The sequence below is a fragment of the Vitis riparia genome, chromosome 6 (genome assembly GCF_004353265.1).
Source record: "Vitis riparia cultivar Riparia Gloire de Montpellier isolate 1030 chromosome 6, EGFV_Vit.rip_1.0, whole genome shotgun sequence".
Lineage (NCBI taxonomy): Eukaryota > Viridiplantae > Streptophyta > Magnoliopsida > Vitales > Vitaceae > Vitis > Vitis riparia.
In genome coordinates this window covers 14,233,331-14,363,941 of record NC_048436.1, presented here as the reverse complement: position 1 = coordinate 14,363,941, position 130,611 = coordinate 14,233,331, and the positions used below count along the sequence as shown (strand labels likewise).

Sequence of the window (130,611 nt, the reverse complement as noted above, 5' to 3'; positions counted from 1 at the left end):
ATTATGGCTCAAGGCCGAGGTACGTATCCACTCCCATTCTAGTCAATCCCTATCGCGTGTTTTGATTCTCATATTGTGCATGATTTAGGTGGGTATCCATTGACTTTCTCGTTGATTGCCACGTCAGTTTCATTTTATTAGTAGAGACCCGACTTTAGGGACTTAAAGGGGTGCTATGGTCTTTACCGTACCTTCCCGATAAGTAACCTGACCCCCAAACCCGATCCAGTTTTTCGCAGACCGCCTTTTCCAAAATAAGGAGTCACACTTAGGGTTTTTCTTTCTTATTTTGTTTACCCTTTTAAAAATAAAACAAAAATAAGTGGCGACTCCAAGTCAGTTTTCTTAATCAAATAAAATCAATTTTTCAAAACCAAAATCGAGCTCGCCATCGAGTGGGAAACGCATTGAGCCGAAATGCGGGGTCCACAATATTATTTTTAGAAAAGATTTGGACTTATCACTTATTTTTGTTTTATTTTTTTAAAGGAAAACAAAATAAGAAAGAAAAACTCTAAGTGTGACTCCTTATTTGGAAAAGACAGTTTCTGGAAAACCAAAGTCGGGTTCGGGACTCAGGTTACTTATCAAGAAGGTACGACGAAAGATCGAAACACCCCTTTACTAAATAAGGTGAAGCAAGTGTAATAATTGATTAGGAAATCAATGGATACCAATGAAATGATCAAATAATAAAACAAATCGAGCATGATAATAAATAAATAAATGAGGTAGGAATGGGAGCATACCTTAACAGCAAATAAGAATGCGCTATCATGAAATGAGGTTAGTGCACAATAATGAATACAAAATATATCACATGCATATCAAATAGCAAGACAAAAAAAAAAAAGCAATATTCATTAAGCATAACAGTTGACAATAAGAAAAGAGAACTTATATGTAGGGCCCCCACCAAAGCCTAATTGATTTTGCATAAATTAATCCCACAAATTCCATTATTTTGAAATTATGAAAATTCATTCTTGCTTATTTAAAATAAAGGAAAATGAAAAATTATTTTAAAATCAAAGAAAATTTGAGAAAAGTTCTTACTTGAAAGGAAATGTAGCAAGTTTATTTAAAACGGGATTTTTAGTAACTTAAAACCCTAATAAATGATGAAAAGTGGTAGAATTAAAAAATATTTGAAAACTGGAGTGAAATTAAAATTATTTGAAAGAAAACTATAGTTTTGAAATTTATTTGAAAATTGAAGTCTCGAAAATTATTTGAAAATTGGAGTTTTGAAAATTAAATTTAAGAATTGGAATTTTGGAAATTAAATTTGAAAGAAATTGGAATTTTAAAAATTATTTGAGAATTGGAGTTTTGGAAATTAAATTTGAAAGAAATTGAAGTTTCGAAAATTATTTGAAAATTAGAGTTTTGAAAATTAAATTTACGAATTGGAATTTTGGAAATTAAATTTGAAAGAAATTGGAATTTCAAAAATTAAATTTAAGAATTGGAATTTTGGAAATTAAATTTGAAAGAAATTGGAATTTCGAAAATTATTTGAGAATTGGAGTTTTGAAAATTAGTTTTAAGAATTGGAGTTTTTGAAAATTAATTTTGAAAGAAAATGGAGTTTCGAAAATTAGAGTTTTGAATATTAAATTAAGGAATCAAAGTTTTTGAAAATAAATTTTGAAAGAAATCGGAGTTTTGAAAATTAATTGAAAATTAGAGTTTCAAAAATTAAATTTGAAAATTAATTTTGAAAGAAAATGGAGTTTCAGAAATTAGAGTTTTGAATATTAAATTAAGGAATTGAAGTTTCAAAAATGATTTGAAAATTGGAATTTTGGACAATTATTTGAAAATAGAAGTTTTAGAAATTAAAGTTAGAAATTGGAAATTTGGGAAATTAAACTTTGATATTAAAATATGAAGAATTAAAAAAATGATGAAATGTGGTCTTCGAGTGGTGCACGGGAGAGTGGCCATGCATGGCCATGCGAAAATGGGCCTGGGGTGCAAAGTGGCTGCCTTGTTGGTGGTGAGTTGACTTGGCACCGTTCATATTAAAAAAAAAAAATTCCAAGGTTCCCTAAAACTCCTACCAATATAAACCATTTTTGGTTGCTCTTTCCTGAAGTATCACTTGTAGTTGGTTGAGTACTGTGGGAAAGACATTGCTTTGTTGCATCGACACTTTCTATCATCAACAATGCAGATTCCGAGCAAGACTGGTTTTTCTCTAAGTGGCAGACTGTGAGTTGATAATGGTAAGCTGGAAGAATTCCCACTCAATCAAAGAGTTGTCCATGGTGATCGAAAGGTTAGAAATTATCAGCATTAAAATCCGAAATTCAAGTGCATTTGATCCATTTCTTGGAACTTCTTTTCCATGGAAGAGACTCCACTTAGAAATGATATTCTGAGGTCCATTGGAGCCATTATTGTGACTTTTTGTGAAAATGGAATCAGTAATGCAGTCTCTAAGGCAATGATATCCTTGGCCACATTACCAAACTCTGAAGCATCCTCTGAATCTACATGGCCGGCCTGGAGCTTTTCTATTTCCAGCTTCAAAACCCCTTTCATAAGCTTATGAACCTTGCGCTTAAGATCCTGAAATGAATCCTCAGGAGTTTCATCAATTGCAATAGCTTCTCATTTTCTGGAGCTTGTAAAAATCACCCTTCTTTCACACTTTACAGTTTCTTATTTTGGCTATTCCAAGACACAACATTATGATTGGGCACACATAAGAAGGCTCTCTTTGCAAGCACCATCTCAGCATATTTTTCATAAAGTTCAACAAGAATAGACCTACCAAATAAATAAATAAAAACCTCCAACCTTGATAGCTTTCATGTACACTTATTATTCTCTAGCATCCCGGCATGTCACTCACCTTCCCATAAGATATACAAGTAAAGCTCCCATCTAAACACACAAGTCACCCATCCCTAAGAGGAAAGACTTCTGATTTGAAGAAACAAATGCACCAACCCTTTGCATTTAGTGAAATTTCCGACTTTTTGACAAGATCCACTGATCATTCATAGGAAATTAATATCCTGCTGCATCGATTTAATGCCCCCATATCTCACTTACCACCTAGATTCACAGACATTTGCAATTGAGGTTGCCTTTTTACCCATCAAGTGTTCTTCACATCAAGTCATTCCCCACCAATGCATCAGCACAGATTTCAATTCTTAGGGCTCGAGGCGTACATTTAGGGGAAAAACAGAGAAACAAAAGAATAGGAGCAGGAATAGAGCATGAAACATTTAACAAATATGCTGAACCCATTTCGTTATTTTATCCATGGGTTTAACAATCAGTGGGTTGCACTATGGGAAAGATTTTCCAGAGTAAAGCATAAAATGCAGCAAACTCTTCAAATATTAAACCAATAATCACCAAATCATAACAACCCAACAAGCAAAGTTGAAATCACATGGAATGAGATAGGACAAATATGAAAGATGAAAATATACGGGAAACCCCTAACGGCCATACCTGAAAGTCTCCTTCCCAATAAGGTATTTTGGGTTGCAACTTACTACTCTTTCTTCTTATTTTCGCGCACTATACCTCTAGCTCTATTTCAGCTATCTTCACACCTCATTTAGATTAAGCTCAGCTCACCATCTTCCAATCTCTCCAAAACGAAGCACCCATGGACTGTCCCTCCCTCGGTTCCGTCCAGCTCTCTTCCTTTCTCTAGAGAGTTTTGGGCCAAAATGGGCTTCTTTAGAAACTTAAAATTAAAAGTAGGCTTCTTCCAAAACTAATGTTCAAAATAGTCCCCATCAATCCACATAAGCATAAAACCCAGTTTTTTATACTATTTTTGTTTACTTTCCCAGCTTCCCATTCCATGCTCTGTTCTTTATGTAATTTTTTTCTTCAAGACCCTAGCCCCACCAGTGGGCCATTGTGAGAGAGACATTGTTGGAGTTACAAAGCATCAAGGTTGAGGTTGGTCCCAATATTCTTTTTGGCTTATTTTATGTAAAGTTTTTGGCACTTTTTTTTTCCCCATATCGGAATCTCGATTTTTAGAAAAAAAAATAATAATAATTCTTGTTGCTTTTGGTTTTCTCTTTTGTTTACGTCCTTCACGTCTATTTTAACATAAATGGTTTGTTATCATCCAAAAATTGAAGCCCTTTAAGATGTAGACGTTTGTTGAAGTTTCTGGGGAAAATGAAAATTTATGGGGAAAATGAAATTTTGTAGGAAAAAATGACAGATCCGTGATTCTAATATCTGACATTTATTCTAGTATGTTTTTTGTCCATTTTCTATTGGGACTTTGGGAGAATGAATTTTATATCATTCCTTAAAGTTGCTTTCCAACGCATCCTAACTCAAGACATACATCTGAGCTTGGTGTCTCACATGGAGCCTACAGTTGTATATTGTGATGATTAATGTCTTGAGGGCTGGTTTCAACTTTGGCTTTGTTAGCTTAAGCATCATATAGGGTAACCTACATGGAAAAACAGGGCTCGATTTTGTAGCATCTGGTTCTAGATCTAGATCTGCAACGCACTTAAATGGTCCAACCTTGATTTCTCCGATGAATCAGTTCACTTTTTTTTTTTTTTTTTTTTTTTTTCCTTTTTTGGTTGGTAATAAAATGCTTTTAGGTCTCAATTGGTTTTTAGCTTGAAGGTGCTCATTACAGTGCCTGATAGCTTGAAGCTACAGTTTAGTCATAAAATAGCAAAATAAAGGGTTTGTTTGAGGGTTTTAGGTATTTCAAGTCAATTATTATCAAATTAACACTACTTATGATATATTTTATGTCATCTACATCAAAGACTTATTATTACTTATTAAAAAATAAAAATAACTATATAATTGTAATATCTTTTACTATCCTAAACTCGCTTTTGGATTTTTCAGGGGCTTAATGTTAAGTTTTTAACTTTTGTGAATTTGATAATATCATTATTAAATTTATAAAATATTTGTATATTTGGATATTTAAATGAATAATGAATATAATAATTAAAATTTGAAGGTGTAGTAGTCATTTTTATAAATATATCATTATTAAATACTTCACTTTTAAATAAACTTTATAAAATATACTGTTATTTATTTTTATGTTCATATTTTCAATTGCTAATTTACTTAATATCTTGTTTTTTTTTTTTAAAAATAATATTATTTAATTTTATGACAAGTCAACACAATGCATGAATAATATTTAATAATTAAAATATTAATCATATTTATTTTGACACATTAAAATCTATATATAAACCTGATGTGATTTGATTGGTCGTGTTTTTCAATATGTATTGAATCAGTTCGGCAGTTGGACTAAGATCGCAACGAAAATTTGGAGACATGATGGGCCCTAGACATAGTAAGAAGAGTAAGAAAAAAAATTTGTCATTCATCACTTCTTGCTCATTAGATCTCTTCATGTATGGGTTTGTGAGAAACTAACCAATAAATGTTTCCCAACATTATCCCTTCTATAAGATAAAAGGGACAGATCCTTTGTAGAAGGATGAGTCCATATCACCCGAGGTTTGTTTTACCACCAGCTAAAATAAATGCTTGGATGTTGGAGGAAATAGCCAAATAATAATACTAATAATGGGTAAATATTAGTGCTAGTAAATTTCATCAAAAAAATATTCTTTTCTTCCTCCCTATTTTTAAGCAAACAACAACTTTCTAATGAGTAAGCAGACTAGAATCAAAGATGAATGATATTCCCATTAACTTATTTAGATATATACCATGAACCATTCCCAGAACCCCCACATACAGAAAATCATAGTTTTCAGTATTAGGAATTTTTTCCTTCTGTTCTCAAAGAAGGAAGAAACTTTTAAGTTTATTCCATGTTATATGCATTGATGCCACTCTATAAAAGCTATTGTCCAACCTACTTGTAACTTGTAACTTATAATGTTACATACTTCTCAATGTATGATGCATCCTATCCTATATTCACAAAATACTAGATGTTAGATCCTGTTTTGGTTCTCAATTAATCGATATTGTTAGGGTACTCAAGCCCCATGAAAAGAACATGAATCTTACCTAAACATTAACGTCTATATCATTGAAAGTTAAACACATGTTTTAAGGGTGTTTATACAGAATTTTAAATCACGGTTCCCAACTTACATTTTGTCAAAAAAAAAATTAACATATTTAATAGATATTTATTTTAAAATTTAATTTTTAATATAAAAATATTAATTTCATTTTATCAATAAAATATTATAAGTTAATCTCATCCTAATTATCAAATTAGAAAAATAAACTAAACGTGTTTGTAACCCAAACACATGTAAAACATTTTATTGGACCAAAAACTAAAATAAAATAAAATACATCAAATTACGCAATAATAGACACAGTAGTAAGCTCAATAGTTTCTCAACATCCAAACAAGAGAATTACCATTAGATGGTTTTCTAAAAATATTTTATAAATTTTTGTATTGTATATAAGTATGTTGTAATTTTATGAATAATAAGTTAAGCAAATTGTATTTCATATTTCAATTCTCGAACATAAATTTGTTCTTAAAAACAATTTTTAAGAAATATAGAATAGAGTTAATTGACTAGTCTTTTTAGATGTGATATATGTTATTGGAACTCGGGGAACTTCCTTAGTAGCCTTTTATTATTATTTTTTTTCATGTGTTTGTACAAATCGTCAATGGAGAAACTGTTAGGTAGAAGCTAGTATTTAGGGAATGGTGAAATAATTCTTATCCATTTCGAATATGCTACCACCCTAGACAAGGGTCCTAATGCCCATATTGATGTTTAGCATTATGACCAATGCTACAATTTATTGCCATTATTTAGGCCATCTAAGACATACTCATGATTTTTTATTTAAAAATCAATAAACGAAATTGAACATAAACCCTATGCTATTTTATTTTATTTTTTGACTATAAAATGACATGTTAATTTGCGGTCATGAGTTCTTCATCTCTATGAATTCTTCATTTTGAAATATTTATTGATATTATCATATTAATTCATAATATCATCCTACTCTTTACTTATACGTTTATTTGCTTATAAATTGCTTTCATTTGAGTTGAACTTGGTATTTAGACATGAAGCTTTGTTACATTCCAATATTTATTTGGTTTATTCTTGTCTTTTATGAATCATTGACCGTAAATTATTATTTTTTACTTGAATAAATATTTTTTTTTTATATAATAACCATTTGTTATTATTTATATGAAGACAATTATGACTGATTCCACGGTAGAAGTGCTATGTTATTGAAATGGAACAATTTTGAAGACAGAAACGGATTTGAGATATATTGGAAATAATGTAGAGATTGAGCCTATAGATGTGCCCATTCATACGACCTTTATGGTGTTGTTAAACATGATATATGATATCATTGGTGTTGACAGACACTATCAGTTGGTCTTGAAATGTCGACATCCAACTGAAATGAACAAATTTCAACCATTAGTGGTTAGGAATGATCGGACAATTGCACGTATGCTAGCGGTGCCATCAAAGTATGGAATGTCTTCAGTTCAATTATTCATCGAGCAAGCTCCCAATCACCATCATTTGAGTAATGAAATGAACCATTTGACATGGTTATCGACAGGTGATACTGATGTTGATGGCAAAAATGAAAGAGATGAGGAAGATGATAGAGATGATGCAATCAATACATATGAAATTCATTTACCTAATGATGATGAAAATTGTTATGAAAGAGAAAATATTGATTTGGTGATAGTCCAACAAGTTGTGGAATGTGAAAACACAAGATATGTGAACCTTGAAGTTGGTGATAGGTCTAATAATCCCAAGGTTGAGTTTGAGGTTGAAAACACATCACCAGTTGCCTCCCCACATGGCACCCAAGTTAATATCTCTAATGACAACCTAGAGGCAACATTTGCACCCGTTTCATACCATATGCCACCTACACAACAATTTTTAAATATGGACGAGGCAATTAATTGTGTTGGAAGTGATTGGAATCCATGGAAAAACCCAACTTTAGGAAATGTTGATGGGGAGTTATCAATTGGCCAAATATTTTCCTCAAAATTAGATTTGCAACATGCTGTGAAGATGTTTTCCATAAAGTCGCACCAAGAGTTTACTGTTTACAGATCAAATGCAAGTGTGTTAGTTCTTAAATGTAAAAAAGCACAAGAGTGCCAATGGCGACTAAGGGCAATGATGGTGAAAGATACATGTATGTTTAGAATCACAAAGTACAAAGGTCTTCATACATGTGTCAATCCATGTATAAATCAAGATCATTCTCAGTTGGATTCTAGCTTTGTATCTGAGTATATTGAAACATTGGTGAATGCAAAAATGACCATTATAGTTGCTGCAATTCAAGCTGCTATTGCCAAATAATTTGGTTACCAAATTTCTTATCAAAAAGCAATGAAGACAAAAAGGAAAGCAATGACTTGATTATTTGGTGATTGGTACAAGTCTTATGCAGAGTTGCCTCGCTTTTTGCTTGCTTTGGAGCAATCAAATCCTGGATGTATTATGTATTCCAAAATGTTTCTTGGAAACAACCCAAATGAAGAAATTTTCCAACATGTTTTTTGGGTATTCACTCCATCTATTAAAGGGTTTACTCACTGTCGACCAGTTCTTAGTATTGATGGGACACATTTGTATGGAAAATATAAAGGGACTTTGCTGATTGCTATGGGATGTGATGGTAATAACCAATTGTTCCCACTTACATTTGCCATTACAGAATGAGAGAATATAGATAGTTGGAGTTGGTTTTTGGCATGTATCAGAGTTGGAGTAACACAAAGGAAAGGCTTGTGTCTAATCTCTGATTGTCATCTTGGCATTATAGCTGTTGTGAATGAAACATATTCGGGATGGACTGAGCCAGATGCTTATTATAGATTTTGTATGTGTCATTTAGCGAGTAACTTCAACACAAAGTTCAGAGATAAGACTTTAAAGGATCTCATGTGTAGGGCTACTATGGAGAGTAAAGTTAAAAAATTTATTTCTCACATGGATACAATTGACCGGATAAATGCTGAGGCTAGAAATTGGTTGGAGCATATTCCTCTTGAAAAATGGGCACTCTCACATGATGGTGAGCGGAGCTATGAGATTATGACAATTAACATGTCTGAAGTTTTTTAATGGTGTCCTTAAGGGTGCTCGTAACTTACCAATAACAACTTTAGTCTAGTTAACTTTACTTCATAGTCAGGCGAGAGCATGGTGCTAGTCGACTCGCTTCAGGTGAAGAATTCACTCCATATATTGAAGCCAAGTTGAAGGCTAAAGTTGTTAAGACAAGTTCACATGAGGTTGTTTTGTATGATCATGTGGCGGGATGTTTTCATGTTAAAACTAGACACTCTTTTGGAAACAGTAATAGGAAACTTCACACATATCATGTTACCCTTCAAACGGGGCCTTGCACATGTAACAAAACACTTTTGTTAGGATTCCCATGTTCGCACATTCTTGCTACTTGTCATTGTCAAGCAATTGATTTTCGACAATTTGTACAAAGTTATTACACCACATGTGCTTACCTATCAACATGGGCTCCCTTGTTTTATCTCATATTTGATGAATTGGAATGACCTCAATATAATGGACCGATAATTGTACCTTCGGACTCACTGAAACGACTAACTTCTGGTCGACCAAAATCAAGTCGTTTGCATAATCAGATGGATGCAAGGAAAACTAGAACTCCACAAACACGTGGACTTTGCAAGCAATCGGGTCACAATTGACGTTCTTGTCTTAATAGAGAAACCAATGATAGGAAGAGTTGATGTACTTCATGAACATTTTATTGTATTGTTTTTATTTTTTTTTTTATTTTACTAGTGTTGACCTTAATTGTTTTAAGATATATGTAGAAACTATCTTATTGAACATCTTATTGGCGTTTGTTTGTGTGAAACCAAGGTTTGGTTAATCTTGATTTTGATGATAACAAAACAAGGTTTAGAACTAATGATCATATTTCAAGTGTGATTAGGCAAGATGATTTCCAAAATGGCAATCACAAAGACAAATCATGCCAAGGAGAAATCATGAAGAAGAAGACCATCTCAAAGAGAAGAGTTTTTCAAGACCCAAGCTTCATAAGATCTCTTTGTAAGGTTGTTGGTGCACTAGGACTTTCATGCATTTCATTCTTTATTTATGCACCAAAATCATCCAAGAGTAATATTGTTTTAAATATCTTAAGAATTGGATGATGTCATGTTTTCAACTAAAACCTTGTGTTAAATGATTTTCAAACTTGTGTTAAAAGGTTTTAAGTTGAAAAAGGTTGGGTGTTGAGCCAAAAAATGGCTCAACCGGTCGACCGGTTGTGCTCGTCCGATCAAGGACTAGTTGAGGGAGGCCAAAAAGTTTTTCTCTCTCCCAGTGGCATTCTCTTCCCAGTCAAGGTTGAACCTCAACCGGTTGAGGTCCAGTTAAGGTCCGATTGAGGTCTAGTTGAGGCCCAACGGTCACCTACCAAGCATTAAATGCTAACGGCTAGTCAACTGGTTGACCCCTAGCTCGACCGGTCAAACCCCCAACGGCTAGTTTGGCTTTTTTCTTCTATAAAAAGGCTCTAATCTTCATTGTTTCATGAGCTTAACCATTCCAAATCTTTCTTGATTATATTTGAGCTTTGGAAGAGTATTTTTTAGTGCACTATTCAATCCTAGTTTTTCTTGTATCATTTGAGCTTAAAGTTCTTGTGCTAGGATTTTTTAGAGATCATTCATTTGTAAATATTTGAGAGGAAGTTTCTCAAGTATGGGGTATCACTTAAGGGGTTGTTCAAGAGTGAGATATCTCTTGATAAGTGTAAACGCTGCTTGGAGCCAAAAGTCCAAGATGGTGAATTGGAACCATAATCCAATTGTATTGCTTGAAGGCTTGGTTTGGAAGTCTTGGATTAGTGGAACCTCAAGCTCGGGATTGAAGCTAGAGGAGAGTGGATGTAAGCCGGGTTGCGCCGAACCACTATAAACTCTTGTGTTTGCATTCTCTCTTCCCTACTCTTTAATTTATATGCAATTGTCTATATATTGATTATTATATACTTGCATATAAGTGTCTCTTGCATTCACTTGTTTAAATTTGCGAAAAGAGACCATCACCCTATTCACCCCCCCTCTAGGGTGATTACCATAGGTTGGATTAGCCTCAAATTCCTAACAGTTTGTTTGAAATTTTTATTTTTGTCAATTCATTCTTATTTTGCTATAACAGGTTACATGGAAAAAAAATTAATCTCTATTGTTTAGGGGAGATGCTGCTCAAAATTTTAAAATTTTAATCATGAAATTCATATTGTTAGAACATGTTGTGAATTCATTCATATTTTGCTTATATCAGGTTATATGGAAAAACTGAATCTCTATTGTTTAGGGGAGATGGTGCTCAAATTTTTAAAATTTTAATCAGGAATTTCATTTTGTTATAAATTGTTGTTTTTTGTCAATTCATTCATATTTTGCTTATATCAGGTTACATTGAAAATTTTGAATCTCTACTATTTAGGGGAAATGCTACTCAAATTTTTATAATTTTAATCATGAAATTCATGTTGTTAGATATTGTTGTTTCTTGTCAATTCATTCATTTTTTGCTGATATCACTGTGGATCCTGCATTTCTGCTCATGCGCTTCCACTCGATGTCGAGTTCGCTTTTTATTTGAAAAATGATTTATTGTTTAGAAAATGACTTGGGGTCGCCACTTATTTTTGTTTTATTTTTAAGGGAAAACAAAATAAGAAAGAAAACCCTAAGTATGACTCCTTACTTGAAAAAGGTGGTCTGTGAAAAATCGGATCAGGGCTTAGGAGTTAGGTTACTCATTGAGAAGGTACAATAAAGACCGTAGCACCCCTCTAAGTCCCTAAAAAGGGGTCTCTACTAATGAGATGAAACAATCATGACAACTAATAAGGATATCAATGAGTATCAACATGATCGCACACTAAAATCCAAAGCATATATGGAAGATGGTCAGAGTAAGAGAGGATGCGTACCTTGGCAGCGAACGACAATGCACTATTAGAAAAGGAGTTAGTGCACAAGAATGAGCATAAAATATGTCACATGTGTCACTAAACAAAGTGAGAAATCACCAGATATCACATTTCATTCAAATTTATTTTTAGAGAAAACATCCACTAATGTTGGGCCTCCACCATAGCCCAATTTATTTTTGCATGAATTAATTTTGTAAATTTCATCACTTGGAATTACAAAATTGAATTTATGTTTATTTAAAACATTTTAAAAATCATGAAAATTATGAAAATTGCATGCCGAAGAAAATGACAACAAATATTTTATTGGGAAAATGGATTTTTGGAACCTAAGAAAAATGCTGAGGATGAAAAATGGAAGAGTTGATATTATTTTTTTTAAAAAAACTAAAATTTCAAAAACTATTCGAAAAAAAGGATTTGGAAAAATTATTTTCAAAATTAAAAATAGTGAAATGAAAAATGGCACATGGGTCAAATGTGGCCATGCAACTGGAAGCATGCAGGAGAGATGCGTACATGATGCCTAACATATCACTGATTCAATCACTTCTGGAACAAGATGATCAAATGCACCGAGGCCAATGATTCTATTCCTCTTATTGTGAGTGTCTGACGTCCTGTATCCAGATATCTCTCCAGCTTTACTAGAATTCCCATGGTCAAAGTGAACAGTGATGGGAACACCATTGTCCATTGCCACTAGCGCCTGTTGGGTGATGATATAATCAAATCGTGGGGCCCATTTCCTTGATCTTAGATGCATTGTGGTTTAACAATTACCAACCATGAATGAAACTCCACGAGCATGCATGAAGGGATTCAAAGAATCTACTGACTCAATCACACTTTCATTAATGATCTCTGAGTATGAGTGTCATTTCTTCCTCAAAAACTTAATATATGCCATCATTAAAGCCACATACACACCAGCAATGAAGGGGCATAACGGACCCAAGTCACCAGCTAGTCATACTGAGCTCACCCTCTCACTAACTTTTCACATTCTTGTTTGACCAATCTTACCCATAGAGAAAGTTGGTAGACCATTCTTTTCATAAAAGCAACACCCAGTCAACACAACATTGCAGGTTTCTCTTCCACTGGCTACATCTTTATAGCACTCATACAAAATATCCATACGAAGATAGTATGAGGCACTGTATGTAGCCTTAAATTTCTTTTTCCATCTTCTGACAAGGCATTGTACACAGCCAACATACCCTGAGTTGAAATGGTCTTTGATATAATTCCAGTAATGCACTCAAGAGCGTTCTTGTAAGCTAGATCCTTGCTCATTCCATGCTCAGTGTACCTTCTAAACAAAGACTCTACAGTTCCATGAGCAGTATCAAGCAAAATTCCTCGCTCCCCAAATATGTAATTTTCCCTGTGTCTTTTTTGTTGTAAACCACACGAGCCTCCACAACCTTACCACATTTACTAAAAACTTGCTCCAGACGAACATTGTCGACACCTCATGGCAAGTTACCAACATACATTCTAAAAGCAGGTTCAAACACGCGAGAGCGGGGGGGGGGGGGGGGGGGGGGGGGGGGAGGTTCTAGCAATGATCTTCATGGAACAACATTGTTTACAATAGATGCAACTGGAACCAAAGATGGAAGTTTCCCATCTTCCCTTTCACTCTTTATCTCTTCCCTTGGTATACTAGACTTCTCATTCGTATCGATGTCCAAAGTTCTCCAGAACTTGCTCTTTATTTTGCAACTCGCAGTGGGCCTTTTAAGTTTCATAAGATAATCAAGCTACTCCATTACTTCATGAATTACCGCACAATCTGATTCATCCATCTTGTCAACTGATTCTTTTTTTCCTTCACATACCAATCACCGTTTGGCTCATGTATTCAATCACAGTTGTATTTCAAACATCGCGAGACACCAACGTATAAAGCCATTCCACGATGTCGTCTCTTTGGTCTTTGAATTCTATTAAGCAGTTATGTCCTTGATTCACTAGATTTTGTGATTTTTTTTAGACCATTCATTGTCACGTTTTCCTTCTTGGATGGTCGTGCAGCGAGGACGGGTAGAGCAAGTGTGGAATCGGACCTGATCATATGCGTGGAACTTGGAGAGCGTGTTCAAATGGATAAGAGAGTGAGACGATGGATGGAGGCATAGGTATGTCAATCTCTAAGTAAGTTCTGGGGCTTCATTTCCTATTACACAAACAACTGAACCCCCCCCCCCCCCCCTCCCCAGCATGAGATGAACCAACGAGGATGCCACCAAACTTGATAATTTTAGTGAACTGGACGTCTTCAAAACTGAGTGAGATTGATAACGCTACTCCATCACGTACAACTTTGTCAAAAGCTTTCATTATATCAACACAAAATACTCTCTCTAAATCCTAACACGCTTTATACTTGACCAGTCGAGCTCTAGGTGCGCCAATCATCTCCATGTCTTTCAAGAAGGCCATGCATGCGTCAAAATGGTCATGTGTAGACCCCCATTTAGGGCTCGTTTTTGTGCAGCTCAATTTTGCCAAGCGTCACGATCTCAAGGAGCCACGTGTCCATGCATGGTTGGTTGTTGAAGAATCATATTAGTGGTTTGGAGGACCAATGAGAGGTCAACACGTGGCAATAAAATTCTAAAAGGTTCCTGCAAGCCGTTAGCAGGAGCGGATGAGAGAGAAACACAGGAGGCTACAGGCTGGTGGTAGGTGCTTTTGGTGGCTTTTGGCTGTAGTTGTTAAAGGGGCAAATCCGAGAGAGAGAAAAGTGTTTCTGCAGAGTAGTGTTGCTTTTGGGGTGACTGTTTCTACAGGTTGTTAGAGGGGCAAATCCGGGAGAAAAGAAAGAGCAGGATTCTGACAGAAAGGGAACTGGAGAGAGGAGAGCTTTTGGGGGTTTTAGGAGAGAAAAACGGGAGTGGGAGAAAAAAGCCATTTTTGGGGTTTCCTGAGAGAAGAACTGGGAGGAGATTACTGGAGAGTGACTCGAGCTTGAGAGGAGAAAGAAGCTTAGTAGGGGAGGACCTGCTGCTTGAGGAGTTTTTCGTTCATTCTGCAGGAGGATTGAAGACATCTCTAGCTAAACAGAGCCTCACTGGAAGGAGTTCTTTCAGGTATGAATGCAGCTGATTTCTTGATTGGTTTGGATTCTTATTACTTCTCTGCATTTCTTGTTGATATCTGGATATTTGTTAGTTTGTTTGGGGTGGATATTGGAGGCCACCGGATTGCTTGTTGAAACATAATCTTGCCTACATGTTTGCCATTGTTAACCTTAGTATGCCCTGCCTCTATTATGAAAATGTCCATAGTTGCATTTGAAATGGTTTTTCTCACCTGATCAGAGGCTTCACAGATGACTCATGAAGTGAAACCTCTGAAGACCACCTTTACTCATTTTCTTTTGTGTTCTTTCCAATGGATCCTTCTTTTGTTGTGGTCAATACTCTACTTCGGGGCCTCGTTTAATGCCATGGCTGTGAGAAGGTAAGTCCAGATCTGGTTGTGTATTTCTTCAAAGATCTGTTATGGTTGAAACGGAGATGGTGAGAATGTTTGTGAAAATGAGAAGAAAGAACAGCTCTGTGACATGACGGCAAGCATATTAAGCTTCAAGTGACTTCCAGATTTGGTGGGTTACATGCTCAACATGATGAACTCTGGATAAAGCTCTCTGAAAGTCGCAGTTAATATGTTCATTTGGCCAGAAAATTTCCTCATCATACAGTTGCCGAGCAGCATCTTCAACCTGGATGGAATGCTTGTGTTCAAGACCCCGTTCTCCATTCTGCAGTAGCATGTCATGTGTTCAAATGGGAAAATCAAGGTTACATGGTCTGTGAAAGCGAGGAGAAATCAGCGGGCCACTGGAGGGAGCAAAAGAGAAAAATAGATCATCTCACAAGCAAGGTTGAGAGAATCAAGACCAAGGGGAACTCTCTCATCCATGTACCTTAAAGGGATAAGAATAGATCTGCGTGGTTTGAGGGTTCTCTGTAGTGATGGCTTCAATAGTGATACCGGTTGTGATCTTCGACTTTGACATCATTGCCTTTGGTTTAGCAGTTGCAGCTGGGCAGAGGAGGAACACTGTTTAAGCTGTTGTGGACGTCAAGCCATTATGATGGTCGCAAGTTGATGCTTCTGCTGTGGAAAGGCTTCACCTGGAGGTCCAAGGGCTTGGGCAGACATTCTTTTCATAACTTACTGGGCTACTATTCTCATGGTTGAGATATGCTTGTTAGCAGGTTCAGTGAGGACCCCCCGTCATGTGAGATCTTGGGAAAGGGTGTGTTTGGCACTAGGTCCGCTTGCCCACCCCTCACTGCCATATCTTCTGAACCCCACTATGTTTGCTATTCGTCAGTTAGAAGAAGTTCTCTAGCTTATGGTGATTGAAAAACTGGTTTTTGAGATGGGAATCATGATAACCTGGTTATTCCTCATATACCCATTTCTTAGTTTCCCTACATGCCACTTTCGTCTTTCTTATCATACCCGTTATCTTCCGCTGCTGCCCACATTCTTCACATCTCTCATTCTTGCCACCAGCCACTCCATGTATCTCCTATTCGTTTATTGTTAGTATTCAAATGCACATGAAGTCCCGCACTTGCTCGCCATCCTTACCCCTTCAATACCCAGCCTATTCTTATCTATCTCCACCTTTTCTCTCTCTACTCCACCACCCAAAATCCACTCAAAGCCTTCATGGAGGTCCCAGCTTCACCCATTCACGTGCATGAAGTCATGCAAAGTCTGGCCATCATTCTTAATATCCATTTCTTTCCCTTCATACCCATTGCCAACTAACATTACCATCATATCTATTCATTTCTCTCTCTAAAACCTACTCATACCCACCTTTCAAACTATCCATAACCCCACCTAAAACCACTTGAATCCATCATCATCTATATCCTCACATCTACCCAACTTCTCCATATTCACATGATCGTAGCCACCTTTTCTCTCCTACCACATGCATGGAGACCATGCACGTGTATCATACACCTTCCATACCCATTTCCCAACTCCACCATTCAGCCTATCTCTCTTACAGTTTCACCATCTCTCCTATTTGTCCTAGTCATGCATGAATTCGTACGTACATATCTCCATGGGCCGTTCCATTAATCATTCTCTATACCCATTTCTATCATGGAGCCACCCATTTCGTCGTGTTGTTGTTTTCATTGCTGAGGTCGATGCCCTTTGAGCCAGTATCGGATAAGAGGCCACTAAGCCATGGCTCATCTTCAGACTCATCTAGCTGCAGCATGCTTCTTGGCATTCACGCTACAACATGGTATGCAATTTGTACAGATGCAAATTTCAGGAGAGGGTTTGGACCAAAACAGAGATACTTTAAGCTTCACGATTCAGCTCATTGATGCACTCTATGTCATTCTTGTGGACACTCAATGCAAGGATTAAGGGAATCGATCGAGGTTGGGCTGGCTGTACATCACCGATGCTCTTTCTTGCCAAGGCGAAGATCTCATGCCTAAGCTTCCAAAGAGAAAGGAATAAGTGGCCTAAGTGTGAAGCCCAAGGAGAAGATAGAATGATGCAGATTCATCACCTCTGCCATCTCATCTGGCCCTCATGATGGCTTCGGTATTTGTGATATTGTTGCTAGTTCCCTTAAGGCTGCTACCAAAGTGATTGAAGATCATGTAGAAGATACTAAGCTGATCGCGCAACACGTGACATCTATCCTGGGTTTCGGGCATGAATCCTGAACTAGGAGCCACAGGGCATCCACTTAAAATACCGAAAACCCCACAAAGAAGTAATGAAGCTGATTCAATTGCCTTTCACAGGCAAAGACCATTAAGCCCTCAACACCATTAATATCATGCTGATTTATCTATCCAGTGGCGATACGAGTGGCAGAAACAGTCCAATATGTACCAAACAACAATCCCAAGCCAGAAATTTCGAGTATACATGTTGTTGTGAAAGTGCTAAAGAGGGCCTTAAAGAGTCAGAGGTTTTTACTGATTGTTGCTGGAATCAAGGTCTATGTCATCAAAGCATCTGGGTTTGAAGAAGATGGGAATGCCGCTTCGCAGAATCTGGCAACTCTCACAGGGGAGTTTATAACGGAAGAGTTTGGTTTGAATCTTGAGAAGGCTAGTATTACCGTCATCCACATTAATGAGGCTGCTTTAAGAGAGGTCCTGCCTTTCAGGAAGTCCGAGCACGCTTTCTACTCGGACTGGGTTGTCCACTCTTTCAGAATCACCAACTGTGGTGTTCAAGACACTACCCAGATCCACACCCACATGTGCTACTCTAACTTCAATGACATTATCCACTCTATCATTGACGTGGACGTTGATGTGATCACAATTGAGAATTTCCGATCTGATGAGAAGCTCCGTTCATTGTTCCGTGAGAGAGTGAAATATGGTGTTGGACCTGATTATGGGCACATCTCACTTGAGTCTTCATCGGTAGTTCATCGTTTTCCATGGGAGAACATCCGTGGAAGAATTTCTTACTGCATGAATGACAACTTCCATTATAAGGTCTTAAAAACAGTCAAAAACCTTCATTTGAAAGAACTCACGGCCTGTGACAGTTCTGAGAGTATCTTCAAATCTGTTATGTGTGGGATGCAAACGATAATTGCCTACAAACCCGTTGCAAACAAAGAGTCTAGCCCAGAAGATGCCCAGGTTATATACGTGGATGTTTTTCATGCAATGAACAGTCTTGAAAAGACGTGCCTTACTATGATGACTTCTCGTGGGTGATAAGAGGATGAAGGCTGCCAACATTCCTGGTGCTCTGTTGACTAGACCTCACTCCAGGCTGCATCCTTAATTTTCCATTATCACATTTCCACTTGTTCGTCATCGCATGGTCACTTTTTGGCATGCTACCAAGAAGCCATGTGTCATCTCCTCTCATTCCCCTCCTCTGATTTTTGAAAATAAGTTTCTTGCCCTTCACTTTGAAAATAATTTGATGAATTCTGGTTTTTTTAAAAAAATAATTTCAAATCTCATCAAACCTTTGGGCCACGTGTCATTTTCTATTTCATCATCCCCTGTTTTTGAAGATAATTTTCCCAAAGCTCTATCTTGTAAATAATTTTTTGAATTTTGATTTTCAAATAATTTCAACTCTCCTATCTTTCATCCTCAGAATCTTTAGGTTCCCAGGTTCCATTTTTAATAAAATTTTGGTTTCCATTTTTCCTCTTTGGCAAGCTTTTTTTTTTTTCATTTTTTTTTCATATTTCTCTTGATTTTAAAATGTTTTGAAATAAGTGTGGATCAAATCCCGTAATTCCAATTAATGGGATTTACGAAATTAATTCATGCTAAAATAAATTGGGTCTTTGGTGGGGGCCCAATATCAAATAAAATTTCTTTAAAATAAAAATGAATTTTGACTAGAGTGTCATGCGTGCTTTTGACGATTTTGTACTCGATTTAGTGACATGTGAGCTATATTTATGCTCTTTATCTTGCACTAACCCTCTCTCTTGATAGCGCATAGTGGCTCGCTGCTCAGGTACATACTCATTCCTACTCTGGTTAGTCTATATGCATTTTCTGATTCTCACATGTGCATGATTTATTCGTGGTATTCATTGATTTTCACATTGATTGCCATGTCAACTTCATCTCATTAGTAGAGACCCGACTTTAGGGATTTAGAGGGGTGCTACGGTCTTTATTGTACCTTCCCGATAAGTAACCTGACCCCCGAACCCGATCCAGTTTTTCGTAGATCGCCTTTTCCAAAATAAGGAGTCACACTTAGGGTTTTTCTTTCTTATTTTGTTTACCCTTTAAAAATGAAACAAAAATAAGTGGCGACTCCAAGTCATTTTTCTTAATCAATAAAAATCAATTTTTCCAAATAAAAATCGAGCTCGCCATCGAGTGGGAAACGCATTGAGCCGAAATGCGGGGTCCACATCATGCATGTGGGTCATGTGCATAGAGGAGAGAATAAGAAAGATATTTATGGTGAGCAAATGGTAGAATAGGTGGAGGAGGTAGTGAAAGAAAAATGGGTTCAGTGGTGTTAAAATACGATGATATGCATGGAGCATGAAGGATGGGTATAGAGATGGGTGTGATGATATTTGGATTTGATAGAGATGGGAGGCTTTGGTGGGTGGTTATGCAAGGCTTTGGATTGTCATTGAGGGAACGAAAGATGAAGGGTAGTGAGATTGATGGGTTTAGTGGGTTTAGGAAGATGAGAAAAGAGTTAAGAGAGGTGGGTAGTGAGAGAAAATGAAGAGTAATGGGCATGAAAGATGGAAATGTGGTAGTGAGAGGAAATGGGTATGGTGGTATGGGGTTTAATGGACATTGAAGGATAGCCATAGGTGCATGCATTATAGGAATGAATAGGATAGGTGGCGAAATGAAGGTGGACATGCGCGTAGGATTAGTATTAAGCATAACCACAGGTAGTGAGAGAAAATTAGGTTCGGTGGTGTTGTTCAAGGATGGCATGGGTGATGGGGGTGTAATGTGAGAAATGGGTTAATGAGATGGTTAAAGAAGATGAAGATATGGGTGGTGAGCATGGAAGACGATGGGTATAGTAGGCATGAGGTGTGAGAATGGAGAAAATGGATATGAGAGGAATATAAGTTAGCCATGCACGCATGAGGGGTGAATCCATCAATATAATTTGTAATCTTATCAATATCAAGAGCATTTAGCTTGTCAAAATGAGCCAAAACTTGCACTGCACTAAGAGTCTGCACTATATGTGGATCATGTCTGATGTTACCCTTGAACCCACCAGATTCATGTTAACACTCCATGACCCATGAAACAACTTCATCTTAATCCACTATTTCCAGATTTCCAAGAAGATCTAGAGTAGTCAATCCCCAGTATGCTCCATTCATTTTTAAATGCTCTGTCACCACTTATTCAAAATCATTCTTCCTCTTTTTAACTAATAAAATGTATCGAACGTGTTTCTCAGCTTCCAACTCTCCTATTTTTGTCAGTCTCTTCTTTTGGAGCTCATATTCTTTTTGGCAACTTTTGAAATTCTCTTTCCTTCTTTCCATCTTAACCTCCCTTTGGGACCATTTCCATGCCAGCTGCCTCTTACCTTCAGCACATACTCATTCATTGAGAGATTAAAGACTTTACCACCAACACTAAAAGAAGTATTAGGCATGGAAGAAGGCTACAAACAGTCCACGGCTGATTCTCCCATTGGGCTCGGCAGTCGATCACAAAGCTCATTCACATACTCCAATATACGTCCTCATGTTTGATTCCGCCAAAGCTGGTTTGGCATCCAAACAACTGCCATTTCACCAGCATAACATCCAACATCATGTACACCAGATAACTTGTCACTGTTCTCCTCATCCACAACACTCTCAATGATCATGCTGACACCAAGAATCTCATCAAAGGTACACAACTCAATTTGTGAGTAGATCTTCTATGGTGATGCCTCTGATTAAAAGTAAATCAATGATCATTTGCCCATACTGTGCAACTTCAGCCTTGCATTCAAGCACTGTACTCCAGAAGCACTGGGAGTACCCTTCATGCTAAGTAATGGTGCCAACAAAATCAACCCTGAGTTTGGAAGACACTCTCAACAACTAGACTTCTTTCACAGATGAATCTATTGAATTGATTCGACACTAATGATCATCATCTTCTTTACCTGAGCTCTCTTAGAAACATTCTGATCAAGACGGCCAGCCCAAACATGATGCCCAACTTTCCAAAAAATACTAGAAACAAAGGAGAGGGTGAAGAAAAATAGAGTATGTATAAAATGAAGAAAAAAACTGTTAAGTCTAACTCCATTTTATGAAGATCAAGGAGCTAAACATAGGTGATATCAAAGGGGAGTGAGAACATGATTTTAATACACTAAGTTTAGGGAAGAAACAAAGCATCAGATATTTTCAAGAGAAGTGAAAAACACCCAAAATAAATCTAAAAACAGAGCATGCATACCCAGAGTCCCACAAAACAAACGAGTGGCCTATAATATCCACTCCAATCAATAAACCAAATACTTAGAAGAAATATTAAAAGTGAGAGTTAATCAAGGTGAAAATGAGAAATCAAGAACTCACCAATAATCATACCTGGAATGCTTCTTTCAAGCCAAGAGTGGATTAGCTTCCAGCTATGCTTTTGTTCCTCTTGTCATTCTCTATTTTGTTCTTTTCTCTCATGGTTATCCCTTTCTCCTCTCAGCTTAGGCTCTTTTTCTTCCCCTAGCTCTCCTCTGTAACCCAAAAACAAAAAAAACGTTCTCCCTCCTTCTGTAACCAGCTCACTCTCAGAGAAAAAAATCCCCATTTCCTTTTCCTCAAGTCACCACTACCAAATATCTATTTGCAACCTAATGAAAAATCTCTATGTCACAACCTGTAATTCTCTCAGTCTCACCATCTCTGTAAAACTTTCTTTCCAAGAAAAACCTTGCAATCCCCTTCGTGTTTTGCCCCCCAAAAAAATATCTCACCTCAGCAACAAAATACGCTCCCCCTCCTTCTCCTATAACCAGCTCATTCTCAGAGAAAAAAATATCCCCCTCATTTTCCTCAAGTAACCACTACTAAATATCTCTCTGCAACCTAATGAAAAATCTCTATGTCACAACCTGCAACTCTCTCAGTCTCGCCCTCTCTGTAAAACTTTCTCTCTAAGAAAAACCTTGCAGTCCCCTCTGTGTCTTGCCCCCCAAAAAAATATCTCACCCTCAGCAATAGAATACACCCCCCCAGCTTGCTCCAACAACATGCAACTTTTCTCAGAATATTCCTTGACATGCGTCAACCTCTCATTGCCTCTCCTAACCATTATTGTGATTCCCTGATGACTAACCATAAGACGACACATGGCTCCTCGAGAGCCTTCCACCTGGTAAGAACGAGCTGCATAAAAGTGAGAAAAAATTAGCCCCCAAAATAGGGGTCTACAATCATGTATTGATGTACATGCAGACATGGATACTCCATTGTTTCCTGCTCATCCTCACCCTGATGATACATTTATGCTTACTCTTCAGCATTGACATCGATCATCCACCATTCATGTTGATCCAAATATGGGTAATGTTTTGACTTGTTGACACAAGTTTCGTCGAGAGTGGGTTTTGGATGATTGTGTTCAACCATACATTATACAATTAGGATTTTATGTCTTTCATCGAGTAGGTCATGTTAAGGTTGATTGGCATTTGATTACTGTACTAGTAGAGAAATGGCGCCTAGAGACGCACACATTCCACATGCTAGTTGGTGAGATGACCATCACATTGCATGATGTAGCCATCTTATTTGGATTATGTGTACATGGTCATCTTGTCACTGGTTCTACATATATTGATTGGCATGCACTTTGTGAGGAGTTATTGGGTGTTGGACCAACAAAGACTGATATTTGTGGAGCATCCCTTAGAGTTCATTTTATTACTACCCAGTTCTCCCACTTACCACCAAGGGTTGTAGATGAGGTCACGTTACAGTGCCATGCTAGAGCATATCTTTTATTGTTAGTTGATGGTTCATTATTTCCAGATAAGAAGGGGAACCTACATCCAATTAGCAATTCTACCTATGTTAAGAGATTTTGGTGAGACTGCACAATATATTTGGGAAAGTGCAACACTAGCACATCTTTATTCTAGAGTTATGTCGAGCTAGCTTAGATAGTGCAGAAACTATTACAGGACCATTACAATTGTTGCAGGTATAACTACAAGTCTTATTAATTATGTAATTTTTTTCATAATTATGTGCATTTACACATAATTTTGTTTCATTTTTTAGTTTTGGTCATGGGGAGCGATTACATGTGGGTCGTCCTAGTAGATCACTTCCCCATGCACTAGTGCCTATAGATGAGATATTCCCGCTAAATGCACTAGGGAGTAGGTGGAGAGTTCCCTTATCTCATACAAACATTTCTCATCATGTGTTGGTCACATACAGAGATGAGTTTGATAGACAACGATCTGATCAGGTTTGGGCTAAATATTAATATTCTTTAACAAGATTATTAATATTAATATTATAATTTAAACTTTATTAAATACATACTAAGATTTGAATATATAAGGTATTATGGTAGTCTTACACAGATGATATACTAGCATTGATTCCAGACATTTGTTTAGTTGATCAGGATATTTGGCGAACGATGTCACCACTTTTTTTTTTTTTATATTGTTGAGTGGCATCGTCTTGAGCGTGTGTTGCGACAGTTTGGACTCATACATGGTATTCATTTGACATCCCCTATTGATTATGACCTTCACTCCATAGATTGACGTGGTCGACCTCAGTTTGATTGGATGTTATATCATGAGCACTACGTGGCATTATGGAAGGCTAGGGGGGACCACATTGTCACTGCGGAGCCTATAGAGCCTCATATGGACTACCGTGTTTCATACATGACATGGTATCCTCGTATTACACGTCGTTTTATTACACCTATGAATGATTTTGGACTTATGCGGTACCGGGCTACTGCCTTATCTGTCCACTTATTGGTTTGTATCACTTTAATATTATGTACATATTGTGTATAATATTTATTCCAACAAATAATTATAGATCATTTTATGTGATAGATTGAGACAATGACATCTATCATATCTCGAGGAGGTCATGCATTGGAGGACTCTGATAGTGATGCTTGTCGCACTGGTATTGTTGATATTATTCGTATGGCCACTAATGTTATGTGCATTATTCTGGAGGATTATCGTATCCCACATGTAGAGCATGGAGGAGGTAGGCCACCAGCTTAGTCAACAGTTGCTCGACTACCACTTGTTCGAGGTCGGTCGACATCTCGAGGGAGAGGTAGATATATTAGTTGTCAGCCCATCACATCGTCAGTATCAACATCATTACAACCCCCTACCTTTTTATCCTCATGATTAGTCACTCATTTCTTTAGACGTACCATTAATGCAACACCCTACTTATTCAGACCTACCATCAGTGCAACCCCCTACCTCTTTAGACTCACCATCAGTACAACCCCCTATTTCTTTAGACTTATCTTCAGTTTAGGCCCCTATTTCTTCAAACCCACCATCAGCACAACCCCTTACCTCTTCAAACCCACCATCAATACAACCCCTTACTTCTTTAGACCTACCTCCATTACAACCTCCTACCTCTTCAGACCCACCATTAGTGCAGATTGACACATCTACTCAGCTAGATTTACCGCCAGCCATTCCAAATGGTAGACGGGGCCTACGTCGACCTAGATTGCTACCTCCACCACCACCTCTATTTCCAACTCCAGCCCCATCACAATTAAATGCTCTTCATGTGTCGCATGCAGTACCTGCTACAATTAGAGAAAAGCGTCCAAAAAGGAAGAGAGTACCGGTTACACATAGGTTCTCTCCTTGTGAAGGCATGTGAGATTATATATGTTTTTTATTTTCCACTATATTAATGTTTATCGGATATTTTTTGTGACTTTGATTAAACTACTAAAAATTACATTTTGTAGTAGACTTTTTCTAATTAATTTCATTAACTAATTTTGTTAAAAAATCTATATATGACAATTGCGGCTTAAGAGTATACTATTATTTCGATAAAGATAAATTTATCATAATACAAATAAATTAATATCTTAAAAACAATAAATTAAATATATAAATTAATAAATTATACAATTTTATATATTATTTATATGTTATATAAGTTTATTATTTTAAGATTATTAATTTATTAATAAATAAAATAGTCATTTATAATATCTTCTATTTATCAATTTATGTTTGTTGAAGTAATACTAGATTCTTAAGTTTAAATATAAATAATTTATTATTAAAGTATATATTTTAATTTCAATAATAAATTGTAATTTTATAATTTTTAATTAAATTTGAAAGTAAAAAAAAAATATATATGAAATCTTAATTAGCAACTACGGTTTAAAAGTATACTATTATTTCAATAAAGATAAATTTGTCATAATAGAAATAAATTAATATCTTAAAAACAACAAATTAAATATCTTAAATTAATAAATTATACAATTTTATATATTACTTATATGTTATATAAATTTATTATTTTAATATTATTAATTTATTAATAAATAAAATATTCATTTATAATATCTTCAATTTATCAATTTATGTTTGTTGAAGTATTCCTAGATTCTTAAGTTTAAATATAAATAATTTATTATTTAAGTATATTTTTAAAATTTTAATCATAAATTGTAATTTAATAATTTTTAATTTAAAAAATTAATTAAAGCCTTAGTTGCCAATTGAGGCTTTAGTTTAAAAATGAAGCCTCAGTTGACAACTGCGACTTCAGTTCAAAAATGAAACCTTAGTTGTCAAATGAGGTTTTAACTAAAAAGATGAAAAAAAAAAAAATTTAATGACATGGCACCAAAGAGGCCAATTTGAACATAAGTTTCAAAAAGTAGTTAAATCTTATATTTTTTTTTAATAAATGGGTCATTTTGACCCAAAACTCTTCTCCAGAACTCTCTCTACAATTCTCTGTTTTTCTCTCAGTTTACCCAACTTTCTGTTTTTTTTCTCTCTAAAAAAAAACCATCCTCCTGAAAGCTTTTCCCGGACCCTCTTTTCACCAGCTCGTTTTTCTTCCCCACCAAGCTTCTACCGGCTCCATTGCTCACCTTTCAGCAAATATACCACCATCTTCAACCACCACCATGGCAAGGTGGTGACATCCTTCGCCACACATCTCATGCAACCTACCTATGGAAGTCGTCCCCCACTCCAAAAAATAAAAATAAAAATACTTAGCTCCTCGGGTGGCTAGCAAGGGTCTACAATATTATATAATAATATTATCTTTTTAACCTTTAAGAAAAAAATATTAAATTATATTATATCATATATATTTTTCATTATTTTAAATATATATATATATATATATATATATTTCTATTATTATCTTGAAATTATATCATATTTATTAATTTTATTCTCATATAAACATATAAAAAAATTATAGATGAATTTTGAATTATACAATTCAATTAACCCAACCAACCCGAGTCCAACCAACCAACCTAAAACCAACTCGAACTTTAAGAAAATAAAGTTGGGTTGAGCACCTCGAATTAGAGGTCAAATTTAGTAGGACTCATGTTAATTGGTTTTTTTAATTCGAGATCAACTAGCCATCAACTCAACCAATTCTTCCAAATTGTAACTCTACTTATAACATTCATAGTGTTTAAGAAAGACATTTAACAAAAATTTAGAAACAATTTTAAAAAGTTGAAAATCATTTATAATGATTATTAAGGAACATTTGATGATGATTTTTTTTAAAATAATAATAATAATTAAAGCAAACATTTTTACTAAATTCTTCCAATAAAAACACTTCCAAAAGCAGTCTACTTCGGACGACTATCTTCAACAAGAAAAAAATCTCTCATTATCTAAAACGCACCAAAAGCACCCTTTTCTGCCGTCTCTGTGGATGGCGCAAAACAATTGGCCTGCTTACAATCTTTCACACCGAATATTTTCATCTTTTTATGTTCTCCTAAATGCAATATTTCTGTAAAAGTCACCATTGTTGAACATTAATACCAAATTCAACAAATTTCTGAAAATATAATTATACAAACACTTGTCATGCTAGGTAGATCTTGATATTTCTGCAATATTCATAATACCCAGAAGTGTCCTTTGAATTTGTTGGAAATCATGACCTTCAAACACCAGGATCTGATATTATATTAAGTTACTATTTTGATTAAAAGGTGAAGTTGATAACTTGTTGTCAACCCCGTTTTGATTAAGCAAAAAGGAAGAAGGAAAATTAACGAGAGCAAGCATGGTATATGCTGATTCCAGGAAAACAAGCATCAGACCAATTGTTACATTTTGGAAAAAGCAGCTAAATCTAGAAATTTTGGCTGTAAATATATGATATGAAGATCATATCGTAGTGTATTAGGCACAGGCCTGAACTCTTATTGCCAATGTGTGGTGGATCAAGCTCAAGGTATCATGCAGAGTTGCCTAAGAACCAGTTTGGGAAGTGAGAACAGGAGAAGATGGAGAGAAACAGATAGAACACAACCTCAAGGATATGGGAAAACAGGAAACGAAAGAAGAAGACTGACAATCAGAGAACCTCAACAAAATGGATGAGTTTACCTAAATGTGAAGGGACTTCATCTGAATTTTGTAAAAAATACTGGGAAAAGCCATTTCCAAAATGTTTCAGATCGGTTTTTTATGCTGTGATGATAGGAAACATGTACCAAACTGGATCCTTAAAATTTTAATGAAGTACCAGGATTCTTAGACTCAGGTTTCTGTGAGACATTTATGTTGAGTGTGGAAAAAGCTCTCAGGTGGTAGTAAGCTTAGGAAAGAACAAGAAGAGAAATGGACTCGAACATTATACAGAGACATAAAAATACCTACGATAGGCATATATGTTTGGTCAGTTACTTAATCTTCGTCCATCAAAAAATATTACAATCAAGGCCACAACCACAGCATGATCACCAGACCCAGGAAATATGGTTAGTCGAAATTTGCACCTCCCAACAAAAGCCTTCCCAAGCTTGTACATGAGGCTAGTCTGCATCAAAATTAATTATGAATAAGAAAACAACATTGTAATAGATTTCATCAACCATGTAGATGATAGAACAAAACAGACGACCAAGTCATAAGTCCTCTGTTAGGACTCCCTCATCAGGACATGCTGTTTCTATAGAGGAGACCAGCTCACTCTAAGTTCAACTAAACCATGGAACTGGTCTGAGTCAATAGAAACAGAATGGTGATGAGCCATTATGCACTTGGGAAACCCAAGACTCCCATAGCTTTGCTACTCTCTCCTACAAATTGACCATGGGAAAAAATTTGTTACCATTCCCACTGTTATGTTTAGTGCCAGAGTCCAAGGCTATGTTTGGTTCATGAAAAAAATGATAAAAAATTATTTTAAAAAAAATGCTTACAAAAATGATTTTCTCATGTCTGGATACCATGAAAAATGGTAAGGAAAACAGGGAGAAATATGCTATAAGATTTTCCGCCCTATTTTCCTCATAAGATGCTGGGGAAAGTGCATTCCTTATAAAGTTAATTTTCTTTCCCTTAATTTTTCTATGGACAATCAAACAAGAATTTTTTTTTTTTTTTTATAATTTTTCCTAACCTTTTTCTTTCCTTCTCTTTTTCCTCTATGTGTTCTTTCCCTCCTTCAAACTTTATGGGAATCAAACATAGCCTAAAGGTATGTAATTGTCACAATCTCAAAACACTTCTATAGGATACCACAAGGATTCAGTAGCAGGCAAGGAATATCTTAAGGAATTCTCTATATAGAATCCTTTAATTGACTCAAAAGTTCATTCTGCTCAAAATAAAGTGATTCCACTCAGAATAGAGCGGTTTGCAAAACCTCAATTGTAGTGTAGTTAGCATCAATACCTGTGCTACTATAGAATTGCCTTTGTAGATGGTGCAGGACCTCTGGAATGGGCAACCTTTCATCTTGAAATCTGTGGAGTCTTCACAATTTGCACCACCGAGGAATATGTTGAACTCAGTTCTAGTAAGTGTATTCAGTGTTCTCTCAACTCTGAATATCAAATCCTCCCCACTACCATCCCCTCTGAAGCATTGCCAAGATCCATCCTGCAAGCAGAGACAACACATTACTTAATATTAAATTCAAAAAGTATCAGATTCTACAACCACCAAGCCTCGTCATTTTGTTCTCATACCAACATAATTAATATAGTTATTTAGCTTCAAATGAACGCATACAACTGATCCTAATTGTCATTTTGATCTTGATTGCAGACTGTGTGAAACTCACAAGGAAAATCATGCAAGGTAAGTAATTACACCAGGCAAGAAAATAAAGTTAACATGCGTTCAGAAACATTCCTTCCTCCTCTCCAGCACCATGGCTTGTTGAGAAGGTCAATGACATCTGGCTTTCCATTGACAAAATACTCAGCCATTCATTAACAAATATATTGTATTATTTGTATATTTGATTAGTTGTCTTTTATACTTAGACTACCAAGAATAGCTTAGCATGATTAGCATGATTGTAGGAAATCTCTTGTATAAAGCTACGTCTCCTGATTCAATAGATTTATTCAAAAAGGAAAATATTCTTTTCCCTTTCTTTTACATGGTATTAGAGCAGGGAATGATACCCTAGCTCTCTGTTTTTCTTTTTGCCTTCTTTTTTATCGTTGTTTCTTATTATCATGGCAAATGAGCAACATTCGGATGGAGGCAAGCTTGATGCTATCAATCCATATTTTCTTCACCATTTGATCATCCAGAATGATGCTTGTTTCCAAGCCTCTCAATGGGGATAATTATTCAACATGGTATAGAACCATGATGATTTCTTTGAATGCCAAATCCAAGATAGGTTTCATAGACGGGACCACCACAATGTCGTCTGCCACAACCAAACCAGACGACTATGCTTCATGGAAAAAATGCAATGATATGGTCCTCTCTTGGATTCTTAATTCACTCACACAGGATCTTGCAGACAGTGTCATTTTTTCAACCACCTCCCAAGAGGTATGGGAAGACCTTCGGGATCGTTTTTCTCAAAGCAATGCCTCTCGTATTTTTCAGATTGAGAGAGACATTGCTTGTCTTGCTCAAAGATCAAATGATTGTTGCGGCTTATTGCACAAGGCTAAAAAAATTATGGGATGAACTAGGATCCTATAATGACACCATTTGCTCTTGTGGGGTGGATCATAAGAGACGCAAATTGATGCAATTTCTCATGGGACTTAATGAGTCCTACAATGCAATCCGAGGACAGATTCTATTGATGAATCCACTACCTGATGTTGCCAAGGCTTACTCTTCCATTGTACAAGAAGAGAAGCAGCGAAGCCTAGGGGCTGCACGTGAGACGACGGAGAACTCAGCCATGGTTGTTCAAAGGACTGAACCGGTGGGGCTGTTCAACATGGACAAGGTTCTTCTTCTCATTCCAACTTGTCTAATTGAAAACCTTTGCATTGCTCTTATTGTGACCATGGCCATCATGTGCGGGAAACATGCTGGAAGCTGAATGGGTACCCGCCAGGACACCTTAAACATGCATCAAACAGGTCCAATCAAAGAAGCACTCATTTTAAGCGCAACAATAGCCATCAGCCTTCAGTGAACAATGTCAAGGAGGGTCCAATGATGCAGGAAGTGCCATTGGTGACAAATGGGCTCTCTGATTTGCAAATTCAGCGAATCTTATCCATCATGCAGGGTAAAGGAACAACACAATCTGCCAATTCTAAAGCTGATGTTGTTGGTACTTCTTCAGGTTTGTTACAAACATTGTTGCGCCTCTATCAATTAATTATCGATAGTGGTGCAATAGACCACATTACCTCATCTCCAACTTTGCTTGTCAACAGTAGTAAGAACACCCGTTTGCCACCAGTTGCTATGCCAAGTAAACATGCTCCGATTACATCCATTGGAAATCTACCTTTGAATTCCAATATTACTTTAAAAAATGTGCTTGGTGTGCCATCTTTCAAGGTGGATTTAATGTTTGTGAGTCACGGTATCAGAGATCTCAATTGTTCAATAACCTTCTTTCCTCATTGGTGTATTTTACAGGACTTGATGACGAGGACGACGATTGGTTTGGGTGAACAACGAGACAGACTTTATTACTTAGTTGCATTGGCATTAGAGAAGCCAAAATCTCAAACTCCATCTATAGCAACTACTTCTTGCCGTTCACCCAGTCATCAAGTCATCTCCTCCACTGTTTTGTGGCATTGCCGATTGGGGCATTTGTCTTCCTCTAGATTACATTTTATGGCAAAACATTTGTTAAGTTTCCCTTTACAGTCTAATAATGCTTGTGATGTTTGTGCCCTTGCAAAACAAAGTCGACATCCATTTTCTGTTATTTCAATCTCGTCTATTAGACCTTTTGAATTAATTCATTGTGACATTTAGGGCCCCCATAAAATTGTCTCTCTTTTTGGTGCAAAATATTTTTTGACTATTGTGGATGATCATTCTAGATTCACATGGGCATTTTTTATGCATCACAAAAGTGAAACACAAAATTTACTTGTCAACTTTTTTTCATTTGTCCAAACACAATTCCATGTTTCTATAGTCAACATTCAAGTTGATAATGGTGGAGAATTCTTCTCTATGCGGGAATTTTTTAAACAAAAGGGACATTTCAAATTTGTTTATAACAAAATGGGGTTGTAGAGCGCAAGCATCGCCATATTCTTGAGACAGCTCGAGCTTTTCGTTTTCAAGCCCATCTTCCTTTACATTTTTGGGCAGAATGTGTTTCTACTGCTATTCATATCATTAATCGTTTGCCCACACCACTCCTTTCTCGTCAAACTCCTTTTGAGCGACTCTATGGAAAACTTCCTTCTTATTCCCACCTTCGAGTTTTTGGGTGTCTAGCATATGCTACTGATGTGCACGTTCCCCATAAATTCGCTCCTCGAGCCAAACGTTGTATTTTTCTTGGCTATCCAGCTGGTCAGAAAGCATACAAGCTCTATGACCTTGCCACCCATAAAATGTTCGCTAGTCGTGATGTTGTTTTTCATGAAACTATTTTTCCCTATGAGTCCATTTCCTCAAATTCAAGCCTTGTGGTTCCTCTTTCTATATCCGATTCCTCACCACCAGAACCAGTTTCTCCTGTCCAACAACCCACACCACCGAATCCAATTTCGTTTCTGCAATCACCTACTAGTCCTCCTCGTGAACCCATTTTACGTCGTTCTCAACGACCTCACATCCTCCCACGGTTTTACGTGATTATGTCTGCAACCAAGTGACATCTCCCAACCATTTGCCGGCTTTGTCATCAAGTCCACAAAAAGGTACGCGATATCCCCTTTGCCATTTTGTCTCTTATCATCGTTACTCACCACAACATCGCTCCTTTATTGCTATTGTCAGTTAAGATATTGAGCCTATCTCTTATACCGAAGCAGCTTCTCATCCCCATTGGCAAGAAGCAATGCAATCTGAATTGGCAACTTTAGGCGCCAACAACACTTGGTCCCTCACTTATCTTCCTCCTGGTAAGAAGCCTATTGGTTGTCGTTGGGTTTCTAAAATCAAACGACACTTAGATGGCACTATTGAGCGTTTCAAAGCTCGTTTGGTTGCGAAAGGTTACACACAACTGGAAGATTTAGATTATCATGACACTTTTTCTCCCACTGCTAAAATGATTACTATCCGTTGTTTATTGGCTTTAGCAGCTGCCCAAAATTGGTCTCTTCACCAACTTTTTTTTTTTTTTTTTGATACGTAAACACAAATATATTAGCAAAGGCAAACGCCGCAAGGTACACAGGGAGTATACGAGGCGACGACGGCTCACAACAAAGGACCAAAAAACAAACAAAAAAACCACCAGCCCTCAACTGGAGCTAGCCACTCCAGGAAACCTATAAGGGAGCGGACTCCGCACCATTATACAACTTAGCCCACCCCACAAATTACAAACAAAAGAATATTTAATTTTCTGTATAGCAAGCTCCCCCCCCCTAAATGCTAGTCTATTCCTTTCTTTCCACACCGTCCAAAAATAAATAACGGTATGGTCTCTTCACCAACTTGATGTCAACAATGCATTTCTTCATGGTGATCTCCATGAAGAAATTTATATGACTCCACCTCCTGGTCTTCAGCGATAGGGGGAGAATCAAGTGTGTCACCTTCACAAGTCGTTGTATGGTTTAAAGTAGGCTTCCCGACAATGGTTTGCCAAGTTCTCTACAGTTATCCAAGCTGCTGGATTTACTCAATCCAAAGCAGATTACTCATTATTCACATGTCAGAAAGACAAATCTTTTATAGCTTTGTTAATATATGTTGATGACATTCTTATTACGGATAATAATGTCAATACCATATTAGCTCTCAGGCAATTTCTTCATAGTCATTTTCAGATTAAAGATTTGGGTGATTTGAAGTAGTTTCTGGGCATCGAAGTTTCTCGGTCAAAGAAAGGTATTTCCATCTCACAACGAAAATATGCTTTGGAAATTTTAAAAGATGGTCGTTTTTTGGGTGCTAAACCTGTGAGCTTTCCCATGGAACAAAACATAAAGCTCTTAGATTCAGGTGAATTGCTTAAAGATCCATCTCAGTATAGACAACTTGTTGAATGCCTAATTTATTTGACTATTACCCGACCATATATCACCTATTTGGTCCATATGTTAAGTAGATTCATGCATGCACCACGCAAACCACACATGGAAGCTGCCTTACGTGTGCTGTGTTATTTGAAAAGTAGTCTAGGACAAGGTCTATTCTTCCCTTCTCATAATGATTTATCTTTGCGAACTTTTTCTGATTCGGATTGGGCTGGTTGTCCAATATCTCGTAGATCCACTACAGGTTATTGTGTTTTTCTAGGATCTTCTCTTATTTCCTGGAGGACAAAGAGACAGAAAACCATATCTCTCTCCTTAGCAAAAGCCAAATATAGAGCCATGACAGGTGCATGCTGTAAATTATCTTGGTTGCGCTCGTTATTGATAGATTTGAGAATATTGCATCCGAAGCCAACATTGTTGTATTGTGATAACACAACCGCATTACATATAGCAGCCAATCTTGTTTTCCATGAAAGAACCAGACATATAGAGATGGATTGTCCTTTTATTCGTGACAAAATACAAGATGGTTCAATTGTAACCAAACATGTTGCTTCAACGAATCAACTTGCAGATGTATTCACCAAGTCATTGGGAAAGGAAGCTTTCTCAACTATGATGCGCAAGTTGGGAGTTCTTGACATTCACTCTCCAACTTGAGGGGGAGTGTTGAGAAGGTCAATGGCTTTCCATTGACAAAATATCCAGCCATTCATTAACAAATATGTTGTATTATTTGTATATTTGATTAGTTGCCTTTTATTCAAAAAGGAAAATATTCTTTTCCCTACAAATAAAAAAATAAAAAATGATTGTAGGAAATCTCTTGTATAAAGCTCCATCTCCTGATTCAATAGATTTATTCAAAAAGGAAAATATTCTTTTCCCTTTCTTCTACGTGGCTCGTCAATTTAACAGTAATACACAATGAAAATAGATATCTCGTGGTTCCTCAATGGCATACTGGTAAGAGGCATGTGAATTCATTTTACAATTTGCCTAGTGTTTTTGCTTATAAAAATAAGAATGTGAATTAATTTTCCATCTCTCTGCACACCTAAAATGACGATTCATTTATATTTCCTGGAAAAAAATTTCCGTGGAAACAAACAAGGGAAAGAAGGAGAGAGACTCACATGGCTGCCGCGCATGGAAATTAGGGGATTGCCAGCGGCATCGAGGAGCACTCTGTTGTGCTTCGGAGATCGACGGTTGACTCTGTACACGATATTCCCGCTGGAATCAGCCAACCCGAGATAGCCACGTGGAAGGCCGGGATGTTTCTTGGAGATGAAGAGATCGAACGGAATTTGGAAATCTGAAGGGTACGCCAGAGCTGAAGAAGCCATGGAGATGAGATCCTCCGCGAAGGTGAACCAAAAATGGAATGGACTTATTCGACAAGAATATTTCAAATCGGCAAAAAAGGGAGAAGTTAAAGAGAGAAAAGAAAAGTCAGGAAGTAGTTGGTCGGTTAAAGATGACCGAGAATCGGATGCTTTCGCCGGCCGCGTTTGAAAACAAGTTACAGCAAATGGAATTGGGTTTGGACCCGGCAGATGGGTTTTCAATTTTTATTCAAAATTAAAATTTTGAAAACATTTTTAAAAAGCATGTTTGATTATTTCTTTCTATTTTTTTTTCTGATAAGAAAAGAAAATTTTTCATTCCTAAATTTTTCTAAATAAATTTTAAAATGGGAAACCAAAGGTCTTTTTCACAGAATTATTTCAAAAATAGTTTTCTAACTAAAAACACATGTATAGCAATTTTTTTACTATAGACAATTTTATAAAAGTTTCTTATTTTCTAAAATAATTTGGAAGTGCTTTCAATTTTTTCTTGAAAGCATTTTTATTGCCTATAAGTGCATAGTACTTTTACAAAAAATAAGTTGAGAAAATCATTTTTAATCAATTAAGAGCTATTTTAAAGAAGTGTACGTTGCCAAACAGCCGCTAACATTCCTAATGTTCCCACATCCTATACAACACCTATGTGAATATTGAAACATTGCAAAAATTACTAATTTTTATTAAGGAAGAAAATAAGGACAACCAAATATGCTTGGTATGTATAAAAATTAAAGACGTAATTGAAAAAATAAGAATATATTTTATTTCTAAATAGTAAAAAACTGAAGTGTGCCTAATGAAAGCCGAATAGATATTGAATAGAAAAAATTTTCTATCATTCTCCTCTGTAAATATACAACAGTTGTATCATACTGCAATCACTAATATTGATTTGGCCCTCACCAGTAGTTTCCACAAGAGCATACTCCTCCTTTGAAATGATGAAACCTGCTGGAATCTCTTGCAATTATCTCCCTCCCTTCAATCTTTGAGATCAACCCTGTAAAGACATGGCAGTCTGCACATACCCTAAGGTTCTTAACTATCAAGATGCATGTACCGGGATGCGTGCTCATGAGCCCAAGTGCAATGGCCAGCTTCTCACTGTGACCAAGAAGTATCTCTTCTTTGGTTAGCTCATCCACATTTTGGGCCACCATACTTGTGTTGGGGACATACCCAATGTTCTTCATTTTCTGAATAAGAACTTCCAAGTACTTACAGATCTTTAGGTAATCAGGATGAGACCTGTCTCCTGATTCAAAGCTATGAACTTTTCGGCTAATTTCAATCCAAGTACAGGCCTTCTCTTTCCTTATTCCCCTTTCTAACATCAGCCTTCTCACATTGGCAACACCTTCCAAGTCCCCAACAAGTCCATAAAAGTTTGACAGTGAGATGTAGGCTCCTGCTTCCTGAGGTTGTAACTGAAGTAGTTTCTGCCCAACAGTCCTAGCTAGCTCTACATTCTTGTGATGACAACATGAGCTGAGAAATGCTGTGAGAAGCTTTGCATCCGGGTTTATTGGCATCCTCTCTATGAAGTCATGAGCCTCCTCCAGATGCCCAGCTCGAGCAAGGAGATCAACCATGCACGTGTAATGCTCCATCGTTGGGGTGATCAAGTATTTGTGTACCATGGTTGTAAAATTACTCCATCCTTCTTGTAACAATCCTGCATGGCTACAAGCATATAGAGTACCCAAGAATGTGATTTTGTTTGGCACAACACCTTCCATTTCCATTTGTTGGAATGCCTTCAGAGCTTCAATCCCTAATCCATGCTTTGCATAACCAGAAATCAGAGAGGTCCATGAGATCACATTCTTGAATGGCATGTTCTGAAAACATAAACAGGCATCATCCATACATCCACACTTAGCATACATGTCAACAATGGCATTTCCCACTGGTAAATACTGCTCAAACCCAGATTTAATCACCAACCCATGAACTTGTTGAGCATGAACCATCATTGCCATATCGGCACAAATGGAAAGAATGCTCATCATTGTCATAACATCAACTTCAACATCCTCCACTCTCATCCTCCCAAAGATAATCAACGCAGTCCTCCCTTCTAAATTCTGTCCAAGGCCCGAAATCAGCGAATTCCAAGTACCAACATCTCTCTCAGATTCATTCATTTTGGTAAACAAATCGATTGCATACGATGGTAAGTGACACCTGCAAAGCCCAGAAATCATACTGTTAGTCACAACTACGTCTCTTTGGGGCATTTCCTCGAACACCCGGCAAGCTTCTTGAATGTTGGTGCATTTGGAGTACATGTCAAGAAGGGTTGTCATTAGAATCAAATCTGCATTGAACCCAAGTTTCAGTATCAGGCAATGAGCTTGCTTTCCTTCTTGTAAAGCTTCAACTCTTCCACAGACCTTGACGACTGATGAGAGAAGAAATTCAGTTATTTTTTGCCCAGACTTCTGCAGTTGACGAAACTCGGTTATGGCTTTTCGACTTTGGACTTGATTTGCCAAACAAGTGATCCTTCTGGTCCATGAGAAATTTTTCTGAAGCATTTTTCATTCTCGTAGAGAATCTACATTTTGTTTGATTAGATGAGGCATTTGATCAAAATTCACTTCCAGTTTTCTTAGGGCTAAACCCGAGAGTAACAATTTTGATTTAAAATATTTTTTATGTACAAAATTTTCAAAAGGCTTCTATACTATATTTTGCAATAGGAGCTGCAAAGTCGTGATGTTGTAGCAAATGTATATTTTTCAATAATTTGGTAATTTTATACTACACGTAAAAAAAAAAAAAAAAAATGATCAATGAGAGAATATTTTGTAATAAAAAAGTTCATTACTTTATGTCTAGGTAACAATCTCCTTGTTCGGTTTTATATGTATATATATATTTTATTCACTTTTTTTTTTTTCCAACCATAAGATTAGAATTTCATATGAAAATGTCTTTTAAGTTCGAATATTCTTATGCAAAGCTTACTTTCCTAGGAAAAAGGGGAACAAGAAATAATGATTGAATGAACGAGTAAAATGGAGTTCACAGTGGAAGAGTGATGCCATGCTATATCCAATGGAGCAGTGAGAAAGAAAATCATACTAAAAACCTGATATGTGATAAAATTACAATCAATCTTCCCTTTGCCAATTGAAAATAGAGACAAGAGAACGTCTAAATCCATGTATTTTTTGCTTGGAAAGGGCCTTAATTTGAACTTCAAGCCCTATTGCTAGGGAATAAATACTTTCCTAGCTGCTTGTCCATGAAAAACCAACTATTTTCAATTGTAAATTCATTTCTTCAAATAGATAAAGGTTACGTTTTTATTCATTTATTCTATTCTCGCTTTACTCTTGTGTTAATTCTTTCTTATAAGAATGTCGTTTTCTTGTATTTTTTTTATTTTGAAAAATATATAAAAGCTTATTTAACACATAACTTAACAATGTAAAAAAAAAAATTAGGAGGTTTGGCCCAATAAATACGTTTTTTTTCATAAAGTAATATTTTTATATTATATTAAATTTAATATTTAAAAAAAAAAAAACTGAACATCACAATGAATTAGATCAATAGTATATATAAATGTTAAAAAAAATCAGGTAATGATGATAATATATGTTAACTTATTTAAATCAAAGCCTTAACATTTTTTTTTTTTACAATTTAGTACGTCATTTTCCATGTAAGAAAGATGTTTTTATCAAAGACAAATTTTTCAGGAAGAGTAATAATATTTGCCAGGAAAAAGCAGCCTCCATCCAGTTAAAGAATATATATATATATATATATATATATATATAATTTTTTCGAAAAATCCCTGCACACATGGATGATCATGATACATAGATGTGGCAAAACGCAAAAGTGCTCAATTGGTCTATTGTAATTTTGGGAAGGTGTTGGTGGCCATCCCATCAGTGGGGCTGTAGTGCAGCCACGTCCAAGTCCAACCACCACAAGACACATTTGGCTATTTTTCCATTCGCATACTGCCTAGCGCCTACAGCTATAAGCGACACTAGCATTTTTCTACTGTTTCATGGTTTGATTGAGTTGAAATTCAAGCTTGGGTCCGGCCTTTTGCGGCCGTCGGAAGGAAGATTTGATATATGGTAAATAAGGATAAATCGATATTGAATTTGATGGGTATATCGAAAATATAAAAAAAAATTAAATATAAATAAAAATAAAATTTTTTCAAAATTTATGAGAATATTTGTAAAATTTTTTAAAAATAATAAAATAATTAAAAATATACATGTTAAAGTTAGTTTATAAGTATAATTGATATAGTTAAAGAAAAAAATATCGATAAACAAAGAGATATATAGGTAGATTCGATACTTGGATATTAAAAATAAAAAATATGATTAGAAATGTTTTTAATAAAAATATTTTTTTAAAACATTTTTAAAAGAATTACCCATTAAATTTTTCTCTAAAAAAAATAAAAATATTATAACGATAAGTGATTTTTAAAAATATTTTTTAAATTTTATCAAACATATAATTTTTTTAAAAACATTTTTAAAAAATTACTATAAAATGTAATATATATATATATATATATATATATATATATATATTAAAAGTACAAAGGAAGCGTCCTAGAAGCAAGAAAATTAAGTAGTGAACCACAATATAAGTTTAATTTTTTTTTTTTTTAAAAAAAAAACACATGTTATTTATAAGTGGAGAATGATGAACGTTGTCGTAGTTCTCGCCACTTAGAAGAGCAAAAAACCAGGAAGAAGGAAAGTGGGGGAATAAATAATGAGAAAGAAAGACCGGTCCAAACACGGTCTAATTATTTTAAGGGATTATGTGAATTTGGGCTATGTGATTTATTTGCAAATGGTGAGTTGAAATGGTTTACCGCGGGACCCACTTGATCCACAAATGTCATGAATGAGTCCAACCATGACACTTTCATTAAACACGGTTGAAAATCGTCCCAAAAAATCTGGTCGTTGGATGTAGAAGAGAGGAGCGCAAAAAATCACCCCAAAAATTGTCAATTTTTTTTTTTTAAATTAGCTATATATCACGATAAATTGACGACATTTTGGGAAAATTTGGCGATTTATCGTAATATATCATCGATTTTTTTCTCATCGTCATCGCCATTGCGCACGATAAATTAACTATTTTTAAAACAATTCATAACAAATCCTAGTTTTAAAATTTTAAGTATAAATCCTTTTTATTTATTTATCAAATAATCTATTTTTATGGGTAGTGGCCGAGGTAACACTTGACTTTAGGAAGCATCCTTTAATGTATATATAAATTTTTCCACACAATGTTCCAATGTCGAAATGATTTTTTAAGGCAATATAGTTTTCAATCATTCCATTAGAGATAGGTTTAGTCCCATTAATCCTTGCTTTTTAAGGCAATATAGTTTTCAATCAATCCATCATAGATAGTTAGGTTCAGTCCCATTAGTCCTTGCTTTTTAAGTTGGGAGAATTACCCATTAAGGTGGGCTGAGCTTGAATAATTATTGGAAAGGGTGTCTTCTACTAATTCTTGGGGAGGACTTTAATAGGTTTAAATACCAAAACTGTCCTTCAATTAAAACTTTTAAAATTCAAAGTATTTAAAGCACTTCACTTGGTTTATTAAAACATTTATGGTGCGTGAACCTCGCATTTATTGTAATTATTGATATTCAAAATTTAAATCAAAATTTTGAGTTTAACCCTTACAATTATTATATATAATGATAGTATAATGCGTTATTTAAATTTACTATTTAAAACAAAAATACTTTTAAAAAATATTTTCAAAATATCATTTATTTATTTATTTTTACATTTTTATTAAGAAAAAAATAACTTTTATAATTATATAATAAAAATGGAGATTTTTTCATATATATATATATATATATATATATATATATATATATATATATATATTAATTTTAAATTGATAAATTATGTTTTTTTATTAAAATAATTTTTATTTTTTATAATAAAATAATTTATATGATATTTTTTCCTTTGCATAGTATTTTTTTTATTTTAAATTTTCATATATAATTTTTTTTTCTCAATGCATCAGTGGATGATGTTAATATATTTGATATGTTGAATATTAATGAGGTATAAAAAGTGATGTTCAATATTATTACTTTTATTATAAAATATAGGTACAACAAAAATATATTATAATTACAATATAAATACACTTACATTACAATAAAACATAATTAGGAAAATTTTGAATTTTTTTATAGAAATGATAATTTTATATGATCATACCATATTTCACAACATATTTATATCATAAATAATTTCTGAAACCAATTGAATTCACGAGACTCATAGTTTATATATATATACACACAAAAATTATTAAATAATTTCAATGTACTATATGAATGTTGTTAATATATTGATATGATGTGTTAATACTAATAAGGTATAAATAAGCATTTTTAGAATTATTACTTTTGTAATGAAATATAGGTACGATATAAATGCATTATATTTATAATACAAATACATCATCATTACAATATATTACAACATAATTTAATTTATTTTTGTTTAATTTTTTCATATGCTATATTGCCCAATGAATAATTGTGAGTTATTCCATTTAATAATTGTGTGTTAGTTAATTGAATATTTATATATTATTCAATTGATGAATGCTCGTAAAAAATAATTATTCATTTTATTATGATAACAAAGTTTTTAATTGTATGTTCTATATATAAAATGATATAATAACCTTAGGATATGGTTTTTATTTATGAGATATTGAAAATTATTTTTTTAACAAGGTTGTTTAAAAAATCTCAATTTTTTTGGGAAAAAAGAAGAAGAAAAAATAACAAATTTTTAAATGGTCACTTAATTGTTCAAAAGTGAACAACAATTTTTTCGTGCTTGAGAAATGTACTATTAATTATCTATACTTATCATCATATATGAACCACATATCATTAAGTCTTAAATTTATTTATAAATAATATAAAAAATATATTAAAAGGTAAAATTGTTTTCTAAAAATCCTTGAGAAGAATGAGCCTTCCTGTAATTATTCCGGTTAAGTTTCAATCAATCCATCAGAGATAGGTTTAGTCCTATTAGCCTTTACTTTTTAAGATAATATATATAGTTTTCATTCAATTCATCAGAGATAGGTTCAGTCCCATTAGTCCTTGCTCTTTACGCGCCCTTCACTCTTTAGTCCCTCCTTCTTACTCTAGTGGTGAACCAGTAAAAAAAACTCATGGTTAATAGGAACATTTTTTGGCCTTTTGAAGTTAGATATTTTCTTACCATTAAAGATTACGTATAAATGTAACCATCTCCTCAAAGCAAAGAAAGTGACGAAAAAAAAGAAGCAAAGAAAGTGACGAAAAAAAAGAAGAAGAAGCAAGTTTTCATTTTTTTTTTGAAATTTTCCTGATTTAGAGTTTTCAGCCGAGTTCGAACACCTGGATCACCTAAGGAGTGGATTATTGACTTTTGAGTGGTCTTGTTATTGCTTGTCTTCACTAATTGTTACCTGAATCTTATCAGATATAAGTCACTTCTGAATGGATAAGCTCAAATGGCTGGCAAGACCTTTCTTAGATAACACGTGGATCCTTCCATTAGACATTTTGTTTTTTCTTTTTTCTTTTCTTTCAAATAGGTTATTCTTCAGCAATCATCTACGTGCTCATCTTTGCCTTGTAAGCTAACTAGATATACATGCAGGTCCTTTTCTTAGTAGCTTAATCTCATACTGCTTTAAAATTTACTCATTCCATTGAGGTAGTAGCACTCATTTAAATGATAATGACGCTTACCCATATACAAATGCTTGGTTATGATTATGTTTCCATCAGCAAAATGAACCAAAAATAATTGATGATCAGTTGGGCACAAAGATGTTTTAGGGGCTATGAAGTATTAGATTGCAAAATCTGAGTCAGTGTTATATCACTGCGCAGAACTCTTATGATTTATTGCATGACAAGTTCATCTCTATTGTATTTAATTCTCTTATGATTTCATTTAAAAGGGTAAAAAATTATCTGTCGCTACAATTGAGAGGTGAACGAGAGCCTTCATTTTTTGAGCGTTGGAAACCACCTTTTTCTCTATTTTTTCCCGTCTCTTTCTTTATTTTTACTTGTGTGTGGGACTTTGTTACATAGACAACATTAATTAGAAGGTATACAATATGCAGTTGCTTCAGTTGGCTAGGAGTATATATGTTCTCTGAGCAGGGACTGTGTGGGTTGGAAGCAACAAGCTTCTTCAAATGAGGGCATAAAACATAGCAACACCCTTTATCAAATTATACTCAGTGATACTGATACAGCAGTAGACCAAACATATATGATATACCTGCAATTACATGGACAAATAATGCTGAAGTTTTTTATTCTGATCATTCTTGGATTAGATGTCATCAACTTAAAAAATGGGGGAAAGCAGGGAAGAGTTTTACATATTGCACTCAACCAATTATTTACAGTTCATAAATACACAGAAGGCAGCAGAGATTATTAAAAAACACAACACTCAACATTCAGTGGCATAGTTACGAACAGGCCCAAGGATTAATTCTTTCAGTACTTGATCGAGAAATATATGTTTGTTTTGAGTGTCAAGCTAAAGCCTTGTCATCTCCAAGACTGAGGGCATTCATCTCTTCCTTGAACTTGGGTATGGCAGCTGCAGGAAGGGAAACAAGGACCCTCACCCCACCTTTCATTGCAGGATCCAGACTGGAAGGAGAAGTGAGAATACATAAACCCACGTAGTTGAACATGTTCCATGGCACCGGTATCATGTTCACAGGCTCCTTCCACCCGAAATCTACTTCTTCAACTAGACCCAGTCTTCGCCAGTCTGTTACAACCACGGTTGCGTCGTTGGTTTCGAACTTTATATTTTGTCGTCTCATGGACTCCAGCATGTCTATTGAGTTCCAAATGTTGTCAGAGCTACAAGCAATCTTCTTGCTTTCTTTGATCAGTTTGGAAACCCTTGAGAGAGGTCCTTCATTGAGATCCTTCCCCATTGTTGTGGCATTTGCAGGACCAAAAGCATTCCCGTAATACCCATCAGGCAGAGGGGGATTGAGAAGGCGTCTATACCCCACAGCCATGGAGAAGAGGGTTGTTCCATCTGAGTTCAATTCTAAGGCTCTAAACCTAGATCTCCAAACATAGGCACTGAGGGCTTCAATGGTGGTGAAACCCTCTTTGGGAGCTTCATCCCCACATTGTTTCATCAAGCTAGTTTTGAGTCTTTTGATACTCTCACTATTCACGTTGAAGCAGTCATGCACAATTTCAGTGGGTGGCAAGTGTGGTGAAGTTGCTAAAGAAGCCTCATCTATAGGGATTTGGAAGGGGGTTTTTCTGGGTGTTCCCACTAACCTCTCCCTCTCCCACACTGGTTTCACAGTTGGCTCGCTCTTTCCGCTTGCAAGCTCAGCCAAGGCACGGAAGAATTGAGCAGCACCGAACCCATCACAGACTGAGTGGGATATGCCCATTCCAATTGTGAAACCCCCACAAGAAAACTTAGTCACCTGCAGCACCAGAGGGTGTCTACCATCGCCACCATCGCCTGGCCAATCAAACACAAAGGGTTTAGCAAGTTCAACAGTAATCCCATCTAAATAACCGAGGGAAGAAAGCTCGCAATTGGCTGTTGCCACTAGAAAAGGCACCCCAGCAGCATTGCAGTTGAGTCTAAGTTCTCCATCACTGTGCCTCTTGAGCTTCCCAGCTAGAGGATAGTAATAAACTAACACTCTGGAGAGGGCGTCACTGATTACACTAGCTGGGTCACAAGAATCCAGATCATGGGTTTTCCCGTTCGAGGAAGCTAGATCATGACCATTATCATCACTAGAGGAAAATCTCTTTGCTTTGTACGCATAAATGGTTTGGCAAATGATCTCAAGATTGGGGTCATTGTCAATGGTAGAGAAAGAAAGGACTTCAGAAGGAGTGGGTTTTGCAGGTTTAACAAGCACAACATCCTTCTTCTCAAGCAAGAAGGGGATATGGATGGTATTTTTGTGGGTTGCCATGGAAGCTAGAGAGCTAGCTGAGGTGATACAAAAATGGGAGAGCTTTATGGAATTTGTGGCAATGCCTCTGCATAATTTATACTACTGTGGCCAACACATGTCTACCCTCCAATGTGATCACGGTCCCAGTTGCCACTACAATTAAAGATATTGAAATGAATGTTGTTGATAGGATTTTGAATTTGACTAGCCATGAAATTGAAGGGTTACCCAACTGGTTGCATTTTCTTGGGTGAAGTGGAAGCAACCCACTTTGAAAATTCTGTGCCCTTCACACACCATCCCTTGGAGACCAATGGAAGACAAAGACACATGGAAGATGGAGTCCGGAACTATTAAAACCATCCTCACACTTCTTTTGCAACAACTCAAGGACAACTATCTTTTGAATCACTTCCTTTTCACCTTCTGCATTTTGCACATGCTCGAAGTAGTTCTGTTCACTGTGGTGGGGATTTCATGATCCCTGTGTATTTGAAAACTTTTCATTTTTAAAATTTTCACGGGTACATCACAGCATATTTCAAAGTATCTTAAATTCGTAATTAAGTTTACATGAGATTGTGTCAGATTTCTCATAAAATAAGGAAACACATAAATATTATACTGTCATGAGAAAAAAAATTATATTTCAAAGCGTCTTAAATTTGTAATTAAGTTTAAGTGAGATTGTTGTTAGATTTCTTATAAAATAAGTTTATGTGAGATTGTTGTTAGATTTCTTATAAAATAAGGAAAAGGTTATGAGAAAAAAAAGTTATAATTAAGAAAAATATTAACTTGTGAAGACCATAGAGATTGATACAGATCGAAGGTAGAATGAGACACTTGATTTGAAGTAAGAAAGTTTACGATTTAAGATGGAGATATAAAGAGTGAAAAAACTTGAATATTTTAAAATTCCATAATTGTATTTATTTTTTAAAATATATAATATTCTATATCATATAATGAAATAATTATATCTCATACTGAGGAAGACATGTTTGACCGAATCACATTAAAGCCTAATGTACTGTTATGTGTAGATTTTATTTTATGCTCTTTCTATGATCCAACAAGTGCTTCCGTTTACCAACATTTTTATCCCTTCAAAATTTGTTTGTTTATACATAAAGAAATCAGCCCATCTCTAATCAAACGAAGAACCCACGACACACAAGTGAAAAAAGAAACCAAGGTCCAGTAGTAATATGTACAAGGATTTGATAGCTCCACTGACTCAAGAGACTTAATATCTTGCAAAGGCAATTAGGTGTTTAGAGCAACAACTACTTGGTCCATTCACAGTAACAGTACTATAAATTAACCTGACTTGAGGGAAAATATATGTAATATGAAAGGTAGAGTTTTGTCCATGGTGGTTCTCTCAGTTAAGCTAAGCCCAGTTGAGGAGGATAAGGACTGATGGATCAAGTGGACCCAAGAAGAGAAAAATTGGGACGCACTCAGAATCAAATCATCAAGAAGAAGAACCTGAAGTATTTTTGTTTATTTTTTGGGTATCTTCTTGGCAGTTTGCCCTGTTGTACCGACTTCCATTACCGAGAAAGCATAAAACAAGTCTCATGGCTTCTGCAGGAGCAACTAGCAAGTGCCCTTAGTCCTAAAGGTTTGAAACGCGGAAATATGATGCAAGCATGACTTTCCTCCACTCCCTACGCTCATAAGTCTTAATTCTTTACCTACGATCTCTCTTGTTGTGACATAGGGAAAACATATTCTCCACTCTTACCTACCACCTCTCTTTTTTTAATGGAAAACTTTTAGAATATGAAAATTTTCTAGCCCTTCTTATCTTTCTTTTCGTTTCTTTGTCCGTATCACAGCCTAGGTTTGTTGGTGGAACGAAGAAAGAAAATAAAGTAGAAAATAGGAAAAAAAAAAAAAAAAGTGAAAAAATAAATAATAAATTTAAATTTAACAAAATATTGTCTTTTCAATTAAACTCATTTCATCATTAATTTTTTGACATTATGTGATAAAGTCAGACTTAACTATCGCTTTGTTATATTTTTTTATGAATTGATATTAATTTCAACATTCAATCCATATATCTTACATATATACATGACTTGAGTACATTAGGAATGATATAAATGATACAAGTCATAAGTTTATAAATAAATAAGTCATTAGTCAGTTAATGAATTTGGACAATTTAATAGAGATTATAATGCACTATCTCCTCATTTAAGGGATGATTTTTCTTGACAGTCAGGATGAGTTTCTCATGATAAGTGTACTAGTATATATGATGCACACTAAATAAGACCTACAACCAATCATGATATCAGACTATCAATTATCATGATTCATCAAACTATTTTACTATATGAATTCTTAACCTTGTGAAGATATTGAGTCTATGCTGAAATCAATAAGGGACTTTGACTTGTGGGTGAAACCGTAAAGTGGTCATATATGCGTATAAATTAAGTCACTGTTGATGAAAATTGGTAGCAATAGGTACTCTAACAAAGACACCATGATATTTCATTGGTTTAAGACAACATGTTTCCTTGGATGATCTAAAGGACATATAACCGTAAAATTTGTGGTTGTAATAATTCTTTTAGTAGAATTTGACATATGCTCCTTATAATCAAAGTATGTTAGTTGATCATAGAATAAGTGAAATTTGTACTTTAAGGATTTGAGAGGTAATCTTAATAGGTGATAACAGTACCTTGTTATAGATTATAAACACCAATCCATGGGGAGTTTGTATGTCATAGGTCACGAACCCAAACTTCGTCATGTTGTTATTTATATAAGGTATGGAAGTGTGATTGATTCTTTATAATGAGATGTTGAATCAACTTTACAATTGAATTTTGAGAGAACCAATATTCCTATGGTCCTAGTGGTCTCTACTCTAAGCTCATATATCATGTTGGTATGGTTTATGAGGGTTTGATTGATTTTTGGATCACTTTTGTATATAAGGGTGTTTTGATAATTACGTAAGATTGTATAAAAGATAGTGAATAAGGTCTTTGGATTAAGCTAATTAATTAATTAGATGACCCAATATGATTAATTAATCAATTAAGACCTGTTTAAAGTTAGATTAAGTCATCCAAGCTCATGCAGACTTAAGTCACTTAAGCCTAATGAGAGAACTCTATAAATACCCCTTTATGGGGTTAGGAAATGACTTTTTGATTGTTGTCTTCTAGATCCAAAGAAATGGTGAAAGTCTAGGCATCTACTCTTCCAAATCCAATTTTTTGAGTGTCATGGACATGGCTCAAGTCATTGGATCGACAAAAAACTTTCAGTATATGAGACTTCTAAAGTATTCAAACACGTTCTTCATTGGATGAGTTTCGATTTAGAAATATCCAAATTATATATATGAGTTTTAATTTCTAGATCTATTTTATTCTATGGTGTTTGAAGCCATTTATTTTTATTGTATTACATTTAGAGATCCCTAAGGGTAGATGTATATACTCTACAAAATTTAAATACATGGGAATGGAGTAATCGTCTCAACATCTCTTCCATATAAAAAAATTAAATAATTTAAAAAATCATTTTTTTAAAAATATTTTTTCTTTTCTTAATATTTTTCTAAAACCAAATATAATATAAGATTTTTCAGTTACTATCAAACGTCCCATGAGGAAAAGGTGTCTCAACTGCTATGGGATGAAAAAAAAAATTTTAAAACTGAACATATAATTTTGTAGGGTAAAAACATGCATGAATTATTTCATATAAATATTGTTAGACTTTAAATCCATTATAAATAACGTTCTAAAAATGGGCATGGAAATTTTGAGGGGCATGACCCAGTACTTCAACTGTGTTTTTTTTGGTCCCAAGGTGAAGATTCTTATTTCTTTCCTTTTCACTTCTATCAAAATCTGGAGGGCTATGGCCCTCAGATCTCCGGGTCCTCCTTTCTTGGACACCTTGAGTATATGATTCACTAATATAATGAACTTAAAGATTGAAATTAAAATTACATAATTTCAATGTGAAAGATGCCAATAAGTTGATGATTGAAGGTAGACAACAGGCAAAAATCTATCCAAATATTATTAGTGGTTGTGTGACTTGTGTCTTCACCAGTTATTGTCGACATTAAAAGCCAAATATCGATGGCGGCCTTCAACATTGATTGTCTATATAAGGGGCTTAGAATTTCTAGGTGAAATTTCCAATTCAACCAATTGTTTCATTACTAATGATGAAAATTAATAATGAAATAAGATGGGATATTTTAATGTCACTAATTCCAACCATTTTTTTCCCTAGATTAATGATGAGACTAAGTAAAAATTTTCAAGGCCAAAAATGTCAAGAATCTTGTCATTGGAGTATGAAACTTTTGGTTCAAGCCTTAACTAACCAACTTCTTTGGATTTAATTTGAAGTAAGGAAATTAGACATTCGGGTGTTGTTCATTCAACCTTTTGTATTGCATTTATAGGTAGCTATTATATGAGTAAATAATTTATTGGATAGGGAACTTGTTGAAATTGGCTAATACTTCTTTTGAGTTTTTTGTTTTAATAATTAGTTTTGACAGCATCTGACTATAATACAAAAATATATTTTGGCAATATATATTGAAAAAGACATCATCAATCAAGTAATATTACAATATTTTTAGATTATATCATTGGTATCTTTATTCAACGACTTAAATCTCATCATGTATATTTAACAATTCGAATCTTTTGTTCTACAAATATTGTTGTAGTACCTTATCATTTTTAGTTTTGACATTATCATTTGAAACAATAAATCAAAGTGGCAAAGATGATGACTACTATACCCACCTCATTGGTGATTTTTCTTCCTACCTATGAATATGCTTTTTTTGATCCAAATTTACAAGTTTTTGCTAACTTTTGTCAAATCATGTGAATCATTGGTCGAAAATCAATTTGAAAAAAAAAAAGTATAGTACAAAGTGATGAAGGAGGTGAATGATCATCTCTTTTCAAAATTTTCTTTCAAAATCAACGACATTCATTATCATTTCTCTTTTAGACACAAACACACCAATAGAATGGAAAACTATAGACATATGATGACAATGGATTCTTGGTCACCAAACATATGTAGAAAAATTATTCCATAATGAATAAAAAATTTTACTTATATGATTTAGATTTCTTGTATTTTTGAAAAGAGTGATTTGATTGATGAGATTTGATATCATACTTATAAAATCCAAAAGCATAAATGAAATTAATATTCAAATATTTCTTCTTAAAAATATAGTGACTTGGACCTCTAATATTGATGATTAGGATTGCACAAACGAAGTAGTTTTGCCCCATAATTGGCAACATTCAGAATTTCATCAAGATATAACTAAAGGCTCTAAGCAACCTCAAAGACTTAAAATAGTTACTCAGGAACACTTTCAAGCACGTGAACCAACCAGATGATGCTACTGTTAAAACATTTGGTAGTGCATGCTATCCATTCGCACTCACTCATAAGTGCAAAACAAATACAAGTTTGAATTCCATTCCTTAAAATGTATTTGTATTGGTTATAACCCATCTCTCAAGGGCTATCTTTGTTTCAACTCAAATGGAAAAGTTTTAGTGCGAGGACAAGTGACTTTTAACGAAATTGACTTTGGTTTCTCTTGACAGTTTCTTCCCTCCACTGCGCGCACCATTCTTCATGTCACCTTGCCATTAGTCCTTCATTCCACGCCTGCTATAATACCAATTTAGATATGAGCCCCACCCCCCACACCCCATCTTCGATACCCTCGAGTCCGTATCTTCAGCTACCCACTAATGATAATAATCCGCACCACCTGCCACTAATGATAACTTCTCGCTCCACCCATCACCACTGCTGTCTTGTACCGTATCCACCAAGCCCATCACCTACAAAGAAGCCGACCTCCACTCCTCCGGAATGACAAGAAGTCATGCAGAATGATTTAATTTTACTGCCCTAAAATGCTATCAAACATGGCGCCTTGTTCCTCCCCATGAGTGGATGCATATATCGGTCGAAGAATAACTAAATGGCACGGTGGATAAATTCACGGTTCATCTTGTTGCAGAAGGAATTCATCAATGTCCGGGCTTCTTCGACCATGTCGATAGATTGATGGGATTCTCATCGCAGGTGGCAGCCTAATGCTTGTTCAATCAGTCATTGCTTAAGCAAAAATCCAATAGCGTTGGGTAAACAATTGTCTTTGCATGATGGTCATCCCATGGATGATGTTATTTTATATCACGGGGATTAAAATGTTTAACATTAACTGGATCAGATATAACCTTTGCTGTCAAGAGTCAACAAGGCTACTTAGTTCATGCATCAACCTTCTTTATCCCACTGGTATGGGTCTCAAATTAATAGTCACACCTATCTTAAATCTCACAGCTTAGACCAACACCTACGGGGACAAGTAAATCCCATGATCGCAAGTCTACAAGTGGATATGCAATTTTCTACTCGTTAGCTCATTGTCAGGGATGATGATAAGGATGATACAGAGGATAATCCCGGATAATTCAGGGAGTTCAACCATTCAACCATACAGTGATTATCCTATACTAATCCATTCAAATTAACAGCTATAGCCGTTCGTATTTTGAATGAATCTGTTAGGTCTGTACCTGTAAACATATACTACTGAGAAATTGATAGATTATATGTAATATAAAATATATACCTGTGTATTAGGCTTTCAACAATTCTCCTCCATTAAATTCTTGATATTTTTTAAGCAGAAAACTGGGTTTTGGGTGGCTAGGTTAAAATCAGATTGAATTTCAATTTCCATACCCAATATCCAAAAACTAAGTTGGTAATTGGTTCTAATAAAAGTTCTTTATTGGAAAAAGAGAGAGAGAGACAACGAGGTGATGTCTCATCATCTCATCTACTTGCATAACTGCAATACACATACCAACAACTTGCACTTCCAGCAGAGTTGTCAATAGATAACATAGAAATTCAGAGATCATGGTGAAATGGTAGTCTTATCCAGAACTGTACACAGGCTCTTTCCCACCTTATTTTTTTTCACATCCTTGACGAAAAAGTAGTCTTATCCAGAACTGTACACAGGCTCTTTCCCACCTTTTTTTTTTTCACATCCTTGACATCGTGTAGTCCATCACATCCACTAGGAAATCTACAGTCATGAAGGACAAAGGCTGAATTAGCAAAAGGGGGGAATGAAGGAGGATAGAGAGTAGAAGAGAATGGAAAAGAAAACCAACCAGCGTCTTCCTTAGTGAAGCAGAGGGGAGGTGTGATCCTAAACACATTCCCATAAAATCCGCCTTTGCCTATCAGCACTCCCATTTCTACAACAACAATGCAGGTTTGTTAGCTACAATTCAAGAGGGAGACACTTCAACACAGAGAGAGAGAGAGAGAGAGAGAGAGAAACCTTTCATCTTGTCCATAACATGCAGAGTTTCTACGTTTGCTGGAGTTTTTAACTGCCGATCAGTTACAAGTTCAACACCAAGCATCAGACCTCTTCCCCTTACATCCCCAATAACTGCAGAAATAAATAGTCTTATCAATCATTCTTCTTAATGAGCTATGAAAGAACTGAATGAACTAGAATTAAGACTCTTGACAGTTTGAATGGTTGAAAGTCAATTGTGTATTGTTGCATGGTTCTCAAAAGGATTCAAGTCCATTTCATGCGTTGTGTTTGTAATCTGTATCATTCATATATTCTCAGATTTCATGTCCAAAAAAACAAATTAGGGAAAGGGAATATACTTTCATGCTTTTCCTTGAGGGAAGTGAGACGGTCTTTCAAATATGACCCCACAACATGTGCATTCTCCTGAAGCTTTTCTTTCTCGATCACCCTCAGAACAGCTAGTCCACTAGCAGTAGATACGGGATTTCCCCCAAAAGTATTAAAATAAGTGCGATAAGTCAAGACCTTTGCTATCTCAGGAGTGGTTACGACTGCACCAATGGGAACGCCATTTCCAATGCCCTGAGAGAACCACAGAAAGAAGCAACTCAAACTGTTAAGCTACAACTGAGACAGTAAACTCAACATGGTGGAGACATGAGACAGTAATTCATCAAACATGAATTTATATATATACATATATATAATTCATAAATGCACTTTTAAGTAATGAGGTAATCTCTAGGAGCACACTGCTCCAGGATCCGTCAAGCTACATAAAAGTGTAGGGTGAAAAAAAATTAAAATTAAGAAAAATATGGGAGGCTAAAGAATCTACCTTTGCCATAGTCACAATATCAGGCACAACACCATGGGCCTCAAACCCCCAGAAATGACTGCCTGTGCGAGCAAAACCTGATTGAACCTCATCAGCTATACAAAGGCCTCCTGCTTTTTTAATGGTGCCATACACAGCAGGCAAGTAACCTGGGGCCAACTCTAAAATTCCACCCACTCCCTGTCAAGCATGCAGCGTTCACGTAGAAATGAACAAAACAAATTTTATCTTAACCATATTTCAAAAAAACAGTGACCCAGGCACATCAAATAATACCTGAATGGCTTCTGCAAGAAAGCCAGCAATATTGCCACAAGTACCATAATCAATGAGGTCTTGAACATCTTTTGCATATTTCAATCCATCAGAACCAAAGACACCTCTGTATGGATCTGGGTTCAAGGCATGATGAACTCCAGTCTGTTGTGATAACATCATAAAATGAGAAGATTATTACAAAATAATATCAGTGTTTATTTGATTAGATATCAACTGAATATTCCAAAAAGATCTTCAAAAGTACCAGAAAGAAAACTCAGTTATAGAACTTGAAAATTAACAACAGGGAAATCTAGAAAGTATCCAGGAATAGTACTCATTCAATCATTGAAACTCATCAGTAAAAAGCAACCTTCAAAGCTTTACCAAGATAAGTGACAATAGAAGATTGTTTTGTAGAGAAGTTACTGATTTATAGAAGAATTGACAGAAAAAAAAAATGAAATAATAGTGCAAACAAATTTTATTTAACCCCTGTTTTTAGATAGGAAACAGAAAATGACACCCTCTCTTGGTTCTGACTTTTTCTGAACTAAACCAAGCCACTTTGTTCACAAGCTAAAGCTCACTGGGTGTGAGCCCGTCTAATCTTCAATCAAAAGGGCTCATGCTTATGTTTGTTTCCCATTAAAAACTTAAAGCTCAGCATAATTCACAACAATGTTTCAACATATTAGGCATCATTAATTCCAGTAATTCATATTGATATGCTAGAATAATAGATGAAACCATAAAACACCTTGATATTTAAATTTCAGTTTATACCAGTACTGCATTTAAAACAAAATATAATAGACATAAATATAACATAAGATTATCCATCAATACTTTACTAAATGGCTGCTAACTCTCAGTAGACAACCTAACAGTACAAATAGAAGCACCAAGAGTCTTAAAGAAAACAATGATTGAAAAGTTGCAACTGTAATATAGGTCGTATACAATATTTTTAGTTCTATTTTTGTGTCAAACCCATGATTCTTAGGGGGTTCATTTCGGAGACAGGATGAACCTTGAAAGATAAAAATGGACGTCCAGTGGTAAACCAAATGATAATAGCATCTAGTTGTTGATCTCTAAGAAAAAATGAGACTTGTTTTAGAGAGAAATATACCTGTACAACATTGAACTTGTAGTTACATTGAGCAGTAGCACTCATAGTCGCAGCTGCATTCCCATGATATGCATTCCTAAGGGAAATAATATCATGGAAACCGGTATACAACCGAGCAATCATCATAGCTAACTCATTTGCTTCAGTCCCAGAATTTGTAAAGAAGACAACCTGAAAGCTCATCCAAAATTAATTATAGATGAATAACAACATGAAATGATCTTTCCACAATTATTATTTAAGAAATATACCTTGAGATCTCCAGGCATCTTGGATGCTAATGCCTCAGCAAATTCAGCAATGGCATGATTCAGATACAAAACTGTGGAATGCTGCAATCGCTGCGTCTGACTTACTATTGCCTCCACCACATCAGGATGACAGTGCCCACAACATACAGTCGCAATTCCTCCAAATGCATCAAGGTATCGACGACCATTCTCGTCAAACAAGTACTGCATCTTTCCATCTACCAAGTTCAACTGTTGACATAGCACACATCTCCATAAATTACCTTTAAAACTATAGCCTACAGTAACCCACTTGACTACTGGATCACACTGATTCTATAGATGCTTCAACATCAAAATTCTGATTAAGTCAATTCATTTCAAGTCATCAAAATCAAAACCGAAGCACAGCACCAACTAATCATACCAACCAAACAAATGAATGAGTTTTAGCCTTTAAACTTATACCAACTTAAAAAAGGGATGAGTAATAGTTCTTTCTTCAAATGGGTTCTCTAACAAGATCCAAAACATCAAGAAACTTGATTTTACAACCTAAAAAAAAACACTCAGAAAGCATCCCATTGCATGACATTAGCTAATGCTATTAACGAATCATTAAAAAAAAAAAAAAGAACTTTAATTCTTTAATCTTTCTAGCAACTTAGAAGAGCTTGAGCAATGATGCATTCCCGGAATAAGCTCTCCAACAAAGATCAAGCCCTAACTGTCCCTTATCGTTCTAAAAGAATTACAGAACATGTCAGCACTTTCCCAATGCCCCTGATTTAAGAGGAAAATACACAACAGTGTTGGAGATTTCACTCTATAAAGGCACCATTTTTCCAAAATTCCACAAGCTTCGAATCACTCCAACACTTAGTACCATGATCATAAGACTAGAATCCATTGAATCCATTTTCATATCTACAAATAATCAGGTACCTTACAAAGAAAAAACCGTACGTTTTAATGCTTTTTGTAAAATCCAAATCTGGAAAAACCAAAGCACATAGAAACAGAAACTTGCTCTACAAAACCCATACAAATAGACAAAAAGGGGGAAAATCTGATTTGTAAATCCGAACTAGGTCTGAAAGAGCCGAAAACTCACTGGGTTGGAGTAGAAGTGGAACAAGGAAGGACTGAGATACTCTTGACGCTTCTTCAAGATCTCAGCGGCGGAAGGTCCCGTATAGGGAGGAGGAGAGTAATCGAAGGGGGGCATTTTGGGAAGAACAGCATCATCGTCCACAAGAGCAGGCTGGGTTTGAGCCAGCCGGGAGAGGCTACGACGGCACAACTGGAGATAACTTCCCGATAATGCCCCTGAGATTTTTGAGATCCTCTGCATCTTGATAACGAGGACTGGTGATCGTGTACTTTCTCTCGAAGACGCTGATGGAAGCGAAGAGAAAGTGTGAATCTCTCACTAAAGTTTGGACAGCTGACAAGAATCGGCCGAGGGCATAATTTAGTATTTAAAGAGAGAGGCGTGAGATTCGTCACGTGCCATGCACAGTTAGCCACGTTTGTTTTGTCTTTTAGTGGCTGGATATTTTAGCCACGTGGTATGTTAGATTTTTAGGAACTAATTAAGTTTCCATTGAAATGTGAAAGATGTGTTTTATTAGATGATGACTTTTAAATTAAACAACTTCTAAGTTTGAGTGGCGCCTTGGAACCAAATGACATATGAGAGCCGTGTTTCTTAAAAAAAAAAAAATTATATTAAAAAAATATATTTAACAAAATTTTCATTAAAAAAAATAATAATTTTCATATTTTAGCTTTTAGTTTATTTAAATAAAAAAAAAACAAGTGTAATATCTATAAAAATTATTTAAAAAAAAAAAAGGCAAATGTAAATATATTTTTGAGGAATGAAAAAATTTTGGTATATCATAAAAATCTCTTTGTACTTTCACCCATATCTTGTTTAAATTTTTTATTATTTATTTTTTGAATAATTTTTATTAGGATTTAATGAAAAAATTCAAATGATAAACGATAGATAGATTTGCCTTATTGAATGTCGTTCTTCAGGGAAAAATAATAGCTTTGGAGAAAAGACTTTAGATTATGTGTATTTGAGATTTGGTTGGCATGGGAAATATGTTCAATGTTATATTGACTAAGTATTTGACATTGGGCCAAGAAATTGGCACTGAATTGTGCGTGCTTGGATTTAGTTGGTATGAGAAATATGTCGAAGGATGCCTTAATTAGGTATTTGATATTGACTCAAAAAGTACACTCAAGATTATATGTTCATGGGATTTAGGGTTGACCTTGAAACAATGCTCAAGTTTGTAAGATTTGTTTAATGTGATTTGAAATCAATTGGTCTTTAAATTAGAAATCAAGTCTTCGTATACATATCAAATCAAATCCTTTGAGCATCATTTTGGGAAAAGGATGCATCGGGGGAAATGATGGATAAAAAAGTAAGGCCTAATATTATGTGTGCTTGAGATTTGGTCTTAACCCTGAAAAATATGTCTAAGATGGTGTAGGCTCAAGATAATGTATGATGGTGTAGGCTCAAGATAATGCATGCTTAGATTTTGATGTTGGCTCGAGAATGATGTCCAAGGTTGTTGGTTCGGGATTTTATGTGAATTGAACCAAAATTAGCTTGATGTCACTACATCCAATTGTTTTTTTTAGATGAACTGACTAAATTTTCATGTATGATAAGTAGTATCAAAGGTAGCTCATGGATTCACATCACACAAAACCTCATATTGGGGGAGGGATGTGGCTCCTTAGGAAAAATGATAGCTTGAGAAGTAAGGCCCAAGGTTGTTTATACTTTAGTTATGGTGTTTGCTTGAAAAATATTTAAGATTGTATTAGCTTAGGATTTGTTATTGACTCAAAAAGTAAGCTTCCATTTATTTATACTTGGAATTTGATGTTGGTCTCAAAACAACATCCAAGCTTGTTGGGTTAGGATTTTGTGTAACTTAAACCATATAGAGAGGATTAGTTTAACTTCATCAAAACTTGAGGGAACTACAATATAAACTCATATTAAACATTTGGATTTGATCACAAGTTAACATTACTTAAAAACACAAATGAGAAAAAAAAAAATGTGAATTTTGTAATTTATCCAAATATTTTAAAGAAAAAGTTAGCACATTTGTCTCTCCTTTCCCAAATAGGTAAATTTTCAATGAACAAATAAAAACCAACATGATGAGTGTAGGGGGTCCCCTTCCACGTGTCCCTTTCCAGCACGGACACATTGACCATCTAGCACAAATATGCAACCCATCCAGATCGTTTCGCCCACACCAAGATAGGATCTGTCTAGCACCAAAAGCGAGAGGATTCCTTTCCCCCACAAGGCTAGACGACATCGAAAGTCCGGACTCCCAAGCGGGAATGACTGTCAAGTCAAGTCTTAAAAACCTCTAGCATGCATGATCATTCACGCCTGACATTTGAGCGGCCGACGGGACTCCATTTATCCCACAAGTCCACATCAATTAATTGTTGCACATAATCTCAGACGTCGATAGGCTGAGGGAACAGACAACTATACGGTTTGAGATTTTGGCACTTCAGTAGATAACACCTATCAACCGCCCTTAACTGTGATGATTATCCAGCCGCCTGCAGGACAATCATCATTACAGAAGAATGTCAGAGTCTTTGGTCAGTACTACATTGGTGGTGTCATCGGTTCTATATAAACCCTCCAAAAAGCACAAGGTATATGCACACATACACTCACTTTTTCCCACAAAATAGTTAAAGCTACTCTTATCTGACTTAAATTTCGAAGGGACGTCTCCGGACTACCCGTTTGGACATCATTTTGTGTAGGAAGCAAGCCTGTTTGGTTCCAGTATAGCTAGATGGATTCTTCAAAAAGCACGAAGAGGGGAAGAAGTCTGACTAACTTCAACGAAGCTAGACGGACCTAACTCCAGTTGGCTTAGCGCCAACAAGGAGTTTATGATCAAATTCGAATTCACGTGGGAGAAATCCCCTACAGTAACGTGTAAAGGATAAGCCTTAGACCATCCCTCTAACATAAGACATTATAAAATTTGAATTCATGTGCATTTTATTTATATCACAATATGACAACAAATTACAAAACATGTTAATTGAGAAGGAAACTGTGAAAAACAAAAGATATCATATTCATACCTTTAAAACACTCTTATGGAATTAGATCCCTGGGACTTGGACGAGAACTTTACTCCCACCACGAACTTGCTTGATCACACACATATTATCAAATATATTTATTCATATATAATTTTATATTTATAAAATTTCAAAACATGATATTCATTATTATCTTAATATCAAATATATTAGTTTATATGCAAACTTGTATTTAAAAAATTAAAAATAAATAAATAAATGTTAATGGGATTAAGATTAGAAAAAAAAAAAAAAAAGACTTCAAACAAGGTAGACAAGGAAACCCTTCCCCATTTAGGTTTCTAGGGTTTTTAAAATAATTCACAATTGTTGTGAAGTACCAAACAAAATTCTATTTGAAAATCATACAAAAACAATCTTCTCGGTTTATTCTTTAACATAATTCGACATGTTAAAAACACCAACAAAATACCCTGTTTAAAGAAATTTTTTTTTTTTTTATCTGCCAAGGGTGGTTTTTTAATTAGAAAACTGGTTTTAAGAACATACAACCATTTTCAAAAACAGTCTCTAAATAAGACCTAATTTCTGCAACAAATGTGGTTATGATCATAGAAAATGTGAAATATTTGATAGGATCCGAAATTCCTAAATTAAAAAGCGCTTCTAAGCTTCTTAGAATCACTTTTACACAGGTTCTAAATGATTTTGCTTAGAATGCTTCTAATGAAAGCGTTACTAACAAACAAATTATAAACAGAATTACTCCTAAACAGGCATTTAGTTTACTGGATCTTAGATCTTAGAATGTATAGCAGAAGTATGTCTCTTTTCAGATGCCCTAACCATGACAGCAGACAAGATTTTTGAGGTATATGAAGTGAAAACCAACTTCTGAAGCTCATCTCTTAAATCTCATCCATCATAACTGTATTCAATATACATTGCCGATAAAGAAAAACATACTAGGACACAATTTACAAATCACTTCTGGATGAAACCTTTCCTTCCTTGAAGAGCTTCCTCTCTACCCCAAGTCTAAGGTCCATCAATGATCTTAGAAGTTGAAGAATTCAGCAAATAACCGGCAGTCAAGACTAGTCTGGTAGACTTGATGAGGGACCTAACAAACAAAAATTCCCATAAAAACAGAGGTGTAATGCCTAACAAACAAAAATTCCCATAATGACAGAGAATTGTAATCCTGTGAAGTCATCTCTCAACGGTAAGACCATCTCCAATCCTCAGTATTGTCATCAACACCACCATCACCATCATCATCATCAGAGTCACAATCACTCTCATTCTCACAATCATCATTAATCTCATCCTCAAGTTGCACCAGATTTTCAGAGTCTAAAGATCTATCACTGGCACTGTCACTTTTGGGTTCTCCTGATTCATCATCTGAGGCTCTACTGTCACTGTCCTCTTCATCTTCAGATGCCTCCTCATCAGGATAATCATTCAGGGGATTATCTTCGGCTGAGAGCGATAGAAAATATTAACACAATTTTTTTAACAAAAAAAAAAATGACAGGAGCATCTTGCATTTGGGAGAAGAATGAAAAGCGAACAAATAGATGATACCATTTGAATCATCACTCTCAAATTCTGATTCTGGTGGTCCAGCATAAAATTCATCATCTTCATCAACTTGTACCCTGAACCAGAAATTATGTGCACACCTCATTTCAATGAGAAGGAAAGAAGGGCAACCAAACACAGAAAAAAGAATCCTTACAGAGGAAATGGATTTAGAGCATCCTCATCAGTAATGTTCATATCATCCTTCACAGCATACAAGTCATACACATACTCATCAGGAGATGCTGTAAGACACAAAGGAGGAACCCATCAAACAGAATGCAAGAACAAAAACAAGTAATCATAAACCAACTCTGAAAGCAAGGGTGAAAGAAGAATTGAACATTTAGAGTAGGGATGACAACTGTGATACCAACCCCCAATGATGTAATCTAGTTTGAACATAGTATCAAAGAAAACTAACAGAATCTCCCTTTTAAACTAGCACCATGTAGTCATTTTTCATTTGTTCACATAGAATTGGTTTATGAACAATGACAGAAAATTTGCTGAAGAATGCAAGGCATGCATTAAGAAAATCAGTCTCTTGTGAAGCAAACTAAAAAGAACCACCTTGTTTGGACATATAAGCATGGATATCTGATTCAATCTCTGCAGCGGCACTTGGAATAAAATCTCTTATTAGGGGCAAATAGTTGCATAAAATCATCTGATCCTCCAAAGACATATCCCTGCATTGAAATCAGAGAAACTGACTCAATTTGAACAAGGAGCTGAACAACCATATGTTAAATGAATTTCATAACAACAGTGCTTACTCCTGCACCTGACTGGATGTTTCCTCAACATCAACACGAACGACATCATAGAGATGACACATTTCATGTAGTGCTTTGTCTTGTGCCGCCTCATTCTTCCCCTTTCTGCTCCTCCATATTTGTTCAAAACGAGCATTTTTTGCCAAAATCTGATAAGGAAGAACGAGAAAAAAAAAAATGAACCATAAAGGAAATTAATCAAGCCTCATTTTAAAAATATAAGGTAAATAATTTGCATATTTTTCATTTCTACTGCTTTGAAACCATCAAAACAGATTAATAACCAAGTATATAATGATAAAACATTTTTTTCCTATGAATAATGAAATTAAGAATGGTTTTCATTCCTGTTGTTTTTATGACAAAGCATTATTTTCTCTGTACAAGACTAAGAATTAGTTCAGATGCAACCAAGATCCTAAAAGGATGGTGGATTTAGCTTCTGGATGACTCTGACCTAGCTTCTGGATGCATAGAATATGAGCCACTCGGCAGCCCAAAGCATCGGTAACAGCTGCAACCTGAACTGGATTTATGCCTGATCTAGGACCAAGAGCACGTCCAGCGAATTTTGGTGCAACTGCATGTACAACTATGTTAATAAGTATTTTATGTGTATGGAATGTAGCTTTATGATTTTCTGATAATGAAGCCAGGGTTCTAGATGGCTATAATTTTGAGTTACAGTCCCAAAACTTCAAATTTCAAATAATTATTTAGATAGAAGGATATATTTCTTGCATTAATGCAATACCTAGTGAAAATCTTTTTAATAGGCAAATAGTGTGGATATTATATCTATATATATATATATATATATATATATATTAAGGGCTTCAAAGATTTTTTTTTTTTTTTTTGATAGGTAAAAGCACAGGAAAATATTAGAAATAAAGAATAAAGGGTGCCCAAAGGCCCAACCCAAAACATATAGGAAGTATATAGCAAGCGCCTAAAGGCAAAAACAAAAAAGAAGCACGTATACAAAAATTCTCACCGACCCTCATCTAGAACCTAACCAATCAAAAAAGTTGATTAAAGGTAAAGGTCCTTAATTTATAAGCAACTTAGTCCAAGACCAAAAACTACAAACAAAAGAATTCTTCATCCTATGAATCGAAAGCTCCTCATTGTCGAAGGTAATCTTGTTTCTTTCCTTCCACACCATCCAAAAAAGACATAAAGGAGCCGACGTCCAAACCTTTTTACACTTCTTGCCCACAAAGGACCCATGCCAACCAAAGAATGTCTCTCTAACCGAGAATGAAAGAACCCATGTCACACCAAAAAGAGCAAGTAATAACTCCCACAGGCCCTAGCTTAGCGTAATGTGTGATTAATAGACTCTTCTTTGGCAAGACAAAGGAAACATTTGTTAGCTAGGGACCACCCCCTCCTCTTTAGCTAATCCAACGTTAAGACTTACCCCACGAGGGTTAATGGCTTCGAAGAAAATGACGCAGCACCGTATACACGATGTATATTTCCATGTATTCTCTATACTTGTATGCATAATTATTAACTCATAAAATGTATCGTATATTGTATTTCTATTTTTTTCTATCGTGTATCGTATTGCATCGTTTTTTTTTCTTTTTTGATAGGTAAAAAAATAGGATATATTAAGGAGCTTGCAAAAAGGCACAAAAAAGTATACATGGAGAACACAAATTAAGCCCAAAAGTAAGCCAAAGAAGGAAAAAAAGAAGAAAACCCACCACCCTAACAACAAGCAGCCCTAACCAACAAAAAGAAAAACCGAAACATCCCTAACCAAAAGGCTAAACAATAGGAAGGAAAGAAAAAACCCACCCACAAAGAGAACCCCTCCTAATCACAAAGACCTCCTAATCCCAGATGCAACCCCTTCCCTTAAACCTCAGCACCACTCCCCTTTCCCTTAGCAATGAACGGAGGGCTATTGTAGTTAACCAAACACTCTAGCTTTTGGATTTCCCTCTCGGAACGGGAAGAAGACCTTTTCTTACCCCCTGACACCCTCACCCCATGTCCTTTTCTTGATTCCATTTCTCTCAAACCCACGACTGGCATCCCCAAACAATTATTGAACTTGACAAAACTCTCGGGAAGGCTATTAAAATCCTCCCCCTTTGAGCCATAACCAAAGTCCATGTCCCTTGAATGTTCCAACTACTCAACCCTGATCACCAACTCCATGCCAAAGGGATCCTTCATAGCCTTCCCCGAGTGCTTTGGCAAACTGCCATCCTGAAGCATCATCTTTAACAACTGGCATCTAGGACTTGGAGGACCTAAGGAAAGGAGAGAAGACCTAGGAGGCCTATTCGCCTCCACCACGAGGGCCTTGTCTGTAATCACAACACGAGATGTCAACAATGCCATGGGAAGAGACTCACTAACCCCCCTCACGCCTCTTGGTTGCCACCCCTCTCACATCTCTCGGTCTTCAGGAAGAGGTCACGCTTAACATCAGAACAAGCAACACGAGGTGACTCGACTTTGGGTGCTTCCTTTGCTGACACTTTCACTAACCCTTGCCTCCCGACTGAACCTCCATTTCTATCTCCTTGTCTTCTCTTAGGCACGCAAAGAACACACCCTTCCTACACCTTTGCTTACCTTTCAATAGAGAGAGCGGGCCCTAACAAGCCCACATCTCCTTTTAAAGCGTCACTTAAAAGCCTATCCTAAGGCCACCCCCCCATTTCCCTTGGAACAAACTTGGGCCAAGCTCACACTTAGTGAACCTTCCTCTATTAAGCCTGAAGACAAGTGAGCCTTAGAGGTAACCCCAAACTCAAGGGTCCTAACAAAAACACTGCCTTCCGAGTGGGCATCTCCCAACCCCTAATGGCCCAAGCACCACCCCACCATCCTCCACATTGAAACACGACCCAACTACACCACCTTCTCCCATGCTAGTTGTGTTCCTCTCTTGACCACCTAGGAACCCACCCCTCCCCCATTTTCTCTCAATAGCCTTTGCAATAGCGACAGCTATACACTCTCCTACCAACTTTGGCCTGCAGAAAATCAACCCATCAGCATCAGATTTTGCATCATAGACTTGTACCCTCACCAGCTACCCTAGACCTGCAAGAGAGCGACTCAACAGCGACTAAAAGACACAAGGGTTACAACCACCTTCCCCTACCTCCACTGGCATGTGAGAAATCCCCCACTCCACCTCCTTTTCCTTGCATGTTGGGCTCACAGACTCTTCTTCTTCGGCTCGACAAGCCAAAAAACCCGATGGAGCTTCCCACCACAATTGTAAGGAGAAGCTGGAGCTTCCCACTGTCGCTTGCAACGAGTTGGGCAAAACTCTCCCAGTAGGATGCACCCAAATCTTGGCCCAATGTCGAATTAGACATTAGAGCAATGTCTTCTTCCACAACGACAAAACATCCACATATATCCCCAATCCTTTTTTTTTTTTTTTTTCGATATGTAAATGCAAATTGTATAAAAGCGTCAAAAGGGGTGTACCAAAGTACACACGATGTATACAACGACCGCCTAATAACGTCAAAAAGGATAGGGAAAACAAAAATACTTGTGGAAATCCCGTATGATTTTGAGGGTGATTTGTAGGATATTATGGTAGAAGATATTTAGGCTAAATGTTTGGTATGATTTTTATTTTTTTCCATATTTTGCTCTCTGTGTATACGTTAAATAGGGACCCGATTATGTAAAAAATACACGATTGAATATACAATTAAATGATTCTCAGTTTCTTCATGGTATCAGAGCACGGATTGCTCTAAAACCCTAATCAATCCATGGCTACCCAAAAAGGAGACAGCCATGAGTCCAGTCAATCGACAACCCAGGAAAGAGAGTCAGAGATAAACTCCTCCATGGCTCGGCCGGTGCATTCGACAACTCCTCACTCCATCTTACTGTTGAAAAATTGAATGATAAGAATTACAGAGAGTGGGTACATGCAATCAAGCTTGTGATTGACGGAAAGGGAAAGCTAGGGTTTCTTACCGGCGAGACTCGGTGACCACCTCTGACCGATGCAGCAGCATTCCAGAAATGGCGGTCCGAAAACTCCTTCATCACCTCATGTTTGATCAACTCCATGAAGTCAGCCATTGGCAAAATGTATATGTTCCTCCCGACGGCAAAGGATGTGTGAGATGCGATACGGGAAACATACTCCGATGTTGAGAATGCTTCCCAAATCTTCAAACTCAAGATGTGGCTCTGGCAGATGAAGCAAAGAGATCGGGAAGTCACAGAATACTACACCAAGATGTTGGGTTTGTGGCAAGATCTCGATCTCAGCTGCGAAGAGGAATGGGAATGCACGGGTGACAGTGTGCAATTCAAGAAGAAGATGGAGAATGAAAGAGTCTTCGAGTTTCTAGCGGGATTAAACCGCGAGCTTGACGACGTTAGGAGTAGGGTTCTCAGTCGCCGACCGCTACCCTCCATCGGAGAGGTCTTCTCTGAGGTGCGACGTGAGGAGAGCAGAAGGAAAGTGATATTGCGGGAACCTCTCACTTCTGGGCCCCAAGGCTTCAGCACTTGTAACCCGTGAGCCTCATGCTAGATCTGGCCCAAGACAGTCTAAGAGGACTTATTGAGAGCATTGTAAAAAAAGGGTCACACTAAAGACACTTGTTAGACTTTACATGGCAAGCCCACGGATTGGAAGACCAGACAGACCAATAAAGCCCATAGTCAGCAGGCCTCCACTGAAACCCAGGCAGACAAAACACCCACAGAAAATCATCAGTCAGCTTCTAGTGTGGGGTTTAATTCCAACCAACTTGCGAAATTATTTGAGTTTTTTTCTAATTTCCAAGCTTCTGGTCAGTCTTCTACTACTCTGTCCTTTGGTTCTTTAGCCCACAAAGGTACCTTTTTTACAGCACTTAGCACCACATCTCATATTACTCCCTGGATTATTGACTTTGATGCATCTGATTATATGACTGATGCTCATCATTTATTTTCTACATACTCTCCTTGTGTTGGTAATTTAAAAGTAAAAATTGTAGATGGTACTTTATCCCCAATTGCTGGCAAAGGGAGTATTCATATTTCTAAGTCTATTACTCTCAACCATGTCCTACATGTTCCTAATTTATCTTGCAATTTGCTGTCTATTAGCCAGTTAACCAAACAATCTAATTGCTCAGCTAAATTCCTACCCTCTCATTGTGTTTTTCAGGACCTATCATCGAGGAAGATGATTAGCAATGCTAAGGAGCGTGAGGGGCTATATTACTTCAACGGAGCTAATGTGCATGGACAGTGTCCTCCTATTGTTTGTAATTCTGCATCTAGTCCTAGGGAAAGTGAATTTTTGTTATGAAAAGGATGGGCCATCCTAGCTTTCAGTACTTGCAACATTTATTTCCTTCACTATGTTCAAATAAAGCTTCATGGGATTTTCAGTGTGAAGTGTGTGAACTTGCCAAACACCATTGGACATCTTTTCCTAAATCTAAGTATAAATCATCCATACCATTTACTCTAGTTCATAGTGATCTATGGGGACCCTCACATACCCCTAATAAGACCCATAAAAAATGGTTTCTTACTTTAATTAATGATCACACTCGCCTGTGTTAGGTATATTTGTTAACTGATAAAACTGAGCTTCGATCAGTCTTCATGAACTTTCACTCTATGATACAAACTCAGTTTCACACCAAAATTCAAATTCTTCATACTGATATGGTACTGAGTATTTCAATCACTCCTTGAGCACTTATCTACAAGAAAATGGCATTATCCATCAAAGTTCTTGCGTTGACATCCCTCAGCAAGATGGGGTTGCAGAACGGAAAAATAAACATATTCTTGAAGTTGCCCGTGCCTTGCTGTTTACCTCTCACATGCCCTCACAATTTTGGGGTGACTCCATTTTGACAGCCACATACCTTATTAACTGAATGCCTAGTCGAGTCCTATCTTTTGTCACACCTCTCTAGAAATTCCAAGACTTTGTTCCCCATTCTAGACTTGGTGCACATCTTCCACTTCGTGTCTTTGGGTCCACTGTGTTTGTCCACGCTCACGCACCTAAGCGAAACAAATTGGATCCTAGAGCGCTTAAATATGTCTTTCTTAGCTATTCTTCCACACAAAAGGGCTACAAATGCTATGACCCAATTTCACAGAAGCTATATGTTAGCCTAGATGTCACATTCTTTGAGCATACTCCCTACTACTCGCTTCAGGAGGAGTCCGTGAGTGAAGCTAGACCCTCCTTAACCTTAAGACTACTTTGATGTTGCTGTGTTCGAATCCACTCCATGCCTTATATCTACCCCTTCGCCTAATACAGAAGGACACTTGAACTCAGGGGGAGATACAGAAATACAGACAAATAGGGAAACACTCGTCTACTCAAGGAGGCCAAAATCGAAGTCCAATGAGACACTCACCTCCGAAGCACTAAAAGAGTCAGAACCGGTGATAGTTCAAACCCCTCAGGAGTCTGGCTCCAATCCTGATCAAGTAATAAATGACTTACCCATTGCTCTTAGGAAGCAACCTCGTTCATGTACTCTCTATCCTATCTCGAAATTTGTGTCTTATAATGTTCTTTCTACAAAGTGTCGTGCTTTTACGACTAACCTTGATAAAATCCAGATTCCTAAAAAAATTCAAGAAGCCTTGGAGATTCCAGAATGGAGAGAGGCAGTGATGGAAGAAATAAGGGCATTGGAAAAAAATGGGACTTGGGAAGTGATGATTTTGCCAAGAGGGAAGAAACCAGTGGGCTGTAAATGGGTATTCACAGTGAAATACAAGGCGGATGGCACAGTAGAACGATACAAAGCCCGCCTGGTTGCAAAGGGGTTTACTCAAACCTACGACATCGACTACACCGAGACATTTGTGTGAAACCAAGGTTTGGTTAATCTCAGTTTTGATGATAACAAAACAAGGTTTAAAAGTAATGATTTTTATTTTTTTTTTTCCATATTTTGCTCTCTGTGTATACGTTAAATAGGAACCCGATTATGTAAAAAATACACGATTGAATATACGATTAAATGATTCTTAGTTTCTTCAATACTCCTTCCCTCAATCTGTCCCCAACCAATCAATAAAATCAACTAAGGGCATAGAAGTATGCTTTATAAACAAGTTTGTCCAAGGTAATAAGTTGCACAAAAACACGAACTTTAGCCTTTGAACAGAAAGTTCCACATTCTCAAAAGATCTTTTATTTCTCTCCTTCCAAATTGTCCAGAAGAGGCACAAAGGCACTGCTCTCCACACTTTCATCCTTTTTCTTCCAATGAACAAACCATGCCACCCTAAAAGAGTCTCTCTAATAGAAGCATGAATCACCCAACTCACCCTGTACAAAGAGAACAAGAGCAGGACAGTCTTGCCTATTCATAATGCAAGAGTATATGGTCAATTGACTCCTCATGAGCATAACAAAGGAAGCATCTATTGGCTAAAGACCACCCTCTCCTTTGCAATTGGTTTAAAGTCAAAACTTCCCCCCTTGTTGCCTTCCTGGCAAAAAAACTAACCTCAGGAGGAACCCAAGCGTTCCACACAATATTAGTTGGGAAGGGGCCTACCCTTACTTCCTCAAGGATAGAATAGAGGGACTTAACAAAAAAGGATCCACTCTTTGTAACCTACCAAAACACCTCATCCTCCCTCTCCTCAACCACCACTTTGTCTTGAATCCTTGATAAGAAGCATTCCACCGTCCCAATCTCCCAGTGTCCATAGAAGTTTGGGTTCCAACCACCCCACTCAAAAGAGTGCTCTGCCACCCAACTAACTAGAGTGAACAAGGAGGGAAAGGACACACATAAAGGCTCATCACAACACCATCTATCTCTCCAAAACTTGACCCTTCTCCCGTTGCCCACTACGAAGAGAGTTATGGAAGAGACTAACTCCCACAATAGCCTTATAGCCTTCCATAGACCAACACCATAACTGTCCCTCACTTCCTTAGAGCACCAAACCCCTTCCAAATCCCCAAATTTACCACAAATAACTTTTCTCCAAAGGGCATCCCTTTCCTTAGCAAACCGCCAAATCCATTGGCAAAGAAGAGCTTTATTTAGATAGTTAAGATGTCTAACTCCAAGGCCTCCTTTTCTTTTGTCTAAACAAACAATATCCCACTTCACTAAACGAGGATTATTCTCTAAAGCCCCACTTCCCCACAAGTCCCTTTGAATCTTCTCCAACCTTAAGCGAACTCTCCTCGACATCCGAAAAAGTGACATAAAATAGATTAGCAAGCTAGTTAGCATGCTCTTGACCAAAGTTAGTCTTAGAAATATATTGTCTTTTTCACATTGCTAATCTTTCTGAACCTTTCTTCAACCCCATCCCAAACCACCACCGAGTTATGGATAGCTCCTAGAGGGAGCCCTAAATAAGTGGTTGGAAGTGCACCCACTTTGCAACCAAAAACAACAACCAACTCCATTACATTCGACACCCTCCCAATCTTCTTAAACACCACCCAAGTCCACAAGTGTAACGGGAAACCCAACACCCTCACCCATAGCTCCTTAGCATGACCCCCCTTACCTAGACCTTTTTTTTTTTTTTTGATAAGTACCCTCTTTACCCAGAATCCAACCTCAAGAGTCACCTTTAACTCTGTTTCATATTGTGTATAGTAAGTTTTTTTATATAGTGAAAAATAAATAGGAAAGATATGTATATGTGTGTACACCTATCGAAAGTATGAAATATAGAGGTTAAACCATATCATATCAATAAAAATATTGAATGTGTGTGTGTGTGTGTGTGTGTGTGTGATCTTCAAAATTCCAACTTTTCAAGTTCATCATCATTCCTCTTTCACCAAAAAAGAAATAAAAATAATAATATATTAAGTAAAAAAATTTATTCGCTAATCACCATCATTTTTATTGTTAACATCCAAACCATTCAAATGAAAATTTATTCATTGTAAAATAAACTTACTTGACTTTTAATGTAACATTTGACAACAAAAATATAATTTTTCATATAAGATTATTTTACTTATTTCTCCTTTTTATATCTTTTAGGAGATTTTAAACAATTAATATTAATATAATAAATTATTTAACCAAAAAAAATTAATTTTATTTTTCTAAAAAATTATAGAAAATAGTTGAAGATGTACGTATCGTTGTATCCTAATATCACATATTATATCGTGTATCGTATATTCATCGTAAGATACGCTTTAAAATAAGAAATGGATTGCGATACATATCAATTTCCATAAAAAATGTATCATATCGTTATATCTTATAGTGTATCGTAAGTTCTTTAAAAATATGTTTGTATGATACAAATTGAAAAACAGATTAAAAAATGTCATACAATAATTAAATAAAAATAAATAAATGCTAAACTATATGTGAATCAATAATAAAAACTTAAAAATTGATCACTTAAGAAATAATGAATGAACCTTTATAAAATGGAGAAGGAAATTAGGCAAGAATATGCATGATTCAAGATAGAGTAATACTAACTGTTACAAATCTTCCAAAAACTAATTCCTTACTGTGACATTAAACCACCATATGAAACAGCCATTTTCATGGCCTGTTGTGAGATGCATTTGTATGACAAGTATTTTCCCTCAAAAAATAGAGAAAAGGCAACAGAAAAAATGATTTCTCCAGAAAGAAATACAGGACATTTAGTTAATGGTAAAGGGGTAGTTATTCCCAAAATTTAGCTCATAAATCAACCACCAAAAAAAAAAAAAAAAGTCAAAGAATCTACTATGTAGCATACCTCTTGTTCTTGTCTAGCTTTAACCAACAATTGATCCTGTATCTGCTGACATAAGTTTGAAAATGCCAAAGGATTAGTTGCAAGAAGCAATTTAGAGTTCTAATCATCTTTAAGACAATGACATGGAAATACTGGATCACCTTAAAGAGGCAAATTTATTTATAATAATAATATAATTAATGGTAACTTCTCTTAAAATCATTATTATCATCATAATCATTATTCCTATTCTCACTACTACTAGTAATAATATTTGATGATGATGAAGCACACCCATCCAAACTACTGCTATACTATAACTGTAATAATATTTATTAACTGTCACAGCAACAATCCATTGGTATAGTCAGACTTACATTCTCCTTTTTAAAAGTGTGCCTTCGCTCATCACTCTTTGTTTTAGAGTCAAGTGCACCATCAGAATTAGGCTGCCAAAAAAACAGCAGTTTATCAGTATACATGTCATCACATCATTAAAAATATGAATCAATAAGAACTAGGCAACATGATAAATTTGAAATGACCTTTTATGATAAATTAAAAACATTTTGTAGTTAAAAAAGCTTTATTAACACTAACAAGAAAAAAAATTTCCTTATTGGATAAATCATTATTGCTATTAGACATATATTAAAGACAAGAAATCTTTCAAGATAAAATATTCGAATCGGGATTTTTGAAGATAATGCAATAAAAAATCAAAAAGAAAAAAATTTGAGGGTCCTTCTCTTGAAAGGAGGATTTAAGGGACCACCATGGATGATTATGGCCTTCATGTTGTGCTGGCGATGTTTCAGAGACAAAGGATGGGACAAAAAAATAATAGAGTCCAATACACAGGACAAAAGATAATAGCCCAGCACATGAATCACGCACTGAAATATAGCATTCACAAGCACATGATTAAAACAATAATGAAGCAGGTACAATGTATAGACAGGGATGCTGACCGCAAATGACTGCAAAATATTATATGCAGCCTCAGAGGTGCTCACAGTCTCCAAATGTTGCACTAAGACCTTTTTGGTCTTCACTTCCTCTAATACAAAGAAAAGATAAGAAAGTAAAAAGGTGAGAGTGAGAGAGATAAAACAATCATTCGTAAGATTCATATCTAAATGTTGGCAAATAATCCAACACAAAGTCAATACAACTCATGCAAGCAGATGCTAATGTCACAGTTCTTATGCTCAATTTGACAATCAGTATTGGTTTTGATTGTGCTATGGCATCCTGTTCCACATCAGCCCAAAAAAATCACAAAAATATCTACGAATGAAGAGGACAATGCTAATCTCACCTTTTCCAGATGAATCAGAAATTGAGAGTTTCTCTAGATCCAACAAGGGCCGCTTCAGTGGCCTCTCATTGATTTCTAACCCTGAAACAAAAGAAATCAAACCAAATCTCAATCCTCAAACATTAGCCCTCCGTTTAGTTGCCAAGAAAAATGTGGAAAAACAAACCGCAGGAAAGTTCAAAATCTTGCTTTGCATGTAGGTTTTCCCTCTCTCAGATTCAATTTCTGTTACATTCTGCCCTTTCCAGGAGACTAAACAAAGTCTAAGCAGAAAGAAACATAAAATCCTGAAATCCTATGTCATAACCCTAGGCCACAGAATTTGGTTCCACCACTACAAAAACAACCACATTCCGTTCGATTGCCAGGAAAAGTGAAACCAAAAAATGAGAAACAAACTTTATTTTTTATTTGCATGTCACTCGGCTTTGGCCTATCAAAATATAAGAAATTTCGTGTCAACTAAACAAGCTGAATGAATGTTTTTGCTTTCTCGTGTCCCAATTACAATATTCAAATTCCTATTTCGTTCATAAGCCTACTTTTTCTAGCGAGCAAACAGATGGATACGTAAAAATAAAAATAAAAAAAGTTGCCTAAAACTCACAGAAAGCTTCGAGCAGGGACTGGAAGGCTTTTCGCTTAACCCTAACGATCACCGGCTTTGCATTCGCCGAAGAGCCTTCACCAGTATTCGCCATGGAAGGGGTGCTGTGCTCTGAAATTGTGAAATTAGGGCTAGGGTTTTGAGTTTGGTGAGTTGGCTCGGGAGTCTCAGTCATGGACTAATGAGTTGGAATCTGAAAGGAATGGCTTGACCAAGTCAGAAAATACTAATAGTGAGCTTTGATGTTTTGATCGCGCCGACTTTTTGGTTTTCTACAACCAACTACAGACTAAATAATTAAATAAATGGATAAATAAAATAAAGTAATCATAATTTACTTTATTTGATTCTCCATAATAACCCCGACTGATTTGCCACCCTTTCTTCCACTTGTTCCTCTTACTAATCACGATCATTTATTTACTTCCATCTTCTTCCAATCTTGTTTTCAACTATGTTGTATGCAATGCTTTGAATAATAATAAAAATTAAAAAAATATATATATCTTGCAAATTATATTATGTTTAATTTTAGAAATTTTTAAAAAAATATGAAAAAGAAAATAAAACTAAAATAAAAAATAAAAAAGATTTAAAATTAGTAATTTTTTAAAGAAACATTTAATAAGTCATGTTTTTTTTTACAACACAAAAAGACACCGTTTTGACCACCACAACCTCTTTCCCCCCGACTTCTCCGGTTGTAGTAGTTGTCGCCAACAAGTACCAACCCTTCAGCAGTCTTTCCTCCCCCATGCAGAGCAACAAGTCCCCCCATAGTAAATCGTGATTCGACTAGTAAATCGATAACTTTTTCGATTCAATGACCGGTTTTGTTCTGAAAACATTACGAATAAAAACATTGTTAAATGAATTTTAAAAATGCATTTAATAACGTATTTATTTAAAAAAATATATTTATAAAATAATCATTTATTAGATATTTTTATAGAAAATATTAAAAATGGTTTTTTTTTTTAGTTTTTAGAAGTATTTTAAAATTTTTCTCAAACATTTTTTTGGTTTTAGAAGTGCATTTTAGAACAATTGTCATGGTAGAAAATAAAATATTGCTAGAAAAAATTACTTTGCAGACAAAGAATATGTCGAGCAGGGCCAGGGAGTATACAACTACGATATAAAAAGGGTAAAATTCGAGTATTTGCATTGGATCTGGCGATTAGATTGTCTTTTATGCTTTCACTGCAATCCTTGTCATCTTTACACGTGGAGTGGAGTAAGAATAACAGTAGATCTTTTGGAAAATTTATCCTCAATCATGTTGGTTCTTGGAAGCATCGAGGAAAAGGTCGGGGTGGGGACCAAACACAAAGGGAGGAAGGGACCACAATATTCCCCACCTCCATAGCATACAAAATATGAGAATCTCGTGTTCCCATTGAAATAATAGAGAGAACCGTCTTCCACAGACAAATGATGGGAATCTCCTGTACCCATTCAAATAATAGAGGGACTGAATCTGATTGGGGACCATAATATTAAAATTAAAAATATACTTTTATTTTTCTTTCCAAGTACAATAATGTTTCCAAATCAAACTACAAGTCCAACTTCAAAAACAGAACCCTGAAACTAAAATAGTAAATAGCCAAGGGCCTCCTTGAAAACTCTTTAAACTTCCAACGGGGCATGGAAGTCGTGGACCAAGCCTGGTTGACACGTGACAGTGATAAGTGAGACTTTCCTCTGATTCTTGGAGTCTTCTGCACTTCGTAAAGGCACTCTCAATTTTTATTTTTATTTTATTTTTTCTCATTTAACTAACACTCTTTACTTTTCACTTTCCAGGATCGTAAAAGATACCTTGAAAATGATCACAAGTGTGGACAAATTTAAATTTTGCAATTTATTTTATTTTTAAATATTAAAAAAAATAAAGTACGAGCCAAATATAATAAAAAAGTTATATAAACTAACTACTATAATACAATAAAAAAATGATTTGATTTATGCATAAATGTTCATTTGTACTAAAATCTCATTGATTTATATCAATGCACACCATATATCAGATTTGTCTTCAATATTTTCTTATCTATTTAATTTATGAATGCGCTAGCATGATAAAGCCTCATAATGCTCGGAGAGGTAAGTCCTTATTTGATATCCTACATCGGATTAAAGAGAAAGTTTCTCACATTATATAAATATAAATTCATCTTAATAATATCTAAATGGTTGGAAGTAAATCATTACAAATAGTATCAGAAACGACCTTCAATCTTGATATAGGAGTTTGTTTGGTTTTATATGGGGTGTTTATTTATTTAGTCTCGTAATCTCATGAAATATAAAGAAAACGTTATATCTATATGAAGAAGTGTTTATAAGTATTTTTTTAATCATGTAGATATATTTTTAAAATCGTGAAAGCTCCCTTGATGTTAAAATAAACAATATTTATATGGTTTGAGTGACTTGATACAATCCTTATCCTCTTTCGTTGGGTTTTTTTTTGTTAAAAAATTCACACTCAAATGGATTATACACGAGTGCCTTGATTACCACTTAGGTGATGTGATGCGTTTGTTTATTTATTTATTTATTTATTTTTTGTCTATGCTCCCCCCACTCATTTCCTCTACATGAATGCATAGTCTCACGTGGAGTGCGAAACTCCATGATTCCTCTTATGTGATGAGTTCGTTTTTATTCATCATTCATGTCCCACTTGACCCAGTCATCCAATAAAGGTGTGGTTTTGCATACCATGTTCTCCAATTACCACTTGGTTATATGATAAGCTCACTTCTTTTTTTCCTTGGTCCCATGCTCGACTTGATTCATGTCCTGACTCTGTCCCGCATGAGCTCATAATTCGATCTACGATGTGACAATTTTGTTAGATATTGAGAGAATCAGCACATGGCTTGAGCTTGTGGTCACCCTTTTACATTTTCTTTAATACCCTAATTTCTTCATGTGGGCTCTTTTGGAATAATGATTGGTTAAGAAACTAAATTAAACATCATAAGATAATTTTACCGAGCTTAGTTGCATTTTACCTTGGAGAAGCTCTGCCAAGAAACTTATGATCACATGTGGCACTATTATTTATTTTCTTTCCATTTAAATAAAAAAATTATTTGGTATTTATTTTTGACATATCTTTCACATGTCAAGCCCAAAATAGAATGGAAAATGACCCATAAACGCCACCTACTTGAAAGTGAATTCCAAACCATAAAAATGAATGGCTACTAGTCCTCCTATCCTCCATATGTCACTCATGTAATTGGCCTTCAAATTGAATGTTAGGTGGCATACTTGAAACCCACTATGGGAAAAAAAAATGATGGAAGTTATGTTCGAAGTCCTTTTAATTATCAATTGCGAAAATTCTTGGTTGAATTGAATACTTCCAAGTTGTTAGTATCCATTCATTTATAATAAAATAACATTTCTCTTAAATCACCCTATCAACTAAATAAACATTTGAGATTTATAAGATATGTTTGAAAATTGTTCTTAAAAATTACTATTTTTACGAAATATAAATTATGAAACTATTTTTTATATTTAAGTTTTTAAGCAAAACTCTATTCTTAGTAATTATTTTTGAAGAACTGTTTTTGAAAAATTTGTCAAAGGGACAGGTAGCCTTCAATAATTAAGACAAGGCTCCTTTCAGTTATCAATTACCAGTAAAATACAAAAATTTGATTGCATTGAATACTTCCAAGTTGGTTATACCACTTCATTCATCCAAATCGAATTCTATCTTAAGTATTTCATTGGTTAAGTCATTTCTTTCTTCTTCCTTTTTCCTTTTTAAAATATATAAAAGAAATGATAATTTTCAAATGTCTTTTAAATCATTTGTATATTGTTATGTTTTGATAAGCACAGTGTTTCAAGTTGTAGTCTCATGTAATATATATAGAGCTTCTGAACAAGTTGTTCACGTTTAGACAAGACAAGTATGAACATGATTTAAAGGTGTAGGGTCAATCGACCATAAAGCTCACATGACAATCATATCACATGGAATATACAAATTATATTTGCCTCTTTAATGATTTTTTTCTAATGTCATTTACAAATTGAAATTGAAATTTTATAGGAGGAAAAATGAGAAAAAAAAATCATACTAATTATAGATAGACCTTAAATCATCGATATTTCTATATTAAATCTTAAAGAATATACTTTAGAATCAGTCACGGGTTTTTGTTAGTAAGCATCTATGAATTTCCCTTTTTTTTGTTAGTGTCTTATCCAACCATGTAAAATTATCACTCCTTATATATAAACTACTTTTTACCATTATTTTCTACATTATTTTCTTTCTTTCTAACTATTATCATTTCCTTTGTCAAGTTAAATTTATTCATTCATCTCACTTGAATACATAATTATTTAAAGCCTCTCATTTTTATTTATTATATTTCATTACAAAGATAATGGCGCCTTTGATTAGACTTCTCTTTACTGATAAACTTATCTTTATCTTTACTTTTTACTTTTTTATTAGTGGACAAAGTGTGGACAAAATTGATTAGACAAGGTAGCTAAGAAATCAAAATTTTAAAACCTATCTTGTAGCCACCTTCTATAAGTGACCTTTACAATATAAGCATATTTATCGTGGATATCATGAGTAGAATCTTGAGATAAAAAAACCATATTGAGCAAATAGCAATAGAATATATCTATATAAGAAAACTTCTACATAATGTATATTAACTAAATTTTAATTTATTTAATTATCATTTATTATATAAGTAAATGGTTCCCCAAGGCTATATTATTGGAGCAAATCATTATGCATGGACAGATCCTCTTTGAAAAGTCTTCAAAAGGGTAGGAGAGCCAAAGCAGAGATGTGCATGGAGTGACACAGAGTGAGATGACTTCCTCTTCAATGTTGTAGAAAATTTGCATCCTCTAAAGTCTTAAAGTGAATTCTTATCAAATTCAAGTATAAATTAAGAATATTAATCTAATGTTATCATATATTTCATTGAATTTGTCTTGGTTTTTTTAAATAACACTTTAAAAATAGAACAAAAATAACATAGTTTGTCTACTATGATAAATGGTGGGTTTGACTTGTAGATGTCACATAAATAAATTCTTGGGAGATAATAAATATGAGATATTCCCATTTGATTAAAGTTTGAATTTTGAAGTCAAAATTTACATTTATTATAAAATACGGTTTTTTACATATGTTAAGGTTTGAACTTTTTGAAGAATTATTGGGCAATTGATATAAACTTACATAATAATTTCGTATACTATTTATAAATCTCTAAGATAATCATAAATGAAAAAAATACAGAACCAAAATATTGACATTCAACTATTCAAGTCACTTTCATTCTTTGAGAATGAAAGTATTAAATCTTATACTTAGAATGTATTTAAGATCCTCTTATACGAAAATTTACCAATCCCCATCAAGAGAGGTGTCACCAAAATTTGTTGCAAATTTAATTTAAAAGAAAGTAAATGATTCTTGCCAAATTCTCGTCAAACAACCATGTATTTATTCTAATTCAATGAGGGGTTTGACTAGAAGGGAAATTGAGGTGCAAGAATGAATTAAAACCTAGAAAAATAATAAAGGGCAAGGAAATGAAGTAAGGCAAGCTTAAGCAGATAAAGCAATGGCAGCTACATGTATAATAAAAGAAACCAAGGAAGTATGCATCTTATGGTGTGTTTGATTTGAAAATATCATAGGCCAAATCTATATATACATGTGTATGCAATATTATTATCCCCAGGGAAAGAGAATATAAAAGAAATAAAAATATTGAGTCTTCCCCCACCAAAGCTTCAAAGCTTCTTGCCATGGCTCAGGCAGCTCTGCGATGGCTAAGCCTTGTGGCTGTGGTCTGGCTTCAGTTCATAAACGGAACAAACACCAATTTCCCAGCTTATTCTTCTGAGCTCAAACAGCTACTGTCAATGTCCCAGTTGCAACTTAACAACCTTGCCTTCGCCTCTGATGCAGGGAAGATCTTGGGGTGTTTAGCTGGCTTTGCTGCAGATCACCTGCCCTTCTCGGTCGTCCTCATCATTGGCTCTATTCTGGGGTTCATTGGCTATGGAGTTCAGTTTCTATATGTGAGTAACCTCATTTCCTCACTCTCGTACTGGCAAGTCTTTGGGCTCAGTGTTCTGGCTGGGAACAGCATTTGTTGGATCAACACAGTTTGTTACATTGTGGTGATTCGAAACTTCCCTTCGTACCGCCAGATAGCAGTGGGCATATCGACTAGCTATATAGGACTGAGTGCAAAGATTTTCACAGATATAGTCGATGCTGTTTGGCCACATTCGTCACCCATTAGAAGAGCAAGAGCCTATCTTCTTTTAAACACTGTTTTACCTTTAGTGGTTTGTGTTATAGCTGCGCCAATAGCTAGAGCTATAGATGCCGGAAAGGAGAGGAAAAAGGAAGGTGGGTTTATAGTAATGTTTGTGATCACCATAGCCACTGGAATCTATGCCGTTATAAGCAGTTTGGGGTCAGTCCCAAGTGGGTCATGGCCGGTGATTAATCTGGTCGTCATGGTAGTGCTGGTCATATTGGCTCCACTCACGATTCCTTTAGGTGAAAGTTTAGTGGAAGAATGGGGGTTGAGTAACGAAGAAAAAGTACATGATTTCCCCATAAAGGAATTACATGACAATAGAGAGTTGAGATCAGTAGAGGAAGGAATGGTAGAGGAAGAGGTTGTTGTTGCTGCAGAAGTTTGTGATGAAGTGGTTGCCAAGGAGGAGATCGGCTTGAAAACCATGCTCAGTAGATTAGATTTTTGGCTTTATTTCTTGATATATTTTCTGGGTGCAACACTTGGGTTGGTGTTCTTTAACAACTTGGGACAAATATCAGAGTCTCGTGGGTATTCCAGCACTTCCTCCCTTGTGTCTCTGTCTTCAGCATTTGGGTTCTTTGGACGTCTCATGCCATCTCTTCAGGACTACTTCTTCTCCAGGTAATTAGCTCCTCTCCACACACACAGTTTTCTCTGTCTCTCTCTCTCTCTGTCTCTGCTTCATTCCAATTTCTAAGGTCGTTTTCATATGAATCGGCTACATGTGGATGCAGAATGGTATATAACATCATCTAGGAAAAGATATGAGAGTAATATTGATGAGGTTTCTGGACGGTGCATATAGATATATTGGAAGTATTCAATGAGCGAGGCTTCTAGAATTATGTCAGTATGACAATTGAAAAGGAGTTGGGTTTTAATTTGGTTTAATTTTGGTGTTTCTTTCAGGAGTAAGTATGTGGTGTCAAGGCCAGCGTCCTTGGTAGCCCTGATGGCACCAATCTCAGGAGCCTTCTTCATTCTCGTCAATCCAACCAACCTCTGCCTCTACATCAGTACAGCCATAATAGGAGTCTGCACCGGCGCAATTTCTTCCATTGCTGTCTCCCTCACTTCAGACCTTTTCGGGACAACTAATTTTGGCGTAAACCATAACGTTTTGGTTGCCAATATTCCCCTGGGGTCCTTCCTCTTTGGCTTCTTCGCAGCTCGTCTCTACCACAAAGAAGGACATGGAGGAGGTGGGAGGTGCATTGGCATTGAATGCTATCGTGGAACTTTTATCAACTGGGGGTCACTTTCACTCCTTGGCACGTTCCTATCCCTTGTCCTCTACGCCCGCAATCGGAAATTCTACTTGCAGAGGTTACAGGCAGCAGTCACCCCCCGTTAACAACTCAGCCCCAATGGAAGAAACCAAGCATGGAGTTGCAGTCGGAGCCAGGCTTCTCCCAGTCTACATGTAACTCTGTACAATAATTTCGTTACTTGGGCCTGTGATTAATCCTTGATCAACCTTCCCCTCTAGGGTTGTCACAGCAAAATGATAGCGAAATGTGCTGGATGGAATGAATTTGAAGCCATTGTTAGTACTCTTTCGTGCACAGAAGGAATTAATCTATGAAGATATCGTGTGGTCTTTGTTTGCAGTTATGGAAACGTGCGCATAACTTCCTCAGGAAAATGAAACTGAGATCAAAGCTGATTCAAACCCCATAAATAAAAATAATAATAGCCTTTTTTCTTTTCTTTTCTTTTCTTTTCTTTTCTTTTTCTTTTTCTTTTTCTTTCTATTCAATCAGGTTTTCATTTTTTCTTTATAAGAGGGTGATCCCCAAAGTACTTTTATTATAAGAAGGAGACCCAATCACCTTTACCCCCAGAGTACTTTTATAAGAGGGAGTTCCAATCACCTTTACCCACTTATACGCTACAGATTAACTGCTTCCATCAACCAACAACCCCTCATATCTGATCAACTTTTTTGGTGGGTGGTGCCTGGTGGTGCCTGGTGTTATCCTCCATGTGCACCAAGTAACAAAAGGTGGCCCATTTATCTCGATTTGAAAAGGAATGTTCATGCATAGCAAGCATAAGTGGCTGACCTCTTGCTCACGTTCTGATGACATGTGAACTAACCCATTAAATCCTGTATTTGAGTTGGCCCCATATGAATAATAATACAACAACATAGGGCCACAATTTCTTCTCTGGCTAGTATTAGACCAGGTCATGATACCATACCAGTTCATCAATGTATGGGTGCCCACATTTCAGCAAACAATTGCTACTGTCATTTAATTTGGGAAGACATCAATTTTTTTTTTGTTTTTTTTGTTACATTTGTATGATACCAAGAGTATAATTTTATAGAGGGAGTTATGAAATATTTTGATAAAATTTTCTCACTTCCAAGATTATATGATCGCATGTCGTACTATTTGAAAAACAATTGTCAATTATTTTCAAATATAAAAAAGAGTTTCTCAATCCACTCTTCATAAAGGAATTATACAATTATGTATACGATAAAAGCTTTTATATTAATGTATGAAAAATAATTGAAAATATTAAAAATTTGTTCTCATAGATAAGTTGTTTTCTAGTCAGATTTTTTCTTGTTTCTAATTTTAAATTATACGAGATTATTTTTATGAACAATTTTCAAACATGACCTAAATACCCATGGTTACAAAGCCTAACACCCACTCTATATACATTAGCATCCGTCGTAAAAAACCATCTCTCTAGCCACCACCACCCTTAAAACCTTATAGTCCAGCTCGGCCCTTGTAATCAATAGCCACTCATTCAATCTCTACAACTATTTTTATGACATTTTATCATAAATATTAAGATTAATATAGCGATGTATATATCCAAATCATGTAAATATTATTCATTTTTAACACAATAAATTCTTATGATTTTAAAACACGTCTATATAATTTAAACCTTTTATATTCATTTCACATCAAATCATTTCTTATAAAATAAAGTAGGGACATTTTAATACATTTGAGATTATATTTACAAATTCCAAAACACAAAAAGTTACTTTTTTAAAATGTGAAATATTTTAGCCCTCTGACACAAATATTTCCAAAATTAATCACTCCTAGCCATCAAGTTAGGTGTGTACTAATGAAACTCTCTGTGCTTGTCCCAAAACTATTTCACGATCATGACATCAATGCTATCCTCGTTGGCTTGGAAGAACACCACTAGTGGCCCCTTTAGGCCACCATCTAGGTGATCTAGCTAGGTAGCTTAATTATTGAATCCATGGGGGCACCTCCTTGATCATCTCTTGCTATTGATTTTGATACTTATTACTTATATCACTTAATCATGTTTTCATATTAATTAACATAGTATTTTCTCACGTCACTCCAACATTTTCTTTTGGTCCTTAGTTATGGGGATTAAAATATGGTTGAAAAAATCAATCTCCCCCATTCATGACCTTATTCAGTTTGATTTGATGTGTATCTACACCACAATTTTCTCAATATCCTTGTGGGTGGGAGGCTTGCTCAATCGAGCTATCAATTTTTTCATTAAATCGAAAACACGTAAAAGTCCAAGTTTTATTAAATTCATTCATTAAGAAACATATGACAAACGTAAAGGTATAAACTTCATCAATTTCATTCATTAAGAAAAAAATTGATGGTTGCGATAAATAGTGGTTGAGAGAATGCCACATGATTTAGTTATGAAGATTTTATTTTTATTAATTATAAATTTATATCTTATTATTAAAATAGTTTAATAAATTAATTTTTTAATTGGTAAGGAAAATGTATAGTGTTATGTTTTATTTTGATCTTATCACTTTATTTTTATATAAGTTGCGGTTGTTTTCTATCAAGCTTTATGGTTTTGTATTTAGTTTTATTTTTTATATTATTTGATTTTTTTTTTATAATTTGTTCAATAATTCAAATTTTATCGTATGGTCGAGGTCATGCTATACTTTAAATTTCGTCGTATATTTAAAAAGTTAGATTTAAAGATTGGATTGGACATTGAAATCCAGGCGATAGATTTTTTTTCATTTTTTTTAATGTTTTTGTTTTATTTGAAATCAAACTCAAATTCTTTATCAGGGCTTCTAGAATTATTGGTTGGCCACGTGTGAGGGCGGGCCCATGTCTTTTATGACCTGGTCACGGACACCATTGCCACTGGGCAGGTGAAGAAAATACATCTCATTGATGAGAGTCCCTTTAAAACATAAACCTTTTTATGTTTGAGGTCGGTGAAGAGGAATGGTTGATTCCGATAAGTACGAACAGTTGTAAATAATAATAACAATAATAATAATAATAATAATAATAATTTTATAAAATTAGAAAAAAATTAAAATCAAATAGATATAGTTTAAATCTTGACCGGTTGAAATCTAAATTATTAAATAAATATAAAGTAAAGTTCAAACCAATATCATCATAAATATAATAATAAAAGTAATAAAAATGTATCAAATATAAAACAATGAGACCTCAATTTTATATATGTATATATATACACACATATCATTTGATTATTAATGTTTCATGATGTATTAAAAAGAAAAATAGAAATGATTTTTTACTAACTATTTTTGGGGGTGATTTTTTATAGCTAACATAAAAAAAAAAAAAAAAAAGTAGAAAAGAAAAATGAAAGAAATGAAAAACCAAAGAATTTTTTTTTTAAATTAAATAAATTATTTTTATATAGGATTTCAAACTCATTTAACTTATTTAACCCATCAATATAAAGATTAAGAGCTTGGTGGACTATGCGATTTAAAATTAGTTTTCTGTTTTTAAAAATAAAAAATTATTTTTAAAATTTTCTTAAACTATTTAATGGTTAGAAACAATTTTTTAAAACAAGATAAAATATAAATAATTTTTAGAAAATCAATAAGAGTTGTTTTTATTAGTTTTTAAAAACAAAAAGGAAAATATGAGTCTATTTGACTATATTTTTGGAAACTTGTTTTTAAATTAAAGAATGAAAAATAGTTTTTAAAAACAAGTTTTAGAAAACTTAACAAACATTAAATAATTTAAAAATATATAAATTTATTGTTAATTTTAATTATATGTAACTTTTTTTTCTTCATTTTTCTTATAATAGAATTAAACATAAGAAGATAATTTTTTTTTTAATATTTTTTTTCTTTCCTGAAAACAAACACAACCTATAATTTTAAACATTAAACAAATTTTAAAATTGAAAACTATTTATAAAACCTGTCGGTGATTTTTGAGAACACATTTCACATGTTTTTTTTAGGTATTTTTTCTAATGTATCATGTGAAATATTGATGAGTCCCTTTAAAACGTAAACCTCTTTATGTTTGGCGTGGGTGAAGAGGAATGGTTGATTCCTATAAGCACGAATAGTTGTAAATAAATAATAATTATAATAATAATTTTATATCTGTCTGGGGAGGCAACAACATAGCTTTATTTCAGGGGAAAATCAGTCATATTAGTCAAATAATTCGCAAAATTGAAAAAAAAAAATCAAATAGATATAGTTTAAATCTTGGCCGTTTAAAGTATACGATGAAATCTAAATCATCAAATGAATATGAAGTAAATTCCAAACTAATATCATCATAAATATAATAATAAATGTAATAAAAATGTATCAAATATAAAACAACGAGACTTCAATTATATATATATAATGTTATTTGATTCTTGATGTTTTATGATATATAGTGAATTTTTTTTTTTTTAAATAGAAACGTTTTTTTACAAACTATTTTTAGGGGTGATTTTTTTTATTTTTTATTTTTTATTTATTTATTTATTTTTTTTATGGCTATGCTTAGTTTAAGAAAGTTTGAGGGAAAATGTAAAAAAATGAAAGTAGAGAAGAAAAATGGAAGAAAAGAAAAAAAGAATTCAAAACTAATAAATTATTTTTATATAGTATTTTAAATTTATTTAACTTATTTAACCCATTTATATAAAAATTAAGAGCTTGGTCGACCATGTGATTTAAAATTAATTTTTTATTTTTAAAAATAAAAAATTATTTTAAAAATTTTCTTAAACTGTTTGATGATTAGAAACAATTTTTAAAAATAAGATAAAATATAAATAATTTTTAGAAAACCAATAAGAGTTGCTTTCACTAGTTTTTAAAAATAAAAAGGAAAATATGAGTATGTTTAATCATGTTTTCTGAAACTTGTTTTTAAATTAAAGAATAAAAAGAGTTTTTAAAAACAAGGTTTTAAAAATATAACAAATATTAAATAATTTAAAAATATATAAATTTATTGTTAATTTTAATTATATTTAACTTTTTTTTTTTCATATTTTTCATAATAGGATCAAATATAAGAAGATGATTTTTTTTTAAATTTTTTTTTCTTCCCTAAAAACAAACACAACCTATAATTTTAAACATTAAACAAATTTTAAATTTGAAAACTATTTATAATAACCTGTCGGTGATTTTTGTGAACACATTTAACATGTTTTTTTTTAGGTATTTTTTCTAATGTATCATGTGAAATAATTGAAAATATAGAAAAGAAAAATGTTGAAAACATAGTATGCATAAAAGCACATCGCAGTTATGAAGAATTAAGTAAGACAATTTTTTTTTTTTTCAAAATCGAGTTCACAAAAAGCATTTTACTTTTTAAAGAACATTGACAATTATTTTTAAGGATGGTTTTATAATCTAATTATTAAATTTTAATGAATAGAAAATAATCCAATTTTGGCCTCAAATTTGTGGAAAATAGGAAAATCCTATTTCATTTGAATAAAGCTTTTAGATATTATTTGAAAATAAACTTAAAAATGAAAGAAAAAAAATTATTGATTGAATTAATTTTTTATTTATTTATCAATTGATTTGTAAAGGCTTTTTTTATTAAATATATATATATATATATATATGAAGTATGAAAAATTAGGGTTTCATTTAGATTTATTTTTTAAAATTTTATTTATAAAAAAATTAAATTAAATAAAAAAAAATATAAGCTTATCTTATGTGTTTTAACTTTCAAAAATTTTAAAATTTGAAAATAAAAAAATCACAATAGATTGGGCTAGATAAACGCAATTGAAAGCTTGGTGTAAAGAGTAAATCAAGAACCGCAGCGAAAAAATCTTCAACTCTCATGATTGGGCTGGGCTTAAAATCAAGCCATTACTCTGACCTTAAAATTCAGAGCCAGGGTTCGGCCCATGGGCCTGGCCCGATTGGAGAGCATTTATCTTCGCTCAGTTGAATTTAGCTAACTGCCCCGACGAAAAGCAAGAAGTTGGGAACTCCATGAAACCGCGAATCGACGTTTCCAATTGAAATGGGGGTGACACTAGGGCTTTCAGTGAAACTGGGCGCTTCTTCTGAACCGTCTTTTCTTCGCTGCCACTCTCCAAATAATCGTATTTCCAATAATAAGGCAAGTAAAAGTAAAGGTCTCTCTTTTCTCTTTTGTTCATTCGTTACACATCGTTTTAGTTTCGCTGAGGTGTGATTATAGCATTGCGCTTGTCTCTCTTGCAGGCCAAAGTTTCAAATGCGACTCTTTCTTGTTCAAGGGTCCAGAAGTTTAAAGGAGTTGGTAGAGGAAAAGTTTGTGACCCTAGTTATACTGCTAAAACCGATCGATACCATGAATCCCATGAAGCCCAAGAGTTGGTTGACCTGCTACGTGACAGTGCGGCAAAAGGGTCGATCAGAGAAGGCGAATCGGTTCATGGGTTCTTGTTGAAATCAAGTTTCGGTGATGAAGAATCAATAAGGCTGTTCAATCATGTGGCCTATATGTACGCCGAATGCTCGTGCTTTGTGGAGGCTTGGAGGGTGTTCGATGGAATGCCGCATAGAAATGCATTCTCTTGGACTGTTATGATCGTGGGGTCGAAGAAAAATGGGTTGTTTCTTGATGGGTTTAGATTTTTTTATGATATGTTGGTTGACGGAATTCTACCGGATGAGTTTGTGTATTCTGCGGTTATTCAGTCTTGCATAGGGCTTGGTTGTATTGAATTGGGCGAAGCAGTGCATGGGCAGATTGTGAAGAGAGGGTTTTGGGATGATGTTATTGTCGGTACGTCTCTTCTTAGCATGTATGCCAAGTTACACAATAGCGAGGCTTCAGTTCGGGTGTTTAATGCTATTGCTGAACATAATCAAGTATCTTGGGGTGCAGTGATATCAGGATTGTCATCAAATGGACTATACTTAGAAGCATTCCACCAGTTTCTTGCCATGATAACACAAGGCTTCACACCAAATATGTACACTTTCTCTAGTGTTCTGAAGGCGGTTGGGAAAATGAGAGATGCTACCAAAGGTAGAGAAGTTCACCATTGTGTTATGGAGTATGGTATGGAATCTAATGTTGTTGTGGGGACTTCACTCATTGATATGTACTCGAAATGTGGGCACTTGTCTGATGCTAGATCTGTATTTGACAGGAATTTCTATATATCTAAAGTGAATAATCCATGGAATGCCATGATATCGAGCTATACACAATGTGGGTATTGGCAAGAGGCTTTAGATCTTTTCATTGAAATGTCCTTGAACGATGTAAAACCAGATCTCTATACTTATGGTGGTGTGTTTAGTGCCATTGCTGCATTGAAGTGGTTGTATTTTGGAAGGCAAGTTCATGGGATGGTTGTGAAGTCTGGTAATGGCTCTAGAGTTCTAAGTTTGAATAATGCAATTGTGGATGCATATTTTAAATGTCAGTCCCTAGAAGATGCAAGGAAGGTCTTTGATAGGATGCAAGAGAGAGACATGGTTTCTTGGACTACCTTGGTCAGTGCTTATGTCCAATGTTATCAACCTAGGGAAGCATTGAGCATCTTTTCCCAAATGAGAGAACAAGGATTTATGCCCAATCAGTTCACCTTTTCTAGTGTTCTTGTTGCATGTGCCAGCCTCTCTTTGCTTGAGTATGGTCGTCAAGTGCATGGTCTTATATGTAAGGCTGGGTTAGATGATGATCACTGCATAGAGAGTTCTTTGACCAATATGTATGCAAAGTCCGGTAATATCATTGATGCAGTGGAAGTCTTTGAGAAAATTGTTTGTCCAGATGTTGTTTCATGGAGTGCTATCATTTATGGGTATGCCCAACATGGCTTTCTAGACAAGGCTGTTGAACTAGTTCAGAAGATGGAACAATCTGGTATTCAACCCAATTCTAACATACTTTTGAGCCATCTTATTTGCTTGTAGTCATGGAGGCGTGGCAGAGAAATGCCTCCACTATTTGTTTGGGGGGTTGCTAGCATGAACATAAACATGTCACATACATACAGCAAATTAGAAGATCAGGGCCAAGGATAAAGACCATGGGTTATATGGTCCAATTGGAACTTTGTGTGCAAGACATGCATGAAAGAATGAAGAGGAGTGGTAGCTTGGAAAATTCAGCAGTACATCTATTATGTCATAAACTTCTAATTATTGTTAAATAGGAATTGCTAAAGAAGTCATGAGTGATGTTTTTTTGTTTGACATTCAACTATCCATGTTTCTTTCCCTGTGTCAAATGGAATTGGCATGAAAAGGATGTGTGCCTACCGATGAATTCATAAATGAATAGAATTTCCAATAAAAATGGTATGACTTTTTTAAACAGCATTCAATTGAATATACATTGCAAGTTTTGGAATTCTTGCAGGGAAAAAGTGGATTTCATTTGATGTTTTAGGTGGTATTTCAACTCTTGAATATCCTTCACGTACTCTATTGTAATTGAGTGCAGCCAAGTACCTGAAAGCATTGGCCATGGGAATCTTCACAAAGAAGATGCTGTGGTATGTTTAGGAAATTTTTAGAGCTGAATAGCTTGAAGTTTGCATTCAGTACAGAGAGAGAGAGATTCTCGTAATAATCAAGCAACCAAATAACCTGTCGATGCTTGTCCAACCAAATAACCTATTGATTTTCTGTATTTTTCCGTGTTTACAAGGTTTAATTTGGGATGTTTTTAATGCTGTTTGGCTACAGGTTTTCTTTCCTCCCAGCTTTGCATTTATTATAAGCAATCTACTTTTTCTTGATCATGGTCAACCTTTACCTTCCACATAATTTTGCTCTGTTGAGAAGACACTCCCAATTGTTTAGATCCTTCCTTGGTCATGATAAACTATAATATTTGTCCTTTTCTTTGGTGGTGGGGGCGGGATGTGGGTGGGCGGATGGGGAGGGGTGTGTGCTGAACGGCCATGATAATCCATTTTGGTTCCGGTTGTGCTTCATCTCCTTTCAATTTTCCATATTAAGCATGTCATTGGATTAGAAGGTGTGATTAGGTATCGTGCTTGTAATATACCTATCAGAACCCTCCTCCCAAGTTCAGGATCAACCATGTGAAAGTTAAGGCGTTAATCATGAGACACTCAGAGTTAAGCATGCTATTGTTAGATAAGAACTATGACAAATAATAGGCAATCCCTATGTTATCTCCAAGACTAGTTTGAATATAGCTCCCCGTTACTGATCCATTTGTAACTTGAAAAATCAACTGGCTAGTGTCCTTGGAGGTTTATTCTTTTCAGTTTGAAATGATTTAATTAGATTTCAATAGCATTTAGATCGCTTATTTATTTATCCTTCTATATGTTACTGTTTTTTACATGTAATTGAACTTGGGACCTCCTTGTCCACACTCCACTAATTCCTGAACTGTTCTAGTCTTCAGGGGCTTCAATGGAACTTTAAAAAAATGAGCTTTTGTTGGGGTTTTTACAAATAACCTCATTTCTACTTTTGTTTTGTGATTGTGGTTCATATTTTACAAACTAGTGTATTGAAATGCTATGCAAAACATCATGGACTGATTTAGGGATTGAACGATGTCCCATGGGAATGAAATAATTCACTAGTGTTTTACATAGCACTGGAGATTCTGTGTTTTGTCTAGGACACTGTTGAATTGGGTTACTCCTACAGTATGCAAAGGGGTATAGGACTGGAGCTAGCAATAGGTTATATTTCGGTTAAACGTCATCCAACTTGATTCCTCGGCATTATCATATATTTAAGAATCATAAGTATTGCACCAAAAAGTAGTAGTATTGGTGGGGCTATAAGCTGAATGGCAGACAATTATCGTGTAATTGACCCTAAATAGTTGGGATTTAATGTTTTGTTATTATCTTTGGAAGTGCTAGTCAAGCTTTGGGGGCCTCCACCTGAAGCCGACTCATTTATAATCAAGTTGAAATTGGATAACAAGACTTTTGTTATCTATGGGTAGACATCACTGCTTAATGGCTGCAGATTAGGCTTTGATGAATTTATAGAGAACCCTCTTTAGGATATCAAAAACATCATCACATTTTTCCATTTTTATATTAACTCCAGTTATTGTTATTTATTAATTTATTATACCAAGAATGATCCCTCACTGTTTTGCCTTAACTCCATTCGGATTTAAAATCTATGCCTAGTGCTATGTAAACAAATGGGACAATTTCTATTGGGTGCCAAATCAATCCCTTTGTCTCCACCATAAGAGAAGTGGTGGAGGGTGATTTGAACTTGACATAGTTAAGTTCTTATAAATTCAGAAGGTCTTGTGAGTCCAAAGAAGTTGAATTAATTGACCTAGTTGTGCAACAGTGAGGCCTTAAGGCTAGGATGCCTGTTACTGAATTTAACTTTACATCTGACCTTGTTCACCTCTTCTATAGAAATTCACATCATCCAAGTCCTGAGAAGACCCGCATGTGGCCAGCTCGCTTCCTCGTTTGCATTAACAAATGATACAATTCTGATTGCTGTTCCTTTCTTCAAGGATTTAGGTAGCCTACCCTTTCACTCACTCTATTTAAGGTTCATATTGGTTTCTATTGCCTAATTTGAAGCCTCAAATATGTGTTTCTAAAAATTATAAGCTCCAACACAAATGGTCTTTGTAGTGTTTACAGCTTTGCAAATAATACAGGATTTCAAGTCTAAACACAGAAATCCTAGTCTTTTATGCCATCCAAAATCAACTAAAAGACACACAAGTTGGTGCCATAACTGATGGCACCCATAATTTGTGATCTGTAATTTAGAGATCTGAGGAGAAGAACAACTGTGTGATGTACAGGTCATGCTATCTGAATGTATACATCTGTGTGTATCATGACTTACCATATATCCCTGGTTTCTAACTAATAAAGCATGTCGGAATTGATGTGAACCAATTTACCTTTCTCAAAAAGAATTGCAGAATGACACTTTAGGTTGCAGAAAGTTCTGTAGGTGCATAAATAGATTAAGTTATTAATTAGTGATTCGATACCATGATTCCATTTCTTACAGCATCTGTTTGTGTGGCTTTTGTTTGCATTACCAGTAGCCTTTTTTTGTGTCCAGCAAGCTCTTACTAGGAAAAGCTATTTGTACATTAGATGAGAGAGTTTTAGAACTCTGAAGGAGCAATCAAAATAATGTTTGATTAAAACTTGTTACACTGTTTATGTACTTACGAGGAACTATTATTGTTGACTCATTGATATTACATGTGTTTATGTTTATATTCTAAATCTTATTTGAAGGCTAGTTATGATTCTGCTCTTTATTTTCTTAGACTAGCCAACAAACACAGTACTACTTCCATGGATCTGTCTAGCATTACTCAATGAAACTTCTCGTCTTTGGTGTTTATCTTATCCCTTAAGATTCTTTGATACCCGCCATACTGATCTCTCTCCTTCTCTGGCATTCATATAATAACTTTATACTTTTATTTACTTTGTTTTCATTGACACATTTGCATGTGAATGTACTTTCTCTATATACAACTCACGTGAGCTATGATACTAAATAACAAGACACCTATATTTTGTTATCTGCAGAGTGTAATTCCTTTGAAGTGAAAATTTAAAGAGAAATGATACTTTATTATAGGACCTTAATGGCAGATTGGCTGTGATTTGGAATGAAAGTAGGGACAAAGGCAATCCTGGCTGTAAATGATTTTCTCTGTGACTGTTTTCTTCAGGGCTTTTGACCCCATTTACGAGAAAGAATGTAAAACAAATGTACTTGGTAATTTCAAGAGCAACTTGTCCTAAATCAGAAGGAATGTCATAAAATATATTATGGAATGTCACGAGCAGCATGTTCAGAATCAGCAATACACAGTATGCTTGGACCCAAGTAACATGGTTAAACAAACAATACATGTTGATACAAAAAAACGCGTACAGGTCAGCAAAGCACTAGATAGCTATTGTCAGAACTTGTATGTTTTACTATTTTTATTTGCTGCTTATCTGTGTATTGACAATTACAGATAGTTCTGGCTGCATTTGATTGTTTAGTTTATAGTAAATGCATTCCCTTGTTCACCTTTTCTTTCTTTTAAAATCTGCTTATTGTGAAACATGTGAATGAGAACAATCAAATCAAACCAATATTTTCTCATAATCCCATTTGTTTATAGACAAGAACCCTTTATTTAGAACAACAACAGCAGAGTGAAGCTTAAAAAAAAAATGAACCTCTAGAAAATTTGTTCTATGAACTATTATTATCTGCATATCTGCTCTCTGCCTTAGACTCTCCTTGTTTAATGCTGTTGAGATCAGTTCTTTGATATGGCTTCAACCCAGAAAGTTGCATTGTTTGGAGTGATGGAAACTCAACTTTGCTTGCTACTTTTTCTGGGAAAACTTTGCTCTTAACAGATCTGGAATAGATCTCCTATGAGACGAGTTACATTCATTGCACATATGGAACCTTAATTTGTACTTCTCTCACCTTGGTGATATTTAGCAGGATAAGGACCAAGTCACCATCAATCAAGAAGTGATCAAAAGATTAATGTGATTCAATAATTGAATAAAATTGTCCACCATTTGTTTGTGAGGTTCGAATTTCATATGAAAAAAACAAATTTATTCTACTATAAACAGCTATACCTTGCACTGTTATCAAATCATGTTGTAGGGTGTGTCTGTCTGCATGTACGTGTCATATTTGTTTGGTTGGGGAGAAATCATAGATAATAATTTCAGAATGCTGTGTATTTCATTTCTGAGTCATTTTCCATAAAACTTTGTTGCTATTACAAGGTAGGGAAGTATCATTATATAATAGAGATTTGTGTACGCATTTGCTTATGTTTGGATGGAATTTTGAGATGTTGATATGAATCATATGATTTGGTTTGAGAACGACCCATAATGAAATCTTGGAGTTTGATGCCACGTGGAAATGAAAGCATATTGTTGCATTCAAATGTGTTATTTGGAGTGGATTCATTGCAAATTAAACCATTCTAATTCCTTCATGTAAAAGGGGTTTTTTTATATTAAATTTTAATCATTTACTTAAGTGGTAAGATTAATTGTAGAATTAATGGTACCTAGAACTTCCATATAATTTAGTGTGGGTTTAATACTACAATTTTCCTAGAACTTGTTACTTATTATGGCTGCAAATGCTAGAGGCTTTGCACCATTTACACTTTTTCACTCCCTAGTTTGAAAAACATGATCTTGTTTCATATCAAAATGTGTATAAGACCATGAAGAAAGCAAAAATCATTTAGCATGCTACTAAACTAAAACATACTTCAAATCAATAAGCTCTTGTTTGCTTATGGAAAGTAACAAGTGAAGGACAATAGTTTATTACAGAAAATTAATATATAGAAGGAAAAAAGAATAGAAACAAATTTTGAAAGGTATGCAAGAAAAATGTATGAAAAAATGATTCTATTTTTTATTTTCCTTGTCTCTTCCATTTCTCTCTATTTTCTTTCTGTTAAACTGTCCAAGAACCAAATGATAGTCCTGTTAAAAGAAACAGAAAGTATCAAAGCAAGGTGGGTATAGGAAGTATCTTTCAAGAAACACTCTTGTAGCAGCATGATTAGAAAAAAAGGAAAAAAAAAATAAAAATGAAAATTTGGGTGTAACCCTGATATGGAGTTAACCCAACCCAACAGAGATTAAAATTTAAGGAAGACTTGTAAACCCTAGGATCTAAAAGAGTGTGATGGAAGGAAAGGGACAAGGTGGAAACAGTGAAATGTGCATGGGCTATATTGTTTGGTTGCAATGATTAATGTGCACTCGTGAATAGATGGACGCCTGATTTGTCAGTGTTGAGTAGAGACAATGCTATAAGCAAGCCCACACCAGTTGGCATTTCAACTAACAACAATTCACTAACTAAAACCAAGCCACATAACAAGCTAAAAAAAATATATGTTTTAAGACTTGAAAGTTGAAACCATATATATATATATATATATATAACATACACACATATCCCATTCCCATTCCTTTGGTTGGTTATTCTTTCAGCAGTTAAAAAGTTGAGAACTTTTAGTGGGTGTGATTTGAAAAGTTTTTGTGGATCACCAGTACTGAAATTTTTCTTAAAATGGTGGTAAAAGCTCATGAAACTGAGCTATATTATATTTGGTACACTTTGGAGAAAAGTCATAAAATGATGTGTTGGATGATTTATTTCGGACTCAAATGGCATGAGAATCTCTCTGGGTTAGGGAATTGACACCCAATCATGTCAAAGGCAATAGTATGGTTATCTGCCCCATGTTGCAATAGGCTTGAAGAGGGCCAGTGCTGTCCCTGAGATAAAGAAGAATGCCTGGTTGCTCAATGGGAATCAATCATTGGGCTTTAGGTCCAATGGTACATTTTCATGCTTTGCTGGTTCCTTTTGCTCTCTAGCCTCCTTTCTGATCAGTACCTCATGTGGGTTCTTGTGTTACACCTTTGTTTAGCCGCGGTGACTGGTGGGTTTGCAAAGATTAGACTGGTACGTACAGACAATATGGAATAATCACATAAAAATGCAATATTACAAATGTGTGAATTGCATACAACCCTTAAACAGTGAAGTGGGATACTGTATTATTTCTATATTAATTCACTCCAAAAAGATGGAAACAAGAAAGAAGATGGGAGAAAATGAATATGGAGTAGATCACAAACCCCAGAAAGGCACTCCACTGGACATGAGTGGGGTCGGGTGGAGTTGGGTTTGATCCAACTTCCATGGTGGATTCATCATCTCTTTTATTTCTTACTTTGAAATCATGAAGGAGTTGTCATCATGTTAGTGTAGTCAAACACATAAGACGATAAAAAAAAAATGGTTTCTAAGAAAGCAGAAGACTGCTGCTGGGAGCTTATGTCATGTTGCTGAACAAAATGGTATAAGCTAAGCCTAGGATACCTTTAAAGAATTCATTCAAGGAGGATGTGTCTTCTTGAAGACAACCTGGCAGGCTCATTCGGAAATCGTCCAACAACCCTCTTGAGTAGAGAATAATAAGTAACCCCAACTATCTTGGCTTATGTTATATCTACATAGAATCTTAATGAATGTTTATTACTTGGAAGTCCGGTACAGCATTATTTCATGAAGTAGGATGAAGATTTAAATATGTGATCTACTAAGACTTGGTTTTAAAAGTTCCCGTTGAATCTAGAAATATTAGAGAGCTTGTACGACAAAAGGGAAATAATTTTAAAAAATGGAAGGAAAAAATGTGAAGAAAAATTATATATTTGTATAACTTTTATTATATTTGATTTGATAAAATAAAACTTGAAATAAGTAATGGTCATGATATGAAATGAAAGGGAAGTTAAGACTACATGAACCTGTATGGGATCTCTGCATAAGTTGTTAGCATTGAACTAGAGGAAGAGGCCAGGGGGGAGAGAGAGAGAGGGAAGTAGAGAGAGAGAGAGAGAGATAGAGATAGAGAGAGAGAAATTCTCCCCCGTGAGGAGGGCTTGGAGGCATTCACAAATCCAAACTGAACACACTTTGACGCATCCTTTGCTGCTTTCGATGGAGTCCCAATCACGTGTAGATTCCTCACTCTCTTCTCAACCCCACCACCACCACCCCATGCAAAATCCTCTGTTTCTATTGCCAGTATGTCCCCACTACCCTCTCCCTCTTTTCACTCCTCCAACTCTCTCTCTCTAAACTTCTCACATCATCTACCATCATCCATTACTCCATCTCTATAATGATCACACGTCATGGGAACACTGATCAAATACAAAATAAAAAAAAAATAAAAAAAATGGTGACCAAAGAGAAATTTAAGTAAAATATGCACGAAAATTACGCCACAGAAAAGTGCATGTATGCGTGCTTTACATAATGGATTAGTATATATGGCTATTTCTAGGAAAGCAATGCTGATAAAATGGGTGGAGACATCTCCTTGAATGTGGGATGGTGCCTTTGCTTTACACAACACTAAGTATTTCAACTAATCTTAAAGCCACTATGGCCTCAACTAATTGGGAAAAATGAAAATTCATACTTATTGGTACTTAAACCATTATTCTATGACCAACCAAGCTATATATAGGTATTGTTTGAAGGCAATGTACCATATAATTCCACCATTAGAATCGATCTTTCCCTAAACCTCCTGTATATATTTGTTTTGGGAGGAAATCATATCTCAAAAAAGAAAACCGAAATCAAACTTTTAAACTTACATCTTATTAAACATAACCCCATCATTGTATAAGTTGTTAAACTCCATATCCTTGAAGAAAGACAACCAGGTTTGTTAATGCTAAAATTAATTAAGATGTAATATTTGTAGTTTCTCCTTTTAATTTGTTACTTTAATTTTTTGCTTAGAAAGGTGATTATGGGAATGGAAGGGGTAGCTTGGTAAATGAAGAACAGCTAATATGATGTTGAGCTGATCCTTAGTTCTCATCTCCATTTTTATATAAAGAGCTAGTCATCACCAAAGTTGGGAGAGAGTGATGATTTCTAGGGAGCAAAAGAGAGCTGCCATGTTCAAGAAGCTGCAACTCCTTCGTTCTATCACCAACTCCCATGCAGTAATTCCCTAAATTTCTGAAACTTCAATCTCTTTTCTTTGGCTTTCCTAGTTTCCTGGTCACCAATACGAGCCTCTTGGATAATTGTTTGAAACAAAGCTCGGAACCCCATATTTTCCCTCTTTTCTTAATCGTTAAAGTTTCTTCCATCCTTTCTCTTGCTCGAGCCCTTGATTTCTCATCTCTCTCACTTTCAAGGCCTATCTTTCTTGAACATTGTCATACTCATTTCTCATCTTGATTTTAATCTTCTGATTACATATATCTATGCAACATACATATGATTTTAAATCTCTATGATTTATCTTGAATTCTCTATCATATTTCTATTCTCTGATTCTCCAAGGGAATTGAGGGATGATGAGTTTATCAATATGCAAGACAGTTTTATAATACAAAAGGGCTTACAATTAACCATTAGAACAAGTAGCAGTTTTCTTGAAGCATGCATAGAATATAGGCTCCGGTTCCCTTGGATGTTCTCCTACCCAGGTTCTAATATATTGCCTCTCTTTGTGTGGCTTTATTTGTCTTTGCAGCACAGCAAAACCTCAATTCTATTGGATGCATCAAAGTACATAGAAGAACTGAAGCAAAAGGTCGAAAGACTGAATCAAGAAGTTGCCACGGCACAAAACTCCAGTGATGAACAAATTCCAATGCCTGTGGTTGGTTTCTAATTCTGCTGATTGCATGGGGGGGTCTTATTTCTGATTTCTCACTAAATGAAATTGATTATTACATGGGTTTTCCGTATGTGTTTCAGCAGGTTAGAGTGGAAGCTAAAGAAAAGGGTTTTCTGATTAATGTACTCACAGAGAGTAGCTGCCCAGGTCTGCTTGTTTTCATATTAGAAGCCTTTGAGGAACTAGGCCTTGAAGTGCTCCAGGCTAGGGTTTCTTGTTCAAGCAGTTTCCATCTAGAAGCAGTTGGAGGAGAAGTAAGAGATCAAAATCTTTTTGTCTGTTTCTCACTTTCACCTTTACACAACATCAATATACTTTCTTGCTCTCCATAAAGATTTACACATGACGGGCACACATCTGCATATAAAAGCAGCCCACATATGTTTGGTGGGTCTGAGTGTATATATACATATTACCCAGGTCGAGCTCTCAACAATCCAAATTTCATTAATTCTGCAGGAAAATACTCAAGGACAAGTTGAACATGTAGATGCTCAGGTCGTGAAACAAGCAGTTTTACGAGCTATCGAGAACTGGAACGAAAGCAGCGAGCAAGAATGATCAAACTGATCCTTTAGCTTGAATTGGTTCCTTTCTTGCTTTCTTTCCTTTTTTTTTTTTCTTTTTTTTTCTTTTTTCTTTTCTTTTTTCCCTAGATTTTCCTTTCCTTTTGCCATTTTGTAGTTGGGTTGATAAAGTTGTCTAGAGAAGGAAAATTTTACTATTATACATATATCTATTTTACATGTGAATCAATGATTGCAAAATGCTCCAAAGAAGTACTCCAAACACTAGACATTCAATACTAGGTTAACATGTGAGTGAATCTGTTTTCATGCTTGCAAGCAGAAAAAATGACAGAGAACCCTAACTCCTTTACATGTGATCACTCCATACCTTTTTTCTCATAGTTTAATTTAGTAATTCAGTAACAGCCTCACAATCAGATTTGTAATAAAAAAAATAATCAAGTAAATTTGGAACATTAAGGATTCACAAAAAGGAGGTTAATTCCAGTTGAAATATAAATATATATATATATATATATAACCACTATGGGTGTTGTATCTCCAAAATACAATGATGCCACCAAATCTCAATGAAAGCACAGGAAGCACCGTCTATGGAGCCCTGCAGGAATGCATTCAGCTCTTGCTTTCCTAACGAACTAGGAGGAAAACATACATAAAAGATGCCCGAAATCAAGAAATGATGATGGATCGAGGATGAAAAAAATTGAGTAAAGAAAATTTCAGTATTTGTTTCCTTAACTGGAGAGGCAGTGCTTCCTTCTATACAAACATGGACAATGATTCGAAATGGAGAGAGAGAGATTCTGACTGCATGACATGAAGCATGGCTAGGGTAGGGAGGACTCTTTTTCTCAAGAGAATGAAAATGGGGTGGACTGAAATGCACTGATCACTGTTATATTTCTATAATGGGGGAGATTTAGGACACAGTCCATGCTGATTCTTCACTGGTACTAAAATGGGTTGTCTTCTTTTTTATTGAATGTGTTTGGGATGGGTAAAAAAATGAAAGCAAATTCTATTATCAGATAGGACAGTGGGGGCAAGAGTCTGTATATGCTGCTTCTTCCTTCAATACAATGGTGGTAGGGTCTGTAAGACTTTTATCATTGACAAGCCTGGTAGATCCTCCCTGCTATGAAGCAGTGAAAGATGGTAGGTCCATTTAAGTTTCAGAATCACTTGATAAATGTCAGGTATTTCTGGGAATGCCAAAGTTTGAAGGATGTGGGAAACACCAGAGTTGATGGGATCAGCTCAAAGCCTCAAACCTTTTCCACATGCGCCTGGCCTTTTGTCTCAAAATTCAGGTTGAGTTTTGGAGGGTAGTTCAGAGTCCCCAGTTCCCAGTTCCCACCACCAAAGTCCTCCAAAACCAAGGAATACAGGTTATTATTATGTCCGGGACCATGGAGAGCCAGCACATCTTCACACTGAGCAGCACCCAAAGCCCCCTCAAGGCACAAAAAACACTATCTAGATCATACTCCCCACACCCTGAAAACCTTGTAGTCACAGCAAAAAGGAGAGGGGAGAAGTAGGAGAAATTGTGAAAAGATGCTTTATCAAACTCAATTTTCTGTAATCTATCAAAGTTGTAGACATGGTACAAGCTAGTTCAAAACATCAACAGGTTTTCACCCTAAGCACATAAGGGATTTCTAGCTCTAGGCAAAATTACCCTAAGATGAAGAGAACATGTGGTAGAAACTAGCAAGTGCCAAGCTGTGAAAGTCTGTGACTTCTTGCTGAACATTGTGCTGAATGCTGGTCGGCCCTGATTTTCAGTGAAATTCCATCACATCCTCTTTTGATGTTTTCTTTTGTCGAAAAGCTTCCAAGGGAACAATTTGCCATGTGAACCACCATAATATACCTTGATATCCAATCTTTCATCTTGTGGTCAAATCCAAACAAGCATCAACCAGCTCAATATTGTACAAGTAAGCAGATAACAGGGAGGCTCAATTACAGCAGTCCCTGTCACATGGAACACAGAACATGGTATCATATATTGGGTCATAAAAACAAAACAAGTGTATACTGCATTTTTTAGGTAAGTACCAAGTTTATACCGTATGTAAAAGAAAAGAGTTTCATTATGTTTTGTTCTTTCTATTTTCCTTTTTTATAGTTTATTTGTTCATATTGTGCCTTGTCTACTTTCATTCAAAAAGAATGATAACACTTCATGCATTTTATACAATGTCACTTCCAAAAGTAATTAAATAGCACAGGGTTTTGTCTGTGGCTCTTTAGTTCCCAACCAAGAGGCAACACATCATGTATGGAGAGGATTTCCATCATTTTGCAGAACAATCAGGGTGATTTTCAGGGTTCTGTTGTCCTTTTCTTTCTGGCAGAATGACAGTAGCACCCTTCAAGACCATGATGTGGTGTTTGGGATTTGGAACAGAAAGAAACATCAGGGTGCTAACCAGAGAGAAGCCTCTAGTAAATAAAAAACAAATAAGAACACCATAATTTGAGATACCAATAGCATAGTCAATATGAGAAAGGAAAATTTTACCTTGTTACTCACATGGACATAACCGTGGTTCTACTCCGGAAATTTTCCTTCCACAGTTTCCAAGCAGTCCTGACATCATCCAACTCAGCTTCTGGAATGCTTGACAGAGTTAGGTTCTCAAGCCAGTCGTGCCAAGGAGACTTTGAAGGGTCCAAAAATTTTGAAACTTGAGGCAAAATTACAGATGTGTAGAATTCATCAACAGACTTGAGAATTTCCTCAGATTCCACCAATGTAAGCATTTCAGGCCTTTTTACATTGCCAGGTTTTTTCCTCACTGAGAAACTGTTACCTCTCAAAATTAGAACTTCAGAAGGGGCAAGGGGCAGGACAATCCGTGAGAACTTGGTCAATGACAATGTCAAAATATCTCTTGGGAGTAATTCCCGTTTTACTGCTATTGCAGTCCCAACCATTTTTCGGATCTGGACAAATGTGATGCATTAAATGTTGAGAGATTGGCAAAACAAAGTAGTAGCTAGCTCTCTAACCCCCAAAAGAACAAATAATAACAAAAATGTTCAATTGACCTAATCTTAAGAACTTCAAGAATATTTGCCAATTCTTATCGGACATTTGGATACCACCTAGGTTAAAGAAATCATTCACCACAGGATTGTTACCAGTTTATAACCCTCCAATTTTGAACATTTTAACTCCAAATGGATCACAACCTAAGAACTTAAATTGTGTTATTTTAAACGAAGTGATGGTATATTTCAGACATGAAACAGAAATATAACATAATATATGTATTAAAAGGATGTTAGAAAGCAACTTCAAGGAAAAATGACCTTGAAAGGTCACTGGATCGACTAGTTTAGTGACCTATTTCTGATATCTACAATAAAAGTGAAAATAAAGTGCATGAGCATGCATTTTCTATGTCCAACCTCTAAATGGAACATTTCACCAGCTCAACTTCACCTAAGATAGATGGTACCAGCTTTAACTTGGGCTCTATTTGGATCATAGAAAGTATGAACGAAAGTAGGAAGGAAAGAAAATAAGGAGTTACATAGTTTTTCTCTATCATACTTCCCCAAGTTTGAATTCAATAATTTTTTTCTACAATGCTTCTCCCCTATTATTCCTTTTCTTCATAGAGAATAAAGAATTCAAAAATATATAATTTTTTTTAAAACTTCTCATTATATTTCATTTACCTTTATATTTTTCTTTCCATAGTACTTTCGATAATCCAAATGGAGCCTTAGACATCATTTCAGCAGTGATCTCATGAAGATAGTGAAAATTTTATTAAAGGTCCTCTGCACCAGACATGTTACAGTTAATATTTCCAGGAGTTGCACCAGGCAATAGATATTCATTCCATCAACATTACTAAATAGGGAATATAAAATGGAAAAAAATTTCCTGTGAACATATTTAAAGATACTTACTTGATGCAACATGAAAGACTCTCCACAAATGGAAAGCTCAACGTAATCTAATCCAAGAAATTTCTCCAGCTTTCCACAAGAACAGTTAAAAATCTTTCTGAAGTGGGAAGCACTAATTCTATCTCTCTCATCAGGTCCATGTAGCCATCTTGCACGAACAACTAATTTGGGACTTTGCTCCTTCAAACCCTTCTCATTATTATTGGAACTTCCAACTGGATGTTCAACAAAGCTGGTGGACTCTGATGAATTTTGATTCTCTCCCTCATCATAATCTGATGAAATCACTCCATTGATTCCAGAATTTTCTTCTCCATCACTTACCTCAAACTCAGAAGTTGATGCCTCACCAGATGATTTTGCTCTTCTGAACACTCCACCATTACCAGGAGATTGCTTTGCAGGAAACTGTTTCCTGTACTTAGACCGTATTGTGTAGTTTTGGAAAGGATGTTCTCCCTGCAAAGACCATCAACAAACACAACATGGGTGGATGAGTAACCTCTAGCAACAATCTCTATATATGTCATTTTTATGCCATATATGGACCATAAACTATGCTTCAGAAACGAAAATGACATCAACATGAAATAATAAGGTGGGCAGTACCCACCTTTCTGAAGGCCTTTATTAGAGGCCATAAGTTCTTCATAATCAATAATATCCCCATATTAGTAATTCATCATAACAATTATAACCATGTAAAAGTGTGGAACAGCAGATCCTGGAATCATACAGGAACTAGACCAATAAACTATTAACCAGCCCGCCAGCCAGCCAGCTGCTGAAGTGCAGTAAGTGCACCTCTCTGCATACATCTTAAAGGGCCAATGAAGTCATGTGCCAGCCATGTGGCAGTCATGTCCCATCCATGTGCTAATCATGTGTGAGTCATGTGCCAGCAGGTCATGCAAGAGTTACCTTGCAAGAAAAGGAACTTGATTAGGTTCCAATAGGAACCGTCTTCAACCGTTCCCCAAAAGGAGAAATTTACATAAAATTAAAAAGAAAACTCCCACCTCAAAAGTATTCAATATGTCGTTGAACTCTGCTATATGATGATCAATTTCTGAAGCACTGGAGTTACTTTTAATTCCAATAATTTCAGCTGGGAGGAGGTAAGAATACTTCCGAAGATCACATTCCCTTCTAGCATCAAAGCTCCTGAAAACAGTTGACCGATGTAGAAAGTTAGAAAACTGAATCAGTAAGCAGAAAAGCAAATATAAATAAACTTCTTTCTTATGGATATATTGATTGAAGACAATGAGTTATACTCGAGATGGGGACATGAGTTTCCTGTAACAATAATGAAAATGTCAATTAATAGACTCCACATAGAAGAATGATAGTGATTCTGATAAGTTTGGTCTTGACCAATATTTCTGACACATTGATACATTGAAACATGTTCCTGAGTTTTGAGGTATTTTCTTTAAGATGCATGACATTCCAAATATCCATTACAATTACTTTTTTTGATAGGTCAAATATTCCATTACAATTACCAGCTGTTCTTCATCTTTTAAACTACTTTACAAATGGATGACGAGCAGAACAAAAGCTTGGAGTTGTTGTGGTTCTTTGTGTCTATTACTTCCCATTATGTTTTTAACTCTACCATATTAAGAATCATGTCACAGCATGTTTTTTGATAATAACAGTAATGATATGACTTATAGATACCATAAAGTCCTAGATGCATGTTATTGGTTCATTATCAAACTACAAGAACCTTCTTTTTATGCAGAAAAGTTCATGAGATTTTGAATTATGGAGAAAATGAAAACCTGAGATCTCACCTTTGTGATGGTAAAATGCTGAAAACTTTGATATTGTTAGGAAGATGAAAGTTAACATAATTCGCAAGTGCAATGCCATTAGGATCTTCCTTCCATGCGTTTGCTGGTATTTCCATTTTTAAGGATATCATGGTTGCCAATGAGTGAACCTGGAATATTTTCCCATGATCAACTTATCCTACAAATCAAAAAGTAGAGCAAGCACAATATCAAATTAACATGGATGACTATAAGCAACTTACTCCTTTATCAGTTCGGCTACTTCTGTCCCACCCAATTTTGTGTAGATTCCCATAATTACTATCACGAATTCCCCCGGCCTTAAACACAGCAGTTTCCAATTCTCCTTCAATAGCTACATTTTCAAAATTGTAGTACCTTAGTGAAATCCCATCCATGCTAGCTAGGATGATGAAGGGGCCCATGTATTCAATGTATTGCACAGGAATCATCATTCAAACTTCTAAACAGTTGTTTCTTTAAACTTAACAGAGTAAAAGATAAGTGATACTATATAGGGCCTTTAATATGGAGATCCAGATTAGTGGGAAAATATATATTGCATAAGGTCAGACCTACTGTTCCATAAAACAAAAAGAATACAGCAAAATGCTAGTCTGTTGTGCACTCCCAAATTTAAAGTTTTACTATGACCTTATTAATAACATCTGCAAGCTCAAGACACCAAAGGTTAGCATAACAGTAGATTACATATTGCAAAGCCAATATGATACGGGTGGGACGCCCATGTATGCATGCCCAAAAAAATGAAAGCAGACTAATGCCATAACTTAAATATTAATGGAATATACTCCACTTGGTCTCTTCCATATTAAACATTATGTACTGATAAAACACCTCACTATAGCGCCAAAAGCACATAAAAACAATTGCAGGCACAAGAAACATAGATTAGAACAAATTGTGCTAATTTGCAAAGGAAACTATTCAACCTTACATGAAACTCTTTTTAACAAATGCGGCAAGAAAAAGGAGTAATGGCCTTTACCTTCTGCTTGGTCACTGAGAAGGATAATTTTTTTCTTTCAAAGGACTATAAATGCCCCATTTGATTCATGAGGAAGTGTGGAGCACGAAATGTGAATAATAATTTTGAACCTTGGATTGGGGGAATAAACCTCCACAAATGAGCCTAAATTCAATCATTTAGCTTAGTTTAGGTGAGTTTTCCCACATATTAGAAACCAATACAAAAAAAAAATAAAAATGCAACAATTCATTTCTCTCTTCTTTGTTTTTTCCTTCCGTTTTCTGAGCAGTCAAGCAGAGGGCTCCAAAAAAAAAAAAAAAAAAAAAAAACTCATCTACGCCAGGCGTGAAGTTTTTGAACCATTACATAATCATTAAATCTATACCAATGAATAAAATATGTGGTAAGAAGATTTCCTTAGAAAATTTTGATTCTACGTTTTCATGAAATCTGACTTAGTTTTTGTCTATGACATATATGATATCCATACAACAAGTACTTTTTGGGAAACCAGATTTTCTAGGAACTAGAAAAAACGAAGAATATCTTACTTGATAAAGAGCTTTCATCTCGCTGCATTTGCAAACCTGAAAATAAAAATTATACAAACAAATGAATAAAATGAAAAAAAAAATTAAAAAAGAAAAATAAAATAAAGGAGAAGAAGAGCTTAATTTTCATTTTCACCTCTGTAATTGGTGCCGACATATCCGACCCGCATTACCACTTTCTTTTTCCGAAAAGATTCCCATTTCTGGACCGACTGGTCCGGATTGGACTCAGTGACAGTTGAAGATGAAGAAGATGAACAATGGGGCGACCACTGAGGGAGAATCCTAGGGTTTGAGAAACGAAGATTGGAAGTATGGTTCGAGATAATCCATGGGAAGAGCGGGAACCGCAGAGAAGAGACGACCATGTTCACCAATGATAGAAGAGGTGAACTGGGAGGGCTGATGGAGTATGGATCCCTAGACTTTTCTCTAGGCCGAATAGATCCTTAAGATGGGCTTGGAATATCTACAACAGTCGAGCCCAATCATATATCAGAAGGCACATTGGGTTGGGCCCGTTGGGTTTTGGGATCGAAATTTAGCTGCCCTAATCCTAATTAACTTTTTTTATAAATAATAATAATAATAATAATAAATAAATAAATAAATCACTTTAAGGCTTGTTTGGATTTTCCAAAGTTTAAAAAACCTATAAGGGAATAAAATCAAGGCAATCATTTAACTCAATAATCTTTTTATACTCTACTTCTTCTCTTTTCTTTTTAATATAAAAAAAATTTAAAATTGTATAAATTTTAAATAAATTTTAGTATAGTTGGTTTTTATTCGTATTCATATATTCAACTAAGAAATTAAAAACCAAAAAGGAAATTTCAAATTTTTAAAATTTTGAAAAATGTTATCTTAATTTCATAATAAGATTAAGAGATATTGACACGTTAGATTCAATTGTCTTTGATGTTAAGATCAAGGATTTTTCAACCATTTCTAGGTCTCAAACCTTTAAACAATTTGTTTAATTTTCTTCTCCTCCAACCAAAGTTACATCACATTCATTAAGATTTAAAAACCAAATTATAAAGGTTATCAACCTCACACCAAATTCTAGAAAATCACGGTATTAGCAAAAATATCTTAATCAACTATTACGGATATTAATAAACAATTATTTAGTCAAAATCCCATAAAAATTGCCAAGAAAATCTTTTTTGATCATTTTCATTATCCTTTGGGTGATCTCTTAAAAATAAGAGATTTTTATGAATTTATCCTTATTAATACTTGATTAATCAAAATTAAGCATAATCCAAATAAATTTGATAATCCTGAGTTTGCATACTCTACTTGTCATATCTTCAAGATCCTCATGATTACATAGTGGGAATCAAAATAAGGGGCAACTGGATACATATTCCTTGATTACAAATATGTGTCTTAAACAATTTGTAATTAATCTTAAGTCTGACCTCATTAGCAACATAGAGGACTTTCTTTATTTTTTCATAATACTTGGTTGAGACTAATTCTTCTTGGATACAATTTAAAAAGCTGCACTTGAATCTATTAAAGCAATAGTCTTAATGATAAATTCATTGTTAATCACAATTATTAAGGAAACATTCAATTTTTGAAAAATGACCTTATTTACACCGTTAAGGTATGAATTTGAAAATTCTTTACTAACCTTAGAGGATTTTAAAATTTCTTTATTTTTATTATTTAAAATCTTATTTATTTGTTCTTGGATGTCATAATCCTATATTGGTGTATTGTTTTAATTTTTGAACTTCTAATTTATATTATCTTTTTTTTTTTCCTAAAGATCTTTAATAGTTACTTCTTTAGAAGTCTTATGGTTAAATCTGGTTAAAATTTCATCAAAGGTATACGAATTTATAATTTTGTTATTTTTTGGTTTATAAAAAAATTTTCTTAATAATTTCATATAGTTCTAATTTTACTAAAGACCCTTCTTCTTTATTAAGTAATTCTAAGATCAATTCTTGCTCCTTGGTAATAATATTTATAATCTTGGGTTAGTAATCCTTTAATACATTTTTCTTGATTACCATATATTTGACTTAGGTTTTTTTTAGTATTTTGAAGTTGCTTAATAACTTCTTGATCGTCTGATTTAATCATGGATTCCAATTCTGAAGTGTTTAACATTAAATCACATAACATATCTTTTAACTTGTATGAAATATTCAAGTTGTTGATTTTCCTTTTTATCTTACAATCATTTTTAAAATGCCCCACTTTTCCAAACTTAAAGCAAATTGGATTTGAATGTGAAGGAGTTTTTATTTTCTTACGAACTTACATTATGTCTAAATCTTTTATTTTCATTTTATCTTCATTTTTCATATCTTCAATTTTTTATTACAATAAAAGTTTTCTTTATTTGGTTTTTTACTATTTGACTTGTCTTATGTTGCTTATATAAAGGTTTAGTTTCCTTTTGACTAAATCCAAACAACTACAAAATATTTCTAAACTCATTTTTATAAATGTTTTGTGTAAATTTCATTTTTTTTGCTTAAGCTTATAATCATAGCCTTTTACAGTAATGATACTTGTAATTTCTCTATATGTTAATTTATGATAAAGAATTTGATTCCTATTCTTAATCCTAATATTTTTTTAGAAAAGTCAAGGTAATCCTGAGATAAATTTTTCTTTCCAAAACGATTGATTATAATTTGATCTCAACATGGTCTTGGTTAAAAACGTGTCTTTATATCACCTTGTAGACCTTTTTTTTTTCCTGCCACATTTGAGGAGCACCCGGGGAGAAGTTGGACAACACTTCATTTTGGAGAAGTGAGGGACGACTTCCATGCTTAGCTGCATGAGATGCATGGCCAAGGACACCACCACCTTGCCATGGTGGTGGTTGAGATGGAGACTTTTTTTTTCTAAATAGCTTCAAAGGATGAACGAAGAACAATAGAACGTGTGGGAGCTGATAGAGGATGAAAGTGATATTTGAAGGTTTGATAGAAAAGTAGGGGGGTTGGAGGATTAAAGGAGATTTTTTTGGGAGAAAAATCTGGAGAGTGGGTGCTAGGTTTTGGTGGCAGTTGAGGGATTTTAGAAGTAAGAAAAAGAAGAGAGGTGAGTTGAGATTTTAGGAGGGGGGGGGGGGGGGGGGGGGGGAGGGGGTCAGAATGAATCATTTTTCTATGAATGAAATGGTGAGTTGAGAGAAGTGGAGAAGAGGCTCACAAGTTCTTAGGTTCCAAAGAAGAAGGACCTCCAATGTCTTCCCTGAAGTAAGTTCTCCATTATGAATTTTTTTTTCCTTTCATCTGCTATTATTGAGATGTGTTGTTGATCTTTGGGTGATTCATGGATTTTTTTTTCATAGTTAATGGCTCATCTGTTGCTCATGTTTGTGTTCAAAAATTGATCCAACTCATTTTTATCTCATTTGTGACATTTACAAATCCTTTTAATCCACCCATCTTCAAGCCCATTGACTAAGACATGAAGTGTGGCTTTTGATGGTTCATTTATTTCTTCATTTGTGCTTTGTTTTTGCTATTTTCTTCCTGCTCTTGGTGTTTGTGCATTCTTGGGTATGGGACCGTACACTGGGATGTGAAACCATAGGATGATGAGGCTGACAAGAAAGAGCTTGAGGTAGCATGAATCTCTGGACCCCAAGTCAGATTCGTTAAAAGACTATAGCTACTGGCAGCGAGGCTTGGAGTGGCAATAGGGAGGCACATGGCCGGTCCAGTCGCGAGTAAGGAAGAGCAAAAATGGAGAATGGTGGGTTAGATTATGAGGATTGGGAATTCAAGAACGCGGAAGAGATATAGAGAGTTGAAATCGGAGATGGAATAGATCATCACAAGAAGACCGACTGGTACCGTAAAGGCGTCGACTACTGGAAATGTGTGGAGGCATCGGTGGATGGTGTGTTGGGTGGATACGACCATGTGAATGATGTGGATGTTAAGGGCAGTGAAGCTTTCCTTAAAACACTTTTCTTTGATTGGTTCATTGATGCTGGAAGGATTCAACATCTTATTGCCCTAGATTGTGGTTTCTGGCATCGGGAGAGTGACTAAGAATCTTCTTATAAGGTATTTTAATGAGGTTGATCTTGTTGAGCCAACATCACATTTCTTAGAGGCTGCCTGTGAAACTTTGGCTTATGGAAAGCTTATGTTTTTGGACATGCACAAGGCATCTAATTTATATTGTGTTCCACTTCAAGACTTCACTCCAGAAGCAGGGAGATATGATGTTATATGGATTCAGTGGTGTATTGGGCAGCTTGCAGACGACAATTTCATTTCATTCTTTAAGAGAGCAAAAGCTGGACTGAAACCTGGGGGATTTTTTGTCTTGAATGAGAACATTGCAAGATCTGGGATTTGTGTTGGACAAAGAAAATAGAAGCATTACCTAGTCAGATTTATACTTCAAGGAGCTGGTAGCTCACTAATAACATGAAGCACAGTGTAAGCAAATGGCAAATGACAAGTCAATAGTGGCATGAGAATTTTCACAAGTGGCAGGAACACTTCAAATTTTCTAAATAAATAAAACCCTTCAATGCGTGGGTCTAATTGTGGCAGATGCAAATGTTTGACTTTGGGAAGATGATTAAAAATCAAGATAACCCCCATGGTGAAAAATTATTCTTTATCCTCACATGTCGAAGTTTGATTTCTGTAAATTCTCTTTTAAATGATTCTTAAAATTTCGGTTTCTCCAATAATCTTATTTCTATTCCAATTTTAAAATTTAATTCTTAAAAATTCCATTTTTTAAATAAATTTCCAAAATTTCAATTTTCAAAATTTAATTTCCAAAACTTTAATTTTCAAATCATTGCCCAAAATTCCAATTTTCAATTAATTTTCAAAACTCCAATTTATTTCAAATTTAATTTCCAAAACTCCAATTCCTAAATATAATTTTCAAAATTCCAATTTTCAATTAATTTTCAAAACTCTAATTTCTTTCAAATTTAATTTCCAAAACTCCAATTCCTAAATTTAATTTTCAAAACTCCAATTTTTAAATAATTTTAAAAAATCCAATTTTTTTCAAATTTAAATTCCAAAACTCCAATTCTTAAATTTAACTTTCAAAACCCCAATTCTCAAATAATTTTCAAAACTCCAATTTTTAAATAATTTTCGAGACTGTAATTTTCAAATAAATTTCAAAACTCTAGTTTTCTTTCGAATAGTTTTAATTCCACTTCAGTTTTCAAATATTTTTCAATTTTACAACTTTTCGTCTTTTATTAGGATTTTAGGTCACCAAAAATCTTGATTTTAATAAGTCTGCTGCCATCCTCATTTTGGCATGCATTGTACAAATTTTCTTCGATTTTCAAATGATTTTTTGTTTCTCTTGATTTTAAATAAGCGTGAAGGCAATTCTCATAATTTCAAAATAATGGAATTTGTGGGATTAATTCATGCAAAATCCATTGGGCTTTGGCGGGGGCCCTAGATACGAGTTTTCTCTTTTAATTGTCAACTGGTATACTTAATGAATATTGCTTGATCTTTGTCTTGCTCTTTGATATGCATGTGATATATTTTGTATTCATTATTGTGCACTAATTATGTTTTATGATAGCGCTTTATTACCTACTGCCAAGGTACGCTCTTACTCTCACTTTGTTTATTTATTCGTTATCATGACTTGCTTTTGATCTATGATCATTTTGGTATTCATTGATCTCCTAATTAATTGTCATGTTTGCTTCACCTTATTTAGTAGAGACCCATTTTTAAGGGCTTAGAGAGGTGCAACGGTCTTTACCGGACCTTCCTAATAAGTAACCTGACCCCCGAACTCAGACTCGGTTTTTCATAGATCTGTCTTTTCCAAATAAGAAGTCACACTTAGGGTTTTCTTTCTTATTTTTTTTTTCTCTTAAAAAAATAAAACAAAAATAAGTGGCGACTCCAAGTCTTTTAAAAAAAAAATCATATTTTTCACCAAATAAATTAAAAGCAAGTTTCGCCATCGAATGGAAACGCATCGTGCTAAAATACAGGGTCCACAAAATGGCAACTCTACTGGGGATGTTTAGAGGGTCATACTTGAATTTAAGATGAAGCAAATGTGGCGTTTGATTAGTCGGTTGATGGATATCTTCCCTTTATGCTTCTCTATGCTTGAGTGATCATAACACATTGAGGATTTTTGGTGTGATGATTTTCAATGCTTGATTGCTATATCTATTTGCGACATTGACATGCTGATGATATTGATTGATTCTCTTGATTGTCTTAGCATATGGATTTTGCTCTTGCCATGATTATCCTACTCATTTTGACATGTATGTTTGATCGCTCAGATTTTGTCATTTGTTGGATCAAAACAAAATTTATAACCTAATTCACTCTTCTATAGCAATTTGTACCCGATCAAAAAGTGGTTTTAGTACAAACTACTGTAGCATAGTGGTTTTTAGGTATCATCCACAAGGATGGACTATTCTTGGTAATTAAGGCTTGAATGAGATGATAAGAAATGATTGTGATAAAGTGAAATTGACTTGAAATTGCATGATAAAATTCCAAAATAACAATGTATTCAAATTGAGAGGAAAATGAAGTGTAAAAGAGAAGAAAATTAATAAGATGTGAGATTCTCGGAGTTAGGATTTTCTAGAGAGCAATTTCCATGGTGAATAGGTGTTGAGATCTAATTTTCATCAAGTTAGATTGAAAACCTAAATTTTCATCTAAACCGATTTTTGATTTAGCTTTAGGTCTAGATCTAATTTCTCTCCAAATTAGGTAATCTAATCCAAGATATCAATTTGAATCATAAATTCAATTCATCTTAAACTATCTTCCAATGATTCACACTATGCAACTATTCAATCTCATCAAATCTAGCATTAAGAATTTGATGAATCTACCTAGCTTGCATTGTAGTAATCATCTAAGACAATTTGAAGAGAAAAAATCCCCAAATTTCAATTAATCAATCAATTTGACCAAATTACCTTTTGCAATTCAGGCTCAATTCTCTAATTCACCATAGATCTTGCCTCTAGATCCTCCCTCCTCTGAGAAAAACGAGATTTAGCCACTCATGCTTGGAGATTTGATCTCACAAGACATGTTTGGCTACTGAGAAAATAAGAGAAACTAAAGGAAAATGGAGAATTATATAGAGAGAAGAAGTATGAAAAGTTCTACAGTTAGAAATTATAGCAAAAAGTAAGGTCCTTAAATGAGTCCATCTCGTTTCTATTTATAGGTCACGGTAAAAAGGACACTTGACAACTTTTTAGAGGTCTTCCGAATGCTTCTTCATCAAGGAATCTGGAGAAAATGCATTTTCGCACAAGCCCCTAGCAATCTCGCATGGTGATGCGAAGTGGAAAATCCATCAGCTTCAATTTCGTTATTCTGGAGCGTTTCGCATGACTGTGCGAAAATTTCGCATGGTCGTGCGAAAATTTCGCATGGTCATGCGAAATCACTTTTTCACAATTTCCTTATGTGCTGCAGCCAACATCTTTCATGTTTCATTTCGCATGACTATGCGAAAATTTCGCATGGTCATGCGAAATCGAAAATCATGCTATTCCGACCCCTCTTTGCAATTTCTCTCATTTCTTCATTTTTAATCCATCTCCACCACCTTCAATTAAGCTCCAAAGCTCGGTCCAAGTGCATTTCATTGCTTCTTTCATTATGCATTTGGATCATCATCAACTTTATTTGTTTTCTTCAATTTGATTCATCTCTTTTGTCACCAATTTATCAAAATCATACCTTGAAATGACTCCTAAACTTCATAAAACTTGTTAGTAACTCTTGAAAGGACAACAACATGCTAATTGAGTGTTTTAGGCATAATTACTACTCAAAAGACGTGAAACTCATGAGAATTATTATCTAAAATATGCTCTTTTTGAGTAGTAATCAATGTTTATATTGCTGTATATCTTGTTTGTCTTAGTGATTGACTTATTTGCTTGTATATTATCTTGATCATTTTTTAGCGTGCTATCTTTTTTTCTATTCATCTTGATTGTCATATTCTCATTTAGCTTATGTATGGACATGGATGATATACTTGTGCTCTGCTTGATTACCTGTTGCATGACTGCTTTTCTCCTATGTGATTGCATGTTACTTGTCTATGTGGGTCACACATCTATCCCCTTACCTCCAACCCTTTAGTTTCAGTCATTTTTTTTTTTTTTTCAGTTCTTACATTTGCAAGTGTGAGGCCTTGTGTGTGCTTGTTTCTCTGACCGAGCTAGTGGTTAGGAGTAGGGTCTAGCGATGGGCTATATCGATGCTTGGGAGCATTCTAGAGGAGACCGACGCATTGATGCTGATTAGAGTCCGATATTTGAATACCTATATAGCATAGAGCTAGGTTTCATGGATATTTGTGTGACCAGTGTGTTTTTTTTTTTTTTTGCTTTAATTTCATAGGTTTTTGGGATGCACCCACACCACTATAGACCCTCCATTTTGTCCTCCTAGTACATGTCCTATTAGGTATTTGTTCGATATTTTACAGCAATTCCCTAGTGATCCATTACTACTTGTGTAACCTATCTTTTTTTAAGCCACCTTGGGGACTTTGGTTGAGGGATTTATCTAACCTCATTGTCATTCTTGGTAGCCTTAATTTAAACTTAGGCCCACTTAGGCACCCTAAGCCCATTTAGGCACACGTGGCCCATTAGACACCACCTTAGGCCCACTTAGGCACTCTAGGCCCATTTGGATGCACTTGGCCCATTAGGCACCACATTTGATCCACTTAGGTACCCTAGGCCAATTTAGATACACGTGGTTCATTAGGTACCACTTTAGGCCCACTTAAGCACCCTAAGCTCATTTAAGCACACTTGGCCCATTAGGCACCACCTTAGGCCCACTTAGACATCCTAGGCCCATTCAGATGCACTTGGCTCATTTGGCACCACCTTAGGCCCACTTAGGTACCCTATGCCCATTTAGATACACTTGGCTCATCAGGTACCACTTTAGGCCCATTAGGCACTACCTTAGGCCCACTTAGGTTTACCTAGTCTTGCTTAGGTCACCTTTCAAGTATGGTTGCATGGCTTGTATGATTAGCATGTGCTTGATTTTTTTTATTATTATTAATTTTATTCATTTTTTAGAAAATTGCATTAGAATTGAGATTTTAGTTTTTCTAATTGCATGAATTGATATTTCATATATATTTATATACTTACTTCACTTTATTCATTTATTTATTTTTGTAGGAAATTGCTTGAGCTTCATGATTTTAATTATTTTAATGTGATTGATATTTTAGTTTTAATTACATAATTTTAATTTTTAATTTTCAATTACAATATTTTTTTTATCCTATTTTTTTAAGATTTTCAAACTTTATTATTTTATTATTAATATATGGTACTAACTTTCTATTTTCTTTTTTTGTTATAGAGATGATGTCACTTTGGAAGGTGGACTTACCATTCTAAAAAAGAAAAGAACCCTATGAGTTTCACATTTAAAGGACATGATTTCATACACCGTTTGAGGATTGATTGAGTGGGCGGGTTGCATAATTCTCTTATTATTTACCTGATTCTCTACTCTTCCATATATTTTTTGCAGGCTACCATGTTAAAAATGGAAATATGTTGCATATGAAAGCAGAGTCAACACACTACCAAAGGAAAGGGTGGCATACCTACCATATAATGGGCATTCATAATTACAATTGGTGGAGTTTTTGGAAGGATGCTCGGCTTGTTGTTCTGAATATGGGAGAATGCTAAAGTGAATAAGGAATGAGATATTCGATTAAAGAATATTAAAAAAGATTTTGGAAGGCTGGTAGGAGGGGAGAGAACCACGATTAGAAAGTGACAACCTGTCATTTAAAAATCCACAGCACACATTCCATAAAGAAAATGAGATCCTAAAAAAGAATGAGAGACCGATCTGCACTTATTGGGGAGGGAGGGGGGGGGGGGGGGGGGGGGGGGGCATCTTGTTACATGAGGCCCTAGATGTCATGCCCTAAGACCCACTCCAAGGGCGTGACGGTCATTTCACACCTCAAACCTGAAGGTTTAAAGTGTAACCTGACCCAAACAATCATATTGTAACTGGAAGTAACCAATTACCAAATACCTGTTCAGAGTAGTGGAACAAAATTCTAAAATCTTCAAACTTAACTTTAAAACTAAGCATCCATCAACCAAAATCCATTATCCAAATAGATTGCAAACTCAAACAAATCAAGTGCTAACAAATTTTCATAATCTCCAAATCTCAACTTCAAACTATCATAAAAATAATTTGTAAGTTCAAATCTAAATAGCTTTCAAAAATCAAATAATCTAAATGAACATAAACTTATAAGTTAACAATGTCCAAAAATAACATCCTAAGAAAAATCCTAATGAAAACCATTTCCCGACCTAGCCATCACTCCTCACCCAAACTAAGGGCACCTGAAAAAAATTATCAACAAAAGGGAATGAGTTCAAAGCCAAATAAGGAACATTAATGCAGTCTATAGATCAAATATTTCAAGTTCACTTGCAAAATAGGAGATATTATAACTAATTATTTTCATAAACTTTTGAGTTAGTTTTGCCAATACATTTAAAACTTTTACTTGTACACTTTCATTTCTAATTCAATATTATCATGTCTAATTCAGTCAAAACATTCAAATAATTTATTTACCCTAGTCATCAAACATCAAATGGTGTCCAGTTAGGTAGGACTTTCAAATAGGTGGCTAGCCTCAAATTGTTCCTTTAAGATGGACGAAACCAAATACTAGTACTAGTAATCTCTAACTAAACCTCTAGAGGTTGGGGTTCAAATTAATTACAATCCCCACCAAGAAATATAAAAGTCAACTATTATATCCCGTTGACAAGGGCCAAAAAGTCATAAGTCAACTATTATATCCTGTTGACAATGACCAAACAAACCAGAGTCAAACACTTATTTCAATTATTCGAATTTGCAAAACATAATATCTCCACATTTTTCTATTGTAAACAAAATATAAAGTTCTAACATACTTTTCATACAAAACATATTTGATCCATGCATAAAACAAACATTAATTCAAAATATTTCCAAATGATGTATATTAAAATTTGTTTCTAAAAAAAAAAATAATAACTGCATTAATTTCCTTTACCTTAAAAGAAGTCCTCAAAAACTGTGGAGAAAAATAATCCTGAAAATCTACTCTTCACCTAACAAAATATAAGAGAAATAACCATTACTATTTATCTAAAATTATAGGTTTGACAATCCTAAAATTTTAGGTATTCAAATTAATTTTTTTTTTTTAATTATGAAAGATAATTTAATCTATTCCTATTTTATAAAATTTAATAAATTTCTAATTCATATAAAACTTAAATTTTATTTTCACTTTATTTCTTGGGACACAACATAATTTAATTAAATTGTAATTATTTCACTAATTAAATTCTATGTTATTTATTAACTTACACCCATCATTAATATAATTATAATACCAAAAAATTTACTTTCATTTATTTATAAATTATATTTTCTCACTTTCAAGTTTTTTTTTTCACCAAACATAACCTATATACAACAACTCTCCATCATTGCTAATAGAATATATATATATACCATCCGTACACATCTTCTTTTATTAAATAATACAGTACCCATCAAAGTCTAATAACATAAAGCTCTGCCATTATTAAATAATACATTACTCAGTACTCAAGTACCCATCAAAGTCTAATAATACGAAGTCCTGCTACTATTAAATATTATATACCCAAGTATCCATCAAAGTCTAATAATAGAGTATGTGAAAATCCACCAACTAGATTTCAACCATGAAATCCTTACAAAAAAAGTGGATGCACAGTTCCCACACACATGCAACCAGTGTACATGCGTTTTTTTTTTTCACCAACCTTCTATTTTCCAGTGCACACGTGTTCTTTTTTTTTTTTTTTTGTTAAATCAAATTGTATTTTTCTAATCCCTTAAGCCACAATTAACAATATATTTATTTATTTATTATTATTATTTAAAGTAAATTAACCTTAGTCTAAATCGAAATCTTCCCAGGAATCTTTTTTTTTTTTATCTAAAAAAACTTAAGATCTCCCAAATTCCAACAATAAATCAAAATCTTAAATTTTCACTATTTTGATATTAAAATGAATTAAAAATAATAATAAACTAACCCTAATCTAGATTTGGGTTTTCCAAAAAATCTCTAATGTGTTTAAAATTAACTAATGAATCTAAAATATTAATCTAGGGGTTAGAATCTTACATATAGAGATCTGTTCTTCAAACCCTGAAATTCGACTTCAATCTTAAGTTCTCAGGAACTCTCTGCGAACAGGAATGCGATTTAGAAAAGAACAAAAAGAACATAATTCTAATTTATACCTAGGGTATTTATTCGTAAATTTACTTTTTCACCCCTCTTCCATTTTATTAAATTAATTAATTAATTTAATATTATTATTAATAATATTTTCCTAAAAAAAAACTTGGACGAGATGGGATTTATTTGGGGGAGACTTGCAAACAGAAGGAGAGGGGGAACAGTGGTCATTGCCATAGGAGTCCATATCTTCTCTGGGAAGGCGGCTCGCCTCCTTGATACCACTAACCAAGTGGGGCACTTCCAAAAGGGAGCTATCACAAAGAGAATGACGACAATAGAAGAGATGGTGGGCATGGACATGCTTTGCAGTGACAAGACTGGAACTCTAACATTGAGCAAACCAACTGTTGATCGACAAGAATCTAATTGAGATTTTTGCTAAAGGAGTAGATCTGGACACTGTGATTCCGATGGTTGCTCGGGCCTCCAAAACAGAAAACCAAGATGCTATTGATATTGTTGTAGTTGGAATGTTGGCTGATCCAAAAGAGGCACACGGGAGGAGAGCATGAAGTTTTTTTTTAATTGTTTTCGTGCGAAGAAGGAGAACAAGGGTACACGAGTTTTAAAGGAGATTTTTTTTAGAGGAATTCACGTCTTTGGGAGGGAACTTTCTCCGTTTTCCTTTGTGTCACTATCTGGAGACCGGAGCAGCAAAACCCTAGAACAATTGTGTTTTGAAACCAAAACTTACTGGCAGTACCTGAATATAATAGGTTAAATCTGGCTCCCGATATCTGAAAATGCTTGTTCCCCAAACGAAACCACAGGTCCTATTCAATCATCCCTCAAATCAGGTCTGGTCGGAGCTGTAATCCCGGAATGGATATAAACCTTTTCAAGTTTTACTCTAGCCTCAAAGCTCTAGGGTACTTGATGATCCTCGTGGTCGCTGCAATTCTAGTCATTTCGTATCGCGTCGTCGTCGTCCTTACCTGGGGTCCCAAGCTGCTTGTGGGCGACTTGGATTCAGTTCTTTTAATCGCAATAATCGTTGTTTCATATTCTGCTTATACTATTAACATGGTGTTACTTTATGATGGTCTTTCGGGATCCTGGTTCTGTCCCTGAAAACTAGAGACGAGTGTTAGAGGAGTACAATTTGGAGAAAGGTCCTATGACATCATTAGATTGTGTAGTGCTCGAGACTTTGAATTCCACGTGGTCTTTTTTAGATGGGCAAGAGCGAAGATCAGTTGTAGGCTATTGTATTCAATGCCAAAATGGCAAGCCACCACGCTGCCATCATTGCTCTATTTTCCAAAGACGTATTCTTAAGATGGATCATCATTGTGTATGGGTGGTGAATTATGTGGGAGCATACAACTACAAGTTCTTTCTTCTTTTCTTGTTGTATACATTTCTGGAGAAAACTTCTTGGGATCAACCACTTGCTTGTCTGCAATCTGGTGCAATTATGGTTGTTTCAAATTATATAGATTTTTTTTTCTCCACTACTGTGCAGAAAGTTGCATTGTCTACTGTAGTGAATAATGTAAGAAACTACCTTCTGAGGAACACAACCACCAAGTGTATGATTTTTTGGTTGCCATGTTCAAGTTTTTTTTTTAAATATATTTTTTTGAGCAAGATCATGCACTAATTGAGGGATGAAGCTTATGAGTTATTGAGAGAAGATTCATCAGATGGCAGAATATGCAGTTGTACCATCAGACATGAAGTTGGATATGCTAAGAATTTCCATTAAAGAGAGATGCTTGATATCTCGGGATTCATGCTTCAAAGTGGTTCAAAGAAAGTGTTCATATGGAAGCTATAAAGTTGCCCGACTGTCTTCCTAGCAAATATGCGTGTCCACTGCTCTTGTTGTCTCAAAACTGAAAATAACTCATTGTTCCAAGGAAAATTCCTTGAGGTGTAGTTGTCTTGCTGATTGTGCGACCACTTTTGATTGGGTACCTATTGTTGACCAAGTGTTTCTAATGGCCAACATATTTCTTACATATATGGCTGGAATAATACCAACTAAGAAGTCTTATTTTAGTTCTCAAAGGAATGTCTCAGATGACAATGTTGTCCATGAAAGCTCTACATTTTCTATACCTTGAAGAATAGACACAACCACGTACTGAGGACGACAACCAACATGCTGTCATAGAAATCTCTACATATCGAACGCATTGCGACTTGTAAAAGGATGTTGCACCATTCAAGTATCAACAACAGTCGCACCACTCTTGGATTATAATCTTCATGACTCTCGGGAGCACGCACAAATTTTGGGAGAGTGAGAGGGGACTCCATTCGGTTGCCAATGAAAGAACACATAATTGCCATTCATTCTTAAGCCTTGCAGACGCCCCATCCGCACCATCCATTGAAAATAGCCGCACCATATGGAAGAATCTTGTAAAAGGTAAGTTAAAATTCTTTAGTTTAGTTTTTGATTCTTTGTTTTAGTTTGAAAAAGTCAGAATTTTATTAGTTTAATTCTTTAGTTTAATTAATCATGTTGGATAAATTTCATGTTTTTAATTCGGATTTAGTTTAGTTATAATTTATTCTCTAGTTTGGAATAGATGATGATTTTAATTTATTAGTTTAATTAATCATGTTAGATAAAGTTAATATTTTTAATTTCATTTAGTTTTAATTTATTCTATAGTTTGGATGCATGTATGATCTTAATTCAATTGTTTAATTAAACCTCTTAGGTAAAGATCTTGTTTTTAATTCCGATTTAGTTTAGTTTTAATTTACTTATTTATTTATTTATTTATTTTAGTTAAGATGTGTTAGTAATTTTAATCAGATAGTTTAATTAATCTTATTAGATAAAGTTGATGTTTTTAATTCTAATTTAGTCTAGTTATAACTTATTTTTTAGTTTAAATGCGTTTATGTGTTTGGTTGATCTTATGTTAGTTCTTGATTATTCTTTTCAGCTTATGTGTTTGATTCACCGTTTTAAATTCTTGATTGATATCTTCTAATTTTATTTAATCTAAAGTCATTTAGTTTATTTCTTTGATAGTTCTTTATGAAATTTAACTTTCAAAGGCCATTGGAAAATCATGAAGATTGGCCTCAACCCTCATTTTTATTAGTTTTGTTGATTACTAAAAAATTTTACTTTGTGATTTTGTTTTCTTTTGTGTTGCCTATGTTTGATCCTTGCGTATTGTCATTTGAAAATGATGTCTTTCATTTTAAAAAACGAAACCTTTTCTCAAAATGTTCCTCATTAAAGTGCATTTCAAAAACTCATTTAGAGTCCTTAGAATTAAAATCTCATTTTCTTAAATAATATGCAACCATGTCTTGATCGGTTCACATCTTTCTCAGTTTTCAATAAAAATTATGGTTTTGAGTGAGACATGAATCCAAGCTTGTGGTCCCAAATAAATGAGATAATTCTAAGCTAAATTCATGTATATCAATTGGGGAATTGGTGAAACCCCTACATAAGAAAATCTTTTCAAAACTCATTTTTACTACCACCTTTGCCACTTGTTGAAATCATATCTATATATTTTTTACGAATTATATACAAGATGTGTATGATAATTGATGGTTTTGTATACTTTGATTATTTTTGTCATGCTAATTAGATAACAAACATGCTAGGATTTCTTTATTTTATTATTATCTAACCCCTCATGTCTTGTGGAAGCGCATTATAAGTTATCCATGCTATCCAGGTATGCCCTCTATCACCCACCTTCTAAATTCTGTAAATATGCTTGTCATTGTGAACTGCACCTATATTTGATAGTGCTTAGGTGTCTTGATATATATGTTTCATTGTTATATTATTCTTGATAAAGCGCATGCCGAATGATATACTATTTAAACTAACTTTGATGTCTTGTGATAGCGTTTGAGAAGCAGTCCAAGTACGTACCCTAAATATCTTTTATGATCATGATTTGACTTATTTTGTTTAACATGCTATTTTTTGAAATCACTTAAGTCTACCTAGCTACCCTCAATCAATCAATTAATTGCACCATTTCCCTCAACTTAGTCAGTAGAGATCTTTATAGGGCTTAGAGGGGTGCTATCTTTTAGAGGTATCTTCCCAATAAGTAACCTGATCCCCGGATCTAGACTCGGGTTTTTCAAAGATACGTTTTTCCAAAAACTATGAAGTCATTTTTTTAAGGTTTTATTTCTTGTTTCATTTTCCCTTTAAAATAAAATAAAATAAGTGGTGACTCCGATTTTTTCCAAAATTAATTTTTCACCAAATAAAAGCAAGTCTCGCCGATTCAGTAGGAACGCACATGAAAAATATGGGTCCACAACCACTCACTGTGCACTTTAGTTGACTATTGAGTGCTGAGAGTTGCGAAGGCTTTCACTATAGGAAACCCCACTGGGATGTCAAGGTAGTGCATGTGTGGAGGTGATGACTACCTTGCATGGAAGCACCCTATCTCTTCGGAGGCGTGCAGAGGGTTGCGTACCACCGGAGGGTATGATCGTTTCTGCTAAGGATTATTTAAAGTCCATTCATATTTTTTTTAAAGCCACCTTGACCTTGTAGGTGGAACCTTAGATCCTTTGATCAAGATTCCCTCTTCTACACGTGGGTGCATCTGAGGGCCTTCAGAGCCTCTTTAGTTACAGTTCGGATCCAGTACTTCTTCATTTAGTTTCCAGTTGAGAGTGCTTAGAGATCAGTACGAGTTTGAGTTATAGTTGGACCACTCTTCTGTTTTGTGCTGAGTTGTTTCTTCCAGTTCAGACTAGCATTTCTTCCGTGTTTTCCCTATGTCATACCTTATCTCGTGCTTCATGCTTTAAAGGATTAACTTTTCATTCTCAGTGTGGATTTACCATCTTGGGTTAGAGTAGAGGGCAGATTGGTTCGCACCTCCGTGAGATCAAACATGGATCAATTATCTATTACAGTTGACCAGTCCACAGCCTACTAGGACTTGCCATTCTTATCCACCTCAGTAGTATAGGCCATGGGCACCTCTTCAGCCATATGATTAGGCTTACTTGCCTCTCACACTAGCATTGTCTTGTTACACCTCATAGGATGCAAAGAGACCTTCAGCTTCATAACTTACCCTAATATAGCCATGCTATGTAGCACATGTTGCAGTGAGGCCTCCAACTTTATACCCTAGACCTAGGGCTCCACAGACGTCTACTCCATTTGTCCTGAGAACATAGAGACTAGTTTTCACAGTTGGGTATGCCATTGAGCCAGGCTTTTCGGAAGCTCATAGATGTTGGATTATTGACGCTTCTTACTCCCAGGCCATTACCTCAGCCAATTCTGCCATAGTCTGTGGTGGATCTACATTATGCATGGCATCAAGGGCTAATGCATGAGATCGATCATTGTACTGCTTTGAGTCATACCATCCAGGACTTGATAGATCAGGGTTTGGTTTACTTGGGTCAACCAAGTGTAACCATTAACTTTTTACCAGCTCATACTCCACATGCAGTCCATCCGTTGGCCGGTGACATACATTTCATGGATTTCACCGAGTCTGATGATTGCATTCACATGCTGAGTTGGGATGATTATGAGCCAGAGCCCATAGTAGTGGATGAGAGCTATGAGGTTGATGGAGTGATCTAAGACTCACAAGCATCTGCACCATTTAGATTGGTCCCTGACATGCCACCATTGCAATTGACCACGGTTGGACCGTTGATTCACCCATGCCATAGCATTCAGTCTCTTTTTATATTGAGTTGAGATCCTGATAAGACGATCGCTCAGGATGTTCAGGATGTCATCCGCGGGGTAGGGTGGTACAACAACAACCTCCCACAGTTGTTAGACCTTTAAAGAGTGATGCCACTTGAGAAGAGACCAGGCGAGATAACGATGAGATTTTGAGGCAACTCTAGAGCACTCAGGCCCGCATTTCCATTTGGAGTCTTTTGGCATCATCTATTTCTCACCGGGAGACATTGGTTAGGGCATTGAGTCAAATACAAGTTGAGGCATCTACCTCCTCTGATGGATTGATCTATATATTGATAGTTGATAGGGCCACATGCATTGTCTTTCTATTGATGATCTACCATATGGGGGTTCTGACCATACTCTACCATTCTACATTTTTTGTTGGTTGTTTCGAGCATTGAGTTTCATCCCTCCTTTTGTATAATGGCTCTGTCCTGAATGTTTACCCACTAGCTATAGTAGTCGTTTTTGCCTTCAGACCTTCAGACTTTGAGTCATCTTCTCAAACAGTTCAAGCCTCAACCGTTATAGAGAAGTGACTTGGTTTTGAAGGTCATCAGAGGATTGATCAGAGATCCCAGAGGGAAGTTCATACTCAATTGGAGCGGACCTTATTTCATTAGGGAATTGACTTTAGAGGGCGCTGCATGGTTGATGGATCTAGATGGAAATTGATTCTCAAAGCTAACTAATGTAGATAAGTTGAAGAAGTATTATGTTCGAGACCATGGTCGCAGGATGGGTGGCCATCATTTCGGTTAGCCATATACCTTATTATTCCATTTTGACATATAGACCATTACTAACCCATTGAGTTTCGCATGTGCTTTAGAGTATTTCTTTCTTATTGCCCTGCTTACATTTCTACAATGGGATAGGGGCTCTTTGGTGTATGCATGCTTCATTTAGGAGCTTCGTGAGCTTTAGGCCTACAGACACATATTTCTCTCATTATTTTTCCTACCATCACACTACTGCATTCCATCATATCTCATTGGTTGTGTTCTTCATCTCTTCTTCTTTATTTTATCTACTACTTGTTTTGCTTCATATTCTCTCAACCCTGAGTGGTAATCCTTCTCAGTTCATTACATGGAGGATAGTCACATCATTTCCACTATCTATCATACGAACACTAATTCAGAGATCCTTAGTTTGAGAAGGTCATCTCGTTAAAGAGAGTTTGTTACTTTAGCACTTGAGAATGTGTCTATCCATTATTGATATCATCTTTGGGGTTCATTTGTTTATGTTCAGGGTATGTGCATTTGTATGTATGTAAAAAAAAGAAAAAAAAAAGAAAAAAAAAAAAAGCACATGTGTGTATGTGCATAGTATTCTCCATCGTTGGACGTGTATATTGATATCCGATGGTCACTTTATCGAGTATGATTGTTTGTGAGAGTTCGTATGTGAGCTTTCTAATATCCTCTTTTCTTTTATTCACTTTGTCATATCTATTTAAGAGTGAAATGAGTGATCTTCTCCTAGGAGCTCTGGTCATTGTCCTTCCCATTATTACATTCATTGTTGATGTGACTTCACTCCATATTTGATTTGAGTTGATCATAACTTTTCTTCGTATATTCATTGTTTCACTATCATTCTTGTCATTGCTTGTGATTCATCCCATTCGCTTCACCCCTTTGTTTTTTTCTTACACTGACCTATTCCAGGTTTGATATTTCCCTTGCATCATTCTTGTGTATCTCATTATCAGTTTGATTTGCTTCATCGTCTCATTATTGATATTATATTCACACTAAGCACCCTCAAGTCCATGGTTCAAAAGTTTTTCTATACATGTTGCATTTTACACATGAGGGCATGAGTTTTTTATCATTGGGTATTTGGGTCTAGTTTCCCTTCATTTCTATTACCCTATCACCCTAGCCTACATTATGTTCTGTGTCTTAAGACGACCCTGAGGCCATGGGATTAGATGTTGTCTTTGACAACCCCTACTTGGACAAATGTTTGAGATTTGATTGATATTTAGATATCATCATGCTTCTTCTTCTAGGAGGTGCCTCTTTGATGTTTGGACTCGTTTCAGTTGTGGATTTGGATGACTAGGATCACACATTTGATGATGGATGATTTGAGGTTGTCTGATTTTCCAATCTACCATATGATGCCATACTGGGGCATATTTCCCTTTCGGTTGAGATTTGTAGATCTTCATGTAGTCACATGATCCTCATCACTCATGAGATGTGAGTACTACTCAAAAACCACATATTTTAGATACTAATTTTCATGAGTTTTATACCTTTTGAGTAGTAATTATGCAAAATATGCCCAAGTAATACATTACTACCCTTGCAAGAGATACTAATGGTTTTTTGTTGAGTTTTGGAGATATTTTAAGGTGATTTTTGAAGCATGGAGTGACAAATGGAAAATGGAATGGAGGAATGTACACAATGTGGATGAAGAGGAAGAGGAAATGCACTTGGACCAAGCTTTGGAGCTTAATTGAAGGTGGATTAAAAATGAAGAAATGACAAAGAGGAGTCGAAAAAGCATGTTTTTCAATTTCGCATGACCATGCGAAATTTTCGCACAGTCATGCGAAATGAAACAGAATAAGCTTGGCTGCAGCACACAAGGGAATATGAAAAGTGATTTCGCATGACCATGCGAAATTTTTGCACAATCATGCGAAACGCTCTAGAAAGACGAAAAATGCAGCTGATGGATTTTCCACTTCGCACTATCATGCGAAATTGTTGAGGCTCGTGCGAAAATGTATTTTCTCCAGATTCCTTGATGAAGAAGTATCTGGAAGACCTCTTAGATGATGCCAAGTGTCCTCTTGACCTTGGCCTTTAAATAGAAACATGATTGGCTCATTTAAGAACTTTTTGGATTTTTCCTAATTGTAGAACTTTTCAAAATTCTTCTCTCTATATAATTCTCTATTTTCCTTCATTTTCTCTCATTTTCTCGGTAGTCAAACATGTCTTGTGAGATCAAATCTCCAAGCATGAGTGCCTAAATCTCATTTTTCTTGGAGGAGAGAAGATCTAGAGGCAAGATCTATGGTGAATTAGAGAATTGAGCTTGAATTGCAAAGGTAATTTGATCCAATTGATTGATTAATTGAAATTTGGGGATTTTTCTCTTCAAATTGTCTTGGATGATTACTACAATGCAAGCTAGGTAGATTCATCAAATTCTTAATGCTAGATTTGATGAGATTGAATAGTTACATTGTGTGAATCATCGAAAGATAATTTAAGATGAATTGAATATATGATTCGAATTGATCTCTTGGATTAGATTACCTAATTTGAAGAGAAATTAGATCTAGATCTAAAGTTAAATAAAAAATCGGTTTAGATAAAAATTTAGGCTTTCAATCTAACTTGATGAAAATTAGATCTCAACACCTATTCACCATGGAAATTGCTCTCTAGAAAATCCTAACTCCGAGAATCTCACATCTTATTAATTTTCTTCTCTTTTACACTTCATTTTCCTTTCAATTTGAATACATTGTTATCTTGAGATTTTATCATGCAACTTCAAGTCAATTTCACTTAATCACAATCATTTCTTATCATCTCATTCAAGCCTTAATTACCGAGAATAATCCATCATTGTGGACGATACCTAAATACCACTATACTATAGTAGTTTGTACTAAAACCATATTTGATCGGGTACAAATTGCTATAGAATAGTGAATTAGGTTATAAATTTTGTTTTGATCCAATAAACGACAAAATCTGAGCGATCAAGATGCATGTCAAGTTGATAGTCTATTGATATCTTATCATGATCCTTCAGTGGAGTCTCTCTTGACTCATCCAGTCAGGCCCACACTTTTCAGCATTTGGATGTCATCATGCTTCTTCTTCTAGGATATGCCTCTTTAATCTATGAATCTGATTTAGCTATGGATTTGGATGACTGGGATTACACATTTGATGATGGATGATTTGATGTAATCTGATTTTTTGACTTACCGCACATTCGATGCCATACTGGGGCATATTTCCATTTCGATTGAGATTTATAGATCTTCATGGAATTGCATGTTCATCCCCACTTACGAGATACACACCGAGACGATGACCCATTTGTTATCTTATCATGATCCTCCAGTGGAGTCTCTCTTGAGCCATTTCAGTTTGACCCACACTTTTCGACATTTGGATGTCATCATGCTTCTCCTTTTGGGATATGCCTCCTTGATCTGTGGGTCTAATTCAATCATGGACGTGGATGACTAAGATTACACATTTGATGATGAATGATTTGATGTCATCTGATTTTCCGACCTATCATACATCCAATGCCATACTGGGGCATATTTCCCTTTCAGTTGGGATTTGTAGATCTTCATAGAGTCACATGATCCTCATCACTCATGAGATGCATGTCGAGTTGATAGTCTATTGTCATCTTATCATGATCCCCCAATGGAGTCTTTCTTGGGCCATTCAGTCAGGCTCACACTTTTTGACATTTAGATATCATCATGCTTCTTCTTTTGGAAAACGCTTCTTTGATCCGTGGATCCGATTCAACTGTGGACATGGATGATTAAGATTACACACTTGGTGATGGATGATTTGGTGCCATCTGATTTTCTGACCTACCACACATCTGATGCCATATTGGGACATATGTCTATTTTGGTTGAGATTTGTAAATCTCCATTGATTTGCATGATCATCCCCATTTACGAGATACATGTGGAGTTGATGAGTTGTCTTTTATTTTACGATGATTCCCTAGTAGAGCCTTTCTTGAGTCATTCAGTCAGGCTCATACTTTTTGATATTGTCTTGATTCTTTGATGGGGTTATCTTAGGCGCATAGGAGCCCATATCATTGTTTCAGTAGAGTACATGTCAGATCTCTTATGCATCCCCATTGAGTTATTCTCCAGTCATCAAGATGGATCAATTGTACTACTTGTTGTATTGGGGTATATTTTCCTCGGATACCTACATGGCGGGATGCGTTAGTTGCTATACTGGGACATATTTCCCCTTTTATGTTGTGGAGACGATCGTCTTCTCATGGAGCTGATACCATTTTCTTTATTCAGTTGATGGATATTTATTCGCATTACTAGTCACAGTATTTATGATTTATGCCGAGATAAAACTTCAGAGGAGCCTGACATTTGAGTTTTGACATTCCCAGTACCTATGACTCTTCAATAGATCGTTATGTTGACATGGTGATAACTTCCTTAGTGGACTATTTTTCTTGAGACTCCCTGGTGGGTCATTCATTTGAGACGGCAATAGGCTCCTCCAGCAGAGTATCTTGAGCTACAGACATCCAGATTATTATGATACTTCTTCAGGCTTTATGATTTGTGGATCGAGAGTTGTGGTGACACGCCACACTGAGGCATATTTCACCTCATTACTTTCTCACAGTTTGGAGTTTAGAGTCATGTCTTTAGTTTGACATTCAAAGCTACCATTTCTCCACAGTTCTGTGTTCAGAGCAATCATTCTTCAGTTTGACATTCAAAGTCATTAGTCAGCCTGGTATTCAGAGCCACCATTTTCTTTTAGTTCAGCGTTCAGAGCCACATTGCCAGCATTTAAAGTTGTCATTTCCTTTTAGTTTAGCATTCAGAGTCATTTTCTTCACTTTAAATGTTTAGAGCCATGAGCTCATGACCTAGAGTCGTTTTCCTTATTTATGACCCAAAGTCATTCTTTCCATTGAGAGCCCTGAGCTCACGACCTACAATCGTCTTTCTTGTTTATGACCCAAAGTCATTTTTTCCATTTAGAGCCTAGAGCTCACGACCTAGAGTTGTTTTCCTCATTTATGAACCAGAGTCATTCTTTCCATTTAAAGTCATAAGCTCACGACCCAGAGTTGTTTTCCTTATTTATGACCCAAAGTCATTCTTTCCATTTAGAGCCCTGAGCTCATGACCTAAAGTCATTCTTAGCATTCAGAACCCTGAGCTCACGATCTAGAGTCGTTCTTCTCATTTATGATTCAGAGTCATTCTTAGCATTTAGAGCCCTGATCTCACGACCCAAAATCATTTTCCTTATTTATGACCCAAAGTCATTCTTAACATTTAGAGCGCTAAGCTCAAACTCAAAGTCATTCTTAGCATTCAGAGCCCCGAGCTCACAACCTAGAGTCGTTCTTCTCATTTATGACCCATAGTCATTCTTAGTATTTAGAGTCTTGAGCTCATGACCTAGAGTCGTTTTTCTTATTTATGACCTAGAGTCACTCTTAGCATTCAGAGCCTTGAGCTCACGAACCAGAGTCGTTTTTCTCATTTATGACCCAAAGTCATTCTTAGCATT

General features: G+C 35.1%; 9 protein-coding genes, 1 long non-coding RNA gene and 2 pseudogenes across 13 annotated transcripts; 5 read left to right on the top strand and 7 right to left on the bottom strand.

The window, feature by feature from the left end:
• Window positions 1-28,292: 28,292 nt before the first annotated feature.
• LOC117916624 (protein LURP-one-related 7) lies at window positions 28,293-35,740 on the bottom strand. The gene is made up of 3 exons (XM_034832748.1): window positions 35,327-35,740; window positions 29,467-29,673; window positions 28,293-28,606 (listed from the first exon to the last, which is right to left on the bottom strand). Exons 1-3 carry the CDS (start codon window positions 35,537-35,539, stop codon window positions 28,466-28,468), a joined length of 561 nt encoding a protein of 186 aa, XP_034688639.1. The 5' UTR covers window positions 35,540-35,740; the 3' UTR covers window positions 28,293-28,465.
• A 602-nt stretch (window positions 35,741-36,342) lies between these two features.
• LOC117915989 (putative pentatricopeptide repeat-containing protein At3g23330) lies at window positions 36,343-38,316 on the bottom strand. Its single transcript, XM_034831775.1, has one exon. It carries the CDS (start codon window positions 38,083-38,085, stop codon window positions 36,445-36,447), a length of 1,641 nt encoding a protein of 546 aa, XP_034687666.1. The 5' UTR covers window positions 38,086-38,316; the 3' UTR covers window positions 36,343-36,444.
• Window positions 38,317-43,909: 5,593 nt separating this feature from the next.
• On the bottom strand, window positions 43,910-45,737 carry LOC117915904 (spermidine coumaroyl-CoA acyltransferase-like). The gene has a single exon (XM_034831646.1). It carries the CDS (start codon window positions 45,596-45,598, stop codon window positions 44,159-44,161), a length of 1,440 nt encoding a protein of 479 aa, XP_034687537.1. The 5' UTR covers window positions 45,599-45,737; the 3' UTR covers window positions 43,910-44,158.
• A 6,622-nt stretch (window positions 45,738-52,359) lies between these two features.
• Window positions 52,360-56,880, bottom strand: LOC117916925 (alanine--glyoxylate aminotransferase 2 homolog 2, mitochondrial-like). Its single transcript, XM_034833162.1, has 9 exons — window positions 56,558-56,880; window positions 55,465-55,695; window positions 55,214-55,384; window positions 54,097-54,240; window positions 53,821-54,000; window positions 53,339-53,564; window positions 52,995-53,108; window positions 52,822-52,908; window positions 52,360-52,733 (listed from the first exon to the last, which is right to left on the bottom strand). The coding sequence occupies exons 1-9, from the start codon at window positions 56,795-56,797 to the stop codon at window positions 52,690-52,692; spliced, it is 1,437 nt and encodes a 478-aa protein (XP_034689053.1). The 5' UTR covers window positions 56,798-56,880; the 3' UTR covers window positions 52,360-52,689.
• A 3,453-nt stretch (window positions 56,881-60,333) lies between these two features.
• Window positions 60,334-73,801, bottom strand: LOC117916381 (RNA-directed DNA methylation 4). Of its 2 annotated transcripts, none has more exons than XM_034832347.1 (10): window positions 73,583-73,801; window positions 72,976-73,056; window positions 72,626-72,714; window positions 72,032-72,103; window positions 71,676-71,720; window positions 61,938-62,086; window positions 61,732-61,850; window positions 61,316-61,403; window positions 61,162-61,235; window positions 60,334-61,056 (listed from the first exon to the last, which is right to left on the bottom strand). In XM_034832347.1, the coding sequence occupies exons 1-10, from the start codon at window positions 73,755-73,757 to the stop codon at window positions 60,791-60,793; spliced, it is 1,158 nt and encodes a 385-aa protein (XP_034688238.1). In that variant the 5' UTR covers window positions 73,758-73,801; the 3' UTR covers window positions 60,334-60,790. The 2 variants fall into 2 exon arrangements, with proteins under 2 accessions (XP_034688238.1, XP_034688239.1); XM_034832348.1 differs by having other exon boundaries at window positions 71,676-71,717; window positions 73,583-73,800.
• LOC117916382 lies at window positions 65,574-65,987 on the bottom strand. The gene is made up of 2 exons (XR_004651550.1): window positions 65,916-65,987; window positions 65,574-65,824 (listed from the first exon to the last, which is right to left on the bottom strand). It is a non-coding gene; the product is annotated as an uncharacterized LOC117916382 (long non-coding RNA).
• Window positions 73,802-79,332: 5,531 nt separating the features above from the next.
• LOC117915575 (protein NUCLEAR FUSION DEFECTIVE 4) lies at window positions 79,333-81,647 on the top strand. The gene is made up of 2 exons (XM_034831165.1): window positions 79,333-80,553; window positions 80,842-81,647. The coding sequence occupies exons 1-2, from the start codon at window positions 79,403-79,405 to the stop codon at window positions 81,284-81,286; spliced, it is 1,596 nt and encodes a 531-aa protein (XP_034687056.1). The 5' UTR covers window positions 79,333-79,402; the 3' UTR covers window positions 81,287-81,647.
• A 5,528-nt stretch (window positions 81,648-87,175) lies between these two features.
• Window positions 87,176-89,530, top strand: LOC117915674 (pentatricopeptide repeat-containing protein At3g53360, mitochondrial-like). Its single transcript, XM_034831305.1, has 2 exons — window positions 87,176-87,329; window positions 87,434-89,530. The coding sequence occupies exons 1-2, from the start codon at window positions 87,231-87,233 to the stop codon at window positions 89,120-89,122; spliced, it is 1,788 nt and encodes a 595-aa protein (XP_034687196.1). The 5' UTR covers window positions 87,176-87,230; the 3' UTR covers window positions 89,123-89,530.
• An 8,141-nt stretch (window positions 89,531-97,671) lies between these two features.
• LOC117916542 lies at window positions 97,672-99,187 on the top strand. Its single transcript, XM_034832628.1, has 4 exons — window positions 97,672-97,749; window positions 98,289-98,417; window positions 98,519-98,689; window positions 98,895-99,187. The coding sequence occupies exons 1-4, from the start codon at window positions 97,672-97,674 to the stop codon at window positions 98,994-98,996; spliced, it is 480 nt and encodes a 159-aa protein (XP_034688519.1). The 3' UTR covers window positions 98,997-99,187.
• Window positions 99,188-100,511: 1,324 nt separating this feature from the next.
• LOC117916541 (putative tRNA pseudouridine synthase) lies at window positions 100,512-106,659 on the bottom strand. 3 transcript variants are annotated; one of them, XM_034832626.1, is made up of 9 exons: window positions 106,382-106,659; window positions 106,246-106,281; window positions 104,946-105,058; window positions 104,704-104,852; window positions 103,921-104,065; window positions 103,515-103,547; window positions 102,902-103,360; window positions 101,499-101,923; window positions 100,512-100,948 (listed from the first exon to the last, which is right to left on the bottom strand). In XM_034832626.1, exons 1-8 carry the CDS (start codon window positions 106,611-106,613, stop codon window positions 101,507-101,509), a joined length of 1,584 nt encoding a protein of 527 aa, XP_034688517.1. In that variant the 5' UTR covers window positions 106,614-106,659; the 3' UTR covers window positions 100,512-100,948; window positions 101,499-101,506. The 3 variants fall into 3 exon arrangements, with proteins under 3 accessions (XP_034688517.1, XP_034688516.1, XP_034688518.1); XM_034832625.1 differs by having other exon boundaries at window positions 101,511-101,923; XM_034832627.1 differs by lacking the exon at window positions 103,515-103,547 and having other exon boundaries at window positions 101,511-101,923; window positions 106,382-106,658.
• A 3,317-nt stretch (window positions 106,660-109,976) lies between these two features.
• LOC117917014 lies at window positions 109,977-110,668 on the top strand (annotated as a pseudogene).
• Window positions 110,669-119,445: 8,777 nt separating this feature from the next.
• Window positions 119,446-124,189, top strand: LOC117917012 (annotated as a pseudogene).
• Window positions 124,190-130,611: the final 6,422 nt, after the last annotated feature.

Excerpts from the sequence above, each read along its gene's own strand:
- LOC117916542 (XM_034832628.1), top strand. The coding sequence starts at position 97,672 with ATGATTTCTAGGGAGCAAAAGAGAGCTGCCATGTTCAAGAAGCTGCAA. Across the intron at positions 98,418-98,518 it reads AACAAATTCCAATGCCTGTG|GTTAGAGTGGAAGCTAAAGA; the intron begins GTTGGTTTCTAA and ends GTGTTTCAGCAG. Across the intron at positions 98,690-98,894 it reads TAGAAGCAGTTGGAGGAGAA|GAAAATACTCAAGGACAAGT; the intron begins GTAAGAGATCAA and ends TTAATTCTGCAG.
- LOC117916381 (XM_034832347.1), bottom strand. The coding sequence starts at position 73,757 with ATGACTGAGACTCCCGAGCCAACTCACCAAACTCAAAACCCTAGCCCT. Across the intron at positions 71,721-72,031 it reads ACACTTTTAAAAAGGAGAAT|CAGATACAGGATCAATTGTT; the intron begins GTAAGTCTGACT and ends AACTTATGTCAG. Across the intron at positions 62,087-71,675 it reads AAGCTAGACAAGAACAAGAG|ATTTTGGCAAAAAATGCTCG; the intron begins GTATGCTACATA and ends CTTCCTTATCAG.
- LOC117916541 (XM_034832625.1), bottom strand. The coding sequence starts at position 106,613 with ATGGTCGTCTCTTCTCTGCGGTTCCCGCTCTTCCCATGGATTATCTCG. Across the intron at positions 104,853-104,945 it reads GTAGCCGAACTGATAAAGGA|GTTCACTCATTGGCAACCAT; the intron begins GTAAGTTGCTTA and ends AAAATATTCCAG. Across the intron at positions 103,361-103,514 it reads TAATAAAGGCCTTCAGAAAG|GGAGAACATCCTTTCCAAAA; the intron begins GTGGGTACTGCC and ends TGGTCTTTGCAG.
- LOC117915674 (XM_034831305.1), top strand. The coding sequence starts at position 87,231 with ATGGGGGTGACACTAGGGCTTTCAGTGAAACTGGGCGCTTCTTCTGAA. Across the intron at positions 87,330-87,433 it reads ATCGTATTTCCAATAATAAG|GCCAAAGTTTCAAATGCGAC; the intron begins GCAAGTAAAAGT and ends TCTCTCTTGCAG.
- LOC117915904 (XM_034831646.1), bottom strand. The coding sequence starts at position 45,598 with ATGGCAACCCACAAAAATACCATCCATATCCCCTTCTTGCTTGAGAAG.
- LOC117915575 (XM_034831165.1), top strand. The coding sequence starts at position 79,403 with ATGGCTCAGGCAGCTCTGCGATGGCTAAGCCTTGTGGCTGTGGTCTGG. Across the intron at positions 80,554-80,841 it reads CAGGACTACTTCTTCTCCAG|GAGTAAGTATGTGGTGTCAA; the intron begins GTAATTAGCTCC and ends TGTTTCTTTCAG.
- LOC117916624 (XM_034832748.1), bottom strand. The coding sequence starts at position 35,539 with ATGGCTTCTTCAGCTCTGGCGTACCCTTCAGATTTCCAAATTCCGTTC. Across the intron at positions 29,674-35,326 it reads TTTCCATGCGCGGCAGCCAT|GATGGATCTTGGCAATGCTT; the intron begins GTGAGTCTCTCT and ends CTCTGCTTGCAG. Across the intron at positions 28,607-29,466 it reads GCAATTCTATAGTAGCACAG|ACTAGCCTCATGTACAAGCT; the intron begins GTATTGATGCTA and ends ATTTTGATGCAG.
- LOC117916925 (XM_034833162.1), bottom strand. The coding sequence starts at position 56,797 with ATGCAGAGGATCTCAAAAATCTCAGGGGCATTATCGGGAAGTTATCTC. Across the intron at positions 54,241-55,213 it reads ACAAGTTCAATGTTGTACAG|ACTGGAGTTCATCATGCCTT; the intron begins GTATATTTCTCT and ends TTATCACAACAG. Across the intron at positions 52,909-52,994 it reads TGTTATGGACAAGATGAAAG|AAATGGGAGTGCTGATAGGC; the intron begins GTTTCTCTCTCT and ends TTGTTGTTGTAG.
- LOC117915989 (XM_034831775.1), bottom strand. The coding sequence starts at position 38,085 with ATGCTTCAGAAAAATTTCTCATGGACCAGAAGGATCACTTGTTTGGCA.